The sequence below is a fragment of the Cyprinus carpio genome, chromosome A4, assembly GCF_018340385.1.
Source record: "Cyprinus carpio isolate SPL01 chromosome A4, ASM1834038v1, whole genome shotgun sequence".
Lineage (NCBI taxonomy): Eukaryota > Metazoa > Chordata > Actinopteri > Cypriniformes > Cyprinidae > Cyprinus > Cyprinus carpio.
This window is the reverse complement of record NC_056575.1, coordinates 33,332,289-33,464,374: the sequence shown is the minus strand read 5'-3', so window position 1 is coordinate 33,464,374 and position 132,086 is coordinate 33,332,289. Positions and strand designations below refer to the sequence as shown.

The window sequence follows — 132,086 nt, the reverse complement described above, 5'->3', positions numbered from 1 at the left end:
TTCACATTTAAAGCCCTGCATCTCTTGAGGTGTGTCACTGAATCATGGGTAACATCTCCTCCATCATCACAGCACTTCAGATCAATTTGTTCCAGTAGAAGAATAGGGCATGTTTTATACATTACACAATTTAAGTGTTTTGATTATCTATCTTTATGTTGACAATCACATGAAGAGGATGAAAAGGGGACCTGCTGTAAAAGAGAGTTTTCCCACAAAATTTCAATTGAACCGCCAACAGCAGGTTTTTGCAGACTGCAGTTTCATCATCACAAATACACAAACACAAACACACACCCATCTCAACCCAAACCCACTACCCACAGTCACATCCCATAAAAATAAAATCAACAAAAACAAAATCTCATAGTAAACAAAATTACTCTCTTTCTGTCTTACTTTACAAACATCTCACAAATGTATACAATTATTCACTTAAATTTAATTAAATAACAACACATTTCATTTACATGAATGTTACACATAAAATAAAATAATTATGAGAATAAAATTAACTCTAGGCAAAATGACTCAGTTATGTGTTTGTATAGTGATTTTTGTTAAATGGTTTCTTTTATGCTCATTTACAGATTCATAATTTTGTTTAGGGGGTCAACTAGAATAGGATAATTTGATTTAATGTTAAAAAATGTAATAATTTTTCTAATAGTAATTTCTTATGATAAATAAAAACTGTGAGATGATCTTTCTATGACAAAAGTAATAAGCAAAAATATTCTCTCTACATACACAAGTTTACAAATGAAATAAGAAGGCTGAGTGTTTGTTAAAAGCATAATACAAAATCTTAAACTATAAAAAAGTGCTCCTTTGTCCTTCTATCAAGGTGCACAGGTGGCATTTTGCACCTCAGGCAGCAAAATGAGTTTTAAATTATGATAATTTCACTCACAACATTGCAGATGTAAAATGTCCAGATTACATTCGTATTACACACATTCATACTATATAGAATATACATTTTTAGCAGTCATTATGTAATTACTTATTCAAAATAAGTACCTACTCATGTAAGGACGGTTTTCCTGCTGAGGCAGAACACAAAATCAAATCTTTCTCTAAGACAAGATCTCAGAGAAAGCTGGACTTCTCAGACTGTTTTTTGAACATGACAATGAGTTCATCATGGATGTGCAGCCGACAAATCTGCAGCAACTGCGTGATGCTATCATGTCAATATAGACCAAAATCTCTGAGGAATGTTTCCAACACCTTGTTGAATCTATGTCATGAAGAATTAAGGCAGTTCTGAAGGCAAAAGAGGGGTCCAACCCTAGCAAGGTGCACCTAATAAATAAACCAAAAATTTTGTATCGGCCACAAGAAAAAGTTTTAGAAATTAAATTAAAGGAGACATATTATGCCCCTTTTTACAATATGTAATATAAGTCTCTGGTGTCCCCAGAATGTGTCTGTGAAGTTTCAGCTCAAAATACTCCACAGATTATTATATAATTTTGAAAATGCCTATTTTGAGTGGAAGCAGAAACACGCTGTTTTTTTGGGCCTGTGTCTTTAAATGCAAATTAGCTGCTTCCCCCTTCTCCAGAATAGATATGCACCATTACAGCTCTGACCTGCTAAAAACATCTGTTTTAGTATTGATTATCATGTTTATTGCACTGAAATCATGTGTTTTAAACCAAATGAGTTTAACCTTCTGATAAACAGTTTTCTGAGAGCACACATCTGAAGCACACTGACAGAAAACGGCTGTCACAACATGTGAGTACTAAACTAGTTCTTATTCACATACAAGTTTACGTTAAAACATGAGTTAAAAAAAACAGTCTGTTATGTCTGTGAAGGTTTTAGATCTGTGTGGCAGGAGCAATATACAGTAAATAAATCAATAAATCCACTGCTCTGTTGTCTCCTCTGAGGATGGGACTCTAAACCGTGTTCTGTGCATACAAAGACAAAACAGTTAGCATGGTTTGCTCAAACTTTCGCCATGGCATTATAACTGGTACATCGTTGTCGCTTGCATAATTAAAATGATGGTGCCGTGGGTGGAAACTGACACATTAAGGATCAGTAATATTATAATGAGATCCCTTCGCCAAGTCACCAAGGGAGAGAAAATCAGACTCGCTCGTTTTTTCAGAAGCTTGCAGAAAAAGGCTTACCAAAACAAAGTTACAGGGTTAATCTTTTTCACTTTTCTTTGGTTGGTAGATGCACCAGGGACCTGATTATAGCACTTAAAACCTGGAAAAGTCAGATTTTCATGCTATGTCATCTTTAAATCTAGATTAAAGACACATCTCTTTAGCCAAGCATTCAAATAATGAATATCATAATCTTGTACTGCAGTTATATCTGATCAAATGCACATTATTATTCTTTAGTTTTGGTTAAACAAATCAATTTTGCTTGGTTGGAACAGCAGCTATGCTAATTATGTCTATTTGTTTCTTTGTTTCTGCCACGGGATTAACATCAAATAATAAATTGCACTGGGCCTTGTTCATTGGTAGTTGTGTGTGTGTGGGACGTGAAATGCTGTAAACTGCGAATATTAAGTCTCAAAATCCAAATGAACCGAACAAGATCAACTCCAACTAGACATCAATTAATATCACCTGACTCACATATGCATGGATTCCCTTTTACATGAGCAATTTATTATATATTAATGTAGAATAGAACATTTTTATTCGCAAACTTGTCTGTATTTGTAAAAATCGTTGCACAATCATTTAATCCTGAATTCCACAGACTCAAATTGAAAGGTATTTGTTTGTGGTTAGTAAGATACATGTATAAAATTTATGCAGTACATGGATAATTATGCGTGCATCTATTAATAATTTTGAGTAATCAATTTTATCCCATACATTTCTGCCATATGTACATTAACTGACAGTCACCACTAATAAGCTACTACTAAATATTGTAGAAACTTAATTTTCTGTAAAGCTGCTTTGCGATGATTTGTAATTTGAAAAGCGCTATACAAATAAACTTGAATTGAATTGAACTGAAATATTTCTGGCAACATTCTGCGGTGAGTTAAGTTCCTTTCTGCATAAATAGTGGTTACACAAACACAGATGAGGAACACAACACAGTCCACCACGGGAGAGAAACTAGTGTTAGATTATTGACCCTGAAACTGCCAGAAAGTGAACAAAAATATAGAAAAGGGAAAATGAACAGAGAACATGGGAAAAGCGTCAATGATATCTGTGAAAATGACTTTGTTACAAAAGGAACATTTGGAAAAAGGACCACAGACAACGAGACTCACACAACAAGAATCCAGTCATCTGAACTCACAGGTACTGAGATTGATTAAGAATTTTTCATCACACAAACATAGCACAAATCATCTAAAAGCCAAACCTTTGCTCAGTTTTCATATTTTCGGTTGCTGTGTGTTGTTTTAAATTGATAAATCAAGAGAATAAAGTCATGTTTGTGTTGATGGTCAGGAAGTGATGACGTGATGATCAGATACTCCAGAGCAGCTGCAGTAGTGTTTGTGCTGCTGTGTGTTCTTCTGCTGACTGCACGCATAATACTGTGTGCCACCTTCGATCAAGAGAGACAACAGCTACTAACTAAGATCACCAACCTCACAGAAGAGAGAGAACAGCTACTAACTAAGATCACCAACCTCAAAGAAGAGAGAGACCAGTTCAAATCAGAAAGCAATGAACTTCAGAAGTGTTTTGCAGGTAAGTTTCAGCTTCAGTCTAACTGGTGACTTGCTCTAAAGCAGACTCAGATTTTTAAGTGGACTGTACTGGATCTGTTGTGTTGGGATTATGTCGCTAATGCTTGTATTGACCTTGCTTTAGCATATGATATTAAGTATATTAAATAGAATCAAACAGAGATAAGGTACTTAGAAGTGATAATTCCAAATAATGTAGAATATTTATATATTTATATAAGTGCAATTATGATACTTTAGAAACTACTATAAGAAACGATTTTAAAAGGTGGAAAATATAATCATTATCTTTGTTTGAAAAAAATAAGTACTATTAAAATGAGTATACTCCTGAGATTTTTATTTCTGTTTCAAAATCTCCCATTTATATACACCTAAGCAATTTCAAAAAAGGTATTTTTAAAAAAAATTTCTGGGATGAGGGGAAACCAAGAGTAAAACTGGAGGTTTTACAAAATAATAAAGAACTGGGGTGTTTTTCGTTGCCAGGTTTGGAGTACTATTATTACGCAGACCAGATTAAGCCAATATTGAGCTGACGCAAGAGGATAACAGATCAAAGTGGAAATGTATGGAAACTGGGTCACTTGAGGCAATCAGTACATTAATATTTTGTGGAAGAAAGAAAAAGGTAAATACTAGTTATTATTGTATAGGTGAAACTTTTAAATGTTGTAGAAGAATTTGCAAAGTAATGAATATTAGTGATCGCGAGATGGTTTGTTTAAGAGAAATAGCAAGAGATCCAGATTTTAAACCAAATACTTTTGATGATGTTAAGGTTCGAGCTAGCATATTTATTTAAAGAAATTAAGGATACAGATTTGGAGCAAGGGGTCGAAGTCTTTCTGTCCCTTTGGCACACGGGTTTCAGTACGAAGTACAGGGAGGTGGTAGCTCGCCTAAAAGTTCTGAAATGAGGGAGCTGAGAGAAATGTTAAAGTTACAACAAGAGCAGTTAAATCAGCTCACCCAGAATCTTGCCCGGTTGCAGAGCCCCCATTCTCGCACCCAGTCTTTCCGTAGTGGGCCCGTTATCTGTAGGCGGTGTCAAAAACCAGGCCACTTTGCACGGGAATGTGAGGGGGAACGTGTCATGTCCCTGTCGCCTTTGCGTCCTCGTGCTGATCAGGCAGTTGGTAAAGGTAGACAGTCGCGATTTAACAATGCGTCGGAAAACTAATTCCTGCCGTGTTGAAGAGTCACAGCTCGGTTGGGAAAAAGATTGGCTCCGACAGTAATAAATTCAATTCTATTCCAAATTTAATGTCACCCTCCACATCTGGATATTTTAATTGGTGGTATGTCTGTCCCCTGTTTAATAGATATGGGTTCAATGGTATCAACCATTATGGAAAGTTGTTTTGTTCAGCATTTTGAGCCGTGTGGTCAAGAACAATTGAGGTCATGTTCATGGTTGCAGCTCAGTCGTTGCTTTTATATCTGGATGATATCGTAGTGTTCTCCACCTCTATCGCTCAGCATTTGGAGAGGTTGGAGATAGTTTTAGACCGGCTGGAGTGGGAAGGGTTAAAGGTTAGGCTGGAGAAGTTTGCTTTTCTCCAGCAGGTGGTGAGATATTTGGGTCATGTTATTTCTTCCAGGGGAGTAGCAACCGATCCAGGTAAGATAGAGGCTGTGGCCCAGTGGCCCCATCCCTCTAGTGTCACAGAGTTATGATCCTTCCTGGGGTTCTCCAGCTACTACCAGCAGTTTGTGGGGGGGTTTTCCAAGTTGGCTGCCCCTCTGCATAAGCTGGTAGGAGAGTTTACCAGTGTAAAGGGTAAACAGACGGGAAGGAACTTTGCGGATGCCTGGAGTGAAAGATGTCAGGTGAGCTTTCAGGGGTTAAAAGAAGCTTACTACCACCCCAATCCTTGCGTACGCGGAGGGTCTGGGGGCAGTCCTCTCCCAAGTATATGATGGCAAGGTAAGACCAGTGGCATATGCAAGCCTTAGTCTACGCCCCACTGAGCGCAACATGTCCAATTATAGCTCTATGAAGCTGGAGTTTTTGCGCTCATTTGGGCCATGACCGAGAAATTCCGTGAGTACTTGTTGGGTTATAAGTGTGTGGTATTTACAGATAATAACCCCCTTAGCCACCTGACCTCCGCAAAGCTTGGTGCAACTGAGCAGCGTTGGGCTTCTCAGCTGGCTGCCTTTGATTTTGACATTAAGTGCCGTTCAGGTAAGAGTAACTAAAACGCAGATGCACTTTCACAGCGGGACCCCATGGATCCTGGTGTGTTGGACCGGTTGGCCCAGGCTCTGCGATTCCTGAGTCATTGCGGTCATTGGTCGGGTTGGATTCAGCTGGGGTAGTGACCCAATGTGTGGTCTCTATGCTTCCTGGGTACTCAGTTGGTGAGTTAGGTTCGCTGCAAGCAGCTGACTCTGTTATCCAGGAGGTGTTGCGATTCTGGAGACGAGGTTACCCACCCAAGTCCTGATGAATGGCGCCGACTGACTAAGGCAGCCCTAACGTTGCTCCGTCAGTGGGACCGTCTGGTTGAGCAAGATGGTATGCGTTATTGCCGGGTTCACTGCACTGAGGGTAAGGAAGAGATGTTGCTATTAGTATTGCCTGTGGCCTTGAAGTCAGATATTTTAAGACAGTTGCATCAGCAACACGGACATCAGGGCAGAGAGCGGACCCTTGAGTTAGTGAGATAGAGGTGCTATTGGCCGGGATTGTCCTCTGATGTGGCAAGCTGGTGTCAAGAGTGTGATTGGTGCCAGGAAGCCAAGGACACCCAGCCACTTGCTCAGGGATTTATGGGGCATCTAGGCTAACCCACACACTCTGGCATTGAAAGCGTCTTGGTAAGACAGTGGCCCAAGCTCTGGTGACAGAATGGTTTTATAGGTTCGGTGTTCCGGGCCGTCTCCATTCTGACCAGGGTCGAAAGTTTGAGTCCTTGTTAATCCGTCAATTATGTGAGCTCTATGGTGTGGAGAAGTCTCGTACGACCCCATATCACCCGGCTGGCAACGGTCAGTGTGAACGTTTTAATTGCACCTTACACAATCTTGCGCACACTGCCAGTGTCTAGGAAACGGGATTGGGTAACTTGTCTTCCCCAGGTAGTGTTCAGCTATAATAGCACTCCTCATCAGGCCACAGTGGAATCACCACATTTTTTTGATGTTCGGTCAGGAGCCGCGATTTCCCGTGGATTTCTTGTTGGGGAGAGACCCACAACCAAGAGAGGGTAGTGTGCATGACTGGGTCTTGGAGCAGCAAACCAGGCTACAGGTAGCCTTTGCAGGTGCACATGAACGGTTGCAGGTGATGGCTGACAGGCGTAAGGCCCATCACGATCCGCATGTTTGAGATGAACCACTGGTGGAGGGTCAGCTGGTGTACCTCTGGGAGTATGGGGTAAGGGGCCGTCATAAAATCCAGGACCTGTGGAGCCCAGTGGTTTATAAAGTGACGAGGGCACCTAAGGAGGGTGGTGTAGTGTACACGATTGCGCCTGTAGATGACCTCACCAAGACCCAGAATGTGCACTGTTCACTGGTAAAGAGTTGAGTCTGTAAGGACACTGTGGCTGCGGACTGTGGTAGTCCCAGTTGTGGACACGTCCTCATGGATGAAGACAAGGATGAGGTGGATCTGCTGGCTGTGGTGCAGGAACGGGACCAATTCGCTGTTGAACCAGAGCCGAGAGGGCTGCCACTTGAGACGGGACTGGGCCCACAGGAGTGGATCAATACTACGGGACCAGTTCCTGTGATTGGGCCAGGACAACGGTGTCCAGATGAGGTACAGCCAGTACTCAGGGACCCCATCCTGAAGGCCTGCCTAGGGCTGATAAGGTTATTTTGAGCAGAACGAGACTCGTAACTGCGGGGCTGCACCCAAATCGACATCACCTTACCCGTTCAGTGGGAGAGATGGGCGGAGCTTCTCTTCAGCAAATACAAGGTATAACAGGCATTTTTAGGCTGTGGGATTAAGTAGCCGTGATTTGGTTTTGGGATCATCAGGGCGACAATCCGAGCATGGGGGGTAGATTGTGGTGGGACATACCGTTGCATCTCTAATCAACCTAATTCTCTTGGGTCATTGAGGTTCCAATTATTAACTGTGTGGGACCATATAAAAAGGGGATACTAGTCACTGTTTGTGTGTGATCACTGTCTGTGCTGTGCGTCATTGCCCGGGGACCAACCCTTCTGTTTTTTTTATTCTTGACACTTTGAGGATAGTTCACTGCTGTGGGCTGTTGGCGGCTGCTACTTTCCCCTTACATGCCCTTCCCGCAGTCCCGTTCTTTGTCAACTTGTTGTATACCCCTCTGTGTGTGTGATTTATATGTACGACCGACTGGTTATGAAATGAAGGTACTTGAAACTACCACTATTGTGCAGCGCTCATTTTTTAGACCACAAGTATATGTTTGTTTTATTTTTTTAGGAAGAATAGACTGTTTCCCGATACTGGGCATTCGGCGAGGCTTGCGGGGCAACGCTGTTTGATGCTGCTGCTTTGTATATCCGGATTTTCTGCTGTGACAAACTTTCTCATCAACACATGCGTGCTCGACTTATGTGTTTTGTGTGACATCTGCTCTCCAGCATTTGTTCCTGTGATTGCTGGGTTTTTCTTCACTAGTCCTTCAATTTGTTTGTGAATTGCCTTTATTTGCTTTTGGTATTTATTTTATCTTTTTTTGTGCATTCGGTTATAAATGTTGGTTTGCTTAGCTGTATTCTGTAGTTTTGTATTTGGCTTGTTTTGTTAAAGTTGGTTTGCAGGGTTTTTTTTTTTTTTTTTTTGCTTTATTTTTATTTTGTTTTAAGGGTGCTGTTAGAAAAACACTGAACCTAACAAATACACATCTTTTTTACCAAATTCTGAACCTCATCATTGTAGTTTGTTTTTATGATTTTCTGGTTTATTAATTTAAATGTTTAAATTGTAATTGTTAAGTGTCTTTGTTTATGTTGAGACCATTTTTGGTAATTTTGTCCTTCCTTACAGAAGCCGAGGCTTCAGGGCAGGCTGCTAGTAGGCCCTCACATGCGGTGGTGGAGGTTTTGTCACAGAGTGCTGTGCGTTCATGCTTGACCTTATTGGTGTGCGTGTGTTGAGATCCGTGCACAGGGTGGTAAGAGTGATATAGGAGCCTTGTGCTCATTAAACTAGTGTACCTGCCATTGTAAAGCCTCTGTCTCCTTTTTGTTTATTTGTGTCATGCATGTTGTATGTTAACCTGGTCCCACAGTCTTTAAAGCTTGTTGCTTTTTTAAGATTGTTGCTTGATTACAGAAATAAAGCTTTTGTATTTTTTTTTTTTTTTGTATCCACGTCTCCGGCCCTGCTTTCGAAAACCACTCTCCTGTGTGTCCCTTGTAAGTGGTTAAATTCATTAGTATTAATATTTCCCTGATTAACAGGGTGGCGTAGTCTTGCATATGTAGAGGTAGTTTTCTCCTCTCAATGTCCTGCTACACTTGTAATAAATATTTTAAAAAAGGACAGGCTGTAGAGCTGACTATTTCTGTCAATGGTAAGTTTGTGATAACGTAAGAACAGTAGTTTAAATGTTTTGCCACTTACTTGAGCAAATTAATATATTGGCTTATCGGCAGATACTGCTTTCAGTGATCGGTGATTGGCCTCAAAAATCCTGATCGTAGCACCCCTACTTAAAGCCCAGTCTGCCCTACAAAGGCAAAAGACCTTAACTCGCTAGAGTGTGAAACTGAGAAAAACTACTTTGAAGTTTTTTACTTGTCCAGCCAAATTAATTATAGGTAGGACACTGGAAATTTAACAATTAGATGTTTTAGTAATGAAAATTATCTACATTAAAAAATTGTGAGCTCAAACTTGATTTTTACCCCTATTTTGAAGTTAATGTACACTGCCTTTGCATTGTCTGCAAAACATGAGAAGTCACACCAAGGCAAAAGGCAATAACCTTCCACATTATCAATATTTGGTTGCTGATCACCATTTACAAAATTGTTATAGTAACATGTATAAAATCTAGTGATCATGGGCTGTCTCAGATAGGATATTGCATATAGTAGCTAATGTGACTGTATTAATTAATTTTTATTTTTTTAGCAAAACAAGCAGACTGAAAGATAAACATGAGTGGATACCAATTTATCTGTTATGCTCAGTACAAGAATGCTAGACAAAGCATAATTGGTGTTATATTGATTTGTATAAAATAGCCTAACCTAAAAGAACGATTTGTGGATTACACCAGCAATAATGAATAATAATCATAATGCATTAAAAATAACAAATCAAATACACTTACATTGACAAATATTAACTTTAACAAGAAACAAGAAAAGGTAGGATATTGATTTAATTGAGAACTGTTAGTAGGCTACTGATTTTATGACTGATCATGTTAGCTACGGCATTCGAGTCCACACACGTCCAACTAGAAGTGACAACCTGATAGATGGATAATCTGCATTACAAAAAAAAGGTTATTCACGATTACGTATTGCTGCCAAGGTAATCTTGTCTTTACAATGCTTTGTTATATGGAGCTGTTTGGTAGATCGCAATCTAATTTGTTTGTCTACACTGTAATTAAAATGCAGCAGACTTTAATGGACAGTAAAACAAAGGCAGAACACCGTATAAATCCACACCGGCACCGTAACTTTATATTGACGCACGGCTAAACAAAGTCAGAACGCCGTAACTCAATTTGAGTGTTCCAAACAAAGTGAAAGAGCGGTAACTGGTCTTATAAGCTGTTCTGCCTTGGTTTCGGCTTTTCAAAGTTACGGTTGAGACAACCCATTATTTTCTCTGAAAAAACAATGAAATTGACTCAAGATACTTACAGGTCCTTCTCAAAAAATTAGCATATTGTGATAATAGTTATTTTCATTTCCATAATGTAATGATAAAAATTAAACTTTCATATATTTTAGATTCATTGCACACCAACTGAAATATTTCAGGTCTTTTATGTGTTTTAATACTGATGATTTTGGCATACAGCTCATGAAAACCCAAAAATTCCTATCTCAGAAAATTAGCATATTTCATCGACCAATAAAGAAAAGTGTTTTTAATAAAAGTCAACCTTTAAAATAATTATGTTCAATTATGCACTCAATACTTGGTCGGGAATCCTTTTGCAGAAATGACTGCTTCAATGCGGCGTGGCATGGAGGCAATCAGGCTGTGGCACTGCTGAGGTGTTATGGAGGCCCAGGGTGCTTCGATAGCGGCCTTAAGCTCATCCAGAGTGTTGGGTCTTGCGTCTCTCAACTTTCTCTTCACAATATCCCACAGATTCTCTATGGGGTTCAGGTCAGGAGAGTTGGCAGGCCAATTGAGCACAGTAATACCATGGTCAGTAAACCATTTACACAGTGGTTTTGGCACTGTGAGCAGGTGCAGGGTCGTGCTGAAAAACGAAAACTCTTCATCTCCATAAAGCTTTTCAGCAGATGGAAGCATGAAGTTCTCCAAAAATCTCCTGATAGCTAGCTGCATTGACCCTGCCCTTGATAAAACACAGTGGACCCAACACCAGCAAATGACATGGCACCCCAGACCATCACTGACTGTGGGTACTTGACACTGGACTTCAGGCATTTTGGCATTTCCTTCTCCCCAGTCTTCCTCCAGACTCTGGCACCTTGATTTCCGAATGACATGCAAAATTTGCTTTCATCCGAAAAAAAGTACTTTGGACCACTGAGCAAACAGTCCAGTGCTGCTTCTCTGTAGCCCAGGTCAGGCGCTTCTGCCGCTGTTTCTGGTTCAAAAGCACCACACCTGTGCACGGTGGCTCTGGATGTTTCTACTCCAGACTCAGTCCACTGCTTCCGCAGGTTCCCCAAGGTCTGGAATCGGCCCCTTCTCCACAATCTTCCTCACGGTCCGGTCACCTCTTCTGGTTGTGCAGCATTTTTTTGCCACACTTTTTCCCTTCCCACAGACTTCCCACTGAGGTGCCTTGATCCAGCACTCTGGGAACAGCCTATTCGTTCAGAAATTTCTTTCTGTGTCTTACCCTCTCGCTTGAGGGTGTCAATGATGGCCTTCTGGACAGCAGTCAGGTCGGCAGTCTTACCCATGATTGCGGTTTTGAGTAATGAACCAGGCTGGGAGTTTTTAAAAGCCTCAGGAATCTTTTGCAGGTGTTTAGAGTTAATTAGTTGATTCAGATGATTAGGTTAATAGCTCGTTTAGAGAACCTTTTCATGATATGCTAATTTTTTGAGATAGGAATTTTGGGTTTTCATGAGCTGTATGCCAAAATCATCAGTATTAAAACAATAAAAAAGACCTGAAATATTTCAGTTGGTGTGCAATGAATCTAAAATATATGAAAGTTTAATTTTTATCATTACATTATGGAAAATAATGAACTTTTATCACAATATGCTAATTTTTTTTGAGAAGGACCTGTATTAAAAAAATAAATAAATAAATAAAAATAAAGGTCTTTCCAGCATTAAGGTAATAACATTACTGCTTTTTTTAATCATTGTGTTTCAGTTGTAAATTTGACTGGTAAATGATAAAGAATTATATTACAACTTGGCAAAAAATCGATTTTAAATCATAAATCGGATTTTTTTGTGAAAAAAAACTCGGGGCTTTTCTTTAGGCCATCGCCCAGCCCTAATGCAACAGTTTTTTTTTTTTTTTTTAGTTAAGGCAACTTCCTCTGAAATTAAGTTATAATAACTAATAAACTTTATTGCGCTATACAGTAGTCAACATTTGATGTGGATCAAACCTTTCTTTAAAGTTGTTTTAAAACCAATGTCCTAAAAACCTGTTCTGCAAGGTTAAAACCATCATAAGACACTGTCCATATGAAAGACCAAGAGATTCACACCTTTATCTTGACCCCACAAGCTATACAGAACTACCCCCAGCCCCCTCCAGCTGAACTGAACTCGGTCTGTTTGTTGGCTGTGAGGAACGCTGTGTTGTTACTGGGTTGAAACCATGCCTGCACTCACATCAGCCCTACTCTTTTATCCTTTATTTCTCGCAGCTCATATTATTATTATCACTAGACAATAATAATAACAAATTATCAATTGATAATTAATCATTATTTTTGCCAAAATCATAGACGTTTGTGAACGTAGACGTTTGAGGCAGGCTTTAAGACCACGCAGAGTCCTCCGTAAGCTGCTCCCGCTTCACAACTCATGTCTCGCGCTCACCGACCCAGCTTCACAGTCCACGTTTGGATTTTATAAAATCAGTTTGAGGTGAATACAACTTATTGATCATGAGCCCAACATTTAGCAAGGCAGGAAAACATTCAGTCTACCTGAAGAAAGACGTATTGCATTAAGCTGATGCAGTTAAATAGAGATTAAAAAAAAAAAACGAGTGTAGGCTATCCTTAAACTTGGACCTCATTATATTGAAGTACAAATCCAAACACCAGAAGCAACCTACACTCTCAGTGTTCTTTAATTGAAAAGTATGCATTTTATTTATTCCAGGCTATATGGTTGAAATAATATTTTAGTTGAAAACTTTAAGTGCCATTGTTAAAAAAACTGCATCATAGAAATGTTTCATAGACCTTCAGGTTGTTATGCTTTAAAATCCAATGGACAGACATAGGCCTATATTATTGTACATTACAAATATTGGATCGTCCCTTATTTTCTTAAAGAGTAAATACTTATTTTCGTAAAGAATAAACATTATAAATAAAGAATAAAAGAAAGAACCTCTATTAGTTATTATTTCATTTTCTGATGTTAATTTGCAAACTCTAACCTTGTTAGAGCTATGTGAGCGATTAACCCTTTAGGCGCCAGGGTTTTTTGGAAAAAATGCTGTATTTTTACATCAAGATTTCAAAAGCTTGTGGCTTGAAAGGGCTTAAAGATAGAAATCTACTGTGAATTAGAAAAATGTTGGGCATGGCCGGAAAGTTTATGTGGGGTGTAAATATACGCATCTAATTTGCATATTATGACGTCACCGGGGGCAGCCATCTCGAATTTCATAATATTCTGGAAATATTAGATATTGAATTGATGTTTGAAACTTATTATTGCATGTTTTTTTGTGTGTGTGTCTTTTTATCCTCATTCCAAATGATCAGAAAAGAGGAATCCAACAATAAAACAGGAAAAAAAAAAAAGAACTAAATTATTACTATATTACTACACTATATAGTAGTAAAACGCATGTGACCAGTAGCCTACTTTTTTGATCAGTTCATCAGTAATATTCAGGAAATAATAGATATTGAATGGATGTTTGAAATTATTTGCAAGTTTTTTTTTTTTGTTTTTGTTTGATTGTTTTTTGTCTTTTTATTCTCATTCCAAATGATCAGGAAAAAAAAAAGTAGTAAATAGACCGGAAAAGTAGTAAATTATTACTTATATTACTGTGCCATGGTAAAATGCATGTCCCTATTTTTTTTTTTTTATCAGTTGATCAGCTATCTAACCAATCAGGTATCTAGGCGACACAGCGAAAAGCTCTATTAAGGAAACTACCACCACATTCAACCCCACAACCCAAACCCCACCTACCAAATGACCGAAACCTGTACTGTCTGCCAGCGGCCTTTAGAGCGCTCGCGATCAGCAACAGCTCTCCTATGGACACTATGACCACGTTCACCCCTGCCACCCTCATCCCCGTTGGGCAAAGGGTCGAGATGATCATTTGTTTGTGTGCTTCGTGAACACTCTCGCCTTGTACGGCGGCACCATTGCGCTTCAAAGATGTACCGGGAGAAGCGCGACCATTAGATGACCGATGGTCATTTCCAAAAGGCAAATATTCCCCTTCAGAGTCAGAATCAGCGAATAACATTTGCAATACATCCTCACGGTACAAATTTGTATTAGCCATTTGCCGATTTTCTCTCATAAATCTCACCATTTACTCGCACACTATGAACTGAACTGCTTCCGCATCAATGACACGAGAGCTGTCACTTGCTCTGCTATTTCCTCGAACACTTTGAATAGGAACATGACGTAATGATGGTCTAGGATCGAAGTACTACATGTCTGCCATCTAGTGGTAGGGGAATACAAATGAGATATTACACCATATTAGGAACTAAAGTTTATTTTATTAAGTATGACGTCTTGTCGCAATTTTGCGACTTTGGCGCTTAGAGGGTTAATGGATTTAAAAAAGAAAAAAAAAAGTGTGTGCTTGGTTTCCGAAATGGAAAACGAACACAGCTCATAAAAAATGATATGATGAAAAAGTCATGATAACATAATATTAATTCATAGAAATAATTTAAGCAATTAAAACCTTTTTTTTAAAAAAAACCATATTCAACTTGAATTTTAATAATATTAAACTGACTTTAAAATCTTAAGAAGTTTTTAAGTTGAAACGATATGTCACAGTGTATGTTTAAATAGTCTAAATGAACTTGTATCTTATATAGTATCTGAAGATCTTGATTGCATGTTAGGAATTTGTAAATGTACAAATGTTAAAATTAGTTTGAAATAAAGGAAATATGATGAACATACATTTCACATGATATGCTTAGAGCTTGCTAACGAGATTATAACAAAGTTTATATGCCATTAATATGACAATTAGCTTAGAATAGAAGTTATTAACTGTGATTATTGACAACATGTAAAAACACAAAGTAGCAAATTCCTTGTCAATATTATCTTGGGTGCCACTCTTAACATTATATTTATTCCACCTTTTAATGTGGAAACCCATCACTGTCCAATAAAAGATAGAGCAACACTGTACATATCTTGGACTGACACTTGACAACAATTACAACATTCAAAAACATGTTCACAAAACTTGTAAAGCAACTTTCTGAGTTCAGCAGCGTTTCCTGACAATGAACCTTTCATTTGAACTGACTGAATAATAGCAGATGAGAGTTTAGATGACTGTTATTCTTCTCATTCTCAGTCTCTTCCTGGTAGAAGTGAAAGAAATTTCAGAGCTGCTGTTCAACACAAAACTTCAGAGGAAGACAAAGACAGATATACAAATGCTGAGGTGAGTGTTTCATCTAGTTGTTTTCATGTATGAGTGACATCTTATGATATGTCATTGGTCACTTTGTGCTGCTTTAATGCTGTGCGAAGTTGTTTTGATTATTTTATATAAAGCCTTTCATGTCATGATCAAACAGATGATCGAGTGTGTCTTTGTCAGTGAATCACAGAAAGCTACTGATTCTGATACTGTTGTCACATGGTTTGAAAATCACTGTTTCTCATTTACCATCAGTATGTATGTGATCCTCAGACAGTATTTGTCATAAGCTCTTAACTCTTTGAGAAAGAAACTATCACTCAGTATCAGCAGACAGTTTTAATGAAATATGTGTCTATATGGTAAAACTCTATAACAGACTCTTTCAATGAAATCAGCAGCATTTCTACTTCATTAATTCTTTTACTTTAGTTAGTGTTAAAGTGTTAGTGTACAGTAAGTGTTAAACAGCAGAGTTACAAAATGCAAGTAACTTTCAAATTCCAAAGTGTTCATGTTAGGATCCCACCCACCGGCCCAAAAAAGGTGTCCAGTCGCCTGCTGATCGAAGGTTTTCTGCATGTATGTCTTACACAGCGCTTCTGCAAAAAATGATCTTAAATCATTAAAAATTTGGGTTTCCAATCAAAATCTGACTCCATGAATATCTGACCCAATTGTAGATGATTCTTTCACTTTTAATTTGTGCTTTTAAAAGACTGATCACAAATACTGATTATTTATTAATTTAGATTTGAGTATTCTGGAAATCCCATACTTTCAATTCTTCGTTCATTAGGGACCAGGTATCCCACAGAAATTGCACTCGGCCGATAGTGAACCCACGGACACAAACTCGTCAGTTCTGAACTTACTTAGAGGAAGCAGAGCGGTTATAATACCTTTAATTGAGCTGCACCCTGCATGGCAAAATATTTTTTTCTATAACCACAAAAACTTCACCGTTGTCAAGCAAGTGACAGCCCCTAATGGTGTTCCCCATGGTTCATCCATTGGTGTTTCTGTATGATATGTCCGGAACGCCAGATTTGAAGAAATACCACTACACATTAATCTACTTGAAAAAATGATTTCTAGAAAATCCATAATAAATCAAAATTATTATATATACTAACTAATATATATTAACATTTATTTTTGCCAGGCATAATCAAACAACAATAAAAAACTATTTAGAAGAAATTCAATAAATCCAAAGTGAGAATACACCATTTATAGAAATGTATTAAAATTTGGTTTACACAACTGATTAGCATGAAACACAAACCTAGAAAAAAGAAAGTAACACTAAAATAATTTCAAAGAGTCAGCATACCTGGCAAATAGAGAGACACATCATTCATGCGGGAAGTTCGCGTTTATAGATGCTTCCTTGAATGTTTTGCCAATCCTCTTTAAATACCCAAATCAGAACAAAACAATCATAAATTTAGCATAATAAAAGCTTTACAGAACTTTTGCTGGGTCATGAAGTGAAAGGACCTAATCAGGGGCATGCACCAAGAAATTAAAAAAAATAAACAAGACAGTAAAAATGAAAAAAATAACATCAAAAATTAAAAAAATAAAATAAATAAATTAAAACATTCACACTGAGACTGTAAAATTGATGCCAAACATGAAAGGGTTATTCTTATGAATTTGAAGATATAGTAAATGTATGATATAAGTATAGTAACTTGAGTTCTTGACACCCCTAAGTCAACTTTTATGGCCTGGGCCATCTGCCCAGGAAGGAAGGAGAGAGCCCTAAGTACAGGTGAAAAGACAGATGAGCAAATGGTCTTTCTCCCAGATTCTCCTGTCAGATTAGAAAGTTTATTGGTTTATTGCATGGCATATGTGTTGCGAGAGTTCCTGAGTTTAGTTTTACAAGGAGATCAAAGCACCCTTTCTTTCATAAATGCATATAGTTTGTTCACTTTTTTAAATTTAGATCTTGGAAAAGTAGGGCTGAATAGCTTTATACCATAATAATGATTTCTAATGAATTCACACATAACCCTGTGCTTTCATGCATGTGCTGAAATCAACTTAAGCTTAGAGACATTTATCTGAAGTAAAGTAACCCTGAAACATGTTTCAGAGGCATAAAGCTGCTTTCAGGAACCCCCTCCAGCTGTAAACAGAGTTTCAGCACAGTCAAACCGGTTTCATTTGTTTTCCTGAAATGGTCCCGTTTAACTGGTTCTGAAGATAAACATCTTTCTGCAGTTGTTTTCAAAGTCACCAGTTATTAACTATTACAGCAAATCATTTTTAATTCCCCCACATATGAAGTAAATACAAATATCAGAATTAGTAAGAACATATTCATGTATAATTTCTACTCATTCTTTTCATGTGTCACTGTGTTGAGCTGCTGTACTTCACAGTGAAAACCCAGTTAAGTGCTCTTAAAGGGGTCATATGATGCGATTAAAATTTTTCCTTTCTCTTTGGAGAGTTACAAGCTCATGGTGTACGAAGAAGATCTGTAAAGTTGCAAAGACTAACAGTCGCTCAAATCCAAAGAGATATTTCTTTATAAAAGTTAAGAGTCAACCACGCCTTCCTAAAACGACTCGTTCTAACACGCACGTCAATCTCTATATCACAATGTGGGACGATTTGCATAATGCCGCCCAGATGTTCACACAAAGAAAGAAGGCGTACCTTTTATTCTCGTTGTAGTATTGTTGTTGCCGCAGCCACCATGTCGTATAGATACTGTGTTTCACTGAAAAAAGCGAAACTACTTTGTTTGGCCTTCCAAAAGAGGACGATATCCGCTTCGTCATGCCTGGAGCTGATCCGTGCTGGTCGCTGAGGAAAATACATCAACTTTGCACCGTGGTTTGCCGGAGTCCAGCCCGGGGACTTCACATGTGGTTGCTGCAAGCTCTTCATGGAATCTGCCGGCCGCACCATTCTCTCCGCCCGCATCTGCTCACTCAAGCCGGCCGCGGTTCCACTCTAGGCCTCCGGCCTTTGCTCACTCAAGGCCGCAGTGTGACGCTTTTCGTTGAGAAAGCGAAACTACTTAGTTGGGCCTTCCAAAAGGAAGACATGGCTAGAAATCATGTTTATATCATGTTTTTATAATGGGTTTTATGTTTTATGTGTCTCATCGCTCCGGCCGGACAAGGCATCACAATATGTTAAGGGGAGTAACATTTTCATCACACGCTTGAGGTATTCGGCCAATCACAACGAACTGGATAGCTGGCAAATCACAGCACACCCGCATTTTCAGAATGATGGAACTTTGTAAAAATTAATGCGTTTCAGAAGGCGGGGCATAGAAAAGACACATCAATAATGTACATTATGTGGAAAATAATGTGTTTTTTGAACCTTAAACCGCATAAAACACATTTCATTACACCAAACTACACAGAATAATGTTCTTTTTAGCAGCATCATATGACTCTTTAAACTGTAGTAGAGCTACATGTGAGTAAAAGTACACTAGTGTACAGCTGCAGCTCATAATTTTCTTACACACCTCACACAGGAAAGAAAATGTGTGTTCTTTCGGGTCAGACTGCAGCTATACGAACTGAACACAGACTCCTAGAAACCATATCAAACACAGAAACAAACAGCTTGACAATGGATTTGGTGTGACCGTATACAGTAGGTAGACAACCAAAATGGGTAATACCGCCGCCGCAGGGCCCGCGGCGTTAACTGCAAGTCAGTCGCGTGTTAAAATCATTCGCGAAACTACCGCCAGGTGGCGCAAAGGGACGGATTGCGAACAGAATGTAATGGTACAATGAAAGGAAGACGTAAAACAGCAATAACATTATAATATACATTATAACATCCTTAAAAGCCATTAAAAATAGGATAGTCTTAGGCTACAGTCTACTCATCAAAAAATAAAAAAAAATAAACCTTTACACAAAGGCTCTTATGCATGCTATTGTTTTTAAAACAGTCATTATATATATTTTATATATATATATATATATAATATATATATATATATATAATGCATGTTTTTTTAAACAGATATATATATATATATATAATAAAATATGGATTAAATTAATGTTTTCATGGTCGGTTCATTCTTGGTTTAAAAAATAATAATAATAATAATAATAATAATCTTCAGGTTCCATTTGCAGAGCGAAATGAGAACGGTCCAGCATTTACAAAATCATTCTTATTCACTCTGTTATTATTCTTGATTTTTCAAAACTGCTAACACTTTGCATTTTTGAATTATGCCTTTTACTGTGGACTAATAATTGTGAATTGTGACTTTGATCGCGCTGGTGCCTCACGCGCACATATTCATTGGAAACAGCAGTCGTTCACCGAGCCATGCGGCGCGAGCAGCGGGCCATTTTGGCATAATTTTGCTAATTATGATTTTTTTTTTTTTTCGTCGATACTGAAACACGTGTGAAATCCAAAGCCTGTTTTACCTAATGAATAAGAGTTTAGCTTCAAATGGGCAACATGTCTGGATTTGTCCCGAATGAGAGAGATAAGCCCAACCTTACATTTTGTAATCGCTTTAAATTATTTTTATTTAATTATTATTATTTGTGTTGTTGTTTATAAGCCTATATTATTATATAGCCTGCTGCAATTATATTTATCCATTAGAATTATATATTTGTAATTCTTGTTCTGTTCTGATATATTTTTTTAAATTTTAAAGGATTTGTTGTAAAGTGAAAGGGAACTAAAATATCATGTTGGTACATTAGCCTATAGCATTATTAGGCCTGCCGTTATTATTTTTTAATGTAATAAAAGCAACTCTGACAGACTTCATTTATTTTTTAGCATGTTTTTGTGTATGTTTTTATCCAACTTTATTTTTCCATTGCATCTAAAAATTACTTTGTGCATCACATTCACTTCGTGAACAAACAACTTCAGATCTGCCTCCTGTGTTGCTCAGCTGTGGACGATTTCAAAAATGTTTGATAAAGGTTGCTGTCACATTTTATACAGGAATTGTTCATTTAAAAAAAAAAAAAAATCAAATTATATTGTTAGTTTTATGCTAACATACACTCAAGTCTTCGGATACTATACAAGATACAAGTTCATTTAGGCTATTTAACATGCACTGTGACATTTTACCGTTTCAACTTATAAACTCCTTGAGATTTTAAAGTCAGTTTAATAGTATTGAAATTCAAGTTGAATCTAGTTTAAAAAGGTTTTGATTAATTATTTCTATGAATTAATAAGTTAGCATGACTTTTTCATCATAGCATTTTTTACGAGCTGTATTCGTTTTCTGAAACCAAGCACCCAATTCTTTAATAAAAAAATCAATTAATCTCTAACAAAATAAACTACAACCTACAAATAAGGGCTAATAGAGGTTCTTTCTTTATTTATTTATAATGTTTATTCTTGAAGAAAATAAGTATTTATTCTTTAATAAAATAAGGGCAATCCAAATATTAGTAATGTACAATAATATCGGCCTATATCTGCCTGCAGTTAAAAAGTTATATTTGTTTTGATTCATCCATTTATGTTACAATTAACCTATTCTAAAATAAAAAAAAAATGTCATAAAAAATGCCATCAGTCTGAATAAATTTTACCATTATAGAATTGGGGGTAGTAATTTAGGAGGTGAAAATACAGTGAAATTACAAATGGCATGGGATTTTAAAGCATGACAACCTGAAGGTCTATGAAACATTTGAGGCATTTTTTTAAACACTGGCACTTAAAACTTTTCAACTAAAATATTACTATTTCAACCATATAGCCTGTGAATAAATAAAATAAAATGCATACTTTTCAGTGAAAGAACACTGAGAGTGTAGGTTGCTTCTGGTGTTTGGATTTGTACTTCAATATAATGAGCTCCAAGTTTAAGAATATTTGTTACTAGTTGGTTTTTTTTTTGTTTGTTTGTTTGTTTACTCTCTATTTAACAGCATTAACTTACAATGAAATACGTCTTCCTTCAGGCAGAATGAATGTTTTTCTGTCTTGCTAAATGTTGGGTCAGTTAGCGCGAGTCACGCTCGCTGTGAAGCGGCGGCAGCTGACGGAGGATTCCGCTTGGTCTTAAAGCCTTCCACAAACGCCTACGTTCACAAATAACAATGATTTTGGCAAAAATAATGATTAATTATCAATTGATTATTTGTTATCATTTTGGTCTAGTGAAAATAATAATATTGGCTGCGGGAAAATAATGAATAAAAAGAGTAGGGCTGCTGTGAGTGCAGGCATGTTTCAACCCAGTAACATGAGAACACACTGTTACTCACAGCCAACAAACACATGACCGAGCTCAGTTCAGCCTGGAGGGGGCTGGGGGGTAGTTCTGTATAGCTTGTGGGGGTCGAGATAAAGGTGTGAATCTCTTGCTCTTTCATATGGACAGTCTTATGAGGATTTCAAACTTGCAGAACAGGTTTTAGGACAACTTTAAAGAAAAGGTTTGATCACTTCAAATGTTGACTACTGTATAGCGCAATAAAGTTTATTAGTTATTATAACTTAATTTCAGAGGAAGTTGCCTTAATTAATTGAAAAAAAAAAAAAAAAAAAAAACTGTGCTGCATTAGGGCTGGGAGATAGCCTATGGCCTAAAAATCCGATTCCGATTTTTTTTCACAAAAAAATCCGATTTACAATTTAAATTGATTTTTTTTTTTTGCCTCCCTACTTAAAATCAATATTCAAATGGACAAAGAAATTATTCAAGACAAGTTTTAATATAACAATATTATTTTTTAATACTAGCCCATCATGCATCGAACCATCCACTCGGCGTTAAGAGCTGTTCAGATTAAAACTGTGAAGCTCCGCAGTGAGTCAGTGTCATGGACAGAGGACAGACCAACGTGTAGGCCTAAATCAATGGTCTATATTTTCATCTCGTTATGCCGCTGGTTTAGGTTATGTATTTATTTTATTTTCTTATATCAATTATTTGTAAATATAGCAGACACTGTCTAACCGTGTCTACACCGGACGGTCTTGTTCAATATAGGTCGCGAAACATCTCTCTCACTCGGCAGTACAGTAGGCCCTATGTGAGCGGAGTGGAGTGATTTGACAAATGTTAAATAATGCTACAAATCTTAATATTTTTCACATACAACATTCAGGTGAATTTGAAACAGAACACGAGGATTAAATACTGACACACTTTAAGAGAAAACCCTGCCACTCAACTATACGTACCCAGATTGACAAAGCTCATCACCATATCCGCGTCATCATGAGAAAGTTGTGTGTCTTGCGCGGGGGCCAAAAAGGTCCGGGCTCTGACATGGTCAAGGGCGCCGCGCGGTACGCCTGCTGCGGCAAGCGCTAATAATTGCTCGAGTATCCATGTTGGAACCACAGAGGCGCCTTACGACGTACGCTTTCACAGAGAGATGCTCCGACTTCCCCAGTGTCGCGCTCCTCTTCATCGGTCGTACATCGCGTTGTACAGGTCCAGCAGAAGAGCGGTATGCCGACGACGCTGTTTACCCGGGGAGAAGGGTCTGGGACGGTTGAGGCAAGCCCAGGATGGAGAGGATTTCTCTCTTGGATCTCTCGACCGCTCGTGGTTACGCAACCGCCTGTAAATAAAGCTCGAATGCACATGGTTGTCCTCCAAACCGCATTCCGTACTTCTCTCAAACCTAGAATGATTTCTATGTCTCAGAGCTTCAAGGTGAGCTTCAGGTCAGCTGTTGCTTGCGCGCTGTGCAACTCACTTCACTACTGGCATTAAACTTGACATTGAATTATGAAGATGGGAATTGTTAAAAACATCAAACACGTAATGTAGAAATCGTGAGGAGAGATACCCACTTACAAAGGACTGTTCACTTCACTGACGCATTTACTGAAAGCAACAGACTCACGACCGCCTGGCAAACAGAAGGCGCGCAGCTCAGGAGAGTCAGTGCATGAACTGGTTCAAGTTGTGCATTGCACACGACAGACGACTACATCCCTGAAAAAGTGTTGAAAGCGGTTAGTCCGTCCCCACAACTCTGGCAGGGTTTGCATCAACCTCTAGCGGTCGTATATACAACATCGTTGACCATGGGGCATGAATGCAAGATCACCGTGAACTGAGGAGACACTGATAATGAGACCTTTAGTGATAGTCAAAAGAAAGTCCAGGCGGGCAAACACCTGTCAGATTAATTTCAACGTTGCTCGCTCTATTGGTTTATATTCGAGCTCATGACAAACGAGTGCACTTTTCCAAGTAAAAGTGTGCTATGGCAGTGCCATCATTTGGACGTTATTATTATTTGAACTTCTACAATGGCAAAACAATTGCAGTTGTTAGACTCTAACAAGTTGCAAACTTAATAGGAAAAAAACGCTGGCGCTGGCTGTAATTATCTACAGTATATAATACTAAATACTAGGCTATATATATTTAGTGTAAAAATCCAATGAATGTCGCCCCATGAGGGCTACTTGATACATGAAAGTGAATCATTTTAGGCTATCTCGGATGGAAAACCTAAAAGGCAAGTTTTAGTAGGGAACATCAAAAATGTAAGAAAAGAGAGTAACAGCGACATCTAGGAGTGGAACCCAGGCTGAGTGCAATTGGCAGGAGAGCAGCATTTTAAACAGTAAAAGTTTTTAGTAGCGTTTAGCTTTAACTGGTGATTTGTGCAGTATCATCCTGTTATGTTACCTATTTCAACATAATGTCTTTTCAGTCAGTAATAAATACTCAATTGACATAATTGATTGGACCGCTGTGGTCCTAAACTAGGCTACGTAAAAAATGATTTATCACAGGATGTGCTCAGACATGAGATTTGAAACCACTATTAATATATGCACCCTGTGTTGAGGAACATTGTAAGATGCAGCAGATCACATGCTGGGAAACTATAGAATACATTCCCACATAATAAGTCATATTTTGGTTACAAAACGTGAAGCAACAACAGCAACAAAAAAATAATAAAAAAAGGTTTTAATTAATGTTATCAAAAAGTCATTCAAACACATGAAAAAGTAAAAAAAAAAAATAAAAAAAAAAACTTCACTGCAAAAAAAAAGAAAGCGCTCTCACAGGAAAAGCGGGTTGTGTATGAGATCAGTTGTTGATAATAACAAAAAAATTATACATAAGTCTAGGAACTGAAGTGAGCTTTATTACACTCTACTACACATCCTTTTACCACCAAGGGTAAAAGATAAAAAAAAAAAAACCCTTTCAGAATTGTGTCTTTCAATGACAATTTGGTGTAGAGAAAGGGGGATTAAAATGTATATGATGAATTTGTTCAGTTTACCATTTTTTAACATTTAATATAGATATTATCTAATCACACTCACATTGAAGTCTGAAGTGTAATAAAGAGTTTCCTCAAACTATGGAAAACCTGAAATATCAGAGAAGCATAAATTGTGACCCCAGGCGTGGATATGAATAAAATCCTTACACAGTTCTATACTGAATATATGCAGTATATATATATTTTCTTTTCTAAAATATTACAGGATATAATTTTAAAATTGTAAGAATTTTTTTTTTATGTTTCCTTTAATCAAAAATGCCTGGGAAAAAAAATGATAAAAAGAATAAAAAAAATACATGGAAATTCAGTGGTCAATGGTCAAGAAGATGTGGGAACCTTATTAAGCACTACCCTAAAGGGACAAGAATTATTGTAAGATATTCTAAGAGACGTCAGTATAGGGAAAGAAAGCATGACAGCATTGCAGAAGACACTCCCACTCCTCCCATGAAAAACTTGCAAGCAGTAAAAGAAACATCCGACCAAAAAGAACACAAATTCACAAAATGGACAGTAAATCGTAGATTCATAAATACAGCGAGATGATTGGCTGGTGATGGTTGAATGCCACTTGGGGAGCAAAGAGAATGAGGAAGGAAGTCGATGTCTAGGTAGAATTTCCCACTGCTAGTGTTGCAGAGCTCCCTCACACAGGATGCTTTTCACAAGTATTAGGCTGCTTGCGCTTTCATGCCTCATGACAAAACCAGCTTGAATATAAATCATGGCCACATCTCAGCTTAGACACAGAAAGACATTGAGTCATGGGACAATCGGTGGTGTTAATGTAGGCAACATCATATTATTTACACTTTAAGGGTACTTTCATGTGTCCACGAGTGTGAGGGGACACTCTTGACAAATATGATCATCCTGAGATTGGAAAGCAGAGTATGTGAGAGAGTGGAGCGGCAACAATTTCCCCTCCATGCTCCGAGCATTTAATAATCCCTAACTACTTAAGCTCTCCGCGTTCATTGATACCAGAAACACTGCTCCGCCTTTACTCCCGTGGCTAAAGTTGAAATGTATATGATCATACTAGCTTATAAAAATAAAAAAATAAATAAATAAATAAATATAACAGGGAGAGTTTCAAAGGGGATTAGGCTATGTGTGTGCAAACTTTTTGTCCTACCAAACGCCAAACTAATAAAATTCTCAGCTTAAAAGGTATAATTGCTGCTTCTGCTGTTGCCAAAATTTTGGTTTGTGATTAAAAATAACAGTTTACATTTTCAGTCAGTATTGTTATCTACAGATCAATGCATTGTTACAGATTTCTGCTCATTCAAAAATCAGATACAGATGAAGTAGCCTACTGTAAGAGTACATTTGTTTGAATGCAGTATTGCGACAGCGATTACGTGTGAGGAATGTGCTGTATTCTGTTTAAATCATGCTTTAACCCGAAAAATAATCAGTTAAAAAGGAAGACAAAGACTTGCTTGAGAATACCTAGCTGAACATCCCGCTCGCGGACTTATTGCGTCATTATAATCTTCTGATCGGAGCGCTCTGTGTATCAAGCTATAGCTCAAATATGTTTATCATGTGAATTCTTGCTAAATATGCAGTTATATTACGGGCCGTGGCATGATGTATTCGTGATGGAGCGGTGCTGGAGCGAGTGAAAACCACGATGCTCGACTTTTAAAAAATCCGCTTCCTCTTCAGTCAGAATCACTCACTCCATCCGCTCATACTCTGCTCGCGCGGCAGCGTGTCCCAAACCCGCGGGCGTGGAGGGTTGAGCCTCGAATCATTCTCAAAACATAAAATATTTATTTTATTTCAATTTTCGTTTTCTTTTGTGTTTCCAGAGGAAAATCAGTGTTAAAGGCATAGGCTCTCCATTACAGACCGTTCTGAAAGAGGATATTTATGCAAAAAGGTATACAATTCTTTAAAAAACTTTAAAAAGCAGAGAGTGTCCGAGAGGGTATTTAATAGGTCTGCTTCCACGTAAGATTTTTCTAGTACTAAGTCGTCCGTCATTTGTCATTTATTTCTCAACTAATCGCAAGTTTATATTAAATGTACATCTATAATCCATAATGAGCCTTAATTTATTTCCAACGCCTCAAGAACATGGCATTAAGTTTGCCGGCTCGTCTCAAGCACAGAGCCGAAGTAGCCTAATAATAGTATGAAAAGGAAAGGAGACATTTTAAGTTATTTATTAATAAACAAATGTTTTTTTGCCGGCTGCAAGAGAAATTCCACAGTGCTGACGCTCTTCCACATGAACGTGGGCTCTTTAAAGATAATACAACCCTTCACAGATTAAATGCTTTGTCGTTCTGGAATGGATTCGTTTTAAAAGACCCATTTCAAGCTTTTCTGACTGATATTTTTTCATGTATGTGAGACACCACAATTTTCAGTTATTTCATCTATTAGGAAAAAAAAAATCACGTGATCAGAGGGGCGCCTCCCTTGTCATGCATGCGGCATTAACGTAAGTTTTGCACAACTATAGACACTTGAATATGAATAATAATTCACATTTGCATATGCATTACAAAGTAAATTATTTTTTAATGCAATTATCCAAAATAAAACCCAAACAAGCCATTTGTAATGAAGATAAAATAGTGTAGACAAATAAGAATAAGGCTGCGTGCACTCAGCATCATGCAGAGCAAATCTTGCACGTGATATTTACGGAATATTATACAAACCTGCATTTAAATGCGGCTGCAATTTATTTATTTTTATTTATTTATTTTTACTTACTTAAAATTATATGAAAGCAAGCAAAGAAGACTCCATTTAAAATCAATGAAGTTGTCAATTAATGAAGCTCCTTTTTTTTTTTTAACATCGTGTGCACTTGTTGAAAGGTGAGGACGTTTATTATTAATCCAGTCCATTCTTTGGAGTTTCAATGATTTAGTTAAATCGGCAGGTTTTTATTTATTCGTTTACTTGTTTTACATTAGACCTAAATAATGGGGAGCGAAATTATACAGTGCCTTTACGTTTTACTAAAATAAAGAAAATAATTTTATAAACACGCAAGCCTAGCTCACCAAAGGCTACCTCTTTTAATGCTCCAATGCAAAGTAAACCACAATTCTTTTGCATAATATAAACCATAATCATATTATATAAATAATACTGCACACTACTTAAATGTGTCTAATCTAAAATATGGTGTATAGAAAATATAAGCACAGGCTCATAGGCTTCACATTTATCCTGCTTGAATTGTTTCTAAGAAACGCACATATCTTCATAAGGACTAAACTTTCATCTGTGAATATTAAATATTTGTTTCTTTCATTTTCCCCGACTGCAATCAAATATAACACTTCGGTGAGGCAAAGCTGACATCTATTTGCGAAAATGTGCTTTGATGCGCTTGTTTGAAAACTTGTGATTAAAGCGCCACTCAGCGGTCAAAAGCTGCAAATGCACTTTGCAGGACGCGCCGGCCGCGGCGGGGGTAGAAGCAACGTTTTGGATGTCCACCTACTGTACAAACTGTTCATTTTCATTTCAGTTTAATATTTGCAAAAAAGCAAAGCTAAGAACCATCAAACTGTTTTATGTGTATATTGTGTGTGTGTGATTCTTAAATTCTTAAATGACCTTTTGTTTAATCTGGCCCGGTCTGACCCACTCTTCAACACGCACACACACTCAGAATGTGGATGAATTATTATTTATTTTTCCTGCACACAGAGCAGTGGAAAGGAGAGAATAGTCAGTCATGTTAAGATATAATACAGCTTCATCCACAGCAGTTCTCTCTAGCTCTGCTGCTCTCAATATAACAAACAATTTACTTACATTATGTTGTATTTAACAAAACAAACAAAATAAAACAAATTCTGAAATGTAATTTCTCCAGGACAATTATACAAACTTTTCCAATAAAAACATTGCTTTACTTTCTTTTCTTTTCCTCTTCTTAAATTTAATGTTGTTGTGATCGTGTTAAATGCATTTCCAACATCAATTAAGAATATGAATAGACAGAGGAAGTGTAATATATAAGATAATCATCCACTTTATGTTAAACGTAGAATAAAATTAATGGAAAACATCAAGTAAAACAGCAAATTGAATGCTCTACAAAATACAGTTTGTGATAAACATTTGCAAAACAGTACATTCTTAAATGCTATATGACAAACAATTACCTGCACACAGAGCAGTGGAAAGGAGAGAATAGTGAGTCATGTTAAGAGATAATATAGCTCCATTTATTCGAGAAAAGATTTCACTTGATTAGCATGGAATGGGGAAAAATGGCGCACATTGAAAAGATTACTGAATTCATGCAACACAAAAAAAAAAAGCTATCAAAATACCCAGAATTAATGAACAGAAAACACACTCTAAAAATCAATTAGTGTCCACTGTGTGCAATCCCTTACGCCGATCGTCTTACATTCGAGATGAAACCCATATTTTTAACTTTTAACAGGGAGCTGCAACAGAAAGACACGACTCACCCACAGCAGTTCTCTGTAGCTCTGCTGCAGATCATTCAAACTCAGTGCGCTATAGCGCACCAGCGCAGCCAATAGGAAGCGCGATCACATTACAGCAGGATTTACTTAAAGAACCCTCAACTATAATATTTATCCCGTTACATATATATATATATATATATTAAAATGTGTTTTATGACTCAGTGAACAGGCTGACAAGAGTGATAAGGACTAAATCAGTTCTATTGAAGTGTTATAATTTATGCTGATCTTGATGTGTGTAATGAGTTATTATCAAGTGGTTATTACTCACAACATATAGTTTTTTGTTTCCAGCTCATAAAAATGGTGTAGTTTTCAAGTCCACAAATCACCATAATAATGATATTAATAATATAGCTAGATTATGTGTGTGTGTGTGTTTGTGTTTGTATATTAGTTATGTGAGATTTCATGAATGCCACGATGTGTCACACGATATCCGACTGGTCTCGCGCGAGAACATGAAGATATCCTTGCAAAACAATTAGCAGTTTACATTAGAGCTGCACTATTAATCATTTTAAAGATCGCAATCTCAATTCAAATACCCATGCAACTTATTCCTGAATGACTACGATTCAGCTATGTCTATTACGACTGCTTCACATCGCGAGTGTCAGTGGAGCGTGAGAAGCATGTTTTGGTCGCTGCTAATGAATCATTCATGTTGCATCTGATCCAGAAAGAGCAACACAAATAGTTTTTTCAACCACACATCATTTAAGTGTTATAGACTTTTAAATAACAGAAGTACTGGGATGAAAAAAAGTTTATAGTTTGGGTATTAACACTTGTTTTCTACAGTAGCGATCAAAACGAAAGTATCTTAACACTTATATTTATTGAAATACTTATACTCTTCCCCCAGGAGGTGGCGACAACTGCCCGTTTAAAAAAAGTATTTGTCATTGAATCTCGTTCGAGGAGATTCTAATTGAAAAACAGGTCTTTATGAATTTGAGACAATTAACAACTGACAACTGAGGCAATTAACATTTTTTGTCAGAACCACTAGTAAATTGAATTATTTTGTTTAGTTTTTGAATGATTTTCTTCAGAATCGTGAGAGAATTGTGATCTTGTCACGAATCCAGCCTCTGTGGCCCTCCCTGAAAACTAGAAACACTAGAACTACAAAAGGCAGTCCATTTTGACCGTTTTTTAATTTTAAAATGTAATAACTTTGTTGAAATAAAACCCATATAACTTAAAACCCTGACTTTTCCTAAATGTGTGTATATTTTATTTATAACGATGCTATTTTATTAAAATTACAAAACACAAAAGAGTTCTGAGTATTTCTACCTTGAATGGCCAAAGTGGTCAAATTGACTGTTCGCATTACAGACGGCGTATAATTCAGCTTTTTCTGACTTTTACCCGTGGTTAAAGATGCACATCACTGTTGCCTAGCAACTTTTGTTCTCTAGTTTTATATTTCTATTGTAAAATTCCTGTTTGTAAAAAGCCAGGTGGACAACTGCGGTCATTTATTTTTTCACGGTTCCAGGTATGTTAGGCTGGAAGACTAAAGCCTGACTGTTATCAGCAATAGCGTTATGACAAAAATAGCCATAATAATAAAATACTAATAATGATGATGATGGCTATTATTTTTATGCTAGTGTTATATCTAATGCGTAAGGCAAATTTTAGCCCCGACAAGACTATTGTGAAATAAAACAAATTAGTTTTTTTTTAACGACAGTGATGATGCTTATTACCTATACTATCATAAAAGATCCATTTATTCGTGGATCATGATTCCAGTGGTGGCTGCATGGAAATGTTTGCGATTCGTGTGATCCAAACATTAACTCCAGAGTGTTGTAAAGTACAAAAGTAAAAATGTGTGTTGAAAAAAGATGTATGTAATCACTTCACAAAATGTTTTATCTACAGAAATATTCTGCGTCAGTTTATATTTGTTGGCATTTAGACTTTCAAATACAACATTTTCACCGTGGTGAAAAACACGCACCTTTTGCTCTCCCACTTGCCGGACACAAAGCGAGGGACACACATTCGGGAGCGGGAGTCTATGTAGCTCTTACACAATTAAAATTACAAAAAATACCATATATTTTGGGTAATGACGTCAAAAAATATGATGACAGACATTCAAAGTTAGTGTTAATAAAGCTCCAAATGGATCTCCGTGCCTCAGAACCCTCATTACAGATCTCCAATTTATATATAAAAAACATGATTTTAATTAATCCAGAATCATGCAGCTCTAGTTTACATATTGTTTATTGCTGCATGTAATTCATTAAAATGTTTAATTTCATAAAGTACAAGTTGATTTCAAAATGGACCTACATTTTTTTCTGCATTTCGTGTTTTTCAGCTAAATAAGACTATTTTTCCCTATATATTTCATCATTGAGGATTTCTTAAAAAAAAAGTCAAAAAAAAATCTCATCTTTTCTCGTGAACCCAGTCTCGTGTCTCATCTCGTTTCATGGGATAAGTGTGCCGTCACACTCCTAATGTGTGTGTGTGAGTGTGTGTGTGTGTGTGTGTGTGTGAAACTTTGCATAGATTTCATTCTTGAAGTGTTACTGTTCAGAGAAGGCAGATTATGCATAAGCACAAATAAATCCTGCAGAAGACTGTTTACAATTATCCGCACCCTGTCTCCGCTCCCTGAAAGAACCAGATACGGAGCTTACAACACCTAATTTACTGTGCATTACCTACTTTGAATACAATTTACCTATGCATATTCCCAGCTCACGCTTCAGCTGTACAAGAAAACATGAGAGATGGACTGTAAAGTCACATCACATTTGCTGAAGATCATTTAGTGTCCTTTGTGACGAAAATGGTATAAAAGTGACTATAAATGAACAGGGGTGATGGGTTAGCGATTTTTCTAACAGACAGAATCAATTATTTACACATATATGTTTTAATGTTTACATGAAATTATTCACAACCATATAAGGCTGTGTAATTACTGTAGTAGTTTTTGTGATTGTCTGTCTCTTCACTTGTTTATCAGTGTTGGAGATCGAACTGTTCAGATCCATCATGGATGAACCACAAACATCTGGAGATAACTGTTCTTTTCCAGGACACAGGTACTTTGAGTAACACATTAAATAACCTTTCATGTTATAAAAAAGTTTAGTTTTTTGAATGGTTTTATAATATTAATTGAAAACAATAAGACCAAAAAGGTTACAAAAGTGTTTTTTTATACATAAAAATACATTTTATAAAATAATTATTTTATTATATTAAGATGATTCTCATAATAAAAGGGTTATAATCAGTTCTGTTTTAGCTCAGTTCATCAGAAGAGATCAGAAGCAGAGCCCAGCTGTGTGTCTATGAAGAGTGATGGTTTCTATGATTCAACCAGTGAAGTTTAACAGTGGAGATACACATCCTGATCTCAGGTATAACATTTATATAAAAAAATATGATTATAACATGACATTTTACATTATCATATATTATCACAGTTTCAGTTAACTATTTTTGTATAAACAGTGTAAGAACTGATTACAAAGTGCTCTTTACATACAATCAGTTTGCATACATAATTTAAAGGATAAAATTGAATATCTCTCTGTTTTAGCTCAGTTCATCAGAAGAGATCAGAAGCAGAGTTCAGCTGGTTGTCTATGAAGAGTGATGTGTCTATGGTTTTTCAAGAACAATTCAAGAGTGGAGATACATGGCCTGATCTCGGGTACAACATTTCTGCAAATTATATGATTTGAAGATATAATACATATTTATAAACTTCATTAAACAAAATTTTTATTTTACAGAAATGAGCCCTCAATGTCACGTTTAGATCAAATCTGCTGAAGAAGTTTTGCGTGTCCTGTGTGAGGGAAAGGGCAGCGAGAAACCACGCCCCGCCTGAGAAACCCAGCACTGCTGAATGAGATCTACACAGAGCTCTACATCACAGAGAGTGAGAGTGAACTTTTTGAGAGATCAGTAATGAGCATGAGGTGAGACAGATTGAGACACAATCCAGGAGAGCAGCAACAGAGGACACAGCCACTCAAATGCAGTGACATCTTTAGAGCTTTACCTGGACAAGACACAAGCCCCTCAGAACTGTGCTGACAAAGGGAGTCGCTGGCATTGGAAAAACACCGTCTCTGTGCAGAAGTTCATCCCTGGACTGGGCTGAAGGGAAAGAGAATCAGGACGTCCAGCTCATATTTCCACTTCCTTTCAGAGAAATCAACCTGATGAAGGACAAACACTCAGTCTTTCAGATCTTCTTAATTTCTTTTTTCCCTGAAACTAAAGAAATGAAAGATATCCAGTGATGAATATAAAGTGTTGTTCATCTTTGATGGTCTGGATGAGTGTCGTCTGTCTCTGGACTTTAAGAGTAAAGTGAAACTGTGTAATATATCTGAATCAGCCTCAGTGGATGTGCTGCTGATGAACCTCATTGAGGGGAATCTGCTTCCCTCTGCTCTCATCTGGATCACCTCCAGACCAGCACAGCTGATCTCGTCCCCTCTGAGTGTGTCCACTCGAGTGACAGAGGTACGAGGCTTCAATGAGCCACAGAAGGAGAATACTTCAAGGAAGAGAATCAGTGAAAAGAGTCTGGCCGACAGGATCATCTCACACCTGAAGTCATCGAGGAGCCTCTACATCATGTGCCATATCCCAGTCTTCTGCTGGATCTCAGCCGCTGTTCTGGAGAACATGTTGAGTCGAGCAGAGAGTGGAGAGATTCCCAAGACTCTCACTCAGATGGACACACACTTCCTGATCCTTCAGACCAACATCAACTCAGAAGGACTATGAGAAGAACGTAACAGATGAAGACATGATCCTCAAACTGGGGAAACTGGCTTTCCAGCAGCTTGTGAAAGGCAACCTGATCTTCTATGAGGAAGACCTGAAAGAGAGTGTGGCATTGATGTGACAGAAGCATCAGTGTACTCAGGATTGTGCACTCAGATCTTCAGAGATTAGTTTGGGCTTGTATCATGGGAAAGTCTTCTGCTTTGTTCATCTGAGCCTTCAGGAACATCTAGCAGCTATATATGTGCACCTCTCCTTTACAATCAAGAAGAGAAATGTGTTTTTGACCAAACCAAACAGAGTCTTGTGTCTAAGATTTTTAAACCAGAAGAAATATAATTCACTTTCTGAGCTGCATCAGAGAGCTTTAAAAAAGGCCTTAAAGAGTAAGAATGGACATCTGGATCTTTTTCCTGCGTTTTTTTTCTGGGTCTCTCAGTGGAGTCCAATCAGACTCTCATACGAAAACTACTGACACAGACAGGAGAGCTGCTCCTACAACAAAGAGGAAACAGTTCAGTGCATCAAGCAGAAGATCAGGGAGAATCGCTCTCCAGAGAAATCCTCAATCTGTTCCACTGTCTGAATGAACTGGGTGATGATTCACTGATGCAGGAGATCCAAGATTATCTGAAATCTGGAGAAATAAAACAAGCCAAACTCTCCTCTTCACAGTTGTCAGCTCTGGTTTATGTGTTGCTGACATCAAGAGCAGAAGATGGATGTGTTTGATCTGAAACAGTTTATTGGAGCACGACATACAGCAGATGAAGTTCTTCAGAATCTGTTACCTGTGGTTAAAGAATCCAGATTAGTTTGGTGAGTAACATTAGAAAACAAACTTTCAAAATATGATCACATTTATTAGTTTAGCATGTGATTTTTTTACCAAAGCAACAAAATGGGGAAACTCTCAGAGAATCACATTTCTGGCAGTGAGCTGGAGAGGTGTGTGAGACACACATACAGGTGCATTGCAATAAAGTTTTGCAAAGTTCAGTTATTTTCAGTAATTCAGCTCAATTGTGAAACTCGTGTATTAATAAATTCAATGCACACAGACTGAACTAGTCTAAGTCTTTGGTTCTTTTAATTGTTATGATTTTGGCTCACATTTAACAAAAACCCACCAATTCACGATCTCAACAATTTAGAATACTTCATAAGACCAATAAATTTTTTTTTAAATTATTCTGGAAAGTAGGTTCATTTACTGTACATGTACTCAATACTTGGTAGGGGCTCCTTTTGTTTTTAATTACTGACTCAATTTGGCGTGGCATGGAGGTGATCAGTTTGTGGCACTGCTGAGTTGGTATGAAAGCCCAGGTTTCTTTGACAGTGGCCTTCAGCTCATCTGCATTTTTGGATCTCTTGTTTCTCATTTTCCTCTTGACAATACCCCATAGATTCTCTCTGGGGTTCAGGCCTGGTGAGTTTGCTGGCCAGTCAAGCACACCAACACCATGGTCATTTAAACCAACTTCTGGTGCTTTTTGGCAGTGTGGGCAGGTGCCAAATCCTGCTGAAAATGAAATCAGCATCTTCAAAAAGCTGGTCAGCAAAAGGAAGCATGAAGTGCTCCAAAATTTCTTGGTAAACGGGTGCAGTGACTTTGGTTTTCAAAAACACAATAGACCAACACCAGCAGATGACATTGCACCCCAAATCATCACAGACTGTGGAAACTTAATACTGGACTTCAAGCAACTTGGGCTATGAGCTTCTCCAACATTCCCCCAGACTCTATGACCTTGGTTTCCAAATGAAATACAAAACTTGCTCTCATCTGAAAAGAGGACTTTGGACCACTGGGCAACAGTCCACTTCTTCTTTTCCTCAGCCCAGGTAAGACGCCTCTGACGTTGTCTGTGATTCAGGAGTGGCTTTAATTGTAGCCAAATTCTTTGACACGACTGCGTGTGGTGGCTCTTGATGCTTGCCTTGACCCCCCAGCCTCAGTCCATTTCTTGTGAAGTTCACCGATCAAATTCTTGAATCGATTTTGCTTGACAATTCCTCATAAGGCTGCGGTTCTCTCCTCGGTTGGTTGTGCATCCTTTTCTTCCACACTTTTTCCTTCCATTCACTTCCTGTTAACATGCTTGATACAGCACTCTGTGAACTGCCAGCTTCTTTGGCAATGAATGTTTGTGGCTTACCCTCCTTGTGAAGGGTGTCAATGATTGTCTTCTGGACAAATGTCCAGATCAGCAGTCTTCCCCATGATTTGTGTAGCCTAGTGAACCAAACCTAGAGACCATTTTGAAGGCTCAAGAAACCTTTGCAGGTGTTTTGAGTTGATTAGCTGATTAGCATGTCACCATATTCTAATTTGTTGTGATAGTGAATTGGTGAATTGGTAAAATGTGAGCCAAAATCATCACAATTAAAAGAACCAAAGACTTAAACTACTTCAGTCTGTGTGCATTGAATTTATTTAATACACGATTTTTCACAATTTGAGTTGAATTACGAAATAAATGAACTTTTTCCAAGAAATTATAATTTTACTGAGATGCACCTGTACTAAAGCAGCTAAGGAGGTTTTTGTGTGAGAGCTGATGATGTAGAGCTCAGTGTGGAAGATGAAGATGAAGATGAAGGAATGAATGTGAGGGGGTCAAAACTAACAGCAAACAGATTTGGACAGCTTGTTTTTTTTTATCACAGCTGGGTGTCAGTTCATCATTCATGTTCTTTAATCTGTACAGGTTTTTGCTCATTGTGGTGTCACAAATGAAGGCTGAGCAGTTTAACATTGATTTTATTGTTAATTATCTTATTAAGTAAGAAGATATAGGAGATAAAACACTCAGCAAGTTGTAAGAAAGTGTAGAAAATATTTTAGCCAGGGACAACATTTAAAAAAAAAAACCATTAAAAAAAAAATAATAATATACAACTTAACATGTAAAACATGTATAATATATACTCTGAGCAGTACACAGAATTCATCAGCTCTGCCCACAACCCCTGTGCTGGACCTGTCAGAAGACGGTCCATAAATATAAGTGAAGTGTGTCAGTCACATCATCAGTCCAGCCTTATGCCAGTTTCACACTGCAAGCTCAGTTAAAGTGACAGCACACTTTTTGATGGACAAAATCAATGATTTCACACAAAACGTGCTAAAAATGCACAGAACAACGTCAAGTGTGTTTTAACACGAATTGGAGTATGTCATGAAAGAAACTGAAGAATAAAAATATGTAGAAGATTTAGCCATTTTAACTTTTGATTGACGTGACAAACTTACTCCTTTTATTTTATTTTCAGTTCCCACAGTTACAGAAACGGAGCTATAGACACAATAAATGCACATGAACCATACTGACATATTCAACATTCGGCCTAATTAAAAATTATTAATGCTCAGCATGTTCACCTCGGTTAGAAACACACCTTTTCATTTTTAAAATGAAGCCCTATGAACAAATAATGACTTATAATATTCTCACTCACCAATTAGCTAAAACAGAATGAATATTATATTGCTCCAGGTCTTCAGTTACAAAAACGGACAACAAGGACACAAGACGAACACAGACACAAAAAAATCTATAAACCATATTTACAGCTTCTAAGAAAAATATTAAGCTTTAAATTACGATTGGCTAGAAACGCATAGCCTACTTTTTTTTTATTCAGCTCTAGCCTACATAAATAATGACTTAAACCATTTTGACATTCTTTCTTAGCCTCACGATTAGTTAAAAAGCCAACGAATTATTCACATTTCTCCCAATCAGTTACAAAAAATGGAGCTTAATCACAAGAATTTTACATAAAGCACATTGACAGCTTCTATAATGGACATGGAGATTATAGACACTCACTCAGCTATAACTTGGTTAAAAATAGCGCATATCTGTGGTAAGCGCCTGGGTAAAAGTATGTATTTAAAAAAAAAAACAGTAGGCCTATAAACAGCACGTTTGAGTCTGATTGAAACAACAGGAGCTGTTTTTGTTGTTTACCATTTGTTTACCAAGACTTCAAAAGATTCAAGTTTATGACTGACCAACCTCTAAAAACAAATTTATAGTAGTCTTTGTAAAGAAATACGAAGTTTTGGAGCGGCTGCTGTGACGCTTTACAAACGCTTCCAGTGTGAATACTCTGGCGCAGCTGCAGTGACGCTTTAGTTACGCTCACATGCTGCTCACGCTTGCAGTGTGAAACAGGCGTTAGAGCCTGATGTAAGAGCTTGCTACAGCCTCTTTTCACCCCACAGACACCCTTAATTTTGGTCAGGAGGGTTTTTATTTTCTTGTATTTTTTACTTCAGTGCTAAGTCATACTAGAGTGGCCTCTAAGCAACCAATGAGGACAACAGAAGCAATCAAACCAACAAAGGAGGAACAATATATAAGTGCTGTGACAATTTTTTATCCAAAGCAACTTGCAAATGAGGACAATAGAAGCAATCAAACCAACAAAAGAGCAGCAATATATAAATCCTGTGACAATTCCTGGTTAGTCTAATGCAGCACACATAGCAATTTTTTTTTTTTTTAATTTAAAGAATGAAAAGTAGATATAATAGAAATAGAAAAAAAGAGTGCTAGTGTTAGAGGTTCAAGTTTTTTAATATATTATAAATAAAGTAAATGTAATTATCTTGTGTGCATTATTATTTGATTGTTTTTTGTTAATTTAAGCATAGAAACTTGCTGCAACTGGATCCACTGTCCCTTTCTCTGCCTTGCTGTGACAGGTGTTTTATGAAGAATTTAATTACTGAAACATACATTTAAAATCTAATGGAAACCCTTTACATTTGTGTTATAGCCTTAAATTCTTTCTTAAAGCTAAAACCATCAGATATATTCACTGATCATTGAGTTTACTTCAGTTGTATTGCCACAGTCAAAGCTTTCTGGAAGTCATCTGTGCTCCAGATTATATAAACCATACCAGATAAATAAACACAGTAAGTAAACACATTATATAGCTGATTGTTTTGTTCTTTACACAGGACATGTGGGTGTAATCTCACTGCTCAGTCCTGTGAAAGTTTGTCTTCAGCTCTTCAATCATCAAACTCTGTCCTGAGAGAGTTGGATCTGAGTGACAATGACCTGCAGGATTCAGGAGTGAAGCTGAAGGACTGAAGAGTCCAAACTGTCAGCTGGAGATTCTGAGGTAAATGGTTCTTAATCAAAATAAATTAAAATGTTTAGTATGTTCGTCAATTTGTAAAGCTTTTGATGTATCTGTATATATTACTGTTTGTTTTGTTCTTTACACAGGCTATGTGTTGTAATCTCAGTGCTCAGTCTTGTGGAAGTTTGTCTTCAGCTCTACAATCATCAAAAACTCTGTCCTGAGAGAGCTGGACCTGAGTAACAATGACCTGCAGGATTCAGGAGTGAAGCTGCTTTTTGATGGACTAAAGAGTCCAAACTGTCAGCTGGAGATACTGAGGTAAATGGTTTTCAAATCAAATAAATGAACACAATATTCAGTTTGTTTATCAAACGGTAAAGCTTGTGATGTAATTTTATATAAATACACAGCGCAGCAGTATGTTAATTTACATGCAAGCAGCTCATGATCCAGTGTTTTCATTGTCTCTGAGTGGCTTGGTACAGAAAATGCTGCTCCACACACAAACCCCTTCTCATGCAAGTGCTGAGAGTTTGGATCACTTACAACATGAATTTAAAAATGCAAACATGCATGCAACGTTTGCCCTTTTTTTGATCGGACATCTTAATAATTTTGTACTTGATAAGTGCTGTAAGACAACTGAGGCAGATCAGTGTAAAAAATGTACTTTTTGAATTTTTTATCATCCAAACAAAAAGCCAATAGACGCGTAATGGAGTGCAGCAGAATAGCATGAAGATATGAAATATTGGGGGGGAGAATTTGCCAGTATAATTAATGGGGACATGTCCTGCTCAGTGTCTGATGTGGTTACACAAAAGACATCAAATTAGCATTCAGAAGTTACAAAGTTACCTGAGTTACTTAGCTGAAAGCATTATATGTTTCCACTCATACACGCAAAGAGAGAAAGAGAATAAGAGTGTCTTCCATTCTATGTAGAACTGACACGCTACATGTAAATGACATTCTTTAAGATACGTTTATTTGGTGGAATGAATATATATATATATATATATATATATAGTGTGTGTGTGTGTGAGTGTGTGCGTGTGTGTGTGGTAGTGTGTGGCAGCATAAATGAGGACATCCCCTCTGACATCCCTATTCTTTACTTAGACATGTTATGTATTACAAACTGAGACACAACTGAATGCAGTCAGTGATGATGAAACTAGACACTGGTCCTGGGAAATGTAGTTCATGAGGGAGTAACAGTATTCTGCGATGGAGTGCCCTCTGGTGGCTATCAAGGGCACTCCAGCTAGTGATCGCACATTAGGGTTCTTTAGACATATAATCTTCCATCAGTCTGCTTGATCAGTTACCAAAAAAGTCAAAATGATTCAGAAAAACAAGATTTTATTAAAGTGATCAAATGTTTTGTTGCAAAAATAAGTACAACCCTCTTGAAAATTACTAAGTATAAAAATATTCTGCTATAAGTTGAAACCAATATTGATAAAAAAAAATATTAATATTGAACCAAAACAATTAAAGTTAAGTCATTTCTTGACAATTAAATGTGTTATATAGCCGTCTGAATCATTCTCAGAGGTAATTGAGGGAGAAATGTCAGAAGACTGATTTCATTGCACAAAAGAGGACAATGGCACAGGAGGAATGTGAGTGTAAAATAATGGACTTGTGAGAGTGACTGTTGCATCTCACACAGTAAGATTCCATTTTGCGATGAGTGATTTTGTTTGCTAGGAAAAGAACAGGAGAAATACCAAACAAGTGTCTCAGAGCCGGCAAAAGCTATGAAAAGAGTGACTGTTGCATCTCACACAGTAAGATGCTGCCTGCAGAAGTGACATGCATGGTTGTTGTCTTCACTGTAAACTCATTTACGTTTATCCAAGGCCCATATTTACAAAATATAGACCAATGCCAATACACACAAAATACACACCACACCAAATCAAACAACTTGAAACATAACACCAAACCAACCGTTTCGGAACTAACATGTGCTGCTAGAGAGGAATACAGTGGAGTGTTTGGTTCCCACAGTGAAGTTTGGTGGTAGTAAAGCTCTTATGTAGGGATGTCAATCAACTTGAAACAGAACATGCTACCCTCTTCTCATTTGCTTGCAATGGGGGGCAACAGAACATGCTACCCTCTGCTCATTTGCTTGCATTGGTGGGCAAGCAAATGACCCCAAAACATGACAATGACAATGTGCATTCTCCCAAGGTGAAAGGACAGTAGAAAGTGATGTCAAATAGAAAATGATTTTTTTCTTAACAAGTGTTTGTTCAGCAGTAACAACAGCGACACAACACCTCTGGACAGCCATTTCCATCATTTTATTTATGTTTACATGGTGTTTTAGCTTTTTTGTTCTCTTTTGTTTTTTTTATATATTTGACATCATATATTGATAGTGACATTATTGCATTTCTAATGAGGAAAAAGTTTATTTTTAAATATGGACTATTGCTGTATTTGTAGATTGTCTGGAATAATTAATAGCTGAACTAAGTATAAATGTGTGTAAGAGACGTCTGATGTCATATGGACTATTGCTGTATTTGTAGATTGTCTGGCTGTATGGTGACAGAGGAAGGCTGTGGCTATGTGTTTTCAGCTCTGAGTTCAAACCCATCACACCTGAGAGAACTGGATCTGAGCTACAATCACCCAAGAGATTCAGGAGTCAAACTGGAGGACTCAAATTGCTCATTGGACAAACTGAAGTATGTCAAGTATGACGTTTTATTATTTAAATTCCTCAGTGTGTGTGTGTGTGTGTGTGTGTATGTATGTGTATATATATATATATATACAGATTTACTATCCATTTGTAAGTTTAATATATTAAATTTATAAGTAAATGTTAATGACATATGCAGTTATTACTAAACTAAAGCAGGATTTTCCTTTAATGGTGGGGTAAGCGATTTCTGTTAGCCAATGTTGACATTTGAAATCACCAAAAACAAACACTCCCCTACCCTAAAAGGGTCTCGCCCCTATTTTGTTAGCTCCACCCAAAAACATACGTATGCAACCCAGGCAACAATTAATGTTAGTTCTGTGAAACAAGCAAAACCAATGTTACAACCGTGTCTACACCGGACGCGAGTGGTGCAGCAAAATACTAAAGAACTTATTATAATCAGTGATGCTAAATACAAGATGGCGGCGCATCCACACGCAGCGGCTTCTCTCTGTCCCGACAGAACGGTGTTTTCTGTCTTGTGAGTCGCAGTGTTTTTGTACGTCGTCATCGCGTCTACCTATCTTTAAGCGTGCATACAGTCGTGAGTTTCTGCTGGATGTCGGCGGAACGCATTTTTAGAGAAAAAAAACTCCACGCACAAGCGGAACAGCTGTGGGACCTCGTTCTGCTCCGGAGGCCTATATTATCACCGACCCCACTGATGCATCTCGCCCACAGCGGGGTGCCACAAGCAGCGTGAGAGGAAGCAGAAGAGGGGTAAGCGCAGAGGTATCTGGGCTAGGCTAACGGCTAACCCACACTAGCCAGCTATCCCCACCATCGTACTGGCTAACGTATGCTCTTTGGACAATAAACTGGACTACATCAGACTACTACGCTCAACTCAGAGGACTGTAAGAGACTGTTGTGTTTTTGTGTTCACGGAAACACTGGCTTAGCAACAGCGTTCCGGACTGCGATATTCAGCTCGACCAGGTGACATGCTATCGAGCAGACAGAGCTCTCGTCGCTGGAGGAAAAACCCGCGGCGGCGGGCTTTGTGTTTACATCAATGATGCGTGGTGCCACGATGCTGTTGTGGTCTGCAAACACTGCTCACCCCTGGTGGAGTTTATGATTATTAATGTGCCGGCCATTCTATCTGCCGAGGGAATATACTGCCATACTGCTCATTTCGGTTTACATTCCCCTGAATAACAACAACTGCAACAGGAACGATGCACTAAATGAACTGTACCAGCACATCAGTGAGCAGCAGACAGCACACCCTGGTGCTTTTCTCATCATAGCTTGGGATTTCAACCATGCAGAAGAGTGTGTTTCCAAAAATACACCAACACATTAACTTTCCAACAAGAGGTAATAACATTTTAGACTTTGTTTACACCACACGGAGAGGAGCTTACAAAGCCCTCCCCCACCTTGGTGCCTCAAACCACATCACTGTCACGCTAATGCCTGCATACAGACCGCTCATTTAAGTCGCCAAACCAGTTCAAAAAGTATGGCCAGAAGGATCGTCAGAGGCTCTTCAAGACTGCTTTGACACAACTGACTGGAATATGTTTAAGCAGGCTGCCACTTACAATAACACCACTGACCTCCAGGAGTACTCAGAGACTGCCCCTGCCAACATCAACAAGTGTATTGATGATGTAAACAGTCACAAAAACCATCACTGTCCGGGCCAACCAGAAGCCGTGGATGACAGGGGAGGTCTACAGACTCCTGAGACGCGGAATGCTGCCTTCAGAGCTGGAGATGAGGTGGGCCTGAGAACAGCCAGGGCCAACCTATCCCGCGGCATCAGAGAGGCTAAGAACAGCACTCCGGGAGGATAGCCCATTAATTCAGCGACAGCAGAGACACTCGAGCCTGTGGCAGGGGATACAGACCATTACGGACTACAAGCCCCCACCACGGACCTGTGACAGCAACATCTCTCTGCTGAATGAGCTGAACACCTTCTTCGCTCGCTTTGAGAAACAAAACAGCACCACTGCACAGAAGACTCCACCAGGGACCTGTAGCGTATGAGCAGTTCATTCATTCATTGGTTCTGAATTAATGAATCATGGCTCATTGAATCTAAAACAATGCACATTCCTTGGCTAAAACCCAAAGCTTTTATCCCCTGAACTCATGCAGGTAAAATCAAACTCTCTGCAAGCTGAATGACCGGCCTGGTGCCAGCATGGCTGGGTTTTAAAATTCCTGACCAGGTCGTAAAACTTTATTAACTGGGAGAAACAGAAAAAGCCCAGCTTGCTAGGAATTCTTGTAAGGAACAAGGAAAGTAAATATATTCTAAATGTATTGACTGTATTTCCTTTTTGTGCTTAGATGTCTTCCATATCAAATTGGAGTATCTGCAATTTTAATCGTGTGTTAATCAAACTTTAAATGTGTGTAATTCTGCATATGAATGTAACTTTATGTTTCTCCTACCTTTACCTGTCATTCTTGGTATCTGTTTAACCATCTTGCTTTGACCGAACCACTCATACATAGGAAACTACAGTAAAATGTATTATTCTGGAATTACCATCTTGCTGAAATATATCTGCTGAATTCTGACAACACCATAACTCACTCGAGTGGGTGTCTCCCCAGAGACAAAGAAACTTTTTCCCGCTTCAGATCATGGACGTTCATTGGTTGTTCACGCGAGTGAACCCAGTCACTCCATAAGAGACTGACACAGAACTTTCTCGTGGCACTTTACTTTTGCTTCGTCGGAGAGAACGTCTGTCGCGATGGCTCCTTAGGGAGCTTTCATCTCCGTTTTTCTTTTCTTTTCTTTACTAAGCTTCATTCTCATATTCGCCTCTCCCTACACGAGGTAGACGAACTCTGAATCATTTCTTTGGTAACTCCACGTTCGTTGAACCTTTGAAACTTCGCGCGAGTCTGCTCGCCCCGGAAGACACGAGAGAACATGCCCAGCTCCAACAGATGACACACGCACGCTCGTCTTTAGCAGGCACAAAGATACCACAAAGAACCCACATGCAAGTATTATTTTCTCTATAGAGATTTAAACGCTGCTTAAGGTTTTCTATTCCTTTTTCAAGGTGATCTGATTCCTTGTTGTCTTTCAAAAAGTTACTGTATGTGATTTTGCCATACTGCACGATCATCCCATATGATCTAGCCTATTTCTCTCTCACCTTCTCTCGCTCACCCCTTTCACTCTCTCTCTCTCTCTCATGTTATTTGTTTTGTATTGTATTTGTTTTTACTGTTTGTATTGTTATACGCATATTTACTCTGTGTGAATCGTAGTTTGATGTATTATTAGTTCAATTATTAAAAGCCAATATATTCATGATTGCTTCTGTCTAAAATGCTCACATTACGAAGTCAATGAAATGTTTGATCTTAGCTACAAAGCTTATTTGTTACTTTTCAGATAACCTACATTTTATAAGGACGGGAGAATGGTTTCATGGCCAGAAACTATTTTTCCTGGAATTATAAGAAGTGATAACTTTATTGAAAGTTGACAAGTTAATCTTACGGCCGTTTGCTGGACAAACCACTGTTTGATTAGAATTAATTCCCAGTAAAAGATATCACGTTAATTTATATGAATAATGGAATATTGACATATTAATGAGTAAATTACAGTGCCTTGTAATGAGTTATTGATATATACAATTGACCTATTTTTCATCTTCAATAATTTTAATGTAACTATCACATGAGATATATATATATTAATCATATTCCTGATTAATTATTAAAATTCCCTATATATCATTTGAGCTAACATTAATGTACTAACCAGTGCGGTTACATCCCGGTGACCAGGTGATGACGCTGACCCCGGACAGCGTGAGCAGATCCTTCAGCAGGATCAATGCACGCAAAGCTCCAGGTCCTGACAACATTCCTGGGTGTGTACTGAAAGACTGTGCAGCAGAACTCACTGATGTCTTCACAGACATTTTCAACATCTCACTTAATCAGGCTGGTGTTCCCACATGTTTCAAAACCACCACCATCATTCCAGTCCTACTCTCCCCATCTCCATCCTGCTTCAATGACTACCGTCCTGTTGCACTTACTACCATCCCCATGAAGTGCTTTGAACAGCTAGTCATGCACTACATCAAGTCTGCCTCCGCCCCTCCCTGGACCCATTCCAGTTTGCATATCGGTCCAACCGGTCGACCGATGATGCCATCGCCACTGGCCTCCACTCAGCACTCACACATATAGACAAAAAGGACTTATACGTCAGAATGCTGTTCATAGACTTCAGTTCAGCATTCAACACAATCATACCTCAACAGCTCATTAACAAACTGGTCCAGCTGGGGCTCAACACTTCGCTGTGCAACTGGCTGGCACACTGAACACTGGGGCTCCCCAAGGATGTGTGCTGAGCCCCCTCCTCTTCACTCTGCTGACCCACGACTGCACACCATCACACAACTCCAACCTCTTTATTAAGTTTGCGGATGACACGCCTGTGGTGGGTCTCATTAGCAACAAGGATGAGACAAACTACAGGAGCGAGGTGAGCCGCCTGGCCGGGTGGTGCAGTGACAACAATCTCTCTCTGAACGTGGAGAAGACGAAGGAGATTGTTGTTGACTAAGGAGAGTGCAAACTGAGGAGAGCCAGAGCCCCACCCCCCATCATGTACACCTTCTACAGAGGCACCATCGAGAGCATTCTGACCAGCTGCATCACTGTGTGGGTATGGGGCGCCTGCAACGCGTCCTGTCGGAAGACTCTGCAACGCATAGTGAGAGAATTAGAAGATCACTGGTGTCTCTCTCCCCTCCCTCCAGGACATTTATGGAACCCGTCTCACTCGCAAAGCCCTCTGCATTGCAGGTGATCCCACTCACACTGGCCGTCACACAGCTTCTTCAGTCTGCTGCCATCAGGGAGGAGACTGCGGAGTCTCCAGGCCAGGACCAGCAGACTGAAGCTTCATCCATCAGGCTGTCAGGAAGCTGAACTCGCTCCCGAACTTGCCCCCTCCCGTCCCTCCTTTGCCCCAGGCACCGCTGAACTATGACCCCCCCCCAGATCCCACATCCCCCCTCCCACTAACATATGATGACATGCACCAGTCACTTTGCGCAGCATTGGTCTGCTCACTACCTCATTCACCATGGAACTGACGTCATTCTACCACCTTATCAGTCAGTTTAAATAAAATAACTGCTCTTGAGCCCTTTTGTCACTTTAATCAGACTGAACAAGCTTTTGTTTTTGCACTACATCTCTTTTTATCTGCACTGTTTTGTTCACTGGGTTTGCATTCTATCTGCCATGTGCCTTGCGCTGCTTTATTTAACTTTATTTTTATTTTTTATTATATGTCTTATTTACATTCCCTTATTGTATAGTTGTAATCTTATATTTTATATTTGATCTAGATTTTTAGGCTCTACTGTTAGTGTTATCTGTATGCACCGGGGGTCTGAGAGTAACACAATTTCGACTCTCTGTATGTATGTACTGTACATGTGGAAGAATTGACAATAAAGCAGACTTGACTTGACTTGATGCTGTCTACACCATAGATGAATATACATATCTATGGTCTTCACTGGATGTGGCACAACACTACAAATCCCAGACAGAAAACTGCTGCCGCGCTTGATTTATAACGTATTGACACAAATTTCAAATGATTTTCAATGGTCACTTTTTAAAACCCACAGGCGCAGTGTGAAAACTGTCATGGCACAGACACGGTGTTACTTACCTATCAAAAAGACACAAAGCAACCTCGGTGTCCAATCACAGGCCTTCATGCTCCTCGAGTTCTCTCCAGCACTGGAAACGCTACCTATTGCCTTAAGCCTTCAGAGGTTTTTCCTCTTTTGTTTTTTATCTGCCATCTCTATCTTTCTGTCGCTTGGCTAATGTCCGTCCTGTGTGCTGAACGCTCTCTCTTCCACATCTTGAGTAGACATGCCCTTTACTGCTGATTGGCTACGGCACCTAACATAAAACATCATATCTACACTGGATGTGACAAAGCAAACATTCCAAACAATTTCTCCTTTAATAACAGTAGGAGGCACCTAACATAAAACATCATATCTACACTGGATGTGACAAAGCAAACATTCCAAACAATTTCTTTTTTACATCAAAGCAGGTTGAGCACTTGGAGTTTGTCAGAAATAGAATGGAACCATCAGGGTTTTTTCACTTGCAAAGTGCTGCATCCAGTGTAGACAAAATAATAAGTTCAATGCCTCTATTGTCTTTAGTCGTGTAGCGCCGCTCAAGTCTGGTGTAGACAAAAAGCAACAGATTTTCTTGTTCCAGAAGCCATTACGGTTGGGTATATGCCACAATAGGGAAGAAAGGCAACTTTCATGTCAGCTTTAAATTTTTCCTTTCATTTCTTCTTCACATATTTTTAATAAAAAATAAACTCAAATTCATAGTGTACGGTATGTGTAGAGTGCAACACCAAGAGCTTCTTTACATTTTAGCCAAGTTGATGCCAAAAAACCCTAAATAAACCCAAAAAAAAACCACCTCAAATTCACAGTGTACAGTATGTGTATCAATATAACAGACTCAAACTTGCTTACAGTACAACTTTGTATGTCACTACTTACTTTGATTGCAATCCTCATCCATCACAACTAGTGAGACGCTGGTTTCCTTTATCCACTTGAGAAGCGTAGTTTGCATCTGGCCATACAGCAGTGGGTTGTTTTGTAGGTCTGTATTTCAGACACAGTGCAATGTGTGAGGAAGCAATAACAGAATATGACAGGGCTCATGTTTTTAAAGGCAAACACACTGGACTAATTAATTAAGGCTCTCTCTCTCTCTCTGCCATCTCTGATGTAATCAGGCTGGTTCCCTTCACTTTAGTGGTGTTTTGGACTTTTACAGCTAAACACCTTTGTGTTGTTGTATTGTGTTAGTTTAAACAAAATTATCTGCTGAAGTTTATTGCTGATATAGATATTCATATATGTGTTTGCAGACACAAGGTCAACAGTCACAGTCAAGTGTTCACATACTGGCTTTGATGTACCAATATGGAGGGTGGCTTAAATGTAGTGGCCCATAGATAGAGTGAAAAAGTGAAAGTGAAAGTGACGTGACATACAACAAACAAACGCGAACCACACTCACGCGCACGCACACGCACACGCGCACACGCACACGCGCACACAGCAATGAGCAGCCATTTATGCTCCGACACCCGGGGAGCAGTTGGGGGTTCAGTGCCTTGCTCAAGGGCACCTCAGTCATGGTATTTGAACTCGAAGGAAATGAAATGAACCCCTGGCCATATGTATGCTCTATTATGCAGTGTAGCCTAAGCTGTGTTTGCCTAGGGAGACCAAACTAGCAGTTTAAGGATCTCCAAACCAACCCTTCACAAGCATGTAGAGGTAAGGTTAATACTTGCATCGCTGCATTGGTGGTTAAAATTAAGCTTTGACAGTTTAACAAAAGGTTCTGCACAAATTAGCCAAAAAGACAGTGGTTCAGGGGGTGCGATCTGCGATAATATCGTATTTGTTTTTTTAATGATGTGTGATTTGACTTTATTTGTATTTTGCCAAAAACCAAACAAAACACTCCTACAGAGTGCCGTGGTCTAGTAGATTAGACTAGTGCGCACGCGTATTTAGAGTGCGTTCTTTCACTGCCTGATTCAATTTGTTAAAATGCATTTAAAATGATCAAAAATTGAAGATATAGGGGCAGAAAATGTATATATTTATATATTTTCATATAGTAAATCAGTATCACACGAAGAGTGGGTTTTTTTTCTTCCAAAAATCAGCCACCATAGCACAGTTTTTTTCTTTTTCTTTTCTTTTTTTACAACAGTTCAATAAACAAGTGAATTAAGAGACTTGCGGTTTAGACACCATATTTCCTGTTTTTTGACAACAAATATAATTCCAAACACAGCCACCATAGCACAGTTTTGAAAAAGATTAAAAACCATAAAATAAATTCTACAGAAGGGGTCCTCAACTAAAATTGCTTGAGGTCCAGTAAAGATCACCCCCAACAAGCCAAACCATGGAAACTTAAATACAAGGCCTACCTAAAAACATAAATTGGTGGTTTTTGTTAGACCATGGTATCTGCAGGATATTAAGTTCATATTTAAGACTTTTTAAGACCTGCACAAATAAAATTAAAATGAGTTCAGAAGTTTTCACAAAAAACAAAAAGGTTTTTTAGAATGAGTAACTTCACATTTCAGCCATTAAACTGTTTTTTAAAAAGAAAATGGAGGCAAAAGTATCAATTATTAGGCTGTATTCATTTAAATAACTATTATCAATCAGTTATAACCTATTAGTTAAATAATATGTAAGTATATTTAAATTTTAAATTTTAAATTTTTATAATGCATTAGCTTCTTGTCGATCCACTAGTTCACATGTACAACTCTGTGTGTTTGCTGCGTAAAAACAGGTTGGTTTTCACATTGGTCTGAACAAAAACAGCAGACAGGCTTATTGAAAATGCACATTCATTCTCAGCCAGCAGGAGGCGCTTTCAGAATGGCAGAAATACAGCGATTTCCCCGGTAACGGCTGGAAACAAAGCAGTGCAGCAGCTGACTTTAAAACATGCAGCGCTCATATTCAATGAAATCAGAGAAATCAGAAATCAGAAGTTTAATCATCATATTAAGCCGTATCGCAGCTCTCATCTTACCATCCCCAAATTTAAGACCTCTTAAAAATCCTTAAGTCTTTCTTTTACTATTTAAGAACAAACTAAATTTAAGAGTTTTTAAGGACTTTTCACCCACTGAAAGTTTCATCTGTCTGCTCTCTGTTTCTCTTCACTGCACGTCTGACCGTAGCAACAGTTAACTGTAATAACAGCCCATGGTGCTATGGGACCGGTGACAGCTCTACTGAGCTGACCTTGATGTGCTTGATATACATTTGATCTTGTTAGAAAATAGCGTTTGCCGTTTATTTATTTATGTCAAAAGGCTTCGCGGTCCGGATTCAGTTGCCAACCACTGCCACAGACTTACATTGACGGAATGTTCAGATGAGCCAAGACTATTTAAACTCCAACCGACAAATTCTAATTTAAACTCTCAGAATCCCTTGAGACTCAATCAAGCCTAGAACATGATAAATCATTCTAAAACATGCTAGCAATGTTATAATAATTCTAGCAACTGCATAGTGAGACCCTAGCAACCAACCTGTGTGCCCTAGCAACTGCATAGCAGCAACCTAGCAACCACCCAGAACATGTTTATCAACAGCATAGCAATCACTCCAAGTACCCTAACAACCACTCATTTAAGCTTAATTTCTGTCTAATATTTTTTTTAAATCTGTGAAACTATAACATCATGTAACTGAATGCGACTCTGTGTTTTCTAGTGTGGATCATGTAGGAGAATCCAGGATTACGGCTGGACTAAAGAAATGTACATCTACACACGCACACTCACACACACACACACACACACACACACACACACACACACACACACACACACACAGCTGTTGTGGTTGTTGTTGTTATTAATGTCTCTGTTCTTGTGTTCAGATGGCTGTTTTCTCACACTGGATCCAAACACAGCACACACTGATCTCAGTCTGTCTGAGGAGAACAGAGAGGTGACATGTGTGAGAGAGAAACAGCCGTATCCTGATCATCCAGACAGATTTGATTTTTATCCTCAGGTGTTGTGTAGAGAGAGTGTGTGTGGACGCTGTTACTGGGAGATTGAGTGGAGTGGAGATGATGGTGGTGTTTTATATCAGTGTCATATAAGAGCATCAGCAGGAAGGGATGGGGTGATGATGTGTTTGTTTGGATCTAATGATCAGTCATTTGCGCAGATATTCACTCCTGTCAGTTTCTTATTCAGACACAATAACATACAGACTGATCTCCCTGTGAAGCCCACCAGCAGTAGAATAGGAGTGTATGATGATGATGATGATGTCAGTAGAATAGGAGTGTATGTGGATCACAGTGCAGGAACTCCAGAAACACAAGAAACACATCACACAATGAGCCTCATCCACACAGTCCAGACCACATTCACTCAGCCGCTATATCCATGTTCATGGTTTTATTATGAATCATCAGTGAAACTGTGTTGATGAATCAGAGACTGATGAGAGATTCTACCCATAATGCTTTGAGCTGCATGATAAATCAGTAACAGTGAGATGTTATAGAGTCTCTTCATGACATTAATACTGCAGCTGAACTTCTGTCACTAAAATAACAAGTCAGAACTAGATTAAAAGGTTTTCAAGACAAACTTAAGGTTGCAAGATATGGTGTGGATGTGCCACAGCCTGAGAGACAGCAAGTGAACGGGTGGTGTGTGTGGTCAGAGTTTCATTCACGGATCCATTATGTCAGAAACCACCAATATTAGTCTTATAAAGTCATTGATTTTGTGTTAAACAACTTAAAATAAATATGCATGCACAATAAACTGTAGTGAAATTTATTTACAGCTCTCGACAGAAAGTTTTAGTAGTTTTAATAAAAATGTTAATTTATGACAGTAATCACAATACGTATATTTCCAGTATGTGCCTCAGGCTTGCACATTGCACAGTATAGTCAACTCACTCATCAGAATCCTAGGTAATCCTCTGCAAACTTCGACAGTTCGTCGAAATCAGCTCATTTGGTTCTTTTTGAGTCAGACGTGCTACTTCCGGTATGCGTCTTGTGGAATCTCGTTCTTGCGGTACTTTGATCTCATACAACGATTGGTCTGAACACACCCAGAATCTCCTGAAATCGCAGGAGTAAATACACGTAGAAACCATATCCTTGTGTTGCAGCTGACACAGAAGAGCGTACACCGCCTGTGTTCAGCTCATATTCTCCAAAATGGTGCTACGACACAGAGGAGACAAATTGTTGAATAAAGTAGTTATTTTTGTTTTCTTTGTGTACAAAAAGTATTCTTGTCTCTTCATAACATTACAGTTGAATCACTGATGGCAGAAAAAAAAAAAAAAAAGAGTCTGACAATGCTTTTCATACTTTTCTGGAACTTGACAGTGTAATTTTACTTGGCAGTCTATGGATCACAGCCCCCCCCCCCGGTTTTCATCCAAAATATCTTAAATTGTGTTTCCAACTTAATGATCAGACTTAATGATTATTTAATCTACTTTTTTAGAATGCATAAAAACTTTAAACATTTTACATAGAAACTTTAAACTTGTTAAAACTTTTTAAACAAAACTCAAACAAATTTTTAAATTTACATTTTACTATTTAAACTAATAAAAAATGGAATTAGTAAATAACATCAACAAAAACGCAATTAATTCTAAGTTCTCCTCCACCAACAGCTCAATGCAACTAAACAAAGTTTGTGTGTGTCAGCTTCAGGATGTTGGTCCATAGTTGCATCTGCAGGGACGGTGTATTCGTCATAGGTGTTGGCTAGCAGGACCGTGACACTTGCCTCCTCACTGGACACACCTGTGATGGTGACCTTGAGATTCAGTGATCTGAAATAATAAACAGAAGTCTTAGTCAAGGTATTATATAACAATACACATTCATTACATGATGTTGGTTTACTGAAGTTAACAATCAAATGATCAAAATACTAAAGCTTTCATTAATCTTTTTAATGCTAATTTCAACATTTACTTATACATTATAAAATTGAATGTTGTGGAACTGTTGTAATTTTAACAACTAACATTATCTGTAACAAAGATTAATAAGTACTGTTACAAATGTGTTTTCTCATTGTTAGTTAACAATCAATTCATTAACATTAACTAATAGGGCCTTATTTTAAAGTGTTGCCAATATTTTTAAAAGTACCTGTGAATGTATAAAAAAAGCTTGGTACACAGGTGTAGGAAGATGAAGAAAGATCAATTATAGAGAATAATTAGGTTGCATGAATGTGTGTACCTTCACTTCTAAATAACTTGAGTTAAGCTTGGCAGAGGGTCTGAGAGTCACCCTGAGAAATGAGATCTCCACTTGAGCTCTCAAGCTGAGGTCAACCAGGGCCATGTCTCTCCAGAGGGACAGCTCGAAGAACTTCTGGCTGCACCTCAGAGACAAGTTCCTGATAAGGACCTCTCCATCAGCACACCATGTCATCCTTTGTACCTGCAGCTACAAGTTCACAATGGTAAGATTGTTGCTAATGCACTGCAAGTGAATACAATTACTAGGGCTTACACAATATTTAAGTGAGACTGGCTGTGAATATATAAAAACATCATAATTCAACCTGTATGTGTACACCGCATTTTCCCAAAATCAATAGGATTTTGGTACAATAAGAGTCAGATATTTGTTTGTGTGGTTTTTTTTCACATCTTTTTGGATAACTGGTATCAATCTCAGACAGATTTGTTCAATAGTTTGCCAGGTCTTCGTAGGTCAATGGAAACCCTACTTAGAGATTGTTCCAAATTAAGAAAGTCACAGTTTCTCATGAAATATGGCGATTTTGTATGATTCCACTGAAGGAGGGCGTAGTGAGTAACCCAAGTGCAGTTTATTTACAGAGTGTTCCAAAACATCCAAACAAGAAACGAAGACTTGACAAGGCATAAAACAGACTAGACACACCAACAGCAAGGGTCACAACATTAATACATGACAGGGGACAATGGTAAAAAACATGGCTACTTCTAACAGACAAAGATGGACATGACAGACACAACCAATGGGGAACAAGGCACATGACTAAAACAACCAATGAGTAAACAGAACTGATAATCCCATGACAAGACAATAAACCAATCAGAACATGACACAATCCAACAAAAGGAACCAATAGCATAAAGACAAAAGGGCAAGGGAAGCATGACACAAACAGCAAATCAAACAATAACAAAATAAAAGACATGAAAACATGAACATGACAAAACATGAAACCCACATTACATACCCCCCCCCCCACTAAGGGCGGCTCCAGACGCCCAAACAACGAAACCCAAAAAGTTCAGGAGGGTGGTAGAGTGGAGGAGGGATGGAGGGCCAGGGTTGTTAATCAGAGGCAGCTTCAGACTGTGGAGCAGAGACAGACAATGAAGCAGAGAGGGACCTTGGCTGAGGAGCAGATCCAGAGCAGTATGGAGCCATGGCGGAGCAGACTTAGCGGGGAGCCGTGTTTGGAGCAGAGACATGGACAGACCACTTGGTCGTGACAGGACAGACAGTGAGTTCATGAGCGGTCTCCTTGGCCATGGCAGCACAGGCAGAGAGTTCGTGGACGGCCTCCTTGGCCGTGACAGGACAGGCAGAGAGTTTGTGGACAGCCTCCTTGGCCATGACAGGGAGAGAGTTCATGGATGGCCTCCTTGGATGTGAAAGGACAGGCAGAGAGTTCGTGGACAGCCTCCTTGGCCGTGACCCCCAGGACAGGCAGAGAGTTCAAAGGTGGGTGCCACCACCTCGGGAGGTTCTGCAGCAGAAGCCGCCTTCTCTGGAGGTTTCTGCAGTGGACACCGTTGCCTCTGGAGGCACTGGAGTGAATTCACAGCCAGGAGTGGCCTCAGGAGCAGACTCCTGGACAGGAGAGATCTCTGGAGCGCAGTGTGCAGCATAGCAAGCATGACGGGAGCAAACCCTGGGGTAGCAGACATGATGTTAGAGGACTCTGGCTTGGCAGACATGATGTGATCAGGCTTTGACTTGGTAGACATGAGAGGTAAACTATGACTTAACTGGCATGTGGTGAGCAGGGGGTCCTGGAGTAGCAGGCTTGACGTTAGCAGGCTTTGGCATAATAAACATGACATTAGCAGGCTGTGGCTTGGCAGACATGATGTGAGTAGGCTTTTGGCATAGCAGACATGAGATAAGCAGGCTTTGGGGAATGTCATGTTCCTCCATGACACCCACAGTGAAAGCAGACCCACTCAACCGCAATGCAAAGTCAATGTATTGTTCAAGTGACCATTGTGGAGTATTGCGTAGCATTAACTGAGAAGTGTTCTTGTTTAAACCAAAACGAAATAGGTCCTTGATGAAAGTATCATTAAAATCTACCAGGTAGTACTGTTCACAAAAATCTGCTACATAGTCCTCAACAGAGCGATTACCTTGAGGCTCACTAGGTGATCTGCTGGATTCATTTTGCGGGTCATATATTCTGTAAGGAGTCCACTGAAGGCGAGTGTAGCGATGAACCCAAGTGCAGTTTATTTACAGAGTGATCCAAAACATCCAAACATAATCCAAACATGACTTGACTTGACTTGACTTGACTTGACTTGACTTGACTTGACTTGACTTGACTTGACTTGGAACAGACTTGACCAGGCATGAACAGACTTAACTCACCGACACCAGATTACAACATGGCAAATGGCAAAAGATGGCTACTTATAACAGACAAAGATGGACACATGACAAGAACAAACCAATGGGGAACCAGGCACATGACTAAAACAACCAATGAGTGAACATGAACTGATAATCCCATGACAAGACAATAAACCAATCAGAACATGACACAATGAACAAGAGGCAAGGGAAGCATGACACAAACAGCAATCAAACAATAACAAATAAAAGACATGAAAACCTGAAGATGACAAACCCAAAACATGAAACAAAACCCACATTACAGGCCGAGGAAGAAGAAAGATTTTCCTGAATATGAAAAGTATGAAAAAAATGCAATGTCTTGCAAAAGGCATCAAACCAAACAATATTTTGTGCAAAGCAAATAGAGATTATTGAACTGTCAAAATGATTTGTGAGGGACTTAGAGCACTGAAGATCTTGGTCAAAGATTTATTAAGGAAAGTTTCTGTCAAACAAAGAACTGTATTGTACTGCCAGCTGTAAAAAAAAAAAAAAAAAAAGCCACTGCTGAGGGCAGCAGACAGGTGTTTGAAGCTACTGGAGTCTCAAGATCCTCTCCATGCAGACTGACAGTTGTGTGTAAAGCTGTGTTTCAGTCACTGCTCACCAAACCTCACAAAAGAAACCTGCACAGTGCACGTTTTACAATACACGTAAAAAAAAACGCATCCTTGTGGCGCGGCTGATACAGAAGAGCGTACGCTGATTTAGAGAGACACAGAGGAGAGGAATTGTTGAATAAAGTCAATTATTTTTGTTTTCTTCGTGTACAAAAGCATTCTCGTCGCTTCGTAACGTTACGGTTGAATCACTGATGGCAGATGGACTATTCTGACGGTGCTTTTCATACTTTCCTGGACCTTGACACTGTTATTTATTTGGCAGTCTATGGAACAGTCTCAAGCCTACCGGTTTTCATCCAAAATATCTTAAATTGTATTCCGAAGATGTACGAAGGTTTTACGGTTTGGAACAACATGGGGGTAAGTGATTAATGACAAAATTTTCATTTTGTGGTGGAGTAACCCTTTAAAGCTGCAGTTTGTAACTTTTTTTGGTTAAAAATGATCCAAATTTCAATATTTGAGTAAGTACATAAGCAAGCCAGTGTTCAAAACTATCGCCTTTACCACGATTCACAACGGTTAGCTTATAATAATGTTTTCTAATTTGAATGGTACTGGTAGGTTTTCGAGGGAAATTCAAGCATGCTGCTGCGTCATTACATCACCTCTATAAACATAAAGAATGTTTGTCCCGGCCTAGTAGACTATATCACATGTGAGGATCCTGCAGGTGGAGGTATCGTTTATAGCCTTTTTCACAGCAGGTAGAATACATTAAATGTCAAAAAATCATTTTGATGGCTGACTGTAATCCAGAAAGTGATATTACAGATAGCCTGGGATTACACAAAATTATTTTTTTAAAGACAGTTCGAAGGAATTATTTTTTTAAAGACAGTTCGAAGGGGATTTGTATTTTAAAGAAAACCAGTTCAAGGGGAGTAAAGTTTGCTTTTTGGGTTAAAAGAGATTTCTTGTTTTGAACGGTAATGACAATTAGAGATTAGAATTGTACAGAAACTGAAATCTACTCGCTTATACACCACTATAGTCCATAGTCATGCAATGCTGATGTTGTTACCATTAATAATTAGAGAACCAGTATATGAAAAGTATATAAAGTGATGTGATATGAGCTAACCGATCTTTAGATTTAAATCACCATTGTTTTTTTATTGTAATGCTTTTTTCCTCAGGTGGTCAGATTAACACTAGAACCGCCACGGGGTAAATTTTACCCGTGGCTGTTTTTCAAATGTACATAACAGATTTAAAATAAAACATTCACATCTCCCAGTCATTATCTTTTACTAAAATGATGTAATTTACAATCCAATGTTGTTAAAAATTATTTATTTACACATTACAAACATATTATGTAAACAAAAACTTTTAATTTGGATGCGAATAATAGCGATTAATTGTTTGACAGCAGTAATAGCCATTAATCCCATCAAAAACTAAATATATATATATTATATTATATATATATATATATATATATTACATATATAATATATATATATATATATATATATATATATATAATGCCATGCTTTTTTGTTTTTTTACGTAATATATGTATGTGCAGTATGTATTTTAATATATGTATATATAATGCACACACACATTATATAATTGATATTTATCACTGTAATATTACATATAACTAATTTAAATATATATATAACATATTTTTCTTAAACTAACAAAGCAATGATATACAAGTGCTATAACAAGTCTCAGTTAGCTTAACGTAGTACATGTAGCAAGTTTATTTTTTATTTTTTATTATATAATAAAAGAAACAGGTAGAATAGAACAAGAATAAAGCAAATAGTGTTAGAGGCCTTTTTGCTTTTGTTACTTGTGTAATAAATAAAAAGAAAATATAATACAAAAAGATTAGAGCAGGTAGTGTTATTTATTTATTTTGAGAAACACCATGCAGTTTAGTAAACGAATAGAGTGCAAGTCTAAATGGGGCAAGTTTTTATTAAAGAATAGAATTAGAATAGGAGACGTGCTAGAGTTAGAGGTCAAATAAAGATGGAAGAGATGTGTTTTAAGCCGATTCCTTGAAGATGGCTAAGGACTCAGCTGCTCTGATTGAGTTGGGTAGGTCATTCCACCAGGAGGGAACATTTAATTTAAAAGTCTGTGAAAGTGATTTTGTGCCTCTTTGGGATGAACAATAATGTGTCGTTCACTTGCAGAATGCAAGCTTCTAGAGGCACTAAGTCCTGAAGTAATGAATTTAGGTAAAGGGGTGCAGAGCCAGTGGTGGTTTTGTAGGCAACCATCAAGCCTTGGAAGTATGTGAGCACTACTTGTTAGCCATATGTTGCAAATTGATAAACATATATACATATAAATGTACACACATATATTTATGTAAAAAAACACTTTTATTTTGGATTGCGATTAATCGTGATTTGATCATTCAAAAAACACTAATAGTGCTATATATATACACACACACACACAATAAGCAAACACTTATGGGCAAGCCGAATTGACTTTTATTCATTCGGCAAATGATATGTATTCTTGGATATCACAATTCAATTTTTCACTAGTTAATGTTAATTCTTTGATATCAGGAATTAGCTTTCTACTAGTAACAATTGCTATTTTGATATCAACAATTACATTTCCACTAGTAACAACGTTAATTCTTGATACTACAAACAATTCAGTTTTCACTAGTAACAATGGCTAATTCGTTGATATCGAATAATTAGATTTCTAACTAGTTAAAGAATGTTACGATATTCCTTGATATCAATACTTTTTAACCTGGGAATGGCAATAGGCAAGCTGTATTTGACTTTTATTTCATTCGGCAGGATAATGTATTCTTGTATAATCACAATTTTTAATTTTCCACTAGGTTAAAATGTTAATTCTTGATATCAGGATCTCGATTTTCTACTAGTAACAATTGCTATTTTTTTGATAGGGTCACGAATTAGATTTCTACCTAGTAACAGGACGTTAATTCTTATATCACAATTCAGTTTTCACAGTATGTTAGTGAGGTAGTCTAGCAGTGCTATTCATCAAGGGTTTTAGCCATTAAACAGATGGTGTAATCGACAGGACACAGGAATGACGACGAGGAGATTATTTCTTCAATTAACTGTATTGGAGATCCAGCAGTATTCATCAGAACATTCCAATATCCAGCATTGTCATTTATAGTCTGAATAAGAAACAAATAAATGCACCATTAGGTACTGATTATATGCAACCGTAAATAATAAATCCACACAAATATACAAATCAGGATCATCAGACATAAATATATCAATAAACATTGCTATGTCCCTTTAAACATAATCTTTCACTTACATAATGACGAATTACTTTCCTTCACATAATAGCTTTGCACCTCCTATATCTACTGACCATTTATCTAAAACTTATTAAAAAAAGGTTTTTACAAAAGGAGAAATGGCGACATCCTCTGGCCATAAAGGCTACTGCACAACAGCGTCTGCAAGTGGTCTCCTGAGCACGATAATTTAACTCTTCTTTAATTCAATGTGAAAACGGTTACTACGTAATTTAAACCATCAGGAAGCTCACATCAGTTAAATTAGTATTTCCTACAGTATTTTACCAGCATAAACATTGTTCTATATAGCTATACATCTCACTCATCCCCGCTGGGCATGTTAATGCATGGTAATTCCTAGCAGTATAGAAACACAAACACAACGACGTGACCACTTACTTTTTCGTCATGAACTCAACACATAAATATTGAAAGCTGGATCGTTCAGAACATATTAGGAAACTACACAACAGGTACGTAGGCTGAAATATGCCTGCTGAACTTGACCTTTTTCCCGACTCACTATAACCAACACACTAGCTACACACGTCTCCCCTCCCCCGTAACCACCGAAGAAGATCTTAAAGCGGCATTGCACCCAGAAACGTAGAGCCTTTTTATACCTTATAATGTGTTTTTGTTTTTTTGTAATTAAGTCACAGAATAGTTTTTTTTTTTTTTGTCAAAATTTTAAAGCACAATGACATTGCCATGAAGTATTTTTGACATGAGCTAAGTTTATGGGTGCATATATGTCAAACTCGGTATTTCCGCGCTGTCTGAACACGTCTCTATATGCGTTGGTGCATTGTAATTGGTATGCGAGACACATCGGTGAGTATGATTAGCTCTCTTTCAGTTCTTATCTTGTGGTTTAAAATTGCTTGAACGTGTAAATTAGTCAAATTAATCGTGAACAACTTCTGTTGGACATATAAGTGGTCTTTTGCGTGCAGTTCACTTTATCCCCTAATAGTGACAGATTAGAGCAGCAAAGACTTTCATTACTTATTAAACATGAATCATCAATTGCTACTCCATATCAAGTTCAAATACAACCCAAATACTGAATAATAAGATCAGTAAGAAATGCAAATAAATAACAGAGGGTCATATCTCTATACATTTTTCCCATACGTTCTTTGCGACCCGGTAAACATTCTTCCACGGCCGGTAGTGGGTCGCCAACCCGTGGTTGTGGATCTACTGGATTAGATAATGTTGATAGCATGAATAGAATGTTGTTAGCATGTTGCTAGCATAGTGTTAGCATAATTTAACACATTGCTAGCATGTTTTAACACATTGATACCATGATTAGCATGTTGCTAACATAGACAGACAGACAGACAGACAGACAGATAGATAGCTAGATTAGATATATATATGATAGATAGATAGCTATAAGATAGATAGATAATAGGAAGCTAATCTGATTGTATTAGAAATAGTAGACGAAGCTTTTTTGAGTCTCAATGGATATACCGGGAGTTTTAAGTTGACATTTTGACAATTGGAGTTTACAATAGTCTTGGCTCATTTGCACCGTTCCTTCAATGTCATGTTTATGGTCTTTTTATGAACGTTTTAATTTCATTTTTTTTGCTTTCACTTCAGATCGTCCTGAAAAGATAAAAGCAACTGGAGTCAGATCAGCCTGCATATCTGGGCTGAGTTTTTGGTTCTCAGCGTTGAACACTCGAGTGAGGGAGTCGTGTTCTCAGAAATTTAGTCCTAAGAAGAATAATTAAGAACTAACATAACAGAAAAGGTTTTACTTTCCCCTTTTTCTCAAACCTTAATTTTCTAATGCCATACCAATTCTGGCTTGTCTTTTACTTTGTAACGTGGGCTAAATATAAGGTTATAATACTCAGTACCAGGTAACTATACTTCTACCTTTCACTTTACCCTCTCATTCCTGTCTACGTCATTCTGAGAATCATCAACGATTGTCACGACAGCATATGGAGTCACCTGCCAGTACAGAACGGCAGTTGTAGTGGAGGACCTAGAGATCTGAGATCCTGATGAGACACTGAAGAAGATCAACACAAGCACTTTAATCAAGCACCATATCTGAACGCGAACCTAAGAAGAAATAACACCAGCGCACAGTTTTTGACTGACTCTCGCCCTGTGACTGAGGATCCAGCTCTTGGGGGGTGACTCTTCGCCGCTCTGGTGTTTTGCAGGACGTAGAAACCCTTGTGTGACTTTGAGACAAGTAGAGAATTGATCATCTCTGTAAAGTTTGGACTCTGGATGAGTTGACCGAACAATCTGTTAGCACCCGCAGCAAAAATGGAGGACAGCTCTTAGAGATTCAGCTCTGGTTTTTGGTATGATGTTTATTTTTATATAAAACAAGCGTAGAGTCAAGAGTTTCTCCTTCAGTCACAGCGGATGAACAGACCTCTCCATAATCACACCAGTCTACGAAACACAGCAACAACATAAACTGATGAATAGTAAGATTATGTCCAACTGTAACAACAACAAACACAAAAACAACAATCACATAATAATAATAATGGGTTGTTTTACATTTTTGAGGTGCCTTTCAAAACACTCAAGAACAAATACATGACAATCATAAAATACAAGACAGCAATACAATCAATTATCATTTAGGAATAAGATTGTGTGGGTGATCGAATTGAGATCACAATCCAGCTACAGTACTTATATCCGAAACATAAAATGATAGCTTTGTGAAATGAATAAATACAGACTCACAGTGTACAGTGATATTAACAGGCTGATGTTCACGTTCTAACAGATTCAGACTCACTGGCGAGAGATCGTCTGACACTCCGCAGTGAACCCTCAGCTGTTTTCTGGTGTCTAGTCTGAATTGTACACTGAACTCGATCCTGTTTTTTGTGATCCAGACGCTACTGATGATGAAATCTTCCAGCCAGCACCATCGGTCACACCTAATATCTTCTCACTTACGTCCATCCAGTGAAGTTACTCTGATCCTCACAGCTCAGAGAGAGAGGAACAGAATGTGAAGTGTTGAGTTCTGCTTGGGACTTGACTGATCAGAGAGACTGGAGGAAAAACCCTGAGAAGACATCACAGCTACAATTCACAAAGTCAAGTCAAGACCAAGTTTTATTGATATAACAACTTTAACACAACTAACAATTGTTTCAAAGCAGCTTGTCTGAAAAAAAAAAAAAAAAAAAAAACAAATTTTCCAGGTTAATCCAGGTGTATAGTAATTAGAAAAATCTACAACAATGTATATTTAAAAACTTCATAAACCAATTACACTTTCCTATATTTGTCATTATGCCATCAGCAGCAAAACCGCCAAGACATACTGTAACTGGACAACCAACAAAAACCTCCATAAGATGTTACTATTGGAGAAAAAACCCTGAATAGAAACCAGAACTCAACTCGAGGATCACTTCTTCTTTTGTCTGTACAGTGGTGAACCTAGCAGTGTTTTATAGTTACACTGAGTTTGTGTTGTAATATTAATTTACTAAGATGTTATTAGTAGGCAGATCCATTAATCAAACGGTAAAAATGATTGTAAAAGTGTTTATCTGTTAATTCTATAAAATGTGTTGAGTGCTATTAAGAGTCTTGTGTTTTTGGTAAAGTGCCTGCCTCCTCGAATCAATGTGTAGTCAATAACATAAACATTAAAAATAACTGTAATAATTAAAAACACTATTTAATAAATAGGTCAAATTATAATTTTTTATTACACCTATTTGATTATTTTCCCTCAAGTCCACTTATGTAAGCAACACTTTTGTGCCACAGTAGTTATATTTTAGTTTTTCATGGCAATTTTCCACCATTAGAATTAAAGGTTTTACATTTAGACCCTGCTAGTAGATGCAGTAATTAAACCTGACAGCAGAAGCATCTTTCTCCATTCACACCATTCAAAAGTAGCTGTATATATTATGACAGGACAACATTTCAAGATACATCAAGCTCTAAAAAGATCAAGGAAAATTTCCAGAGCGTCACTCATTCTGTGGTTCAGTTTGAACTCACCAGTGACCCATATTAACTGTGTGTTGCGCTGTACTGTGTGTGCGTCGACTTGGTTTTCCCTCTCTCGGCTGTGCACACATAAACCTCCTGTGTGTTTTAGAGCCTCAGCAGCAGAAAAATGACAGTGTAGTTTCCTCCACTCCTCTGCTGCTGTCTGAGAGCAGATCATAACGAATCTGTATCCAAGTGAAACGAGTGAAAAGTTTACCTCAAGAAATGAGCAGACATTTTTACATGAGAGTCTTATAAATGAACTTTGTTGGTATAATCAGAGTATTCAACTGATTAATATTCTTTAATCTCTATAAATTTTTTTTATGAAACAGTTTGATTCAGATTCGATGCTTCTTCATGAAACACCATTATAATCTTACCTGATGAGAGAGTTAACAGTGACCAAAGCTGAATGTCCAGCCCTGTGATAGAGCCTGTTACCTCACAGATCAGAGTCACTGGATCTCCTCAGACCCCAGTCAACCACGGTCTGTGGATAAACACTTAAAACTAAACTGCTCTGGGAACTGAAGGTGAGAAATCACTCATTAATTATAACATGTTAAACTTGTGTGTGTGTATGTGAAGCAGATGATCAAACTCACCTGATAACTGTTCATGTACTTCATCACTGCGTGTGTTATGTTGTCGTGATCCTTCTCTCTCTGATCCCTGTACAGGAGTATTTACCTGCGTCATAACTCAGTACCCGAACTGAATGTGTGTTTCCGTTAGTTCACTGAAAGCATGGTTGTCCTGACTGTCTGAACTTGTCTTTAAAGACCAGCTGTACTGACCGCAGCTAGTGACTCCTTCAGCTTTATGTCACAAGCATCTGAGAGTGACTGTGTCTCCCTCTGAACACATGTTGACGCAGTTTTGATGGTCACTGTGGGTTTTGGGTGTTTCTGAACAACAGCAACAATTCACAATTAAAATAATAATATTTTACTACATTAAAACACTTACACTACACTAAAAACAAAAGATAAATAAAACAAAACAGAATTCATTTTTCTACAGCTGTTATAGTCATTCATAAAAGATCTGTCAATACATAAACAATCATTGAGAATTTGGAAACTGATGATTGTGAAAGTTTTTCAATAAGTTTTATAACAAGATCTTGTCCCTCAGTTTCGATTTTGATTTCACAGAGAATGAAAAAAATATATCTGCTGTTTTTGATAAACTGATGTTTCTTGTCACACCTCAGAACTGTCACATGAATAATTCAACTTATTAAAAGGGTTAATTTATAATCATCATAAAATGTAAATAATTTCTCAACTCTCAGTTGGTTTAACAGTTAATGTAGAATCACTCATATGAAGATATGTGATGAAAATATATGAATCAAATTGACTCACCTTCAGTTTGTCCAGAGTAGATGTTTGAAATCAGCACTTAAACACAAAGAGAAAAACTCACTATAATCTGAACATAGAGCTGATAATAATAAAGATGAACAAATATTAAGATATTGTGTGGGGACTGTATATGTGTCTAGATAAACATAAAAACATCTGACTGGTATTTTATAGATTTGATCACAGCAGAGAAACTGTTTCAGGAACTTCAAGACAACAGTCTGATCACGAGCAGAAGAATAAGACAAACTCTTACTAATACTGTGTACTAGTGAATATTACAACAACAGTGACAATAACTGCAAAACAAACCAACAGAAACTGATTCAACAGCATTACACATCACAAAACTGAATGAGTGAACAAACACTGATCTACAACACAACAGAGTGCATTTCTCTTTCACAAACAGCACTAACTGCACACTTCCTCTCTCAAACTCATCCTTCACTCATATATCACGGACTAGAGCTGGATCTGAAACTCTGAGAGCAGCAAGAAAAGACATAAATCTAGGAAAACTAAAACACTTGATCATTTACATAATATAATAGCAATTCCACTGAAATACATTTAGAGAAAATAATACTCACAGAGCACAAGAGGAAGTTGACCGAGCTCCATACTGACTGAATGAAGACAGACGGTTAAAGACACAGGACTGTGTTAAAGACTCAAGACTTCCTGAAACCTGCAGTCAGATCTTTAGAAACATCACGACAGATTAAAGACATACAAATGCACCTCACGTGTTACAGAAGATCTTTTGATAATGTTGATAATCTTGTAAAATGTTTTCAGAAAATGTCACACTGACTAACATGCAAGTTTTCTACAGAAATGTTGTTATGATCCATTCAGTATTAAATTGAACAGGATTTATTTGCTATTATGAAAAGTAATATTCTGGTGTGTTCAATGAACAAGACAAATGAAGCAATATTTCAATGGCTGTATATTGTATTAGCTGTAGTTATAATTATGTATTTACGTGAAAATAAAGTATACAACTGCTGCTCGTCTCTATCACTGGTTCATGTGTTGAAGCTGAATGACAACAAACCAAACCACAACTATGATCTCACATCTATATATTTCTATTCTATCAGGCCTCTGACACTGTTGGTGCTGAGTCTGACACTGACATATTTGTACCTGTGAATTAAAACAAATTTAATGATTATAATTCCAGTTTATCTTAATGAATCCAGCTTCTTAATTTGAAAAGGAAGAAATGCAGTCTTCACTGGTCACTGTATGTTTCACACTGTTGACTGATTAGTGACACAGTCTGTAAAAACTGTAGCAAATCTGAAGAAAACCACCATTATTTGATTTTTACTTTTACTATAGCCAACATCAGACATCATCAATATTTAACTGAGAGAATGATGTGAAAGAGGAAGTACAGGAGAAAGAATAAACAGCTTGCATTACATTGGACGCATTACTAAGAATTTCTAGTTAATGGTGCCGTGATGCCAAATAAAGCACATGCAGTGTGAAGAGAAGCTCGTATCAGTGGTCTTCAGATCATGTTTTGTCAGTGCTTCTTGCAGAATGAGAAATGTTAGTAACAATAAAGACATACTAATTTTAATAACTTGAGAAGTTTTGTAAATCTTAAATTCTTATGACAGTTTTCTCAGTTGCTCAGACACTAAAATTCATTATATCACCAACGTAACATTTTCAAAAATATTTCTCAGAACTATTAACACTATTCTTGTTTCACAACTCTATTCAGCATTCGACACCATGTTCCTGTTCTGTAGTGTTCACAAACCATCAAAGTTACATACTAAATTTAATTTTTATATTACATTACAATATCATTCCAAACCAAAAAAAAAAATAATAAATGAAAAAAAAAAACAAAACAAAACGAATGTCAAACCTGATTGACTGCAGTAAGAGATCATGGTTCATTTAGTTTTACTGTGACACTGAAAGAATGTTTGAGAAAGAAGCTCCAGAGTATTTTAAAAGGCACTGTTTCTTTATTTAAAAAAGAAAAAAAGGAAACATGAACAGTTCAAAATAAGAAAAACCTACAAAACATCTGCTACAAATCACTGATACAAGTCAGAAGACTTACATTAAGAAATTAAGAATATAAATGTTTATAAATTACAATGTGGATTCATATGCTTGTAATTTGTTAAGCACACAAACACCACAGATGCTACATAGCATTGCTATACTGAGACTTATATGAGGACTGAACTGCTTTAGCGGTGTGTGATAGGCTATGTATTGTTATGCTAATGACACACACAGCTGCGTCATGAACTTTATAGATTATGTTGATCTATAGTGGGCGATGGTCAAACTAACCTAATAATTTAATAACTAACCTATTAACTATGCATAAAAACCTGTCTGTTTACTTAATTAACAGATATGGGTGTCATGCCGTAACATAATACGACTGAGCATATATTTAATTTGAATTTAACTTTGAAAGTTAAAGGGATACTCCACCCCAAAATGAAAATTTTGTCATTAATCACTTACCCTCATGTCTTTCCAAACATGAAAAAAGCTCAGTTCGTCTTCGGAACACAATTTAAGATATTTTGGATTAAAACCTGGAGGCCTGTGACAGTCCCATAGACTGCCAAGTAAATAACAGTGTCAAGGTCCATAAAAGATATGAAAGTCGTCGTCAGAATACTCCATCTGCCATCAGATGTGCAATCTGAATAAAAACATTGCAAGTTAGGCTACTAATCATCACAGGCAGACTTAACCATTAGGCAAAGGTAGGTGACCGCCTTGGGCCCCAAAAGCCAAGGGCCCCCTAAAATAATTTTTATATATGAGATGCGCGTTTGGCGTGGAAGCACAAGTGGTTGCTTAAGTGTTCATTACCGTCTGCGTTGAACGTGCTTCTTGTAGCAAAAATAGGGCCCTATGATTTCTGTGACAAAATTCAGGAATCCATTCATAAAAAATGTATTTACTGTGTAACGCAGATGGTTACATGAATGGCACAGACTCGTGGTTGTGTAGCACTTTATACAAAAAGGGTTTGTTTAATTTTCTTTACAATTAAAGATAGATTAATGTTTGTTTTTTTGTTTTTGTTTTTTTGGCCTTCATTTGATTTGTATGCAAATTAATACATTAAGTTGTTTTTATAAATTAAATTCATTAGATATGTTTTTGATTAAAAAGGAATACAGAAAATTTTTTAATAGAAAGCACAGATTTTGGGCTGTAATAGTGTTTTTCTTTTTTCTCTTTTTTTTTTTTTTTTGTACACTTAAACAAGTTTCATGATTTCAGTTAATTAGACATGCTTTTTGATTAAGATTTAATATAACCATCCAAAAATAAAAAAATAAAATAAAAAAAAATAAAACACCTGAATTCAGAAAAATTAAAACTGAAAAAAAAAGGATTTTGGAACTTAACTTGGGAACAATTAAAACGGATTTCATAGGGCCCTACAAATGAAAATATCATGCATCTGAAGCTGTATTTTAATAAGCAACAGTGTGTATTATATGTTTATTGTTTTAAATGGTGCTCACTCCTTTCTGTGAAGGACCCAAGTAGAGGACGCATGCACAGTTACTTTCCACACAGGCACACTTAATGTTTGCAGGAAATAATCCACAAGCATATAAATGTATAATTTCCTTTAGTTCAGTTTAAATTTCTAATTAAAATAAATAAAATAAAATAAATGTATTTTAAAGTTTAGAATTTAAACAACCTTGCATTGTGTAGAAAATTGCTTAGTGTAGAGGGCCCCATTCCTGTATTTTGCCTGGGGCCCCCAAATCACTAAATCCGCCCCTGCAGTAATCACTACAATATCACTTTCGTTGTACAGAAAGAGAGCAAAGAACATTTACTTTATCAAAGAACATTTTCACTGACAGTCTAGTTCGATGCACTCTCAAAAACTCCCATTAAAATCACTGAAGCTGTTTACACTATGAAATTATTATCTTACAGATTCCTACACATATGTGCACTTTGTTTTTCCTGATGAGAGAATTTGCCAGAAAGAGGTTCAGTCAGCGAGAGAGTGAAGAAAACACCGCATTTTATGATGACTAATCTGGACAACTCTGATTGGTCATTGCATTCATAAGCTCAACAGCATCGTGTGTGATTGGTTATAATGCAAACAGATTTGAATTCGTCTGTCTCTGGCTCAGTGCCAAACAGCGAATGCAGATTTGAATTTAGCAGCTGATGATATGACACGCTGAACGTTCTAATCACACCGGTGTGATTGTATTAAATATAGAAAATATTATTCGGCTAATTTATTTATTTATTTATTTTTTTCGTTTGGAAGCTGCATTCAAAATCCACTTGGCTCAGAAATCTGAGGGGGCACGTACCCCCCCCCACTTTGAATGGACATGACGCCTCTGGACACACAGCTCTACTTTTAACATCAAGCAGGTGATTACACGTGTTCACACAGTAACTACACAAATCTCTGACTGCCTGATGGACATTTCAGCATGAAAACCCATCATCATCTACAATCAAGCTTCTCTTCTTTCCCAGCCTCTCCAACAATACAGCACAACTTTACCATCCAGCTAAAATCATCAATAATCACCCCAACCAGATCCACCAGAAATATCACAGATGACCAGCTGACCTTCAAAGACCACATTCAAAGCATCTACTACATGAATAAATATACCATTTAAGATAAAAATGTAATTACTGGTTTAACAATACGTGAGCTAACACTGTCGAGTATGTCACTCAGTTTGGAAAAATCGAACAGAAACATGCCTTGAGAGTCCACACATCCACTGACTAATGAAGCACGAAGGGGCAAATATCACCTTTAAATGGAAAAGTTCATTTCTGTCACTACTGTGAACCAACCATTACACAAAATATGAATAATATGAGTCAGCTGTCCATTACAGGTCTAAACCAGTCAAGATACCAGAACAAAAATACACTCAGCACAATATTGTCCAATTATTGTTATCAACAAAATCCCAGAAAATAGATATGGACAAACAGTTTATTTCAGTCAGTGTGTATCAGGCCTCAGAGAGGCAATTCATTAAAAAATAAAAAAAATAAAATAAAAAAATGAAGGCGTTATACAGATAGACATCCATGTCTATTTTTAAAGTCAATATATAATCAAAAAGTACCTTATTTAATTTCTTAGCTATTCTAAAGATAAACGAAGCAATGTACACTCACTGGCCACTTTGTTAGGTACACCTTGCTAGTACCGGGTTGGACTTTTGTAATTCATAGTGGCATAGATTCAACAAGGTGTTGGAAACATTCCTCAGAGATTTTGGTCCATATTGACATGAGAGCATCACGCAGTTGCTGCAGATTTGTCGGCTGCACATCCATGATGCGAATCTCCCGTTCCACCACATCCCAAAGCTGCTCTATTGGACTGAGATCTGGTGACTGTGGAGGCCATTTGAGTAAAGTGAACTCATTGTCATGTTCACGAATCCAGTGTGAGATGATTTGAGCTTTGTGACATGGTGCATTATCCTGCTGAAAGTAGCCATCAGAAGATGGGTACACTGTAGTCATAAAGGGATGGACATGGTCAGCAACAATACTCAGGTAGGCTGTGGCGTTTAAAAATGCTCAATTGGTACTAAGGGGCCCAAAATGTGCCAAGAAAATACACCATTACACCACCACCAGCAGCCTGAACCATTGAGACAAGGCAAGATGGATCCATGCTTTCATGTTCTTTATGCCAAATTCTGACCCTACCATCTCAATGTCGCAGCAGAAATCAAGACTCATCAGACCAGGCAATGTTTTTCCAATCTTCTCTTGTCGACAATTGGTGAGACTGTGTGTGAACTGTAGCCTCCGTTTCCTGTTCTTAGCTGACAGCAGCAGCACCCGGTGTGTGGTCTTCTGCTGCTGTAGCCCATCTGCTTCATTGTTCGGCGTGTTGTGTGTTCAGAGATGGTATTCTGCATACCTTGGCTGTAACGAGTGGTTATTTGAGTTACTGTTGCCTTTCTATCATCTCTAACGAGTCTGCCCCTTCTCCTCTGACCTCTGACATCAACAAGGTATTTTCGTCCACTCCACACAACTGCCGCTCACTGGATATTTTCTCTTTTTTGGACAATTCACTGTAAACCCTAGAGATGGTTGTGCGTGAAAATCCCAGTAGATCAGCAGTTTTTGAAATACTCAGACTAGCCGTCTGGCACCAACAACCATTCCACGTTCAAAGTCACTTAAATCCCCTTTCTTCCCCATTCTGATGCTCGGTTTGAACTACAGCAAGTCATCTTCAACACATCTAGATGCCTAAATACATTGAGTTGCTGTCATGTGATTGTCTGATTAGCAATTTATGTTACCAAGCAATTGAAGAGGTGTACCTAATAAAGTGGCCAGTGAGTGTATACAACAGGCTTTTTTCTTTTTCTTTTTTTTTTTATAATCCAATTAATTTCTGATGGATAAAATCAAGTTCTTCGCTACACATTTTCTCATTGAATATTCTGTTTCACTCAGAAGTCAAAAGAGTTGTGATGCTTGTGATGCATGTTGACTTTAACAACTGTGAGATGCCAAAAGGAGTCACTCCCAAAACATGACTTTTACAGTAAGGTCATGTCCAGTCTGAACTGAGACACTGAGAGATTCCAGGATGAAAAAAAATCATACTCAACATCACTACACATCAACAGATGCAGCTGTTAGAAAAACACAAAACAATCAAGCATTTAATTGAACAAATATGTATGTTTTTTTTTTCTCTCTCTTCATGTTTATTGTTTTTATGGACTACCTTTTCTATGTGTATTGTTTTTATGAACTATCTACCATCATCTTTTAACTATATTTAAACAAATTTGACTAGAAAAGACAAATCAAAAAATCATGTATTTTGTCAGTGAGGAAAGAAGTGTATTGTAGAGTAAAAGATAAACAGATGTGAGACAGATTCAATTTATCTGATTTGTATTACAGCAATTTTCACAATAACTCTCTGATGCATCGTGGTCACTACAGTGGACAGTTATTTGGAAGCCATTTTGAACCATTTAAGATGTAACATGTCCCAACCACCAACTGGCAAACCCCCAAAGTGTTGTCTACGATTCCATTTAGTTGTTGTCTTTTTATCTATTTTGTTTGTTTCTTTTGTTTTGCGATATTGCATAATACATTCAAAATGGCGACAGGAAAAGAAGATGCACCATGTACCTCGGGAATAAGTGTTAAATACTTTTATTCTCAGAAAACCAGACAGGTACAAAAAATATTTTTCAGTTAAAGAGGATGTCAGGGGTTGGGTTGGTGTGGGTGTGGGCTGGTAGGGTTGGGCGATATATCCTAATATATATATATTAGTGTTGTCACGGTACCAAAATTTCAGTATTCGGTACCGATACCAGTGAAAATCCACGGTTCTCGGTACCAATTTCGGCACCAAAGCAAAACACAAAAATATGCTAATAAAAAAAATAAAAAAAACCTTTTTATCACTAAAAATAAAACCAAAGCCATTATTTATACTTATTTACAATTGTGTTTAAAGTTTTTCTACAAGTAATATAATTATGAAAAACAGTAAACAAGTTTCACCCAAATTTAATTAGTCTTTTAATTAATGAAATTTAAATACATTTTATTTTATATACATTTGCTATTAAAATTAAAACATGGAAGAAATATTGTGTGATTTATTTCTTTAAAAAATAAAGTTTTAATAATTTTTTCAACAGCAGTAGCAGTATCACATACATTCTACTAAATAATAGTAATATTTCTAGCACAATGCCTTTGTGTAAAAATGAACTTTTATTTTGACGGGTTGCATCTTTTCCTGTTTTAGTGGTTTTACTCAAATGAAACGGTAAAATGCTTGTGAAGTGACTCAGAACAGTTCTGGTGATGTTGTTTATGTATTATGTCCTCATTGAGACGGCAGATGCTGAAATTACTGTTTGCGGCTTAACATTTACAGATAGTGGTCCATACGGAGATTTGATTTGATTAATTTATGCTAACTTTGACAAATTCCGTGACTGTCCATGTTAAAATGTAAGTTTAATTTTCATGACTGGATTTTGAGATTCTGTCCACGTTTTCTGCTTCGCGGAAATCATAGCGCTGTATGCGTCAAGAACCGGGTTGACCGGGTACCACCGGTACTTAAGAAACCTGGTACCGTGACATTTTCATTTTTTTAGTACCAACTTGGTACCAAAGTACAAGGTCTTTTGACAACACTAATATATATATATTTATACTATGGGGCCATTGAATGCTTGAATCTGATTGGCTGACGAACGTTCTGAGGTGTGCAATTATTTTCTGGGAGACACACGGCGAACGTAGTTCCAGACAGCTCTCTTGACCGCATTACAGTTCCATATCACTTCGCAGAGTAAAACCGTAATAACGGTCAGACAGTTTGCACAAAAAGGTGTTGTCAGCGCTGCCCTGACGATTTTATCAGTTAGTCTATATAGTGTAGCAACTTAAAGGCTAAATTTTCTTGACTGAATTTTGAGATTCCATCCACGTTTTCTGCTTCGCGGAAATCATAGCGGTGTATGCGTCAAGAACCGGGTTGACCGGGTACTCGGTACCACCGGTACTAATAGAAACCTGGTACCTTGACATTTTCATTTTTTTTAGTACCGACTTGGTACCGAAGTACCGGGTCTTTGACAACACTAAATACTATATATATTTATACTACGGGGCCGTTGAATGCTTGAATCTGATTGGCTGACGAACGTTCTGAGGTGTGCGATTATTTTCTGAGAAATGCGCGAACGTAGTTCCAGCAGCTCTCTTGACCGCATTACAGTTCATATCACTTCGCAGAGTAAAACCGTAATAACAGTCACGCAGTTTGCACAAAAAGGTGTGTCAGCGCTACCCTGACGATTTTATCAGTTAGCCTATACAGTGTAGCAACTGAAAGGCCACACATGACACATTTCTCACTAGCGATGTAATAACAGTGCTGTTTAGAGACGCACAGAGGTATGTTAGCCTAATTCACACAAGCTCTCTCTCTCTCTCTGTGTGTGTCTCTGTGTTGCTCTCGCTCTCTTTCTGATAACTTCATTAATAACTGCATTAGAATGCTATCAACACCTCAAGCCTCCGTTACCAGTTTAAAACGACGTTTTGGAACTAGCAAAAGAGGCATTGGATGAGATGCGGAAGAAATAATCCTACTCACAATAGCGATGTTAATACAAAAACCTGATGAATCCCTTTATATAAATCATCGGATCGATGTCTTGGGTGTGGTAACCGTAGTATAAGCGAAATAATTGACGACGGGCCGTTGAATTATTAGAAAAATATGTAACCTCGGGTGTGCATTATTGAATAATTCAATGGCCTATAGTGGTTCAATGCAACTCGGTATTTCCGCGCTGTCTGAAACACGTCTCTATATGCTTGTGTGCATTTTGATTGTGTGCGAGAACAGCGTGTAAGTATCGAATTGAGCTCTCTTTCATTTCTTATTCTTGTGGTTTAAAATTGCTTGAACGTGTAAATTAGCAAATTAATCTATGAATCCTGTTCGTGTCGAACAGTATAGGGTCTTGTGCGTAAGTATCACGGATCAACTGTGATCTGTTTAACCCCTAATATGTGACAGATCAGAGCAGAAAAGATCTTTCATTTACTTATTAAACATGAAATCATCAAATTGCTACTCCATATCAATCAAATACAACAAAAATACTGAATAATAAGATCATTAAGATGCAATAAATAACAGAGTGTCATATCTATACACATTTTTCCCAGAACGTTCTTGCGACCCGGTAACAATTCTTCCACGGCCCGGTAGTGGGTCGCCACCCGGTGGTTGGGGATCTCTGCAAAAAATATAAGCATAAAGTTAGCATGTTGCTAGCATGATTAGCATGTTACTGAGTGTTAGCATAATTTAGCTAGCATGTTTTAACATGTTGTTAGCATGACTTAACACACTGCTAACATGTTTTAGCACATTGATACCATGATTAGCGTGTTGCTAACATAGACAGACAGACAGACAGACAGACAGACAGATAGATAGATAGATAGATAGATAGATAGATAGATAGATAGATAGATAGATAGATAGATAGGAAGCTTAAATCTGATTGATTAGAAATAGTAGAACGGAAGCTTGTTTGAGTCTCAATGGATTCTGGGAGTTTAAGTTTGAATTTTGACAATTTAAGACTAAAAATCCTCATCTCATCTTAACACTACCAGCAATAAAAGATAAAGCAATATATATAACTCTCAACCTTCAATCATTCTAAAATCAGAACAACCTTCAAAAACAAATAAACTGGAGTCAGATCAGTCTGAAGAGCAGGGCTGAGTTTTGTGGTTCTAGCTTGAACACTGTAGGAGGAGTAGTGTTCAGAAATTTAGTCTAAGAAGAATAATAAGAAGCTAACATAACAGAAAGTTGACTTTCTCAAACCAACCTAATGAAGACCAATTTGATGTTTACTGTAACTGAATATAAGGTTATAAATCAAACAGATATTTACCTCTCATCCTGCAGCATTTGAAAATCAGCACGACTGTCACGAGCAGATATGGACACACTGCCAGTACAGAACTGAGTGTGTGGAGGACAGAGATCTGAGATCCTGAATGAGACACTGAAGAAGAGACACACAAGCACTTTATCAAGCACCATATCTGAACGAGAACATAAGAAGAAATAAACCAGCTCACAGTTTGATTGACTCTCACCTGTGACTGAGATCCAGCTCTTGGGTGACTCTTCTCTCTCTGGGTGTTTGCAGGAGTAGAAACCCTTGTGTGACTTTGAGACAGTAGAGATGATCATCTCTGTAGTTTGACTCTGGATGAGTGACCCATCTTTATAGAAATCAGCTCTGAGGTTTGGTGAGGTTGTATGTTTATATAAACAGCGTAGAGTCAGAGTTTCTCCTTCAGTCACAGGACTAACAGGACTCTCCAGAATCACACCAGCTACAGAAACAGAGCAAACATCAACTGATGAATAGTAAGAATATAGTCAGACTGTAACAAAAACAACAACAACAACAACAACAACAATAATAATAATAATGCGTTTTATTTTGAGGTGCCTTTCAAAACACTCAAGAACAAATACATGACAATCATAAAATACAAGACAGCAATACAATCAATTATCATTTAGGAATAAGATTGTGTGGGTTATTGAATTGAGAACACAATCCAGCTACAGTACTTATATCCGAAACATAAAATGATAGCTTTGTGAAATGAATAAATACAGACTCACAGTGTACAGTGATATTAACAGGCTGATGTTTCTCTCCAGATTCAGACTCACACCAGTACACTCCAGTGTCCTCTGTTCTGGTGTCTCTGATTGTACATGAAGATCCTGTTTGTGATCCAGACACTGATGATGAACAATCTTCCAGCCCCCATCTGTCACTGTATCTTCTCACTGTCCATCCAGTAGAGTTACTCTGATCCTCACAGCTCAGAGAGAGAGAGACAGATGTGAAGTGTTGAGTTCTGCTGGGACTGACGATCAGAGAGACTGGAGGAGAAACACCTGAGAAGACAATCACAGCTACAATTCAGAAAACAAGTCAAGACAGTTTTATTGATATAACACTTTACACAACTTAAATAGTTTCAAAGCAGCTTTTCTGAAAAAAAAAAAAAAATAAATAAAAAAAATCAGGTTATAGTATTAGAAATTCCAAAATGCATAACAAAAAAAACAAAAACAAAATTAAACATTAATATATTTGTCATTATGCCATCAGCACCAAACCAAAGACAACTGTGACAACCAACAAAAACCTCCATAAGCTGTTACTACTGGAGAAAAATCCCTGAGAGAAACCAGACTCAACTCGAGGATCAGTTCTTCTTTGTCTGTACAGTGTGAAACTAGCAGTGTTTATAGTTAACTGAGTTTGCTGTATATTAATTTACTAAGATGTTATTAGTAGACAGATATTAATCAAACTGTAAAATGATTGATAAAGTGTTTATATGGTTAATTCTATAAAATGTGTTGATGTGCATATTAAGAGTCTTGTGTTGTTGGTAAAGTGCCTCCTAGAATCAATGTGTAGTCAATAACATAAACATTAAAAATAACTGTAATAATTAAAACACTATTTAATAAATAGGTCAAATTATAATTTTTTATTACACCTATTTGATTATTTTCCCTCAAGTCCACTTGTGTAAGTAACACTTTTGTGCAACAAAAGTTATATTATTTTTTTCATGACAATTTTCCATCATTAGAATTAAAAGTTTTACATCTTTACAGGAAATCCAGGATTAGACCCTGCTAGTAGATGCAGTAATTAAACCTGACAGCAGAAGCATCTTTCTCCATTCACACCATTCAAAAGTAGCTGTATATATTATGACAGGACAACATTTCAAGACACATCAAGCTCTAAAAAGATCAAGGAAAATTTCCAGAGTGTCACTCATTCTGTGGTTCAGTTTGAACTCACCAGTGACCCATATTAACTGTGTGTTGCTGTACTGTGTGTAATAGGCTGGTTCTCCTCTCTCTGCTCTGCACACATAAACTCCTGTGTGTTTTAGAGCAGCAGAAGTGACAGTGTAGTTTCCTCCAGCTCCTCTGCTGCTGTCTGAGAGCAGATCATAGTCTGTTAAAGTGAAAAAGTGCAGTTACCTCAAGAAATGAGCAGACATTTTTACATGAGTCTTATAAATGAACTTTGTTGGTATAATCAGAGTATTCAGACTGATTAAATATCTTTAATCTCTATAATATTTTTATGAAAACAGTTTATTCAGATGTTGCTACATGAAGCACATATCTTACCTGATGAGAGAGTTACAGTGAACCAGCTGAATGTCCAGCCTGTAGAGGAGCCTTTAACCTCACAGATCAGAGTCACTGGATCTCCTTCAGTCAACCACGTCTGTGGAGAAACACTTAAAACTGCTCTGGGAACTGAAGGTGAGAAATCACTCATTAATAACATGTTAAACTTGTGTGTGTATGTGAAGAGATGATCAAACTCACCTGATACTGTCAGTGTAACTTCATCACTGCGGTGTGATGTTCGTGATCCTCCTCTCTCTGATCCTTTACAGGAGTATTTACCTGCGTCAGACTCAGTAACAGAACTGAATGTGTGTTCCTGTAGTTCACTGAAAGCATTGCCTGAACCGTCTTTTTACCAGCTGTACTGCCAGCTAGTGACTCCTTCAGCATTTATGTCACATCTGAGAGTGACTGTGTCTCCTCTGAACACATGTTGAGCAGGTTTGATGGTCACTGTGGGTTTTTGGTGTTTCTGAAGAAATGACAACAATTCACAATAAAAATAATGCTCTGTTTTTACTGTATGAACACAGTTACTTGACTGTAAAACACACATGCTAAATCAGATGAGACTGAAGTGTTGCTCTCTATAGCTGTTATAGTCATTCATAAAAGATCTGTCAATACACAATCATTGAGAATTTGGAAACATGAGATGTGAAAGTTTTTCAATAAGTTTTATAACAAGATCTTGTCCATCAGTTTCGATTTTGATTTCACAAAGAATGTAGGAAATATATCTGCTGTTTTTGATAAACTGATATTTCCTGTCACACCTCAGAACTGTCACATGAATAATTCAACTTATTAAAATGGTGCCTTTATAATCATCATAAAATGTAAGTAATTTCTCAACTCTCACTTGGTTTATAACACTTAATGTAGATTCTCTCATATGAAAATATGAGATGAAAATATATGAATCACATTGACTCACCTTCAGTTTGTCCAGAGTAGATGTTTGAAATCAGCACTAAAACACAAAGAGAAAAACTCATTACAATCTAAACAATGAGCTGATAATAATAAAGATGAACAAATATTAAGACATTGTGTGGGGACTGTACTGTATATGTGTCTAGATAAACATGAAAACATCTGACTGGTATTTTACAGATTTGATCAAAGCAGAGAACTGTTTCAGGAACTTCAAGACAACAGTCTGATCACGAGCAGAAGAATAAAGACAAACTCTTACTAACTGTGTACTAGTGAATATTACAACAACAGTAACAATAACTGCAAAACAAACCAACAGAACTGATTCAACAGCATTACACATCACAAAACTGAATGAGTGAACAAACACAGATCTACAACACAACAGAGTGCATTTCTCTTTCACAAACAGCACTAACTGCACACTTCCTCTCTCAAACTCATCCTTCACTCATATATCAAGGACTAGAGCTGGATCTGAAACTCTGAGAGCAGCAAGAAAAGACATAAATCTAGGAACACTAAAAAACTTGATCATTTACATAATATAATGGCAATTCAACTGAAATACATTTAGAGGAAATAATACTCACAGAGCACAAGAGGAAGTTGACCGAGCTCCATACTGACTGAATGAAGACAGACGGTTAAAGACACAGACTGTGTTAAAGACTCAAGACTTCCTGAAACCTGCGGTCAGATCTTTAGAAACATCACGACAGATTAAAGACATACAAATGTACCTCACGTGTTACAGAAGATCTTTTGATAATGTTGATAATCTTGTAAAATGTTTTCAGAAAATGTCACACTGACTAACATGCAAGTTTTCTACAGAAATGTTGTTGTGATCCGTTCAGTATTAAATTGAACAGGATTTATTTGCTATTATGAAAAGTAATATTCTGGTGTGTTCAATGAACAAGACAAATGAAGCAATATTTCAATGGCTGTTTATTGTATTAGCTGTAGTTATAATTATGTATTTACGTGAAAATAAAGTATACAACTGCTGCTCTTCTCTCACTGGTTTGTGTGTTTAAGCTGAAAGACAACAAACCAAACCACAACTATGATCTTACATCTATATATTTCTATTCTATCAGGCCTCTGACACTGTTGGTGCTGAGTCTGACACTGATATATTTGTACCTGTGAATTAAAACAAATTTAATGATTATAATTCCAGTTTATCTTAATGAATCCAGCTTCTTAATTTGAAAAGGAAGAAATGCAGTCTTCACTGGTCACTGTATGTTTCACACTGTTGACTGAGTAGTGACACAGTCTGTAAAAACTGTAGCAAATCTGAAGAAAACAACCATTATTTGATTTTTTTAAAAAGATATAGCCAACATCAGACATGCATCAATATTTAACTGAGAGAATGATGTGAAAGAGGAAGTACAGGAGAAAAAATAAACAGCTTGCATTACTGCATTACTAAGAATTTCTATTAATGGTGCCGTGATGCCAAATAAAGCACATGCAGTGTGAAGAGAAGCTCGTATCAGTGGTCTTCAGATCCTGTTTTGTCAGTGCTTCTTGCAGAATGAGAAATGTTAGAAACAATAAACATATACTAATTTTAATAACTTGAGAAGTTTTGTAAATCTTAAATTCTTATGACAGTTTTCTCAGTTGCTCAGACACTAAAATTCATTATATCACCAACATAACATTTTCAAAAATATTTCTCAGAACTATTAACACTATTCTTGTTTCACAACTCTATTCAGCATTCGACACCATGTTCCTGTTCTGTAGAGTTCACAAACCATCAATGCCACCAAAACCAGCAGTTCTCTTCACTATTATGCAGCATTTACACAATCTGGTCAGAACCACAGTATGTGTAAAAATAATCACATGTGAATTCACTGGCTGTGGATAAAAAAAAAAAAAAAGTTACATACTAAATTAAATTGTTTTTGTAGATTACAGTAGCATTTTGTTCCAAAGTGAAAAATACTTAATAACTGAAAAACGTAAACGTAACGAATGTCAAACCTGATTGACTGCAGTAAGAGATCATGGTTCATATGTTTCTACTGTGACACTGAAACAATGTTTGAGAAAGAAGCGTATTTTAAAAGGCACTGTTTCAATAAAAAAAAAAAAAAAAAAAAAGGAAACAAGAACAGTTCAAAATAAGAAAAACCTACAAAACATCTGCTACAAATCACTGATACAAGTCAGAAGACTTACATTAAGAAATTAGGAATATAGATGTTTATAAATTACAATGTGGATTCATGTGGTTATAATTTGTGAAGCAAACAAACATCACAGAGGCTACATAGCATTGCTATACTGAGACTTATATGAGGACTGAACTGCTTTAGCGGTGTGTGATAGGCTATGTATTGTTATGCTAATGACACACACAGCTAATACAACAAATTTATAGATTATGTTGATCTATAGTGGGCGATGGTCAAAGTAACCTAATAATGTAACCTATTAACTATGCATAAAAACCTGTCTGTTTACTTAATTAACAGATATGGGTGTCATGCCGTAACATAATACGACTGAGTTTATATTTTATTTGAATTTAACTTTGACAGTTAAAGGGATACTCCACCCCAAAATGAAAATTTTGTCATTAATCACTTACCCTCATGTCATTCCAAACACGAAAAAAGCTCAGTTCGTCTTCGGAACACAATTTAAGATATTTTGGATTAAAACCTGGAGGCCTGTGACAGTCCCATAGACTGCCAAGTAAATAACAGTGTCAAGGTCCATAAAAGATATGAAAGTCGTCGTCAGGATACTCCATCTGCCATCAGATGTGCAATCTGAATAAAAACATTGCAAGTTAGGCTACTAATCATCAGAGGCAGACTTAACCATTAGGCAAAGGTAGGTGACCGCCTTGGGCCCCAAAAGCCAAGGGCCCCCTAAAATAATTTTTATATATGAGATGTGCGCTTGGCGTGGAAGCACAAGTGGTTGCTTAAGTGTTCATTACCATCTGCGTTGAACATGTTCTTGTAGCATAAATAGGGCCCTATGATTTCTGCGATCCAAAACGACAAAATTCGGGAATCCATTCATAAAAAATGTATTTACTGTGTAACGCAGATGGTTACATGAATGGCACAGACTCGTGGTTGTGTAGCACTTTATACAAAAAGGGTTTGTTTAATTTTCTTTACAATTAAAGATAGATTAATGTTTGTTTTTTTGTTAGATATGTTTTTTTTGGCCTTCATTTGATTAAAAATCAAAATAAAACATCAAGATTAAAAAATGAATTAAATATCATTAGATATGTTTTTGATTAAAAAGGAATGCAGAAAATTTTTAATAGAAAGCACAGATTTTGGGCCGTAATAATGTAATTTTTTTTTGGTAAACTTAAATAAGTTTCATGATAAAATATAAATATAAAATCAATTAAATTAAAATTTAATATAACCATCCAAAAAATTGAATTCAGAAAAATTAAAACTAAAAAAACACCTGAATTCAGAAAAATTTAAAATTAAAAAAGGGATTTTGGAACTTAACTTGGGAACAATTAAAACAGATTTCATAGTGCCCTACAAATGAAAATATCATGCATCTGAAGCTGTATTTTAATAAGCAACAGTGTGTATTATATGTTTATTGTTTTAAATGGTGCTCACTCCTTTCTGTCTGTGAAGGACCCAAGTAGAGGACGCATGCACAGTTACTTTCCACACAGGCACACTTAATGTTTGCAGGAAATAATCCACAAGCATATAAATGTATAATTTCCTTTAGTTCAGTTAAAATTTCTAATTAAAATAAATAAAATAAAATAAAATAAATGTATTTTAAAGTTTAGAATTTAAACAACCTTGCATTGTGTAGAAAATTGCTTAGTGTAGAGGGCCCCATTCCTGTATTTTGCCTGGGGCCCCCAAATCACTAAATCTGCCCCTGCAGTAATCACTACAATATCACTTTCGTTGTACAGAAAGAGAGCAAAGAACATTTACTTTATCAAAGAACATTTTCACTGTCTAGTTCGATGCACTCTCAAAAACTCCCATTAAAATCACTGAAGCTGTTTACACTATGAAATTATTATCTTACAGATTCCTACACATATGTGCACTTTGTTTTTTCTGATGAGAGAATTTGCCAGAAAGAGGTATTCAGTCAGCGAGCGAGTGAAGAAAACACCGCATTTATGATGACTAATCTGGACAACTCTGATTGGTCATTGCATTCATAAACTCAACAGCATCGTGTGTGATTGGTTATAATGCAAAACTGTGACAACGCGTCTGTCTCTGGCTCAGCGCCAGCCAGCGAATGTAGATTTGAATTTAGCAGCTGATGATATGACGCGCTGAATGTTCTAATCACACCGGTGTGATTGTATTAAATATAGAAAATATTATTCGGCTAATTTATTTATTTATTTATTTTTTTCGTTTGGAAGCTGCATTCAAAATCCACTTGGCTCAAAAATCTGAGGGGGCACGTACCACCCCACTTTGAATGGACATGACGCCTCTGGACACACAGCTCTACTTTTAACATCAAGCAGCTGTTCACACAGTAACTACACAAATCTCTGACTGCCTGATGGACATTTCAGCATGAAAACCCATCATCTACAATCAAGCTTCTCTTCTTTCCAGCCTCTCCAACAATACAGCACAACTTTACCATCCAGCTAAAATCATCAATAATCACCCCAACCAGATCAGACAGAAATATCACCGATGACCAGCTGACCTTCAAAGACCACATTCAAAGCATCTACTACATGAATAAATGTACCATCTATGATAATATTGTAATTACTGGTTTAACAATACGTGAGCTAACACTGTCGAGTATGTCACTCAGTTTGGAAAAATCTAACAGAAACATGCCTTGAGAGTCCACACATCCACTGACTAATGAAGCATGAAGGGGCAAATATCACCTTTAAATGGAAAAGTTCATTTCTGTCACTACTGTGAACCAACCATTAGACAAAATATGAAGAATATCAGCCATCCATCAAATACATAAACAAACCAACAAACAAAAAAAAAAAAAAACACACCAAAAAAAATACCAACCAATAACAACAAACAACAAAAAACAAAAAAAAAGATATGGACAAACAGTTTATTTCAGTCAGTGTGTATCAGGCCTCAGAGAGGCAATGCGTTAAAAAATAAAAAAATAAAAAAATGAAGGCGTTATACAGATAGACATCCATGTCTATTTTTAAAGTCAATATAAAATCAAAAAGTACCTTATTTAATTTCTTAGCTATTCTAAAGATAAACAAAGCAATGTACACTCACTGGCCACTTTGTTAGGTACACCTTGCTAGTACCAGGTTGGACTTTTGTCATTCTTCATGGCATAGATTCAACAAGGTGTTGGAAACATTCCTCAGAGATTTTGGTCCATATTGACATGATAGCATCATGCAGTTGCTGCAGATTTGTCGGCTGCACATCCATGATGCGAATCTCCCGTTCCACCACATCCCAAAGCTGCTCTATTGGACTGAGATCTAGTGACTGTGGAGGCCATTTGAGTAAAGTGAACTCATTGTCATGTTCAAGAAACCAGTCTGAGATGAATTGAGCTTTGTGACATGGTGCATTATCCTGCTGTAAGTAGCCAACAGAAGATGGGTACACTGTAGTCATAAAGGGATGGACATGGTCAGCAACAATACTCAGGTAGGCTGTGGCGTTTAAAAATGCTCAATTGCTACTAAAGGGCCCAAAGTGTGCCAAGAAAATACACCATTACACCACCACCAGCAGCCTGAACCATTGAGACAAGGCAAGATGGATCCATGCTTTCATGTTCTTTATGCCAAATTCTGACCCTACCATCTGAATGTCGCAGCAGAAATCGAGACTCATCAGACCAGGCAATGTTTTTCCAATCTTCTCTTGTCCAATTTTGGTGAGACTGTGTGAACTGTAGCCTCCGTTTCCTGTTCTTAGCTGACAGGAGCAGCACCCGGTGTGGTCTTCTGCTGCTGTAGCCCATCTGCTTCAGGGTTCTACATGTTGTGTGTTCAGAGATGGTATTCTGCATACCTTGGTTGTAACGAGTGGTTATTTGAGTTACTGTTGCCTTTCTATCATCTCTAACGAGTCTGCCCCTTCTCCTCTGACCTCTGACATCAACAAGGTATTTTCGTCCACTCCACACAACTGCCGCTCACTGGATATTTTCTCTTTTTTGGACAATTCACTGTAAACCCTAGAGATGGTTGTGTGTGGAAATCCCAGTAGATCAGCAGTTTTTGAAATACTCAGACCAGCCGTCTGGCACCAACAACCATTCCACGTTCAAAGTCACTTAAATCCCCTTTCTTCCCCATTCTGATGCTCAGTTTGAACTACAGCAAGTCATCTTCACCACATCTAGATGCCTAAATACATTGAGTTGCTGTCATGTGATTGGCTGATTAGCAATTTATATTACCAAGCAATTGAAGAGGTGTACCTAATAAAGTGGCCAGTGAGTGTATACAACAGGCTTTTTTTCTTTTTCTTTTTTTTATAATCCAATTAATTCCTGATTGATAAAATCAAGTTCTTCTCTACATATTTTCTCGTTGAATATTCTGTTTAACTCAGAAGTCAAAAGAGTTGTGATGCTGGTTCATGTTGACTTTAACAACTGTGAGATGCCAAAAGGAGTTACTCCCAAAACATGACTTTTACAGTAAGTCATGTTCAGTCTGAACTGAGACACTGAGAGATTCCAGGATGAAGCTGAAGTTTTCTCACCATCACAACAGATTAAGATCAGATTGAAGTTTCTTGTTCTTCAACAGATGCAGCTGTTAGAAAAACACAAAACAATCAAGCATTTAATTGAACAAATATGTATGTTTTTTTTTTCTCTCTCTTCATGTTTATTGTTTTTATGGACTACCTTCCATCATCTTTTAACTATATTTAAACAAATTTGACTAGAAAAGACCAAACAAAAAATCATGTCTTTTGTCAGTGAGGAAAGAAGTGTATTGCAGAGTAAAAGATAAACAGATGTGAGACAGATTCAATTTAACTGATTTGTATTACAGCAATTTTCACAATAACTCTCTGATGCATCGTGGTCACTACAGTGGACAGTTATTTGGAAGACATTGTGAACCATTTAAGATGTAACATGTCCCAACCACCAACTGGCGAACCCCCAACGTGTTGTCTATGATTCCATTTAATGGTTGTCTTTTTATCTATTTTTTTTGTTTGTTTGTTTGTTTGTTTCTTTTGTTTTGCGATATTGCATAATACATTCAAAATGGCGACAGGAAAAGGAGATGCACCATGTACCTCGGGAATAAGTGTTAAATACTTTTATTCTCAGAAAACCAGACAGGTACAAAAAATATTTTTCAGTTAAAGAGGATGTCAGGGGTTGGGTTGGTGTGGGGTGGTAGGGTTGGGCGATATATCCTAATATATATATATATAAGTGTTGTCACAGTACCAAAATTTCAGTATTCGGTACCGATACCAGTGAAAATCCACGGTTCTCGGTACCAATTTTGGCACCAAAGCAAAACACAAGAATATGCTAATAAAAAAAAAAAAAAAAAAACTTTTTATCACTAAAAATAAAACCAAAGCCATTATTTATACTTATTTACAATTGTGTTTAAAGTTTTTCTACAAGTAATATAATTATGAAAAACAGTAAACAAGTTTCACCCAAATTTAATTTGTCTTTTAATTAATGAAATTTAAACACATTTTATTTTTTGTATAATAAAGGGGATTTGCTATTAAAATTAAAACATGGAAGAAATATTGTGTGATTTATTTCTTTAAAAAATAAATCAGATGTAATTTTTTCAACAGTAGTAGCAGTATCACATACATTCTACTAAATAATTGTAATATTTCTAGCACAGTGCCTTTGTGTAAAAATGACACACTTTTATTTTGACGGGTTGCAGTGTTTCTGGTTCTGGTTTTACTCAAATGAAACGGTAAAATGCTTGTGAAGTGACTCAGAACAGTTCTGGTGATGTTGTTTATGTATTATGTCCTCATTGAGAAGGCAGATGCTGAAATTACTGTTTGCGGCTTAACATTTACAGATACTGGTCCATATGGAGATTTGATTTGATTAATTTATGCTAACTTTGACAAATTCAGTGACTGTCCATGTTAAAATGTAAGTTTAATTTTCATGACTGGATTTTGAGATTCCGTCCGCGTTTTCTGCTTCGCGGAAATCATAGCGCTGTATGCGTCAAGAACCGGGTTGACCGGGTGCTCGGTACCACCGGTACTTAAATAAACCTGGTACCGTGACATTTTCACTTTTTTTAGTACCGACTTGGTACCGAAGTACAAGGTCTTTTGAAAAACATAAATATATTTATATATATTTATACTACGGGGCCATTGAATGCTTGAATCTGATTGGCTGACGAACGTTCTGAGGTGTGCAATTATTTTCTGGGAGACGCACGCCGAACATAGTTCCAGGCAGCTCTCCTGACCGCATTACAGTTTCATATCACTTCGCAGAGTAAAAACGTAATAACGGTCAGACAGTTTGCACAAAAAGGTGTCAGCGCTGCCCTGACGATTTTATCAGTTAGTCTATATAGTGTAGCAACTTAAAGGCTAAATTTTCTTGACTGAATTTTGAGATTCCATCCACGTTTTCTGCTTCGTGGAAATCATAGCGCTGTATGCGTCAAGAACCGGGTTGACCGGGTACTCGGTACCACCGGTACTAATAGAAACCTGGTACCTTGACATTTTCATTTTTTTTAGTAGTGTATATATTTATACTACGGGGCCGCTGAATGCTTGAATCTGATTTATATATTTATACTACGGGGCCGCTGAATGCTTGAATCTGATTGGCTGACGAACGTTCTGAGGTGTGCAATTATTTTCTGAGAAATGCGGCGAACGTAGTTCCAGCAGCTCTCCTGACTGCATTACAGTTCATATCACTTCGCAGAGTAAAACCGTAATAACAGTCACGCAGTTTGCACAAAAAGGTGTGTCAGCGCTGCCCTGACGATTTTATCAGTTAGCCTATACAGTGTAGCAACTGAAAGGCCACACATGACATCTCTCACTAGCGATGTAATAACAGCGCTGTTTAGAGACGCACAGAGGTACATTAGCCTAATTCACACAAGCTCTCTCTCTCTCTCTGTGTGTGTGTCTCTGTTGCTCTCGCTCTCTTTCTGATAACTTCATTAATAACTGCATTAGAATGCTATCAACACCTCAAGCCTCCGTTACCAGTTTAAAACGACGTTTTGGAACTAGCAAAAGAGGCAGGACGATAATTCAATGGCCCATCATCAATTATTCCGTACATACTGTATATACTATAATTGATGAATCCCTTTATATAAATCATCGGATCGATGTCTTGGGTGTGGTAACCGTAGTATAAAAGGAATAATTGACGACGGGCCGTTGAATTATTAGAAAAATATGTAACCTCAATAATACATTTACTAATAATTCAATTTCCTATAGTGGTTCAACGCATTATAATGTGTTTTTTGTTTAAGTCACAGATATAGTTTTTTTTTTTTTTTGTCAAAAATATTTAAAGCACAATGACAATGCCATGAAGCATTTTTGACATAAGCTAATTTTATTTGTGCATATATGCAACTCGGTATTTCCGCGCTGTCTGAAACACGTCTCTATATGCTTGTGTGCATTTTAATTGTATGCGAGAACAGCGAGTGAGTATCGAATTGAGCTCTCTTTCATTTCTTATTCTTGTGGTTTAAAATTGCTTGAACGTGTAAATTAGCAAATTAATCTGTGAATCCCGTTCGTGTCGAACAGTATAGGGTCTTTTGCGTAAGTATCACGGATCAACTGTGATCTGTTTAACCCCAATATGTGACAGATCAGAGCAGAAAAGATCTTTCATTTACTTATTAAACATGAAATCAACAAATTGCTGCTCCATATCAATCACAGAACGTTCTTGCTATCCTGTAGCAACTCTTCTATGGCCTCTTCAGTGGATTTATCCTTCACAAAACCTTCTATCTACCCTTCAATCCATTAGACCCCGGGTAACAATTCTTCCACGGCCCGGTAGTGGGTCGCCACCCGGTGGTTGGGGATCTCTGGATTAGATAGATGTTGATAGCATGAATAGAATGTTGTTAGCATGTTGCTAGCATAGTGTTAGCATAATTTAACACATTGCTAGCATGTTTTAAATAGTTAAAAAAAATAGTATAAAAAACAATAAAAATGTTTTAGCACATTGATACCATGATTAAAACATACATAAAAAAAAAAAAAAAAAAGATAAAAAAAAATATAAAAGAGTAGATAGATAGATAGATAGATAGATAGATAGATAGATAGATAGAAAATATTAGATAGAGTGGAAGCTTAAATCTGATTGATTAGAAATAGTAGAAGGGAAGCTTGTTTGAGTCTCAATGGATTCTGGAAGTTTAAGTTTGAATTTTGACAATTGGAGTTTAAATAGTCTTGGCTCATGTGAACATTCCTTCAATGTACATTCAGATCAGTCTGAAAAAATAAAGCAACCATTTTTGCTTCATTCAGATCAGTCTGAAAAGATAAAGCAACTGGAGTCAGATCAGCCTGCAGGATCTGGGCTGAGTTTTGTGGTTCTGGCTTGAACACTCTAGGAGGAGTAGTGTTCAGAAATTTAGACAAAAAAAAAAAAAGAATAACATAAATAGCATAACAGAAAGTTGACTTTCTCAAACCAACCTAATGAAGACCAATTTGGTGTTTACTGTAACTGAATATAAGGTTATAAATCAGACAGATATTTATTTACCTCTCATCCTGCAGCATTTGAAAATCAGCACGACTGTCACGAGCAGATATGGACACACTGCCAGTACAGAACTGAGTGTGTGGAGGACAGAGATCTGAGATCCTGAATGAGACACTGAAGAAGAGACACACAAGCACTTTATCAAGGCACCATACCTGAACAAGAACATAAGAAGAAATAAACCAGCTCACAGTTTGATTGACTCTCGCCTGTGACTGAGATCCAGCTCTTGGGTGACTCTCCTCTCTCTGGGTGTTTGCAGGAGTAGAAACCCTCGTGTGACTTTGAGACAGTAGAGATGATCATCTCTGTAGTTTGACTCTGGATGAGTGACACATCTTTATAGAAATCAGCTCTGAGGTTTGGTGAGGTTGTATGTTTATATAAACAGCGTAGAGTCAGAGTTTCTCCTTCAGTCACAGGATGAACAGGACTCTCCAGAATCACACCAGCTACAGAAACACAGCAAACATCAACTGATGAATAGTAAGAATATAGTCAGACTGTAACAACAACAACAACAAAAACAACAACAACAATAATAATAATAATAATAATAATAATAATAATGTGTTTTATTTAGAGGTGCCTTTCAAAACACTCAAGAACAAATAAATGACAATCATAAAATACAAGACAGCAATACAATCAATGTGACACTCACAAAATAAGTTTTGTTGAGATTATTACTTTTTGTTTCCTTTACTTTTATTGAAATAGTATTTTATTTTATTCTGATTTATATAATTAAATATTAATGAGAGATTACGGAAAAAGGTCTTTTATTGCATGTACAGGTCCTTCTCAAAAAATTAGCATATTGTGATAAAAGTTCATTATTTTCCATAATGTAATGATAAAATTAAACTTTCATATATTTTAGATTCATTGCACACCAACTGAAATATTTCAGGTCTTTTATTGTTTTTAATACTGAGGATTTTGGCATACAGCTCATGAAAAACCCAAAATTCCTATCTCAAAAAATTAGCATATCATGAAAAGGTTCTCTAAACGAGCTATTAACCTAATCATCTGAATCAACTAATTAACTCTAAACACCTGCAAAAGATTCCTGAGGCTTTTAAAAAACTCCCAGCCTGGTTCATTACTCAAAACCGCAATCATGGGTAAGACTGCCGACCTGACTGCTGTCCAGAAGGGCCATCATTGACACCCTCAAGCGAGAGGGTAAGACACAGAAAGAAATTTCTGAACGAATAGGCTGTTCCCAGAGTGCTGTATCAAGGCACCTCAGTGGGAAGTCTGTGGGAAGGAAAAAAAGTGTGGCAAAAAAAACGCTGCACAACGAGAAGAAGTGACCGGACCCTGAGGAAGATTGTGGAGAAGGACCGATTCCAGACCTTGGGGGACCTGCGGAAAGCAGTGGACTGAGTCTGGAGTAGAAATATCCAGAGCCACCGTGCACAGGCGTGTGCTTTTGAACCAGAAACAGCGGCAGAAGCGCCTGACCTGGGCTACAGAGAAGCAGCACTGGACTGTTGCTCAGTGGTCCAAAGTACTTTTTTCGGATGAAAGCAAATTTTGCATGTCATTCGGAAATCAAGGTGCCAGAGTCTGGAGGAAGACTGGGGAGAAGGAAATGCCAAAATGCCTGAAGTCCAGTGTCAAGTACCCACAGTCAGTGATGGTCTGGGGTGCCATGTCAGCTGCTGGTGTTGGTTCCACTGTGTTTTATCAAGGGCAGGGTCAATGCAGCTAGCTATCAGGAGATTTTGGAGCACTTCATGCTTCCATCTGCTGAAAAGCTTTATGGAGATGAAGATTTCGTTTTTCAGCACGACCTGGCACCTGCTCACAGTGCCAAAACCACTGGTAAATGGTTTACCTGACCATGGTATTACTGTGCTCAATTGGCCCTGCCAACTCTCCTGACCTGAACCCCATAGAGAAATCTGTGGGATATTGTGAAGAGAAAGTTGAGAGACGCAAGACCCAACACTCTGGATGAGCTTAAGGCCGCTATCGAAGCATCCTGGGCCTCCATAACACCTCAGCAGTGCCACAGGCTGATTGCCTCGCCGCATTGAAGCAGTCATTTCTGCAAAAGGATTCCCGACCAAGTATTGAGTGCATAACTGAACATAATTATTTGAAGGTTGACTTTTTTTTTGTATTAAAAACACTTTTCTTTTATTGGTCGGATGAAATATGCTATTTTTTTGAGATAGGAATTTTGGGTTTTTCATGAGCTGTATGCCAAAATCATCAGTATTAAAACAATAAAAGACCTGAAATATTTAAGTTGGTGTGCAATGAATCTAAAATATATGAAAGTTTAATTTTTATCATTACATTATGGAAAATAATGAACTTTTATCACAATATGCTAATTTTTTGAGAAGAACCTGTATTTCATAAAATGGACACTGGGTGGCAGTAACCATGAGCAGCGTCACACTGGGTCATTTAGCGATGCGCAGAGCAAGATGAGCTCATAATCCGAGTGAATGGAGAATGAGCAACTGTTGCCCTGCGTCACTGATTTCTCTGTAATATTTCTAATATTTCCAGGTTAGTTACACACCTTGTATGTGACTACAGATGTTTATAAGCTAATAGGAATTCCCGGTGATGTGTGCTCTGTAAGCTAAAAGTATGTCAAATGTGTAAACAGTTAAGTTTGACAGTACGCAGTTGAGAAAATGCCGGCCGACATCCGCAAATTTATTTTATTTGTACCTTACAGCTCCGGGGCATTTGTGAGTTATTTCAGTGTGTGTGGAAAACAGCTATGTGTGTAGTACAATGTTAAAAGGTAAAAAGTTAATGTGAATGTACAGCATAAGACCAGTTATGGCTGCGGCATTGTTTAAGGGCACATGCAGGGTAATATTACAATGATACAGATTTAACTGAGTGCCAAGTTATGAGGCAGATATGTTTATTATTGAAGTCTGTGTTCTTATAGTGTAAATGTAATACAGCTTAACTGCAAAATGAGAATTATTCTGTTGTATAAAGTGAACACTTATAAAATGTACAGTTATTGTGTTTTTTCATGCACCTGTCAATATTTAAATCACCTGCCAATTAAGGGGAGACACTGCAGGCAAAAACAGTGTTTTTTCATGCACCTGTCAATATTTAGATTTTGGGCTTTTTTGGCTTTTCATAAAGTGTTTTTTCAGACTCATGGAAAGAAAACATCCAAAAGACACTGTTAAGTGTTTCTTTTATAGCACTTTATCTATTTGTCTCAATAGATTTCAATTACAATACATATTTTTAAAGGCCGTTTTCTCAAAATGAGTTTTTTCTCCAACTCTGAGCCATATATCTCCACTTCAGTGGCACTTACATACACTAAACTTTACATTTGTATTCCTGTCTATATTCTGAAGGTTTTTACAGAGGGATTTGTTCATATATAATTTTCTTGATTATATACAACATTTTATTCCCCCCAAAAATGGTGAAAATATATTGTTTTCTAGCTGTTCAAAGTATTTTCTGAATTATGGAGTGACAAAAAGAGATACACAGAATTCCTTCTGTAAAACATTTGACTCTAATATGTCAAAAAAATTAAACAAGAAATTTTGAAAACTGACTTCATCCTGTGTTCAGATTTTTGTACTAGAAATTTATGCAAATTAGCGCATATTTCATTAAATAAATATAACATTTTAGAAAACTTGTAATACAAAAAATGTTTGCAATTATCAATGTAATCAATCAACTTGGTAAGTAAGGTGATATCTATTCGTTTTTTTTTTTCCCTATTCACCTGCACAATTAAATGTTTCATGAAGAAGTGCAGACATGATTGATGATAGACCAAACATGGGATTTAAAGGAAAAGTGTTTGTTTTTGGTTTCATACAAACTTTAAGTTTATGTTTGAAAAAATATGTGAGGATACATTTATGTGAAAACAGACAATTGAAGATTTATATGACTTCATGTAATCCAAATGTGGATATAAACTGTGCTTCAATGCAAGGCAGCCAAAAATAACAGAAAATAATTCATGATTGCAGATACAAAGTTAAAATGAAGTTGAAAATAATTATTAATCCGAGTGAATGGAGAATGAGCAACTGTTGTCCTGCGTCACTGATTTCTCTGTAATATTTTTAATATTTCCAGAGCACTCCTGTCAGTGGATTATCTATATATCTGCCAGCAGAGACTTAGCCGGGACCGGCTACAGATTCTTGGGGGCTCGTCCGGGAAACTTCAGCGCCACCTATTGGATAGAAAGCTGAGTGATGACAACGCTGACCAGTAACTAGCCCTGTCCAGCCGTGGGGACTGCGATCGTGGACGAGTGGAGGCCTGTGATCCAGAGCCAACTGCACCATCACCGAACTGTGTTGCCAGCCGTTAGGGAGATGAGGAGCCATCATGTCGAGTGGTGGGAGGAAGAGCCTAGTGTGGGACATTAGGAAGACCCTACTCACCTTGACAGCTGAAGAGCTTCTTCTGGTTGTCAGAGCGGTGAATCCAGTGCCAGACATGGACAAGTCAGAGCTTGTGGAGAGAGATCAGATAGAATGCTACGATCACATCAACTCGTTCATGTACAGTAAGCAGTTACTTGAAACAGTGGATAAGGGAATGGTTCAATTGCTGATGTTAAAAGATGCTATTGATGATATAGTAAAATGTCGTGATGGTATGTCATTTCTAAATGTAAAGGTTGATTCTGAGTTACATACTGGGCAGAGTGGTGATAAGCTTGACAATCCTGTTGATTTTTCTGAGGGTTCTGTTACTATCCAAACACCCCCTGAAATCACCACAGACACTCACCCGCAGAGTCGACACACACCTACTTTAGTCAGTACTACATTGCCTAGTGGTATTGCCAGACCCGATTCAGGCTCAGTTAAGGTTACAATGTTAAATGTACCTGACACATCAAACGCCGATGAGATTAGCAAAAAAACTCATACAATGTGTACACCAGCACATGCGTCGCCGTCACAGACACATATGCCCTCAGTCCTGTTGAGGCAGCCAGACAGAAAATCCTCAGCCCTGTAAGGCAGCCAGACAGAAACCCACCAGGTGAGCATGCCTCTCATTTGGCTCGCGAGGGGATGGTGTCCTTAAGGGAACTCAGTTACCGTTCACGGAAAGAGTTCAAAGTACAAGGCGGGCAGACCGGTGATCAATCCTCAGATATCAGCTACAATAATGTCTGTAGGCAAATTGATAATGGAATCAAAGAAGGATTCTCCGACTCAGAGATTGTTTGTGGTGTGCTCAAAATCATAAGACCAGGCATATTCAAAGAGATGTTGATAAACAAAGATGACATGGCAGTGGCTGAACTCAAGGGATTTCTCCAAAACTCACCTAAGAGAAAAAAAAACAGCACAGAGCTATTCCAAGAGTTGATGTGTACGAAACAGGATGAGAACGAGACACCACAGCAGTTTCTCTATCGTTTAATTGGCTTAAAACTACGCATCCTATGACTTCAAGACTGGCTGACACTAACATTAAATATTCTACAGCTACAGTGCAAGATGTTTTCCTACATACCGTGTACCAAGGCTTTGGACACAAACACACTGACATACGCAGAGAGCTCAAACCTTTGTTGACAAACAGTGGGGTCACTGATGAGATGATTCTGCGTCATGTGATGAAAATCACTAGTGAAGAAAACGAGAGAATGAAAAGACTTGGTTCGGCCCGTCGACAGACTGTAATGAATGCGCACAGCGCACAGCTCGAGTCGGATGTGGTAAAGACACCTAGCACAAAGTCAGAGAGTGTAGGGGCAAAACAAACAAAACCCGATCCTCTGAGAGACCTCACCTCCAAAGTAGAGGAGCTCACTAGACTGGTTGAGACCATGCAAAAACAAAACCAACAACAGCTGACTCACAAGGGGCACCAGTACAGTCAAAATAGGAAACAATCTAAACGTGGAAAACCCTATGGTTGTCCAAGCTGCGTGGAACAAGACAGACAAGACTGTAAAACACTGTTTCACATGTGGGGAGGAAGGACACCATGCAGCAGGCTGTCTAAAGCGACCAAAGAGACAGGGAAACTCCAACCGGGCACTGGAGAGGGACGTCTAGTGGCCGGGTCTGGAAATAAGTCCCAACCAGAAAGTGAGGTCATTAATGACAAAACAACACTCCCCTCCTCACCCTTAACCCCAATAACGACAAGCACATTAAGTCACTGTAACCAAGTAGCTCAGCTCCCTCCCCAGTCACCACGTGTAGCTAAAGCTAGAGCGGTTGCTAGCCTGATTGGGAAAAAGGCCCTAGTTCAAAGCTATCTAAATGGCTTAGCAGTCACTTCTTTGCTCGACTCGGGGTCCCAAGTCAGTATAGTCAGTTGTGCCTGGAAAGAAAAGTACCTACCTGACCTCAGTATTCACTCAGTTTCTGAGATCTTAGGAGAGGAGGAACTGAAGGTTATTGCTGCAAATGGTAGTCTCATTCCCTATGATGGGTGGGTAGCTATTACAGTGAACTTGCCAGGGAATTTGGACCCCAAACCTGTCCATTAGTGTTCCATTCCTCATCAGCAGCTACCCCATGGATAAACCATTGATTGGCTTTAATGTTTTGGAAGTGCTAATTTGTGGGAAACCAGAGAGACTGGTGCCAGTACTTACTAGCCTTCTTAGCAATGCCATATCTGTTCCCAAAGAAACAGCTGACGCTCTTGTCAACTTTATTCAGGCAGCAAAGCCAGTTATGCAGCAGGGACGCTTAAGAACAGGTGCCAAGGATATCGTGCTCACAGCTGGTCAAGTGTTGTGGGTGAGGTGTTGGTGCCGTCAAACATGGATGCCTCTACCCGATTAGTGTTGTTCGAGACAGATGAAGACAGCCTACCATCTGGACAGTGGGATGCAGGGCCAGGTTTGTTTAAAATCCAGAACCCAATAAAGCCGTGTCACCATTCCAATTGGTAATAACACCAATCATGACATCACAATACCACGTAAAACAACTCTAGGGATCCTGCAGAGTGTTGAAAATGTTGTGGAGGCAGATATCCTGGACAAAACAGAGCCTGCAGCAACTGTCAGTCAGGTAAACACCACTCAAGTCAGCAATTCAGATCCACCTCTGTGGTACCCACCTGTAAAACTCAACCATCTGGAGGAAGAACAGCAAGAGGTTGCTAGAAAGATGCTTCATGAGGAGTCAAATGCCTTTGCAAGGAATGGAAATGACCTTGGCTGTATCCCAAATCTGCAAATGGTGATCAACCTCAACGACGATGCTCCTGTGCAGAAAGCGTACACATCCATTTCCAAACCACTGTTTAACCCTCTGGAGTCTAAGGGTATTTTTGGGGCCTGGAGAAGTTTTGTCATGCCCTGACATCTGTGCTTTTTTCAGTTTTTTATAAATATCTAAATGGCTAAAGTCTAATCTCACTGTAATCAGCACAAACTGGGCTATAATAATATGTGAGCAGCATGTATGTACATGATTGTGTTTTTGAGAAAAAAAATATGTTATGCGTGGTTAGTGAAAAACTAAAAAATGTTAAATCACTTGAATAAGGCAATAAAACACATACAGAAAATTGGTTCCCGGGACTTTTGAGAACTGGAGCTTGTAGCCTAGATTTTTTTTTCTAAATGATGTGAAAATCATCTTGTTTACTCACTTACAGAAAACAATATATTGATTTAAATTTTCTAAGACACTTTTTGTTGGTAAAAGTCATATGCGAGTAGGCGTCAACTATCATGAATTCACACCTGAGAAGACAAAGGCCTGCATAATGAGCAGCATAATGAGCCATTCAGTCAGCAGTGTCACTGAGAGGGATGAGCTACAAGAAAGAATGTGAGGACAAAATAAATGTATATAATTTTATGTTTGTAGTTTATTTAGAATAGATTTAATTATCCCACAACATAATTTAATATTCACTTGTGAGTGCAGTTAAACAGTTTATTAGGAACAATCAAAGCTGACTTTCAAACTGAATTTTTAGCATCATTACTCCAGTCACACAATCCTTCAGAAATCCTTTTAACAATCTCATTTTCTACAAAAAAACATTTATTGTTATTATTATCATTATTATTATAATTATTATTATTATTATTATTAATGTTGAAAAGAGCTGAGAATATTTTTTTCAGGTTTTTTAGGGGAGATAAATTGAAAGAACAGCATTGTTTATTACATTTGTTACAGTTACATTTATTGGTACATTTAATATTATTTACATCAAACTTTTGAATGGTATAGTGCTGTATATTGTTATTGAAATTTCATAATATTTCACTTGATTATACATTTAGTCAGGAATTATAGTTTGGAAAAAGTCTTTGGAAAAAAGTCTAACTAGTAAAATGTTTACACGTTATGTGAAAACTAGTACAAGTATATAAATAAATAAGAGACTTACTCATGTTTATGATCTCTGCTGAATAAAGCGCTTCATTCTTTTTTTCTGAGGAAATCCAAATCTCAAATCCTCAACCACATCACATCTTTTTGGGGTGAATTATGTCTTATTCCTCTCATCGTGAAGCAAACAGTAAAATAAAAAAAAAAACTTGAAGAACAGTCTCGCTGCGTTGTCTTCTGTTGTGTGGCCGTATTCAAGCCACGCGCTTCAGTGAAACATTAGAATCTCAAAAGCGCGTTCAGTGCGGGGGCGTGGTCGCGTTAGAAGATAATGAAGGGAGACGTGAAAAACGGACATTGCGTTGTTTTCATATGGATTACTTTATCACAGAATATTTGTTTTCGGCAGCACTTGTTTAGTTTAAAAGTAGACATATCAGGCTTTCTATAGATATCTCTCTCATGTCTCTGTGTTGAGTATTCACGGAGTTACAGTTCATTTTAATGACGCGTTTGGTAATTGAAGATAAGCGCAGACAAAGGCTGCAGACAGCACTCCTTGTTTGTTATCTTTATTTTATAAGTGCACAAGTTTTGTTGTTATTATGTCTGTAAAAAAAAAAATAGTAGACCCTTTACAGATCCGATTGATGTATTGCTCTTATCTGTACGATCAAAACTGAAAGTGTAATTTAAGTTCTTTTCGGGGTTATCATAAGAAAATACTAAGTTAGTTTAATGTTTTAAACAAAAATCAGTGTTCAAAAACTAGTGAAAGATTACATTCAAGGTTGGATAGTGAAATCTAAGTCTGCCTATTCCGCCCCAGTTGTATGTGTGCGGAAGAAGGATGGCACCCTTCGTCTCTGCATAGATTATCGTCTCCTAAATCAAAAACCATACCGGACAGACATCCACTGACGTGAATACAGGATCTGATAGACACGCTAGGTGGGGACTCAATGTTCAGCATACTGGACCAAGGTAAAGCTTACCATCAGGGGTTTGTGGCAGAAGGGTCACGCCATCTCACTGCCTTCATCACTCCCTGGGGGCTTTATGAATGGGTAAGGATCCCGTTTGGACTTTCTAATGCACCTGCAGCTTTTCAAAGGAGCATGGAGGAGATGTTAGGCTCTCTGAGAGATGAGTACTGCATCCCATACCTGGATGACCAACTTTGCTACTTCAGATCTTTCAGTGACCACATGGAGGTGATTTGCAAGGTCCTCCAAGCACTGCAGTATCATGGGGTGAACCTATGGGCAGAAAAGTGTGAGATGTTTCAGAAGGAGGATTGCTATGTTGGATACTTGATGTCGGCCGAGGGAGTTCGAATTGACCCCAAAGACCTAGAGGCAGTGATGGCTTTAAAAACCAAAATGCCCCAAACAGTTGGTGACCTCCGACGGGTTCTTGACTTCCTGAGTTATTACCGCTCCTACATACAGGATTTTGCCAAAAATAGCAAAGCCATTATATGAGCTGCTCCAAGATAAGTCCTCCATGCCAAAACCCCTTCCACGTCACTGCAAGTCCAAGGGTCCACAACTCCCATCCAAAACACCCATCATATGGAAGGTTGATCACCAAGGCACCTTGGAAAGGCTTGTCAGTATGTTGACCAACCCCCCAGTCCTCGCATACCCCAACTTCGAGGAGCCATTCGTCCTACACACGGATACATCGGAGAAAGGGCTCGGCGCAATCCTCTATCAGCGACAGTGTGGAAAAATGCGAGTCATCATCTATGGATCATGAACTCTGACACCTGCTGAAAGGAACTACCAACTCCACAGCGGAAAAACTCGAGTTCCTTGCTCTGAAGTGGGCAGTGTGTGAGAAATTTAGAGACTATCTCTTCTATGCTCCACATTTCACCATCTACACTGATAACAATCCGCTGACTTACATCATGAGCACTGCAAAACTCAATGCAGTTGGACATCGCTGGGTTGGAGAATTGTCAGAGTTCCACTTCAATATTAAATACAAACCTGGAAAAAACAATATAGACGCGGACACGCTCTCATGCATCCCACTCGATATTGACAACTATGTGCCAAAATGCACGGAGGAGCTGTCTCAGGATGTGCTGCATGCGACTTGGGAAGGGAGTAGAGCAGCCCAGAGGAAAGATGTAGCATGGATAGCTGCACTTTACACCTCCTCTACTGATGTGATACCACAGCCTCATTCACTCTTGCCCGAAATAAGCCACAAAGAGCTGGCAAAAGCCCAACAAGAGGACCCTGGAATAGGGGAAATAATGACATTGAAAGAGGTCAGAAGGTCAGTGAGTGGGCTCACTCGCAAGCTCCTTCATGAGTGGAATCAACTACAGTTTGGAGAATTGGAGTCTTGTACCGCCAAACACCTGAGAGAAAACAGTTAGTCCTACCCACCAATTACCCCGGTCAGTTGCCCTAAAACATCTCCATGACAACATGGGACACGTTGGCACAGAACGGTGTGCTCCATCTCACCAGAGAACGTTTTTATTGGCCACAGATGAAGAGATGCATAGAGGAGTATGTCACAAGAAAATGCAGTTGCATAAAACAGAAAAAACCCACCACACATGTACGCGCGCCAATGGGTGGCCTGACTTCTGCTTCCCCTCTCGATCTGGTTTGCATAGACTACTTACATCTGGAGAAAAGCAAAGGAGGCTATGAGTACATTCTGGTAGTAATAGACCATTTTACCAGATTTGCTCAGGCTTACCCAACCAGAAATAAATCGGGACAAACTGTAGCTGAACGGATATACAACGACTACATACCTCGTCTGGGTTACCCAAATCGTCTCCACCATGATCAAGGACGCGAGTTTGAGAACAATCTTTTCCGCACCCTTGGACGCCTGTCAGGGGTCGAACATCCCCATACCACCCACAATGTAATCCCGCTGAGTGGTTCAACCGCACACTGCTGCAAATGTTACGGACCCTAACAGACAGAGAAAAGGAGAGATGGAAAGGACATTTGCCACAAATGATACACGCATATAACTTGTACTCGCCACGAGTCCACCGGATACTCACCTCATTACCTGCTGTATGGGCAACACCCCCATCTCCCCGTGGATCTCTTGTTTGGATTATTGAGAGACACAGAATCAGTGACACACAAAGAATATGTGGATAAATGGTCAAAAAGGGGATGATGGAAGCGTACAAGATTGCAAACAAATCCAGCCTGTCATCAAGTGCAAAGAACAAGTCCTACTATGATCAAAAGGCGAGGGGCGTGGTCCTCAAACCAGGAGATCGGGTACTGGTTCGAAACATGGGTGGATCGAGGTGGACCTGGTAAGCTACGCTCATACTGGGAGAAGAGGATCTATGTAGTGAAGGAGCAAATCTCAGATAATCCGGTATATGTCATTCATCCTGAGGGAGACCCAAATGCAAGGAACAGAACCATACACAGAAACTTGCTGCTGTTAGTGAATGACTTGCCTGTTGAGAACCCAGCACAGCCAGCTGACTCTGTTGCAATCCCCCATCAGAAGACAAAAAGAAGCCTCAACAGAGGGTAAACTCTGCTGACAAGGATGGAATATCAGACACTGATGATGAGGATGAGTGGACAGGAGGTTATTGGCTGAGAACACCTGTAGTCAGGATGGAAAATGATCAAGTTGGACATGACAGATCAGCGACCTCATGGAGAGAGCAAAGTCCGGTGTCAAAGTCATCTCCTACAACAGTGCCTGGTCTGACTCCAAAGAAACCGACCGTGACCCACAAAGAATGTCCAGGTGGAACCAATGGATGCATACTTGGACAGATGGAACGCGTACTTACCAGATGAACGAGGGACACCTGAAAAGAGACTTTTACACCACACGGGTGAGACAAACCTACCTGAAAGTGAGCACGAACAAAACACTCCTGAAAAAGAGGATAAACAAAGCTCAAAGGATAGAGAAGTGGAATTAGTGGGAGAGGATTCACAGACAAGTGAACAACCTGATGTCACTTACCTACCTCAGCCTGGAGAGGATGAGCAAAATGAAAATGCTGAACAAGTACAGGAGGAAAGACTGAGTTATCCTTCTATGTAGGGCTATTCTATGAGCTCATAATCCGAGTGAATACAAAATAGAGCAAGATGAGCTCATAATCCGAGTGAATGGAGAATGAGCAACTGTTGTCCTGCGTCACTGATTTCCCTGTAATATTTCTAATATTTCCAGGTTAGTTACACACCTTGTATGTGACTACAGAGGTTCATAAGCTAATAGGAATTCCGGTGATGTGTGCTCTGTAAGCTAAAAGTATGTCAAATGTGGTAAACAGTTAAGTTTTGACAGTACGCAGTTTGAGAAAATGCCGGCCGACATCCGCAAATTTATTTTATTTGTACCTTACAGCTCCGGGGGCATTTGTGAGTGTATTTCAGTGTGTGTGGAAAACAGCTATGTGTGTAGTACAATGTTAAAGGTTAAAAACGTTAATGTGAATGTACAGCATAAGACCAGTTTGGCTGCGGCATTGTTTAAGGGCACATGCAGGGTAATATTACAATGATACAGATTTAACTGAGTGCCAAGTTATGAGGCAGATATGTTTATTATTGAAGTCTGTGTTCTTATAGTGTAAAATGTAATACAGCTTAACTGCAAATGAGAATTATTCCCGTTGTATAAAGTGAACACTTATAAAATGTACAAGTTATTACATAAATGCTCTTTTGATAAGAGGACAAAGATGACAGGTGTTTAAATGAAGAAGTGCAGACATGATTGATGATAGACCAAAACATGGGATTTAAAAGGAAAAGTGTTTGTTTTTGGTTTCATACAAACTTTAAGTTTATGTTTGAAAAAATATGTAAGGATACATTTATGTGAAAACAGACAATTGAAGATTATATGACTTCATGTAATCCAAATGTGGATATAAACTGTGTTTACAATGCAAAGCAGACAAAAATAACAGAAAATAATTCATGATTGCAGATACAAAGTTAAAATGAAGTTGAAAAATAAATATAATCCGAGTGAATGGAGAATGAGCAACCTGTTGTCCTGCGTCGCTGATTTCTCTATAATAATTCTAATATTTCCAGAGCACTCCTGTCAGGGGATTATCTATATATCTGCCAGCGGAGACCTAGCCGGGACCCGCTACATTTAGGAATTAAGATTGTGTGGGTTATTGAATTGAGATCACAATCCAGCTACAGTATTTATATCCAAAACATAAAATAGGGCTTTGTGAAATGAATAAATACAGAAACACAGACTCACAGTGTACAGTGATATTAACAGGATGACTTTTCTCTCCAGATTCAGACTCACACAAGTACACTCCAGTGTCCTCTGTTCTGGTGTCTCTGATTGTACATGAAGATCCTGTTTGTGATCCCGACACTGATGATGAACAATCTTCCAGCCACCATCTGCCTGTGTATCTTCTCACTGTCCATCCAGTAGAGTTACTCTGCTCCTCACAGCTCAGAGAGAGAGAGACAGATGTGAAGTGTTGAGTTCTGCTGGGACTGACGTTCAGGGGGCTCCAGAGCGACTGGAGGAGAAACACCTGAGAAGACAATCACAGCTACAATTCAGAAATCAAGTCAAGACAGTTTTATTGATATAATACTTTACACAACTTAAATTGTTTCAAAGCAGCTTTTCAGAAAAAAAAAATAATAATATTCAGGTTATAGTATTAGAAATTCCTAAATTTATATTTAAAACTTCATAAACAAAATAACACTTTAATATATTTGTCATTATGCCATCAACAGCAAACCAAAGACAACTGTGACAACCAACAAAAACCTCCATAAGCTGTTATTATTGGAGAAAAAACCCTGAGAGAAACCAGACTCAACTCGAGGATCAGTTCTTCTTCTTTGTCTGTATAGTGTGAACCTAGCAGTGTTTATAGTTAACTGAGTTGCTGTATATTAATTTACTAAGATATTATTAGTAGACAGATATTAATCAAACTGTAAAATGATTGATAAAGTGTTTATATGGTTCATTCTATAAAATGTGTTGATGTGCATATTAAGAGTCCTGTGTTGTTGGTAAAGTGCCTCCTCGAATCAATGTGTGGTCAATAACATAAACATTAAAAATAACTGTAATAATTAAAACACTATTTAATAAATAGGTCAGATTATAGTTTTTTATTACACCTATTTGATTATTTTCCCTCAAGTCCACTTATGTAAGCAACACTTTTGTGCCACAGTAGTTATATTTTAGTTTTTCATGACAGTTTTCCACCATTAGAATTAAAGGTTTGACATGTTTGCCGCTAAACCAGGAATCAAGGTTTTCTGGTTAGTTTGGTTTATTTAGACCCTGCTAGTAGATGCAGTAACTACACCTGACAGGAGAAGCATCTTTCTCCATGCACACTATTCAAAAGTAGCCATATATATGATGACAGGACAACATTTCACGACACATCAAGCTCTAAATACAGATCAACACGCAAATTTCCAGAGCGTCACTCATTCTGTGGTTCAGTTTGAACTCACCAGTGACCCATATTAACTGTGTGTTGCTGTACTGTGTGTGTAATAGACTGGTTCTCCCTCTTTCTGCTCTGCACACATAAACTCCTGTGTGTTTTAGAGCAGCAGAACTGACAGTGTAGTTTCCTCCAGCTCCTCTGCTGCTGTCTGAGAGCAGATCATAGTCTGTATAAAAGTGTAAAAGTGCAGTTACCTCAAGAAATGAGCAGACATTTTTACATGAACCTTATAAATTACCTTTGTTGGTATAATTAGAGTATTCACATTGATCAAATATCTTTAATCTCTCTAATATTTTTTATGAAACCAGTTTATTCAGATGTTGCTACATGAAGCACATTATATATCTTATATCTTACCTGATGAGAGAGTTAGAGTGAACAAGCTGAATGTCCAGCCTGTAGAGGAGCTGTTAACCTCACAGATCAGAGTCACTGGATCTCTTCAGTCAACCACGTCTGTGGAGAAACACTTAACACTGCTCTGGGATCTGAAGGTGAGAAATCTCTCATTAATAACATATTAAACGTGTGTGTGTATGTGAAGAGATGATCAAACTCACCTGATACTGTCAGTGTAACTTCATCACTGCGGTGTGAGCTGTGAGATCCTCCTCTCTCTCCTCCATCACAGGAGTATTTACCTGCGTTAGACTCTGTAACAGAACTGAATGTGTGTTCCTGTAGTTTCACTGAAAGCATTGTCTGAACCGTCTCTATACCAGCTGTACTGCCAGCTAGTGACTCCTTCAGCATTTATGTCACATCTGAGAGTGACTGTGTCTCCTCTGAATACATGTTGAGCAGGTTTAATGGTCACTGTGGGTTTTGGTGTTTCTGTATGACAACAATTCACAATAAAAATAATGCTCTGTTTTTACTGTATGAACACAGTTACTTGACTGTAAACACACATGCTAAATCAGATGAGACTGAAGTGTTGCTCTCTATAGCTGTTAAAGTCATTCATAAAAGATCTGTCAATAAACAATCATTGAGAATTTGGAAATAAGAGATGTGAAAATTTTTCAGTAAAGTATTATAACAAGATCTTGTCCCTCGGTTTCGATTTCACAGAGAATGATATATATATAATGATAATAATAATATAATAATAATAATAAAGATGAAAAAATATTAAGATATTGTGTGGGGACTGTATATGTGTCTAGATAAACATGAAAACATCTGACTGGTATTTTATGGATTTGAGAACTGTTTCGGGGACTTCAAGACAACAGTCTTGAGCAGAAGAATAAAGACAAACTCTTACTAATCTGTGTAAAGTGTACTAGTGAATATTACAACAACAGTCACAATAACTGCAGAACAACCAACAGAACTGATTCAAACAAGCATTACACATCACAAAAACTGAATGATTGAACAAACACTGATCTACAACACAACAGAGTGCATTTCTCTTTCACAAACAGCACTAACTGCACACTTCCTCTCTCAAACTCATCCTTCACTCATATATCAAGGACTAGAGCTGGATCTGAAACTCTGAGAGCAGCAAGAAAGACAAAATCTAGGAAAACTAAAACACTTGATTATTTACATAATATAATAGCAATTTCACTGAAATACATTTAGAGAAACTAACACTTACAGAGCACAAGAGGAAGTTGACCTGAGCTCCATACTGACTGAATGATGACAGACGGTTTAAAGACACAGACTGTGTTAAAGACTCAAGACTTCCTGAAACCTGCGGTCAGATCTTTAGAAACATTAGGACAGATTAAAGACATACAAATGTACCTCACATGTTACAGAAGATCTTTTGATAATGTTGATAATCTTGTAAGATGTTTTCAGAAAATGTCACACTAACTAACATGCAAGTTTTCTACAGAAATGTTGTCGTGACCCATTCAGTATTAAATTTAACAGGATTTATTTGATCTTATGAAAAGTAATATTCTGGTGTGTTCAATGAACGAGAGAAATAAAGCAATATTTCGATGGCGGTTTATTGTAATTATTTATAGCTGTAATCTTGCTGATTGGTCAGTTTGAATGTCTCACATTTGGATTTTAGTCACATGGTCAAGGAAGGGATAAAAGAAGACTGTAACTGTTGCTCTGTCTCTTTCTCTTTGCTGGCTCTTTTTTTCTTTGCTGACAGTCTCTTCTTGGTGCTCTGCCCTCTCTCCCTCTTTCTCTCCGGTAATATTTTACATACATGTTGGGTACAATTAACTATATGTTTTACCATCCTTCATCTATTTTGTAACCAATTCAAGTGTAACCATAACAAAATACTTTTATTAAACCATTTAAATGATAAATGATGTGCTAACTAGTCTTGATTCAATATTAACTTTGAAATGCTACCTATTGCAATACAATATAGTCACTTAATAGCAACGCTCTCCCACATATTTAGCAATTCTAACTGCACTTATTTCCATTGTTGGTATAAGTGGCAGTGGGTGGTAACAGACTAGAAATGTACCGTTTTATAACATCGTGCTGATAACGTTTCTTTAGTCATTCGGCAATCCTACAGCCTGAACCACTGTAGGGAAACCACCCTTACAGTGTGTTCAATGAACGAGAGAAATGAAGCAATATTTCGATGGCTTTTTATTGTAATGGTGGTATTAGCTGTAGTTTTAAATATGTATTTACATGAAAATAAAGTGAACATCTGCCGATCTTCTCTCACTGGTTTGTGTGTTTAAGCTGAAAGAGAACAAACCAAACCACAACTATGATCTCACATCTATATATTTATATTCTTTCAGGGCTCTGACACTGTATATAGATATATATTTTTTTAGAAAGATATAGCCAAGATCAGACATCATCAATATTTAACTGAGAGAATGATAGGAAAGAGGAAGTACAAGAGAAAAAATAAACAGCTTGCATTAACTTAGACCCATTACTAAGAATTTCTATTAATAGTGCTGTGATTCCAAATAAACCACATGCAGTGTGAAGAGAAGCTCGTATCAGTGGTCTTCAGATCTTGTTTTGTCAGTGCTTCAGTCAGAGGAGTAAAATACTTGATAATTTTAATTACTTTACTTAAGTATTATTTTGGGGGATTTGTACTTTATTCAAGTACAATTAAAGTGGTTACTTGTACTTTTACTTGATTACATTTCTCGAGAAAAAAAAACTACTTTTCACTCCTTACAATTTTATTTAATCTTAAAAAGTACATTAGATTTTACTTTATCTCATGCACAATAAATATGGTAAACAGAAGTTGAAGAACCAATGATCAGTGTTTTCACGCATCAAGCACACACATTTCTACTTCAGTTCTGACTTTCATCAGTTAAATGTCTGGCTTCAAAAGTTCACTATCAAATCTAAGGAAGCATATTGCGGTAGCAAAGTCACGTTTCCCCCCTGTTACGACCCCTGGCTCAAGGGACCGCTACAAAGACAAGGGACACCCGCAAACCAAATATTAAGCTCGAGAAGATATTTACTACTAAATTAAGGTAACATTAAGTAATAAAATGAAAACAATTAAAGGAAATCTGTCACGGAGACGAACCCCGTGATTCCCTCTGCTGGCCAGCAGAGGGCACCCTCACCTGAATACTGACACACACGCATCCATCCATTCATTTACACTGACTACACTACATTTCCCACAAGCCCCGTCCTTGGACTCTAATCACCGTCCAGGTGCTCTTCATCAGGACTTGGGTATAAAAGCTGGACTATCACAGGAGTTCAACGTGACAAAAGTTTTGGGTGGATTGGCGATGCGAAAGCTGAGAATATTGGGTTACATAAATTACAGTACTGTTCAACGGTTTCAGTCCCTCCTATTCCACCATGGTTTTTTGGTTCCCTATACCAGATGTAGATTTAGGCATTCATAAGGAAATAAAAAGTAAGTCAAAGGAGTAGCAGTGAGGGATATTGTTAAATATTATCTGGCTATGCATTTCTCTGACTATACATTCAATATTTACAGATGGTTCTAAGGATCCAAAAGACAGGACACATCTGGGTCAGCAGTATATATTCAAAAGAATGGGGTAATATTGTCAGGAAAGAATAACAGATATATTTATCAGTATACACAACAGAGCTGGTTGCAATTTTGTTGGCCTTGGAATGGGTAGAGGGAAATGAGTTAAATAACTCAGTGATTATATCTGATAGTTATTCAGCTTTAGAAAGCATAAAAAACTGGGAAATCTATAAGAAATGATATAATTCATAAAATTTGTATGGTTTTGCATAAGTTAAATGCAAAGGATTTAAAAATCAGGTTTCTCTGGGTACCTGAACATGTTGGAGTGAAAGGGAATGAGGAGGTTGATAAACTTGCAAAACAAACACTGAAACACAATAGAATATTACAAGTTCCATATAGTAAATCTGAAGCTAAAACATTCATTAAAGCATATGCAAGATCAAAATGGCAGGAGTATTGGGGTGGATCACGATAAAGGGAGGGCATTTATATAATATACAACCCAGAAGTGGGTATAGGAAGGACAGAGTGTAGAGTAGAAGAGAAGAAAGTATAATACACGGTTAAGATAGGACACACTGGGCTCAATTCTTCATTGAAGATAATAGGGAAACATCCAAACAGGGAACTGCCAATATTGCAGTCATTTAGAAACTGTAGCGCATATTTTATTTCAGTGCACAAAGTAACAGCCAAGAAAGAAACCAGCTTTTTCAGTCTCTCAGAAGTGTCAAATCAGAATAACTTTACAATGCAGAGGGCTTTATTAGGGAAAGCATCCAGTAACATTCATCAATTTGTTATTAAGTTTCTTAGAGACACAGACTTAGCCAGTAGGATTAAAATTATTATTTTTTTTTTTAAAGATCCAAAGATCAATATCTCCCTGATGTCACACTCCAGCCCCAGTCGGTGGCGGTAATGCACCGTTAAGTTGGTTTGCCAACCGCCATAAACAACCAAACAGAAGAAGAAGAAGAAGAAGAGTTCAACGCGAAGTCTTTATTTGGCTGTGTCTGTCATTTCTGAGCGTTACTCCCCGTGTTTGTTTTCCTGTTACTAAACGACCCTGTTTGATCCCCTTTACGTACCTGTGCTGTCTACCTACCGACCCTTGCGTGTTTACTGGATTTTGATTCTCTGTTCTCCCTACGTTGCTGAATATTGCTGGTATTGACCATTGCCTGTACACATACGAGTTTCTGCAATAAAGCCTGCATATGGATCCCATGTCGAGTTCTGGATCATTACAGAAGACTTTGCCAACACGAGATCCAGCGGCTTATGAAGGTCTTCATACCACCATGGCGGCCCCAAGCCAGTCAGATCGCTGCTAACCAGTTTCAGCTGAATCGACTGACGTCTATCACAGAAGGGACTTGTCAAAGCCATTCGGAGTCTCCATACAGCTCCCGCGGCCACACCAACGCCGGAAGCGTCCGACATTACCCCACTCTGCAGGGAGGGAGCCGTCCCAGGGTTACCATCCTCGTCGTCTCGCTTTCCCGGAGAAATTCAACGGTGATGCCAGCAAGTGTAAGGGATTTCTATTACAATGCTCATTGTTTGTTGAACAGCAACCCACGCTGTATACTACTGTTACTGGGAAGATCGCCGTTTGTTTGTTCACTGCTGACTGAGAAAGCACTGGAATGGATTACTGCATGTATGGGGCTCTGATGGTTCTGCATTCTCTTCCTTTCAGGACTTCCTACAACAGTTCAGAGCAGTATTTGATCACCCTAAGGAGGGTAGAGGAGCTGGAGATCGCTTATTGGAACTATCCTCACTCAGGCAGAATGAACGGCGGCTGAGTATGCTCTATGATTTCGCACACTGGTGGCACAAACCAACTGGGTGAACGACACACTAAAGGTACTCTTTCGCAAGGGCTGACACTATGATCTTCAAGCTGAGCTAGCATGCAGAGCCGAGGGCAGAGATCTTAATAGCTTCATCAAACTTACAATTACCATTGACAATCTGCAACGTGCCCGGCGATTCCAGTCCTCGCCGCACACTGACCACCCAGGTTTCAGGCCGTCTCATGAATCTATTGAACCCATGCAGGTTAACCCTCTGGAGTCGATTAACGCGTATACGCGTTTTGGGGTATTTTCTCCTGATAACCCCGAAAAGAACTTAAATTACACTTTCAGTTTTGATTGTACAGATAATAAGCAATACATCATCGAATCTGTAAAGGGTCTACTTTTTTTTGTATACAGACATAATAACACCAAACTTTGTGCACTTATATAATAAAGATAACAAACAAGGAGTTGCTGTCTGCAGCCTTTGTCTGCGCTGATCTTCAGTTACAAATTCGTCATTAAAATGAACTGTAACTCAGTGAATACTCAAACGAAGAGACATGAGAAGAGATATCTATAGAAAGCCTGACATGTCTACTTTCATCCACACTAAACAATTGCTGCCGAAAACAAATATTCTGTGATAAAGTAATCCATATGAAAACAACGTGATGTCCGTTTTTCAACGTCTCCCTTCATTATCTTCTAATGCACCCACGCCCCCGCGCCGAGCGCGCTTTTGAGATTCAATAGTTTCACTGAAGCACGCGGCTTTTGATACGCCCACACAACAGAAAGACAACGCAGCGAATTGTTCTTCAAAGTTTTTTTTTTTTTTTTACTGTTTGCTTCGCGATGAGAGGAATAAGACATAATTCACCCCAAAAAGATGTGATGTGGTTGAGGATTTGAGATTTGGATTTCCTCAGAAAAGAGAATCAAGCACTTTATTCAGCAGAGATCAATAAACATGAGTAAGTCTCTTTTTATTTATTTATATACTTGTACCTAGTTTTCACATAACGTGTAAACATTTTACTAGTTAGACGCTTTTTCCAAACTATAATTCCTGACTAAATGTATAAATTAAGTGAAAATATTATGAAAGTTTCAAATAACAATATACACTACTATACCATTTCAAAAATGCTTGATGTCCAAATAATATAAATTTAACAATAAATGTAACTGTAACAAATGTAACAATCATTGCTGTTCTTTTCACATTTATCCCCCCTAAAAAAACCTTAAAAAAAAATTCTCAGCTCTTTTCAACAATTAATAATAATAATAATAATAATATAATAATGATAATAATAACAATAAATGTTTTTTTTGTAGAAAATAAGATTGTTAAAAGGATTTCTGAAGGAAATTGTGTGACCTGGAGTAATGATGCAAAAAAATCAGTTTGAAAGTCAGCTTTGATTTTTCCTAATAAACTGTTTAACTGCACTCACAAGTGAATATTAAATTATGTTGTGGGATAATTAAATATATTCTAAATAAACTACAAACATAAAATTATATACATTTATTTTGTCCTCACCATTCTTTCTTGTAACTCATCCCTCTCAGTGACACAGCTGACTGAATGGCTCATTATGCAGCTCATTATGCAGGCCTTGTCTTCTCAGGTGTGAATTCATGATAGTTGACGCCTACTCGCATATGACTTTTACCAACAAAAGTGTCTTAGAAAATTTAAATCAATATATTGTTTTCTGTAAGTGAGTAAACAAGATGATTTTCACATCATTTAGAAAAAAAAATTCTAGGCTACAAGCTCCAGTTCTCAAAATTTCCTGGGAACCAATTTTCTGTATGTGTTTTATTGCCTTATTCAAGTGATTTAACAGTTTTAGTTTTTCACACTAACCACGCATAACATTTTTTTTCTCAAAAACACAATCATGTACCATACATGCTGCTCCACATATTATTATAGCCCCCCCAGTTTGTGCTGATTACAGTGAGATTAGACTTTAGCCATTTAGATATTTATAAGAAACTGAAAAAACACAAGGCAAATGTCAGGGCCCTGACAAAAACTTCTCCAGGCCCCAAAAATACCCTTAGACGCCAGAGGGTTAATGTACTGTACCATCTGTCTGTTTGATGAGGAGAGCGACGCATCTCAAATAGACTATGCATGGACGGTGTGCTTTCCTGGGCCATCACGAACACTAACTACAACTGCCCTACTCTGCATCTACTCCTCCCACAACGCTCGGTGCGTACTCCTCCTCACTTCCCTGTTGTGATACACTAGTGGTTGTAAAGGCATTCCAGTTGGGCAATTTGTGGAATAAACGCAAACATCTCATTACCCTTCTCCCTCTGCCTTTACACACACTCGATTCGGATTATTATGACCTTCGACTGATTTCATCAGCTCTACCCTCTCTCTCAGTGGAAACAATAGCTGGTCCGAAACCACTGGGTTCTGTATCCATCACGCCACCTCACTCGCTCACACTGTGATGGCGTCTGGACCCGTATTCCTAAGGAGAGTATTCAATTCAATTCTACATTCTCCCACACTCCCGTGATTCTTGGGGATTAGCCCTGGCTGCGTCCTGTTCATAAGATACAGATTTTCCTGCGAGAGAGGGCCCCAGTTGTGAAATGGATCACTCATTGTCAACGAACTGTCTTTTTCTGGTCAAAACCCCACTTCCCCGGGATGGTAAAGAGAGGAACCCCGATCAAGGGGCAAAAAAATACCCCAAACGGTTTCAACCCGAAGAAAGTTCAGAAGCCCCTCCCTGCCCCCCCTGACCCTTTTTCCCTTTCTTTGTGGGTTGCGGCACCAAACATGGTATGGTGTTTATCCGGGCCAAAAAGTCCAGACCCCCCGCTAAACTTCATCCCTGTCCCTTTTTTTAAAGGAAACTAAACTCGGGGAACGCATTACAGTTTCGGGACCGGGAACTCCTTCCCTAAAGGCACCTTCGAGGATGGAGCACTGGCTAAGGAGACGCACCCGTTTACAGTACAAACAGATCAAAAAAGAACGGAATACTTCCCCGGGGCCAAAAACCCCTAATCCTCGCCAAGCGGATGTTTTTTGTTCTTCCTCGATTATTCTCAGTAACTATCCCCCGGCCCCAAAACACTAAGGCGATCCTCCCCCAATTCGGGGGAGGATTTCCCATAGATCCAGAACCCTTCTGCTTTTTTATAGTATTTTGCCCCCCATTCAATGGGACACATGACCTCTTCAACAATACAGGGAGCGAAGAGACCCCAGTGGCCGCCCATTTGACAAAATCTTGCCCCTAACCCATTCGGATCGGGTCATCAGTCAATTTCCCTGCCATCCATCATTGGTCACCCGGTTCACACCCCATTAATCAGCTGGAGAAACCCTTCTGGTGGGAATCACTGCAAAAGGCACCCCAAAACACAAAAACAATGCAAAACTGTTCATTAACAAATCCCCGAATTCCCCCGCGGGTCTTTTAAACCATCCCATTCCCAAAAACCCCCTGGTCTCACTTTGCATGACTTTTTTAATCTTCCCTTCCCAAGGCCACCTACCATACTTCCATCATAGACGATTCTCCAAGGCTTTAGACTATTCCACTCCCAAACTCCCTAAGTTTCCCCGACTGCAAACACCTCTGAAATTTGGGGTCTTTGTTATATGGATTCCCCAAGACTTGTGTCAGCCCGGGCCTAAATTCACCTTAAATTATGGTCAGCCTTCTTCCAAGCCCTGAAGTCAATGTCACCCTCATCCGGTTACCCCCGGAAAAAGGACAATGGAGGGCTCCCCCAAAACTGACCGCCCCCTCAAAACCCTACTGCATCAGAATCGGCGTTGGGCTCGATATTTCCTATGGGCAAAATATCCGCAAAACCCCCTTCTAAAACCCTCACGGTCTGACCCCCTTTACTTTCTGGGGTCCAAACACCGATTGTCCCATGGTCAGGGATCCAAGGCCGTACCGGGTGATTGATTGGAGGCAAGCAGGGAAGAGGTTGAATCGGGTCATGTTCAACCTTCAACACGCTGTTCGAAGGCAAAAGGAGCAAGCGGGAAGCAGAAGGCGCACACGGACCCCAACTACCAGCCGGGGTCAATGGGTTGGCTATATCAACACGGATCTCCGTCCTCACGGCTTCCTGCCGCAAAAATGAGTACAAGGTACGTGGGTCCATTCCAAATCACTAGACAGTAACCCCAGTTTCCTTACTGGCTCTCATTCCTAACACAAATCGTATTTTCCTACCTTTCCTTGTATCCCTGCTCAAGCGCGATGCTGGTCCCAAGAGACGAGGGCGAGGGAGGTACCATGCACAGGCCCTCAACCCATCACATAGAGGGGCGAGGAGGCTTACCAAGTCCAGGAGTTACTCGATCTTCAGACGTCGGGGAAGAATGACTACCGTATATGGTCGGACTGGGAGGTGTACGGTCCAGAGGAACACTCTTGGGTATTAATTATGAGGAGATTCTAGACCCCATCTCTCATCAATGAAATTTCATCGTTTACAATCCAGAAAGACCGGCTCCTCAACCCCGGGTAGAACACCCGACGGTCGTTTGCCTTCTCGCGCCAGGAGTCGCATGCGGGGGGGGGCTGGGGGGGGTGCTCTGGTCACTCCGGAGACGAACCCCGTGATTCCCTCTGCTGGCTCAAGCAGAATACTGACACACACGCCATCCCATCCATTCATTTCCACTGACTACACTTACATTTCCCACAAGCCCCGTCCTTGGACTCTAATCACCGTCAACCAGGTGACTCTTCATCAGGACTTGAGTATAAAAGCTGGACTAATCACAGGAGTTCAACGTAAAGTATGAATTGCGGGTGTCTGTCATTCTATGAGCGTTACTAACCACGTGATTTGTTCTCTGTTACCGGACCTGTGTGATCTCCTGTACGTACCTGTGCTGGCTTACCTTAACCGGACCCTTGACTTGGTTACTGGATTTCCCCCCCCCTTTTTCCTTTGATTCTCTGTTCTACCTTATGGTGCTGATTGCTGGTATTGACCATTGCGTGTACAACTACGAGTTTCTGCAATAGAGCCTGCATATGGATCCCATGTCGAGTTCTGGATCATTACAAAATCACAATGTGCCTCTGTGCATCAGTAACGTCAGTGTGTAAGGAAGAGTGCATGGTTGGAAATGTAATCCAATGTTGAGGCATAAGTGCAAAAAACAAATCAAACCAAACAAAGGCCAAAGTTCCAAAATCCCCAAAGTTCTTCCTTGGCTCAACTGGAGATCTCTTTTTAAAGGAGCACCTGAAGCACTGGGTCACAGGTGTATCCAATAGACTGCTAATTAGTGGAAACGGTACCAAGGCAATACTCAAAGACCAACAGCAGAGGTCGTCACACCCCAAACAAGGAGGGGGAAGGGGGGGGAGTTTATTCCTACTTCTTTCTGTTGGGCTTGATAGAGCCTTTAGCTCTGTCGTCTATATTAGCTGAACTGCACAAGATTGACGTGAAAAATAAATCAGTGATGAGAATTTCCATTACAATTTATATTTTTGTGGGAATGTTTTTTTATACGATATATATATATATATATATATATTATATATATATATCTAACATATCTTAATATATATATATTATAGATATATATATATATATAGTGTGTGTGTGTGTGTAGGAAAATGTAAGGGGGGAGCTGTGTTCGATGAGTATTTAGCGATTAGTATATAGTAGTCTATGAGTGAGCCCGTCTTCACATGGGTGGATGCTGTTGTTTGTAATTCAGTTCTATTTTCCTTGTGAAAAGGTAAGGATGGTTTTCACTGTTCTCTGTTACATCTATTGCATTTCTTTAATTATATTGGCCATCCATGTTATTTGAAGAAATATACTGCTGTTAAAGATGTTAACTAACATATATGTGCAGTTATTTGCGAAGGATGGTTTTGTATTTCTGATATGGGGTTGTACCTTCCATGTGGTGGGGTAATTTTTATTTTTGTGTTTAACGTTTTTATATCTAGAGTATTTTGGGTTTTATTCTGTATTTGGGATGCATGTGGCATTTTAACCATTAATTGTCATATGTGGAAGTTATTTTTCCAGTCTTGAGAACCCCCCTGATTTAAGGTTGAATATAAACGGCATGCTAAAACTATATTGTTTCATTTTATGATTTTTATATGCATTTTTATTTTTTATATTAGTAAACCTAACAGTTCTATTTTCCTTGTGAAAAGTGGATGCTGCAGATAAAGAGCCCAATAAATAAGCTTCACTGCTGTGACGGGAAAACGATCTTTGTGTCCTCCTCATTCAACCATCACCCAAACACACGTGCAGAGGACATTTGGGGGAGCACACAGGACGCAGAGGGTCTATTTATTAATATCTATATATATTATATATATTAAATGTTACAAATCTAAAAAAAAAAAAAAAGTGCTTGAATGAAAATTTATGTTAAAATGATTGTCATTTATGTTTAGTGATGTTCTTACCAGGTAGTGGATATTATTGAGAAACAATTAAGACTTGTAAGTTTTTTTATTTTTTTATTTTATCTTCATAATTATATGATTTACTTATTAATCTAATTAGTTACAAATAATTATTTCTCAATATTTGCAGAAAAAAAAAACTCTAAATACCTCAAACAATTAAAAGTTGAATTATCCTTAGACAGAGATGTTGAATAGACGACACAAAAAAGCTTTCAAACTGTTAATGTTGTACAGTGTGTTTTAATTCTATGACTCTCCTCATGAATGCAAAAAAAAAAAAAAGCAACACATTCTGTGTTCTGTTGGAATATGTTTTATGCTCTGCATCACATCTTGCTCTTCAAAGGAATAGTTCACCCCAAAAATGAAAAATTCTCTAATCATTTACTCACCCTCGTGTCGTCCCAGATGTTTATGACTTTCTTTCTTCAGATGAACAGAGGAAAAGGTTTTTAGTCTGAATAATGCAAGGGGACAGGACCCACTCAGAAACCACACAAAATGAACACAACAGTCAAGTTAAAAATCCATATTGGTATTTGTATTTTTTGTATTTATCCTTTCACTAAGAATACACTGATTTATTAACAGCGGTTGTGTGAGTTACTGTCTGTCGTATTCATTTTTGGACGTCCCATTCACTTAAATCTTTACATTAAACTAATGAGAGATGATGTTTTTTCTTAAACCCTTAGTTTGTGTTCATCTGATAAATGAAAGTCATGTATTTATTGGATGGCATGAAGGTGGAAAGGATATATTTCCTTTTAATCCCCTTTCCCTGTATTTGTGTGTGTGTGTGTGTGTGTGTGTGTGTGTGTGTATGTGTGTGTGTGTGTGTGTGTGTGTTTCACTGTGCTGCATTTTAAATGTTGTTGCACTAGTATGTGTATGTGTTTGGCCTGTGCATTTTTTTTTTTCTTCAACAAAACATATCTATTAGGGAAAAAAAGTACTTTTTAATACTTGAGTACAATTTAAAGTTTTACTTTTTTTTTACTTTTACTCAAGTATGTTTTTGGCCAGATACTTGTACTTTCACTTGAGTAAAATTTTTGAGTACTTTTTACACCTTGTCACGTTCTAAGTCACCAGGGGTCTCATTTATAAAACCCTCCGTAGATTTCATCCTAAAAGAGTATGCAGGCTAAAAAAATGCTAGATTTTGATTATGCACAAAAGTTTTCAGATTTATAAAACCATGCGTATGCCAGAACCTGCGCAAAAACCCCTTTATAAATCCCAGTCAGGGGAAGATTTTGCGTACGTGCATCTCCACCTCGTCTCCTCCCCGAAATCACCATATATGGAGCTTACAACGCCTTGTTTATTATGCATAACCTCATCTGCAAAATGGCTCCGGGCTCTTGACTGCGACACAAAAGTGCTCCTCCATTATTTACCAGTGGATAAAGGTTGTGTTTTAGTTGGGCCTGGTCTCCCATAGAAGCGCATTGATTGTCCAATTTTGTCCAGGAATAAGACAGGAGAAATGTCAGAGACCTCCTCCTTTCCCTTCTTTGACATGGTGAAGGTTATCTGGGGGTAAATAAGAAAGCTGATGTCATATCAAAGCTTTAAAAAGACGTTAGTTTGGTTTGAAATAATAAAACAATAGATGCACAATTCAAAATTAGGACTATATGGTATTATGAAGATTTCTGGTTGACATGTTGATGGATCACGTATAGATAGATAGATAGATAGATAGATAGATAGATAGATAGACAGACAGACAGATCTTTGCAAACCGTTTAATCTAACATTACTAAATTATTACATAATTCATTATTTTACTTGTTGTCTTTACTATCCATCATTACACTTATTTAAAAACATGAAAAATACTATAGTAATTTATAGGAAATATTAGTGTTTTGAGCCATACTATAGTAAAGTGTATTATACTGTATGTTATAGTATTTACAAAACTTTGTTAATGAATGCTACAGCATACTGTAGTATTAACTACAGTGAACTGATAAACTGTAATAAATACTGTAGTTTACTTTATTTTTTATTACAGTAAACTGTAATGTGTTGAAGTATAATATGCCTATAGTTAGAAAATGTGGTACAGTATTGGGTAAAGTAATTTGTTTATATTAAAATAATTGTTATATTACCACAACAAATGAATTAAAGTACTTTACTATAGTATGGTTCAAAAACACTATAGTATTTAATAGTACTATAAATTACTACAGTATTTTTTTCATGTGGGTAAACACATTAATTTTGAATGAAGTAAAATGAAAAAAACAAAAACATAACTTTCTCATCTCAATTTTACCCGACCATGCGAATCTACTATGGGTATTGCGGCATATAAAATTTAAAACTAATCAAAAGCCGCAGCAGGCTAAGACGTGGGTTTACACTGAAAACGCGTCACGCTGAACCATTGCACATGATGGAACGTCTTTATTGTTCCATTTCACAAGCTTAGCAAGAACCAACACTTACTTGAATTGATGCATTTCATAAGCCGTGCAAAGATACCTCAGACAGTGCAGAAACAGAAGATGATGATGACGACGGTCGACAGAAAGTTTCTCCACACACTCACCCTGCAGCCATAATCCAAACACCCACCCCACACAGGTGAGCACACATGCATTAATACAGACACCACACCCCCGGTGACACCCACAGTAACCAATGACGTCACTATGCGCGTGCACATAAACAGCAGTGTAGAAAGAAAAGGAGGAAATATCATAAAAAACTAATCAAACTCAAATGTATGGCTCCTACAATGGGGAACACCTCGTCGTGACCCGTGTCTTTAGCATACATTGAAAAAACACCAACGAGTTGGCCGGCGACAGCCCTCTGACGTCACTACTGGCGCGACTATAAACAGGCACCGGGCGAGAACATGTCATTCACTTCTTTGTCTGAAGCTTGCGTCCGAAGCATGGCAGGGAGCTAGAGGACGCAGTGTCTCATTCCCTACTCAGGGAACCATGGTTACATTCGCAACCTGAGACGTTCCCTTTCAAGGGGTCGCTAAGGGGAACAGTATACCCATGCCGCCATGCTGAGGGGGAGTGCAGGCCAGAATCATGGCGAACACTAAGTACCAACTCTACCATTTCCATGGGAGTTGCCCCTGGGCGTTTGGATGGCTGTCTGTGACAGTACCCCTTATGGCCAAAGGCCTAAGCTACATACCCAACTTGACTGTAAGGGCCTCGGCCCGGGGTAGAGCTGAAGGCTTGGAATCAGGAAAGATTCCTTTAAAGGGATACGGCTAAGAACCTAGCATTTTATACTAAGTCTTGCCTGTCACACAGGGGCTACTGGTTGCTTTCGCATAAGCTTGCTGAAGGAGCTGTCTCAACAGATCTCCAGTAGCAACACCCTGTTTAGATAGGTATCTGAGGATACATAGGTGGAGTGGCGCCCAAGATGAACGGGGCTTTTACCAACTCAAGAAAGGGCACGAAGCAACCGCGGGAAGCCCTCACCATATAGGATTTTAGAAAGAATGCAGAGTACTAGCGTGCGAACTTACCACAGTGTGGATTTCAGAAAGTGTGCAAAGACTTCAGGTGCACACTTACCATAGCAGGATTTTGCAAATACTGTTCTAAGGAAGGGCTCTCGTGGCACTCTGATAGAGCAGCTCATAGATGGAATGGTGCATCTCAAAAACAGTATGTTTAAGAGTCATCAACTCGATCTGTGGAAATAATGCTGGAGCGCTCTGGGGAAAAGAAAAAAAAGCGAGCGAAACTCGGTCTCATATGAGAGGAGAACTCCGAATTCAGAGTAGCACGCTCATAGGCGACCCTTCTTGGAAAAGGGGAGCACTGCTAAACTACCACGAGAATTGCCCCAAATAGCCCCTCATGTTGAGCGAAGCGATGCTTGAAGTGTATAAACAAATACACACTTGGCTGAATGGAGCCCAAGGAACCAAGGTCTAATCATCTCAAGAAAGGGAACGAGGCGGAGCGTGTAACCCTTACCGTACAGGATTTTAGAAAGTGCGCAGAGTCTTGCATGCACACTTACCACTTACGTGGATTTTAGAAAGTGCGCAAAGTGTTCACGTGCACACTGACCACCTTGTGGTTTTCAGAAAGTACACATAGCTTAGTGTGTGTACCTAAAGGTTCCTAAGCATCGCAGAGGCGCTGAACCGCACGGGAGAGGCAAGCTCAAATTTTACAAACCTCTAGCGAGGGGAACATCACCTGAGGCAGCATATACAAGAAGACTTCTGTAACTGCCACCTTCACTTCCCGCTGGATGCAACAGCACAACTAAGCGGCCAGGAGAACCCTCAGGGAGAGACCTGGCCAGACATCCATGAAATTCCCTGCAGTGCTGTGCCAGGCCTGATGATCAAGAAGGCTCCGCAGAAACCTGTGACCTCAGCCGCCTAAAACCGGAACTTGAAGCCGGATGGCTGGTGCTGACGAGTGTTTAGTAAACACTGTAACTGAGCACTGCAAAGGAAACTCACAGAGTTTATTAGTAGACACATAACCACCAGCAATTTAATACACATAAGTATATACAGAAAGGGTTATCATACTCCCACCCTCCTGCGCTGGAGCCCCGCTCAATGGGTGCCTCCTTTTAGTTCCGGACCATCAGTAAGGTGGTTGCTATGAACATAGAACCAGCCAAAAACATTATAGGTCCACCATAGGAGACTGTTATGCGAGAGGTTTCCACCTAACCTCGATCAGGTGGAGAGCTGGTGGTTACAGGGGAATTAGAAAGGGGAGGCAAAAAGTTGAAAATCCCTAAAGGGAACGAGTAGATACCTCGGTATCGCTCTGATTCAGATGAGAACGCTGCCTCGTCTGGATCACATCCCTTAGGTTCTGCTTACCTCCTTGTGACCCACGATTCCTCTTACCCCTGCCAGCAGGTGGGGGAGGAGCGTGAGTCACGACACTTCGGTGCCTGTCTTTGATCCTCAGATCGAGACAGGCCAGGACCCCTATGTTGTTCGGGCTCAGACCTGGACATTCGTGGAACGAAGGCTGCCAGGTTCATCCACAGAAGTCTCTCCACTACCACCATGGCCGCCATAGTCCTGCCCCTGGCAGAGGCGGCCTGCTTGGTAGCCTGGAGGAGAGGCCTGTGGTGCGGCGCAGCTCGGCTACCTGATCAGGAAAAAAGGCCTTCGCCTCTATCCAGGTCTCTTAGCAGATCAGTCTGATATGCTTGAAGCACCACCATCGTGTGTAATAAAGCCACAGCCTGACCTACTGCTGCGTATGTCTTGCTATTTAAGTGAGATTTATTTCTTGAAGGGGCTTAGATGGCAAAGAGGGAGATTAAGAGAGAATGTCTCCCCGCAGAAAGAAAGCTCTTTCTACAGGGGACATTCTCTCATAACAGTTTTCGCGCATCGCCTCGATGTCGGCAAAAACTCTTATGCTGAAACCAATGGATGCGAGAAGAAAACGGCATCTTTCATTTCTTTTCGATCTCCGTATGGAGATCAGGCAGAAATGAAAGGCTCACCTGAGCTGGAGGGCTATGGTCGGAAAGATAACGCTCATTGAGGCGGCCTCACGGCATCACCTTGTTAGTGTACTTTCATGGCAAGTCCAACCTTGCCGCGCCGCGATCCATAACCTCCAACAGCTCTACATACGCAGGGCAGGAGAATTGAGAAGGCTCAGCCTCAGCTTCTTCACCATCCTCAAATATCTCCTGCTTTTTCCTGGGTAAAAACCCAGCAGAGCACTAACCTCAGTATCAGAAAGTGTTAAAGATATAACATAATCCTCCTGAGGCTCTCTCTCGTCCGCTGCCGACGAGCACGAAAGGGACAATCCCTCTCTAAATCATTCAGACAGATCCACCTGAAATTCTCACGAGCTCATTCTCTTCCATGCCTCAGCAGCGGCGGGTCCTGAACCGCGGGAAGCAGATGGTTGCCTTTTTTCTTTTTTTTTTCCTCGGAAAGAGAGACGAACGAGAGCGGAGCTTTTTCATTGAAAAATGCTCACAATGCATGCAGATTGCCTCCTCAAAGACACCGCGTGCGTGCTCTTCACCCAAACAAATGACGCAAAGATCATGTGTGTCATCGGGTGTCAAATAACGCTGACACGGATGCACACATTGTCTAAACGATTGCTAGTAGTCGCCATGATAGACAGAGAAAGAGCGCTCTTACCGGTTCTTTCAGATGCACGCTTCAAACAAAACAGTCAGTGAAGATGAAGAAGAGGATGACGTGTTCTCCCAGTGCCTGTTTATGGTCGGGCCGGTAGTGACGTCAGAGGCTGTCGCCGGCCAACACGTTGGTGTTTTTTCAATGTATGCTTCAGACACGGGTCACGACGAGGTGTTCCCCATAGCGATCCCTAGAGGACGTAGTTCAAAGTTCCCTTGAAAGGGAACTAATTATTGATGAAAGAAAATATAAACTACTTGCGTTTAACAGTGCGTCCAAAGATCCTCTGAGCTGTGAGACATATAACGCATTTCAAAATAAGAGTCCCGGCTGTAGAGTCTGCGGGAAGAGACGCCTGTATGAGAGAGCACTCGCTGTGACTTTTATTTTGGAAAAAGAAGGATAAGGAAATGCTCTCTGTCTCGGTTCAAAGTAAAGGTTCAAAGCAAACAAAACGATTTTTATCAACCATAATTTTTATTATCCATTAGAAAATTATTTATTGTTGTTGTTAGTAAGTATTAGTCTGATTTATTTTACTTCTTTTTGAAACAAATATCATTGACACAAAGGGAAACATACAAATACACATATATTTGTTTGAAACATAAGTAACTTAATGTTAAATAATTGTTTATTGAACTGTTGTGTAAAATTAATATATAACACCAAAGACTATATAATATATAACTAAAACCAATCAATTCAGTGATGTTTTTCATTAAATCTTTAATTACTTGTTCTACATCTTATGTGATTTATATGTTGAAATGTCCATGCATTTATATACAGGTGCTTCTCAATAAATTAGAATGTCGTGGAAAAGTTCATTTCAGTAATTTTACTCAAATTGTGAAACTCAAGTATTAAATAAATTCAGTGCACACAGACTGAAGAAGTTTAAGTCTTTGGTTCTTTTAATTCTGATGATTTTGGCTCACATTTAACAAAAACCCACTAATTCACTATCTCAACAAATTAGAAAACTTCATAAGACCAATAATAAAAATAATAATAATAATAAAAATAAATAATAATTTTAGTGAATTGTTGGCCTTCTGGAAAGTGTTCATTTACTGTACATGTACTAAATACTTGGTAGGGGCTCCTTTTGCTTTAATTACTGCCTCAATTCGGCGTGGCATGGAGGTGATCAGTTTGTGGCACTGCTGAGGTGATATGGAAGCCCAGGTTTCTCTGACAGTGGCCTTCAGCTCATCTGCATTTTTTGGTCTCTTGTTTCTCATTTTCCTCTTGATAATACCCCATAGATTCTCTATGGGGTTCAGGTATGGTGAGTTTGCTGGCCAATCAAGCACACCAACACCATAGTCATTTAACCAACTTTTGGTGCTTTTGGCAGTGCGGGCAGGTGCCAAATCCTGCTGGAAAATGAAATCAGCATCTTCAAAAAGCTGGTCAGCAGAAGGAAGCATGAAGTGCTCCAAAATTTCTTGGTAAATGGGTGCAGTGACGTTGGTTTTCAAAAAACATAATGGACCAACACCAGCAGATGACATTGCACCCCAAATCATCACAGACTGTGGAAACTTAACACTGGACTTCAAGCAACTTGGGCTATGAGCTTCTCCACCCTTCCTCCAGACTCTATGACCTTGGTTTCCAAATGAAATACAAAACCTGCTCTCATCTGAAAAGAGGACTTTGGACCACTGGGCAACAGTCCAGTTCTTCTTCTCCTTAGCCCAGGTAAGATGCCTCTGATGCTGTCTGTGGTTCAGGAGTAGTTTAACAAGAGGATTACGACAACTGTAGCCAAATTCCTTGACAAGTCTGTGTGTGGTGGCTCTTGATGCCTTGACCCCAGCCTCAGTCCATTCATTGTTAAGTTCACTCAAATTCTTGAATCGATTTTGCATGACAATCCTCATAAGGCTGTGGTTCTCTTGGTTGGTTGTGCATCTTTTTCTTCCACACTTTTACCTTCCACTCAACTTTCTGTTAACATGCTTGGATACAGCACTCTGTGAACAGCCAACTTCTTTGGCAATGAATGTTTGTGGCTTACCCTCCTTGTTCACAATTTGAGTAAAATTACTCTGGATAACTGTTAGATCAGCAGTCTTCCCCATGATTGTGTAGCCTAGTGAACCAAACTGAGAGACCTTTTTGAAGGCTCAGGAAACCTTTGCAGGTGTTTTGAGTTGAGTAGCACATTGGCATGTCACCATATTCTAATTTGTTGAGATAGTGAATTGTTGGGTTTTTGTTAAATGTGAGCCAAAATCTTCACAATTAAAAGAACCAAAGATTTAAACTACTTCAGTCTGTGTGCATTGAATTTATTTAATACACGAGTTTCACAATTTGAGTTGAATTACTGAAATAAATTAACTTTTCCGTGACATTCTAATTTATTGAGAAGCACCTGTACACCTGTATATGATCAGTAACATCTGTTATGTGACTTTTCACCAGGGGCAAGTTCAAGCTCAAAGCGGTGCACAACGTTTTGCTACGGTTTTCAGTTTGAACGACATGTTTCCTGGAAACGGTTTGCCAGGGAGTTTGAGATGCGTTTTCTCTTGTTTGGTGGGTATGTCAAACATGTCAGTCCAATCAGCAGCAACATGTATATAAACCACGCGGTATAAAGAGACAGACAACACAATTAAATTAACATCAAAATAAACAATACAAAATAAATTACATTCACATCACAATTTACATTAAAGGCAAAATAACTGAAATAAAAATAATAAGAGCACAAGTATAGATCTGGAACTTCTTTAAGTCTGTCTAAATATCATTTAGTAATTGCAATGTCTTCTGGTCCATATCCTATCCTTAGGAAGGTGTGCTAGACACTGATTAATGTAACAAAAATACTGTACATATTTTTGTATTGTGGAGTGACACTTTTCAAAAACTTTTCTATACTCCTCCGATTATATAATGGTAAATATTACAATATCATAGCACAACTACAGTGATCAGCAATAATGTGAAGCCTAATACAATAAAAAATAATAAGGTCATATAGATCATAACACAGTCTCGGTGGTAAGAAGTTGATTGTCCTTCACTTGAAATGTTTGTCTTTTCATCCTGAAATGGGTGGCAAATTTTGGATCACAATAATTAGGAACCACAGTTTCCACAAATCCCTTCACTGGATTCAGATGTTCTCTTTTATTCTGGACAGCAGGGCAGTAATTGTAAAATCCAGCATATTTTGCAGAATTAAACACATATTTATACCGATTTCATCAGGTGCCGAAAATTCTTCAAAAGAACACAAAGAATGGCCTTCTCAGCTGCCATAGTTGCAGCTCTTGCATCATCAGAACAGTTCAACGCACCACCATTGTTGTCGGGGCTGAACGCAGCCCTGTTATGTGACTTTTCACCAGGTGGTTCTTTTTTTTTAAGAACTCTTGTAGAGAATGTCACTGTATGATTCACTGAAGAATGATTACCGCCGAAACGTTTGATTGTTCTCTGCAGCAAAATTAAAATGAAGCTAAAAGTAATTAAGAAGATTAAGCGAGTGAGGATCCCTGGCTAATAGTTAATTATCTTAGGAAAAATCTAATTATTGGAGGCATTGAAAACATTTATGTGTTTACATGTACATAAAATTCAGTTTTTACTTATTATTGTGAACAATTATTCTAATCTCTGACTAAGAACAAGAAGAGTCAAAAAACATTTTTTGGACCAGTTTTAAGCAATTTTAAAATCTAAAGATTAGACTCGTATTTATAGCAATTAAATATTTTACAGTTGAAAACAGCTATATAAATTTATAACATAATTTTAGAAAATTTCCATGATTTTTCCACACTTGGAAATCACAATTTAAAAATTTCTGATGTTTTCCATGACCATGAAAACTCTGCTAAAATACTTTTAAGATCAAGAAGAACAGAAGAGAAACTGAAATTTCACTCTCTCTCTCCACCTCACCACCCCTCACACACACACACACACACACCAAAAACTTTTTCTCCCAGTCAATGACGTAAAATTACATGCTAATTACACTTCAGCACCCAAGTAGTTAGGTTAGGATAATCACTGATGTTAAATACTGCTAAATCTATTGCTATCAAGAGTTCAGCATCACAAAGATGATAAGAATTGATGATCCTGGTCATCCTCCAGCCCTTCTCAGCCTAAACTCATCAGCGTCCTGGGACTGAAAGTTTCTCCTCCAGCCATTTATTTAATCTGAGAATTCATCACATCACTAGATCCAGCAGCTGAAAATGAGTAAATGAATTAAAAATGCTAAAATGCACATTTTAATCTTTGCATGTTTCATGTTATTCTTAGATTCTCAACAATGCTTGTAGATGCAGTTTAAGTGGCTCCTTGTGAATTGTGATTGATGTTTTTACTTTGACGCTCACCTTGATGGGTTTCCAGGTTCAGTTTAGAGTAAACAGTGTCAGAACTTTCACCAATATTCACATAAAATACAAAAAAACTCAACACCACCTACAGAAAGAATTTATTTTAAAACAATATGTTTGACCAAATTACCTCAAAATCAACATATTGTAATTTGCCAGCAATGATCTTGGCTTTTTACACCAAAGGTCTTTAGCTCTGCTGTACACTATTGTCATGATCATAAAACCATACGATCATCAACTTTTGTTTGAGTTTACCTTTGTTTTCTTTCTTTTTCTTCTGTTTCTCTGTAGGTTTGAGTTCAATCTCAGCATAGGTGACTTCAGTTGGTCCACTTACAATGTCTACAATCAATAACAGAGAAAAGAATAAGAAGTGTGTTTAAACTGAATTTTCTCTTCAAATATCAGTGAAATGTAAGACAAAGATGGTTTTGGTTATTTAGAAAACAACTACTTTATTAAATGATCAACATGACAATTACTTTCTGTAACATCATTAGTTACCTGTGCTTATGTCTTTATTATTTGTTGCATCAGCAGAGTCATAAATATGAGCAGTTCCTGTAATAAATTAATGCATCTTATGAATTTAAGCCCACAGGAAAAATATTGTTTTCATGTTGACACTGATAGAAGCTAAATGTGTAATTTGCTATTAACATTCTACATTACATATGAAATATTTAACAATGAAATTAAATTGAATTACATCTAATTGAAATATAAATGTCAGTTACACAAATATCGTATTACACTTCAGAAGAGGGGAATTATTTGTCTTGTTAGTTGAAAGTTATTTCTAAGTATCTTCAATCTCAGCTTGTAAAGATTTCTGGGTAAAGACTGACCAGACATGAGTGTTTTTATGTCCGGCTTCACTCTGGTTCTGCTCTGATGTCTGTCTGCTGTTCTGCTATCGACCAACAACAGAGAGAGACTCAGATCTTCCACCTAGACACACATAACATGTTCATAAATATGGAGAGTTTATTTGCTAAAACAGATAACTCCGGTTTTTAAATTTTATCTAAAATCATGTTTTTTTTTTTTGTTTGTTTGTTTTTTACTGTTATCATGTTTTTATTGTGTTTTATTGTGTAGTTAGCTGTATTTTTTATCATTTTTTTTAACCTAGTCAAAATAATCCAACTGCAGTTTGATTGAGATTAACTGGAATGCACAATGAAAAAACATTATTTTTGAAAATTATCTGTCTTTAGTTATCTGTTTTCGCAAATGAACTCTTCAAATATTTTGAGGAAATAAAGGGGTCAAAAAGAAGGACTCTAATCACCTTTATGCATACATAAATAGCTAATTTAGGAACAGAGTCTGTTTTAATAAGGCAGAACATGAACCTTTGTTGCTTCTGTAGCGCCACAGAAAGACCAAGAAGACAATGATGAAAAATATGAGTCCAGCAGTCACTCCAGCTATCACTGGACGGAGATCATCAGGTCCTGATCTTCTGGAGGGAGCTGAGATGAACACATTTTACAGTCATATTAGTTCTTGCAGGAATTACACAGAAGCATTTTAATAGTGTTTCTAGTCTCACCTGTGACTGAGATCCAGCTCTTGGGTGACTCTCCTCTCTCTGGGTGTTTGCAGGAGTAGAAACCCTCGTGTGACTTTGAGACAGTAGAGATGATCATCTCTGTAGTTTGACTCTGGATGAGTGACCCATCTTTATAGAAATCAGCTCTGAGGTTTGGTGAGGTTGTATGTTTATATAAACAGCGTAGAGTCAGAGTTTCTCCTTCAGTCACAGGACTAACAGGACTCTCCAGAATCACACCAGCTACAGAAACACAGCAAACATCAACTGATGAATAGTAAGATTATAGTCAGACTGTAACAACAATGTGAAGACAACAACAACAACAATAATCCGTTTTATTTAGAGGTTCCTTTGTAAACACCTGAGAACACCATACAACTTGATGACAATCATAAAATACAAGACAGCAATACAATCAATTATCATTTAGGAATAAGATTGTGTGGGGGATTGAATTGAGATCACAATCCAGCTACAGTACTTATATCTGAAACATAAAATAAGGGCTTTGTGAAATGAATAAATACAGAAACACAGACTCACAGTGTACAGTGATATTAACAGGATGATGTTTCTCTCCAGATTCAGACTCACACCAGTACACCCCAGTGTCTTCTGTGCTGGTGTGTCTAATTGTACATGAAGATCCTGTTTTGTGATCCTTGACGTAATGATGAACAATCTTCCAGCCCCCTGCTGTCTGTGTATCTTCTCACTGTCCATCCAGTAGAGTTACTCTGATCCTCACAGGTCAGAGAGAGAGAGACAGATGTGAAGTGTTGAGTTCTGCTGGGACTGACGATCAGAGAGACTGGAGGAGAAACACCTGAGAAGACAATCACAGCTACAATTCACAAATCAAGTCAAGACAGTTTATTGATATAACACTTTACACAACTTAAATTGTTTCAAAGCAGCTGTTCAGAAAAAAACAAATAAAAAAATCAAGTTATAGTACCAGAAAATCCAAAATTTATATTTAAAACTTCATAAGCAAAATTATGCCTTTATATATTTGTCATTTAGCCATCAGCAGCAAACCAAAGACAACTGTGATAACCAACAAAACCTCCATAAGATGTTACTATTGGAGAAAAAACCCTGAGAGAAACCAGACTCAACTCGAGGATCAGTTCTTCTTTGTCTGTACAGTGTGAACCTAGCAGTGTTTATAGTTAACTGAGTTTGTTGTATATTAATTTACTATAAAATGATTGATAAAGTGTTTATATGGTTCATTCTATAAAATGCGTTGATGTGTACACTGAGTGTCTTGTGTTGTTGGTAAAGTGCCTCCTAGAAACAATGTGTGTTCAATAACATAAACATTAAAAACAAATTTAATAAGTGAAAACACTATTTATTAAATAGGTCAGATTATAATTTTTTCCACCATTAGAATTAAACATTTTACATGTTTGCTGTTAACCAGGAATCAAGGTTTTGCTGGTTAGTTTGGTTTATTTAGACCCTGCTAGTAGATGCAGTAACTACACCTGTGTAATGTATGTTTTGGGTTTTGTTTCATGTTCTTGTTTTCATGTCTTTTATTTTGTAGTTTGATTTATGCTGTTTGTGTCATGCTTCCCTTGCCCTCTTGTTGTCTTGCTATTGGTTCCTCTTGTTCCTTGTGTCACGTTCCGATTGGTTTGTTCTTGTCATGTGACCCTCATTGTTTGTATAAATAGTCATGTTTTTGCCATTGTGCTTGGTCGTGTATTAATGTAATGTTGTAGCCTGCTGTTGGTGAGTCTAGTCTAGTCTAGTCTAGTCTAGTCTATTCTAGTCTAGTCTAGTCTGTTCTAGTCTGTTCTGTTCTGTTCATGCCATGTCAAGCCTGTTCTAGTCAAGTCTGTGTATCTTGTTTGGATTATTGTTTGGATTTTGGATTACACCTTTTGTTACAACCTGACAGCAGAAGCATCTTTCTCCATTCACACCACCAAAAATTGTATTAAAGGCTCCTGTAAGAGGGACTTTTATTATGAAACCGGAATTGTCATAGTACGACATTAGGGGGCAGTGTAGTTTGATGAGCTGCCGCTGTTTGGTGTGTTCGTGTGATCTGTCCAAGCCATCAGCTGCCAGGATGATGCTTCCAGTTTATTTGTGGGGATGGTTGCAGATTTAATATCAGGGTGTTAGTCACTGACCACAAAGTAAGCCTATTTTATTTATATTTGTGTTAGCAGAGATCGCTATAGTGTTATATGCTTTTTTTCCATATAAACATGCCTAGACATGTTCGGTAACGATGGTTCTTTAGTGTTTTCCGATCGGGAATATTATTTAATGTGTGATTATTCTTTATAAAGATGTAAATCAGTGTTATGATGTCTTACACAAAAAAAAAAAAAAACGTGATGTTGTTCTGTTAATCTGCTACAAGACCAAACAAGTGATTAGCGTTCTGTTTATGTAAATGTTATTCATATGCACCATGATTCTATCCATATATGGGAGGTTTATGTTCATAGGGACAAATGATCACTCATGACTTATAGTTTTTATGTGAAATATCTTGTTTCCCTTCATTTAACTGTGTTTTCAGTAGAGAAATGCCAATTATGTGAATATTATGAATGCTTCGGTTTCATTATGTAACAGTTAAATGTTACTATTGTTTATATATATCCTTAGTTTATTCATTTCTTTATTGTATTTATTTTTTGCAGACTATCTACGCCTTTGATTGTACATCTGTGGGCCTTCC

The 132,086-nt window shown here is 38.0% G+C and overlaps 1 protein-coding gene, 1 long non-coding RNA gene and 2 pseudogenes across 2 annotated transcripts; 2 read left to right on the top strand and 2 right to left on the bottom strand.

Moving 5' to 3' along the window:
* The first annotated feature begins 32,447 nt into the window (after positions 1–32,447).
* Positions 32,448–33,145, top strand: LOC122139265. Its single transcript, XR_006156163.1, has 3 exons — positions 32,448–32,528; positions 32,735–32,849; positions 33,032–33,145. It is a non-coding gene; the product is annotated as an uncharacterized LOC122139265 (long non-coding RNA).
* A 1,992-nt stretch (positions 33,146–35,137) lies between these two features.
* Positions 35,138–52,152, top strand: LOC122141065 (annotated as a pseudogene).
* A 23,848-nt stretch (positions 52,153–76,000) lies between these two features.
* LOC109059521 (Fc receptor-like protein 5) lies at positions 76,001–78,946 on the bottom strand. Its single transcript, XM_042745478.1, has 5 exons — positions 78,491–78,946; positions 78,153–78,311; positions 76,943–77,224; positions 76,402–76,644; positions 76,001–76,307 (listed from the first exon to the last, which is right to left on the bottom strand). Exons 1-5 carry the CDS (start codon positions 78,651–78,653, stop codon positions 76,171–76,173), a joined length of 984 nt encoding a protein of 327 aa, XP_042601412.1. The 5' UTR covers positions 78,654–78,946; the 3' UTR covers positions 76,001–76,170.
* A 6,915-nt stretch (positions 78,947–85,861) lies between these two features.
* On the bottom strand, positions 85,862–110,441 carry LOC109059524 (annotated as a pseudogene).
* Between the last annotated feature and the right edge of the window lie 21,645 nt (positions 110,442–132,086).

Coding starts and splice junctions, on each gene's coding strand:
- LOC109059521 (XM_042745478.1), bottom strand. CDS start 78,653: ATGTTATTAATGAGTGATTTCTCACCTTCAGTTCCCAGAGCAGTTTTA. Junction 77,225..78,152: donor ACAGTTAATATGGGTCACTG/GTGAGTTCAAAC, acceptor TTGTCTTCTCAG/GTGTTTCTCCTCCAGTCTCT. Junction 76,308..76,401: donor GAGCTGGATCTCAGTCACAG/GTGAGAGTCAAT, acceptor TCTCTTCTTCAG/TGTCTCATTCAGGATCTCAG.